The sequence below is a fragment of the Magnolia sinica genome, chromosome 8 (assembly GCF_029962835.1).
Source record: "Magnolia sinica isolate HGM2019 chromosome 8, MsV1, whole genome shotgun sequence".
Lineage (NCBI taxonomy): Eukaryota > Viridiplantae > Streptophyta > Magnoliopsida > Magnoliales > Magnoliaceae > Magnolia > Magnolia sinica.
In genome coordinates, this window is record NC_080580.1 from 29940055 (window position 1) to 30084233 (window position 144179).

Sequence of the window (144179 nt, forward strand, 5' to 3'; positions counted from 1 at the left end):
CTGTCCGAAAATCTGGACGCAGGTTGGCCCACCTTGCTATCTTATGTTGCATGCAAGATTTGATTCAAACACAAGCTTGGTCTGGGTGTGTGTGGCCCATCTAGGTGGCCCTATCTTGATCTATGTGATGAATTTTCTTGCTGTCTAACAACCTATGGGCTACACCAAGCAACAATATCTTGTTGTCCAGATTTTTAGTCCCATGTTGCTGATTGTTTAAGTAGAGTTTAACCTCCATTTTCTCAGCCTGAGTTTGATGGGAGAAGGGTGGACCCCAGATGTGTGGACCCCACCTTGATGTACATCCACACCATCCAGATGTTGGGACAGTGTTGAACGCACCATGGTGTATGTGTTCTATCCATGTCGTCCATCTCTGGACGTGGGACCCTCTGCACGTGTGGCATCCACACCATCTAGCAAGGGACAGTGGGATCCACCGTGATGCAAGTGTTTTAATCCATACCGTCGAACAGGTGGGACGCTGCTGGACCATCTGTCCAGCAGCTGCAGGGCCCAGATGTGATGTAAGTGTTGTATCCTCACCGTCGATAGGACGTGAGACCCACCATATGTATGTGTCTCATGCAGATGGTCCATCTGTTTAATGCCCAACAGGGCTAGCAGCAGTGGGCTGACCATTTAGCAAGACGGCCCACGTTGCTATCCTCCCTGTCCAACTGGTGGGGCCCATTTTATGATGTATAAGGCTCACCTTGATGTGTGTGTTGTAAGCACACTATCCATCTATTTTTCTAGACCATAGGGCTGACCTGTGAAGCCCACCTTGATGTATTTGTTACACATGTTGACCATCTATTTTGCTGGATCATGAGCTGCCCCATAAGGCCCACTATGATGTATGTGTCACACACACCATCCTCCCATTGTGCCTAGATCATGGGTTGTTTCATGAGGCCCAATCGTGATGTGTATGAGGCCCATGTGATGAGGCCCAATATAATGTATGTAAGGCCCATGTGATGAGGCCTAATGTGATGTATGTGAGGCCCTTGTTTGAGGCCCATTATGATGTGTATGAGGCCCTTGTGATGAGGCTCATTGTGGTGCATATGAGGCCTATGTGATGAGGCCCAATTGTGATGTGTGATTCCACCATAATGTATGTATTGTATGTTTTCTTTAGCCATGATATTTTTGGGCCATAGGTTACCCCATATTATAGCCCATCTTGATGTATATGGGCCGTGGGCCTTTTCTTGAAGCCCACCATGATGTATGGAATGGTATGTGTGTTGCCCATTCTTGTCCTTAAGTAGTATTCGGGCCATGGGCCTCATTGTAGTTTAGATTTCATAATGGAACGCTCTCTAGGGGAAAATGGTGGTTAAATGTACATGTTGTGAACCTCCCCAGGGCCCTTTGTTAGGCCCATTCTCATCTATTTGGGCCCTCCTAGTGTTACCCATCTAACTTTTGTGGGCTAACCCAAACTGTTGGGCCCCCTACCATTAATAATGCTTCCACCATTCTTTGTAGATTTGTCCAAGGTCATTATTCGAGTGTGGTTGGTAGTTTGATGTATGTTATAGTTTGTATTATACCATATACTTAACATGCAGTGCATGTTGTTAGAAGATACATGTTTAACCCTAACAAGCAACACTGGGAGGCGGTAAAATGGCTACTTCGATATATTCGCGGTACGTAGGATTACGTCTTATCAATTAAAAGATTATGGGCCAAGCTATTTGGGTATGTGGATTCAGATTAAATGGGAAATATGGATAATAGAAGGTCTACCTATGGCTACTCGTTTGTACTAGCGGGTGGAGCAATTAGTTAGATGTCGAAGCTTCAATCTATCGTGGCTCTTTCCACAACCCAAATTGAGTATATGGAGGTGATAGAAGCATTCAAGGAAGGTGTTGGTTGAGGGGGACGATAAATCAGTTGGGGATTTAATAGGACACTGTGTCAGTCAATTGTGAAAGCGAAAGTGCAATTAATTTGGCTAAAAATTCTTTTTATCACTCACGTATTAAACACATTGATGCGCATCATCATTTTATCCAACAAGTGCTTGGGAAAGGAGGTGTCTTTAGAGAAGATCCACATAAGCGTAAATTCGGTTGACATGCATACTAAGGTGGTTCCTACAGAGAAGTTTCAATTCTCTATAATTTCTTATTGAGGGTCAAATATTGCATATTAGACTCCAGTTATCACATGGTTTTACGAACATGATAATGTTTAACGTTCCATTTTAATCATGTTTTTATTATAAGGTGAATTTAAGAGCTTGGACTGAAAAGGGTGTTAAAGGCATGAATTTGATACTCAAGAATCACCAAGGCAAGGGATAGATCTTAAGGGACTGAGATCGAAGAATTCACAAGCCAAAGATCAGAGAAAATCAAGTGATTAAAGTTAAAGGGTCTTGAAAATCATCCTGAATGCAAGATCACACGGTTCCCACCATCCGTTTGACTCGAAACTTTATATCTGGCCTGAGGATCATAAAGTAATCGTCCACATCAAATTTCAGCCATTGGATCTTTGTGAAAGTGGTCCAATGGACAGATTAGCTAATAAATCACCTATTTGGGGCCCACCTGATATCTAGATAAGTGTCAATTTTGATTTCAACCCCTTAAATTAAATGGAGAAGTGAATGAACGGAGTAGAGTTCTCATGAACATCACAGTGGACCCCACGTACATTGTTGCGTATACACAGCAGGTGCACACACGCACCACATCGGACTAGGACACCTGGTCAAAGTCGGGTTGACCCAACGTCTTACGCAGCCAACGGACTAACGTCTATTGGGATGTGTGGTGGCCCACCGTCATTGATCAAATTGATTATCTAAACTGTCCCTTCGATCCAGGGTGTGGGGACCACCATAGCCAAGGTGACCTTTTACTCCTATACACGTACACATACGAAGATTGCCATCGAACGCAGGATTAACAACAGTGTGATTTGATATAGTGGGCCACACTAAACTCAAGAAAAAGTGTCCATTCCTGACTGAAATGTCGCCACGAAGCTGATGGATGGGGTGGATTTCTCCGAAAACATCATTGTGGGGCCCACCAAGCATCCCAGCGCATGTACGTGCGTAAGAAGAGCAGCGTTCGGACGCCACCGGCCTCCGTGGGCCATTCTGCGATCAAGATCATGACCAGATCTGAGATTCAGACCGTCCAAATTCTTCCCACGAGGCAATTGACCACCACTAAGGAGACTAAACGAGATAGATGATGTGCCCAGATCTTTTGTCCTAAAATCTCCTCCAAACACGACTTGGTTTGTGCTTTTCTTCTTTCACTGCGCAAAGGGAGTGCGTACTTCTCTCCTTATGCACTCCACCGACTCCTAGCTGACTGCCCTTCATGCTATATAAAAGGTGAAGAGAGAGAGAGAGAGAGAGAGAGAGTGGAGATGGCCAGGAGTTTTCTTCTCCTTCTTCTTTCTTCTTTAATGCTTTCTTTTTAAGAGATTTTAGTTTGATCATGGCTATGATGAGCTAAACCTCTTAACTAGGGCTATGAGGTGAAGCTTGTAGCATGATTAGGATGTTTGCTTTGTTTTGATTCATGTTTTATTGAACTCTCTTGGATTCTAATTTGATTATAAGGAATATTTTTAGTATTTAATGGTTTGTTGTGACTCAAATTATAATGGATCTACGATTGTTTTGAATATCCTCTTTTTCCTAAATTGAGATTGTGAAATTAAGCAGTCCTTTTGTTCACCATCGTCCCTTGGGCATGATAGGGTGACGGAATCCTTCCTAACTTTTACAATTCTTTTATAATTGGTTGTGGGTTTGGTAAATTGTTGTTGTTTGCCTTGTCTCCTAGGCATGGTTGGGTGATAGAATCACTTCCAAATCTTCACCACTCTTATATATTAATGATTAGATCCATGAGAAGTTCAGAGATCTGACAAATCTCTTCTTACCAATTAGATAAGATAGGACTCTGATTCTAGTTGTGTCCTTGAATCATGCAAGGTAACTTCTCAATTGCTACAAGTGGATCCTTGGCACCCTAATTTCCTACCTTTGAATTTTACAAGTTTTAGTTACATACTTTACAATTATTCTCTTAACCTTTTCAGATTTAGATTACATCTTCTAGTTCTAGTTCTAGTTACTTTCAGATTACGTACAAGGTTCAGTCCTTGTGGATTAGACCTTAGTCTTACCGAGATTATTACTACATCGTAACCCTACACTTGGGATTGTGAACACTTCTCTAGGCTTGGCAAAGGCGTAAATGGAAGACGAAGTGTACTTAAGAAGCATTGATTATGGAGCTAAGATGGAGGCAACGTAGATATGGTGGTTCGAGCATGGCTTATCGTAGCATGAAGATTAAAATCATGGTGAAGATTGTTGAAAATCAGATTCTTTAAATTAAATCATTTTTTAGGCAAAAATCTTTGGACATATTTTGGTGTTTTTGACATCTCGAACACTTTGGTCAACAAGTTAAAGGATTTCGACCGGTCGAGCCGACAGGTCAACTCAACATGCTAAAGGATTTCAACCGGTCAAGCTGATAGATCGATGTCTTTCACAGTTTGCGTGGTTTTGCATAAATTTTTTCTATTTATATTATTACTTAAATATGAGGGTGTAAACAAGATTAGGGTAAGTAGAAAAACATGCTTAAGGGTTAAGAGGGTTTTAGAGATAAAAAAAACTAGGGTTTTCTTCTTGAGGCTTTGATTGGTAAGGTTCCATCTCGTGTATATTTGTTATTCATAGAGCATTCTCACTTTGTGCAATGGTTTTTTCCTGCAAGGGTTTTTCCATGTAAATTTAGATTGTTCTTTGTTGGATATGGATGTGCGATTGTGATTACTTGATTGATTCAACTTTGTGTTTCCATGAGTCCCCAACATATGATGCATTGACCTCGCATTAGTGTGGCTTGTTGGATATCAACTCTTTTGTAATGTTTGTTTTTCAAGTATCTGTAGGAACGACAAAACAAGGAAGAGGAGTTGAAGGTCAAAGAAGCAGAACTGATCCAAGGCAACCCTCTTCTTAACAATCTGACTTCTTTCATTGTCAAAAGAAGGTTTGTCTGAATCTGGCCATTAAGAAGCATCATATTCATATTCATGCAAATTCTTGATTCCTCCTGCTTGTGTTTTACATATGGTAGATAAAATCATGGCGTCATCTTTAAGAATCAGAATCATGGGGAAACTAAAGGCACTCAAGCGAATCATCAACAACACTATCAGGAATGATTTCCACTACAAATTTCTATAGAATTATGTGAAATAGGTTTCTATTAAAGATTTTTTTACAAGTAAAAGGACGTTTATATCAAATAATTTGGAAGCTTTTTCTTAATGAGAAATGCCAATGGCTTTTAACCGTCGTCGTTGGTTGGATGAGTCGTTGGCAAATAAGGAAATGACAACAAGTCGTCGATGATTTAAGGCCATTCGCATTACCGACGGCCAATACCAACAGTTATGGCCAGTGATGCTAATAGCTTTAAAACATTAGTGATCAACACCAATGCCCCCTTTCCTGAAGGCCCTTCTGACAACTAAAAGCTATCGAGGAAGAATTACGCCGACGGGTAGAATTATAATGGTTTCTCCTACGCTAACCACTAACCTACACGTACACTCCTTGTGTTGAATGAACACATTTTCACCCATGTATGTCGCTTCCGCAGAGGCTTGGTTTTTTATCGGCTAACCAACAACTACTAACGGTCATAATCCAAGGCTTTACGTACACTCCTGCCAAAGGCTTCCTATGGAGATTGCTAACTACGCACTGGTGTTTGGTGAATTCAGACCTACACAAGAGCGTGGGTCCTACATAAGAACCTATTCAAGTTTAAGTCATAAACTTTAACTTAATCCTATGCAATGAATGAGTGTATGGACTCTATAATTGACAACTTGTCGAATTAGGCCACGTTGAAGTGCCTTGCTTGAGATGTTTGATGATGCTCTCCTGTGCTTCAATAAGCTTCTTAATTACTCCTACAATCATTAATGTGGATGCTTTAGATCCTACGATCAACAGCCGTGCATATGATGTTCTAATGAGGTCACCAAGGTGGTGGGAGTTGGGTTGAATCTCTTACAACTAAGGTCTTAATTGATTCTTAGCAGGGATTCACCTATATGAGTATTCTAAAGAATTTAGACAAGGATTTGCCTATATATTTAGTGTTTAATTTCTAGAATATGGAAGAGATCCAATTCATCTTCAAATGGAGCTTGGAATGCTCCTTCAAGTGATAAATCATAGGAAATATGACTTACATATCTTTGTTATAAAGTCTAGAAGACGGATATTCAAAGGAAAACACCTAAAATAATTCATTTGCACAAAAAACCCATTAAAATGTTCAAGAACCAAATGCCCAGTTTATAAAAAAACAAAAAACCAAAAAAGTTTTCAACAACTATAAAATAGCTAGTTAATGGATCATTAGACAGGATCGAAAGGTCATTTGATATGATTGAAGCTCTTTCGATCCCATCGAGAAACTTCAAAAATTTTCTATTTAGTTGTTGGACTATTTCTTTGATTGTATCGAACTGGTTTTTGATTCTATTAAGTCCCATCAACAGCATGTCAGTAGGATCGAGATCTACTCAAGAACTACTTTTTGAGAAATATGTTTTACAACAACTTTGCACCTCTTAAAAACCTAAATTATCATATTCATCAAGTGTTCAAGGCTTTGTTTAAATAAGTCAAATAATTACTTATGGGATGAATCATTTAGAGGTGGGTTATTTTGATTACAAAGGTGGTCTCGGGCTAGGTTTATAAGGCACCCCATACTTTATATGTTGTTTTCGCCCTTGATGCTTCAAGTCTTTGAGTGTTCGGTCTTCAATGTCTTCCTATGAAGGCTCAACCAACTCAAGACACCCTATCTCACGTCATTGACAAAACTAAGACACTAAAAAGAACATCAACTATTAAAAATTTTAAGAAGGTAATAGCATTTTTGTTCATAGCGGGGCTCACAGAACTTTCTCATATCACCATGCAATTTTTTAGGAAGGTAATAGCATTTTTTTTTCAAAATTTTCTTAAAGGTAATTTTATTAACAACCAATTTTTATTTTTATTTTTAAAAAAAAAACAAAACAAAATCACTTATCACATTTGGTGATAAGTGATAAGTGAAATGTGCATTGTGAAAAGAAAAACACACATATATTAAGTCTATTTTAACATTAAGTGCTTAATCTTTTATTTTTACCAAACCATCCAAATTCTCAAAATCACTGAAAATGATAATGATAAATCCTTAAATTAATTTTACCAAACGACACCTCACTCAAATCAAACCACTTAATTACTAAATTCGTTGTAAATGTGTTCCAGCTCTGAAAGTAGAGTGGTTGAATTATCATTCTTTTCATAATTGTAAGCACTTGTTTGGTGGTACAGGACTGCTATATGTTTTTCATTTCAACCATCCTAGAGGTGGGTTGCTTTTCTTCTTAAGGTGGTCTAGGACTAGGTTTACTGAGGCACCTCTTATTTTATCTATTGTCTTCGGCCTTAATACTTCAAGTCTTCGAGCCTTCAGTCTTCAATGTCTTTCTATGGAGGCTCAACTGACTCAAGAGACCCTATCTCACATCATTGACAAAATTGAGGCACTAATAGGAACATCTACCATTGAAAAGTTCTTGGGGACCACATAAGTTTTGGATCAACCTGATATTTGTGTTTTCCCTTCATCTAGGTCCATGTGACCTTATGAATGGGTTGGATGGAAAATAAACATCATGGTGGGCCCTAGGAAGGTAATAACGGTGGCCATCATTGTCCCCATTACTTTATGTTGTGGTCTACTTGAGCTTTGGTTCCGCCTCATTTTTTGGCTTATGCCCTAACATGATATGAAAAAAAAAAATAAAAATGGATGAATGGTGTGGATATAGTACATACATCATAGCAGGGTTCACAGAACTTTCCCACATCACAATGCAATTTGTTTAGGAAAGTAATAACATTTTTTTTTTCAAAATTTTGGTAAGGGTAATTTTGTCAATAACCATAAAAAATAAAACGAAATCACTTATCACATCCGGTGATAAGTGAAATGTGTGTTGCGGGAAAAAACCCACCTATATTAAGTGCCTATCTTTTATTTTTACTAAATCATCTGAATTCTTAAAATCACTGACAATGATAATGATAAATCCTTAAATTAAGTTTTACCAAACAAAACCTCATTCAAATTAAATCACTTAATTACTAAATTCACTGTAAAAGTGTTCCAGCTCCAAGAGTAGAGTGGTTGAATTATCACTCTTCTTTGATTTGTAAGCACTTGCTTAGTGATATAGGATTGTTGGATATTTGTCATTTCAACCATACTAGAGGTGGGTTGTTTTGATTCTTAAGATGGTACAGGGTTAGGTTACTAGGGCAGCTCATGCTTTATCTATTGCCTTCAGCTTTGATACTTCAAGTCTTTGATCTTCAATATCTTCCTATGGAGGCCCAACCGACTCAAGACACCTTATCTCACATCATTGACAAATTTGGGGCACTAACCAAATCATCTATCATTGAAAAGTTCTTGGGGAACACATAAGTTTTGGAATAACTTGAAAATTGTGTTTTTCCTTCATGTAGGTCCATGTGACCTTCTAAATGGGTTGGATGGAAAATAAACATCATGGTGGGCCCTAAGAAGGTTCTAACGGTGGACATCGTTGTCCCCATTTCTTTCTAGTGTGATCCACTTGAGCTCATTTTTTTGGCTCATGCCCCAACATGATATGAAAAAAATGGATGAATGGTGTGGATACACTACAACAAAAGGCCTTTGCCGGCGGTCAAAAGCATCGACAAAATTCTTTACTGACCCTAATTAACTTTTCCCTGCGCTTTTTCGATTGCTGTCTCTAGTAACTTTTTACCAACGCCCATCTTGCCTTTTACTGGTGCATTTTGCTGGCCACCGGTAATAACTGAAAAAGCACCAATAAAAATAAAAAAAGTGCCAGCAAAAGTTTGTTAAAGCGCCGGTAACAATATTTCAAAGCATGGTTTTTAGCGATGGAAAAACACCGATAAATATCTATGCAAGCACTGGAAAAAGTGTACCGAAGGGCTACAACAATTTGACAGGCTCGAGTTCAAAGCCGTGCAATCCGCAGTGTAGGCCATTAATTTTTAATTCAATTAAAACCCATATTTTTAATATTTGAAACCTAAAAAATGTTGTTTCTGTATTCTCAAAAGCATCTGATTCTCTAAGGCACAAACTTGATCCAATACCTAAACAACTGTATAGGTGTGTATCACCACCCAATCCACTTCCATTATAGATGTGACATATCTGTACCCTCAACACGAACCTCCAAATTACAATATTGGATTTGGCCAGCAATATGACTAACAGAAATGCTAGTCGTTCAAATTCAACAGGCACGCTCATAGCAATCGGAGCCATCCAATCATTTGATCCTTTATGTCATACACCCAAAGTGTGGCCCCACAACTAGGACAGATAGCATTGTGGCACATACATACACTACATGTATAATAGGCAGTTGAACGCAAACAATTCATCAGATTCTGCCAGAGTAGCATCCATTCCTTCCCCCACTGACGTGGGGAATGATATCTAATTTTTCCTGAAAGTAGCTTTGTCACCGAAAAGCTCCCAAACAAGGATGGAATAAGTTGCCAAAAGTAAGAAAAGAAAAGAACTGCCTTTAATAATAGAGTAAAAAACATACGGATAGACTTGGATGGTACTTGGCTGTGATCGAGAATCAGTGATGTGTGAGGGACCTGAACGTGGGGACTTAGATGTATGTGTTGTATAGCTACACTACCTATCCATTTGGCCACCTCATTTTAAGACATGGGCCAAAAATGAAACAAATTTAAATCTCCTATGGACCACAAGAAAAAGTGGTCATTTAACACCTACCATTAACAACCAAGAAGAGTTGATGGTCAAAAGTCCAAAAAGAAAGAAAGAAAGAAAAAAAACTGATGGTTGGGATTATTCGGTAAGTAGGTTTTTTGGGACCACTAGATGGATGGTCATAATCGGTTACCATATTTAAGTTTCAGCGGTGGTACCTAATCCTACTGTGCAATTTCGGCAAGCAAGGAAGTATTAGAACCCACTTGCTCCATCTCCCATCTCAGCTTCAATTCGACACCATCATGGACAGGGTCGTATTCCTATCAAAACAAAATAAAAAAATCCAATCAGGACAAAATACAAATGAGACCCAAACACGCCTTTTAAAGGAATAGAAATGAGGCCACCACAACCTCTAGCTTATGCACCAGCTCTTTGGCATTTGGTACGATGACGCAGGGGTGAACATGATGAGGTCTATCACCGTCTTCCTCAAGGATAACTACTCTGAATCCACGGAGCTTCTCTGGACTCCTCAAAGAGACTTTTCGAATCCACGAGGAAAAAATAAGAAAAATAAAAATAAACTCTATAAAATTTGTAATTTGATTGATCAATGAAAAAAAATGAGTTCACAACCCTTTAAATAGGGATACCAAGTAATGGGAGAGAAATTAGAATCAAACTACAACTAAAACTCCTAGAATTTGCAACTTACTATAAATTGTAAACTTACTACTTATAGACGATCGTGATGTCTACTAGTGCGCAAGATTTTTGGCCAAAAATAGTAAGTGTCCTATTTGGCTTCACCAAGCTCTTCTCCTAATTATTTTAAGCACTTCTTGCGTTGGACGCAACTCCTAAAGCCCAACGGGTGAAGAGTTATAGTCAAACCAAAACTTACTATTTACAGTAAAAACAGAATTAAAATAGGGAAATGACCATCGATCTGGTGGTATTTTACAAATTTGGCTGGCATAACCTAGCATAGAGGAGTTAGTTGGCTAAAGTAGCTCATTCTACCCCAAAATCATATATTTTACGTCCGATAACTCATTCCGGATTACGCGATATGCCGGATTTAAGGTCCGATGGTCTATATCACTTCTATCGTCGACCGGGCCTTTTTTGACCCATCTTGGCCATGAAATTGTCCACGACCCGCTCTACATCATGCGGACACAATTATGTGGCGCTGATAGGGCTTAATGAATCCATCATCCACAACTTTGTCGATGAAACTAAGAAGGGAGTTCCAGTAATCATCCACATTAAGAAGACCCACCTACACATACATATAGATATCCCATCTTTAAGATACAAGTACTTCTATGTTGGGTGTATGTGATTTTCTGTTAGTAGAGATTTCTTACGGGTTTATCATGGATTCGTAACTGAGCCCAGGTGATGACTTCCAAGAGTTGCTCTAAGGTTCCACACCCACCTAAAATAGGAAAGGAAATAAGAAAACCTAAAAGCTTTAGGAATTTGATTAAATAGGTTATTGAGAGAAGAAGAATAGAACCTGGTAATGCGATGAAAGGAATGGCAGGACATCTTTGTCATCCTTTAATGCATGTTGGCCATTGGTATCAACTTGCTTATTGTTTCTCTTGTAATCTACCATTAAAGAACGTTTTTCAGCATCATAAGAAAATGAAAATAGATGAAAGAAGCAAGAGAAGAAAGGCATATTGAACTACAAGAAAACACGATTTTACCGGCGGTCAAAAACCGCCGCTAAAGAGCCCAAAAACCGTCGGCACTATCTTCACCGGCGCTTAAAGGGATATGTCGGCAAAACTTAAGCTAGCTCTAAGCCGAATTATGGACTCTTTTTGGCGCCCGGTTTTACTTCACCGACACTTTTGGTGGCCGTTGGGATTTCTGAATGAAGCGCCGCTAAAAGTAAAAAAAGTGCCAAAAGGTCTACCAAAGCGCCGGTAAAGGCATGATTTCTGGACACTTCTAATCATGGAAAAGTGCCAAGAAAAGCCTGTACAAGCGCCGGTAAAGATCTTTGTATAGATTTAAGAGGCCCAAGTAGGCCAATAAATTTTTTTATTATATAATTCAATTGAAACCTGTATTTTTTAATATTTGAAGCATAAAAATGTTGCAGTATTATTTAAACTGAATATTAAACAAAATTTATATTACTTCACAATTAAAAAATATATATAATATTTACAACAATAAATTAAAAATGGTCTTAAATAAATAAATAAATAAACAAAAAACAAATCCTCTATGTGGTCTACTCCTAGCACGAGTGGCGTCAAAAGGTTGAAGTGCTTGTAGGCACAATTAATTAAAATCCTACACACAAGGACAAAAAAAAAAAAAAAAGAGTAAAAAACTAGCATTCAACAAATTGATGCATGGAAAACAATCAATCCTTTGATCCTTTGTTCTTAAAAAGTCAAAAACTATCAAGGCAACAAATTATGTAACTTAATTCCATTACATCTATTGGCCCCACATTGATGCATGTGTTTTATCAATGCCCGTCCATCGATATTCACCCTTCACACATGACATTGAGGTGTACAAGTGACCAATATCAGTTGCGAATCTGGTTCATTAATTACAATTCTATGATCTACCAAATACCAGTTTTACTTAATTCCATATTTTTTCCATAGGAAGAATATGATCTACATAAAGATTGGATGGTCAAAATACCATTATATTTCTAGACATGCAATTATTATGTGATAAGAAAAGAAAGAAATTAAGAAAAGAGGTGGTTGTTATATTCATGCCCATCGTTGTAAAGGACACGTATTTTCAATTGGAATAAGCTGTGTAAGTTGTTTTTTGTTGGACTGTGTTGATGTAAGACCTGCTAAAGAAGATCTGCTTTTTGTTAGAATGTGTAGATGTAGGCGCTACTAGAGGAAGCTTACTATTGGTGCAGGTGAAAGCTTCCAATGAAATAACTTTTCATAAATTTCAATGGTGTCCTGTTTGAGGAAGGTTGGACATGTTCTCAACAGAGGCATGTCAAGCTAATTTTATTAAAATTTTCTTAATAGCGGTCCAGCATCGAAGCAGGCTCTATTTGGGCTTGAAGGATATGATTGGGATTCGGTGGTGACCCCTCCAGTACTCGAAAAGCTTTGCGGGCCCACCATGATGTGTGTTTTTTATCCACACCGTCCATTAATTTTTCAAGCACATTTTTGAACATAAGTCTAAAAATGAGGCAGTGCCAAAGCTCAAGTGAGCCACACCATAGGAACTAGTGAGGATAATGACACCATTGTTGAAACTTCACAGGGTGCAACACGATGTTTATTTTCCATACATATTGTTCATGAAGTTAGATCCAAAAGAAAACTATAAATATCAGCTAGATCCAAAACATTTCTGGCCAACAAGAAGTTTTAAACAGTGGGTGTTCAATCACCACTGTTTCCTATGGCATGGCCAACTTGAGAATTGTATCACATTGCAACACTGAAACCACTTAGGAACGGTTTAAAACCGTTCCTAAAAGAGTCCTCGCAAAACGTCGGACGGTTTTACCGTATCTAGCACAGAAGCTCACAACAGACTCTTAGGAACGGTTTTAAACCGTTCCTAAGATTGCAAATTGTGAATTTTAAATTTTAGGAACGGTTTTAAACCGTTCTTAATGTTGCTAAACGGTCAAGTCTCAAATTTTTTAAACAGTATTTTCATTATTTACGAACGGCCAATAAAAGTTGTACATTGTTTTTATATTTAAAAACCAAAAAATATTATATACAATTAACTTTTAATATTGAACAAATATGGTACAACTTTATAATAAAAATTATATATATTTACAACAATAAGTTTACAATTGCACAAATACATCATAAATAAATAAAAAATCCTCACTGCCTATTTTACAGCCTAGAAAGTGAAACATCTGAATCATCGTATTGAGGAGATTTCATAGGTCATGATCCATAATAGCAAGCCATCAAACCAACGGCTCAGATCACGGGACCATGGGCTCCACCTGTATAAACTGACAACTTGAGAACACTATGCAAATCCTTAAATGGAAGTTCCTAACTTTTTTATTCATTGGACTACAAATAGATGGTTAATGAGAAAAAACAGCAACGGTACAGATTCAATAGAAGATAGTTCAATAATTATAAGGTTAAAAATATCAACCTAGGAGATTGTTCAATGGTCCAGATTCAAGGACTGATAATGGGTACGGTCTACAAGTACCTAAGCATCTTCAGTCATTGAATCAACCTCATTTAGGATAATGATCTTGAACGGCAGACAAGGGTAACCCCTGGTGTTGACAAGAGAGCATGCAAATGAAAACGAATAATTGTATGTAATCTAGAACAGAGAAATTTACTACACAAACCGCAATTGGAATGTAAATTTGTAACGTACCCATGGCGGTTACCAGAACCTATAGCTACAGCTGCAAAATCCTTGATCTTATTGCAGACTAAATTGATCCCACGATCATCGCTTGCATATAGCTCCAGCATTCTTGACTTGTACAATTCAGGTATTTAAAAACAAGTACAGAGATTAAACCTTCTATTGGTTTAAAACATTTAAATTATTTAAAGATCTTTTTGATACAGGATGCCTCATTATTGCCTTTGTCTGTGAGTTACTAGTAATGCAATAGGGAGATTCTCGTACCTGACTGTTAGCTTAGCTTCTAGTGGCCCTGTCAATGCAACACAAAAAGCCGATCCAATAGTTGATTATCTGAAGAAAAAAAAAGGGACACAAGTAAAACAATGACAAGTTGAGAAATGTCTCATACTGCTTAGGAAAAAAAAAAAAAAAAAAAACAGAGCAGTGCTAATCAAAGCAACTAGACATGCTGATCAAACCAACTAGACATACCCACATACATGCAAATATTTATTTGAACCACAAAAGAAGATATGAAACTCAACAGTGGCATGTTTCTAGATTGAATAATTCTAATACTGAGGGTTATACTCAAAGCAATGGAGAAAAAGAAATCAATGCCTGATACTGCCACTCTTTGGGTTATAATAGTGAGAGCTGTTGCTACATTTCTCATGATAGAGTAGGGTTCCAAAGAAAAAGGTTGCTTCTAGCCACAAACCCAAATACACTTTCAGCTCTACAGCAACACAAAATCACAAAAATACCCTCAATCCACACCACTAGATTTATAAGCAAACAACAAAGGATAAAAAAAAAAAACATAACTTCAATAATCCTCCAGAAAAACTCAATCAATTAAACAAATGAAGTGAAAGGAGAAATGATGACAATGGGATGGTCTGAACTAGTTCTGGAACATCCACAAATCTGTTCAATTGGAAGGCATGAGAAGTAGATTGATCAAACAAGAAAGTTGTCATAGTTGAAATGTAGCGATCCACTACCAGCTTGCTTTATAAATAGAAATCAATGATAGGTATCTTTTAACCTTTTGGGTGACCATGCTGTTTTCCATTCAAAAGATCATTGCATATGTATAAAGGAATTTTTAATCACAAGATGGTAGTTACATGTCGCTAACTTGTGCACTTCTAATTTCCACAGTTCTTCAGAATCTGAAGGTTTCATAGACTATAACTTCATTGAGAAGAATCAATTTGAGGGTGGCAAATTTGAGCAAACAATCTAGACAGTTCATAGACTGTAACTTGATCTACCAACTGTATATCCCCACTGTAAATGACCTGAAACTCTTCAATATTGGGTGAGAGTAATTTAACCCCCAAAGATGAGCAAGATTTATTCCACAAGGACAACTGAAAGTGCATCTTACAAGCATGGAAATTTTATAGTACTATATTGTTCCACACTTATTGGTTTCAAAATAATCAACAAAAGGTCAACCCACTCAACAACTTGACAAGTGAGTCACTGAAAAATCTCACATAAAAATACAGTAGAAGAAGAAGAAGAAGAAGAAGAAGAAGGCAAGACAACCCTAAAAGAAGGGAGGGAAAAAAAAGCAAGCATATGGAGTAGGAAGAGGCTTACTACATGTAACGTCTCGGAAAAATCCATACAAAGACCTGAGTACCACCTCAGGCAGAAATCATTAATGAGTGAATCCTTTAGAAATTAGATGAAAATTAATTAAGTACTAAACTAAATTAATCAGTAGATTAGCTTGAACTGCTTTCTATACGAACTGCAAGACCCAAAACCATTAGAATCGCTAACCCAACATTACGTAAAATCCTAGGATCAATTTCAAAACCCAGTTGCTCTCGGGAGCATCTTGAAACTTCGTATTGGACCTGGATCGCATGTCGAAATTTCGATTACCACAAAGCTATATGAATATGACTGCCTTACTGGGCTTAACGACCATCTCAAAAATCAAGTCCAAATAGCATCCAAAAACGGATAACTTGAGCCCAAAGCGAAGTGTATGAGAAACGTGTATACCTTTAGAAAATGAACTCAAACTTAAGTGATTTGGGCCGTTCACTTGCAGGCCAAATTTAAGGTTTCAGACCGTCAGATTCCGACCCAACTACACCCTTGGATCAGGAAAAATTTTCAACACATGTCAGTCTACTTGTGGCCCTGATCGAGTGACGATAGCTGTTGAACTGAAATTGGTCCTCCACGGTTGATCCACGAACCCGATCAGACCGAAAACTTAACCTGACATCGATTCATTGTCAAGGAACTTTCACCAGGCCGTATGTAGGAAATGAACCTCTAGATGAGCTCCGTTAGCCCGAAACAGCCACTCTTTGGCTATATCCTAAGTATACCATGGCCCTGGGGCCATTGACATCAGTTCTGGGCCTATATAAGGGCCTTAACCCACCCCTCTCTCATTCCATACGAAATTCCTAAACCCTAGGAGAGAGAAAGAAAAGAGAAGGAGAAAGTGAGTAGAAGTGAGAAAGAGTGAGAAATCGTTGCCGGGATTCATTCCCGCCACTCCACGTGCTGAATCATCTTACCTGTGTCACTATACTGGCAATTTCAACTCTGTTCTTGGGTAAGAAATCCTAACCCTAATCCTTTTTAGGTATCCTAGTAAAAGAATCGATGAAATAGCTAACTTATTTCGTGATTCAGGTAGCCGTTGTGCCAAAGACAAAGGCGTAGTAATCGAACTGAGTTCGATACGAGTTTACCAGCGAAAGGTGTGGACTATAAACGTCTAGGTTATCGTTTTCAAGGCTTTCAATGTCAATTAATGATTTATGACTAACTTGATTGCTATCACATGTGCTTAGATACGATGTTTTCAGTATATTACACATACATGTAAACTATGTTGATTTTAATGCATTCCATGTTTTTGTTGAAATGTGTGAATGAATATGGAATTATGATTTGTGCTTGCCAAGATTGTTGTTTGAAAATACATGATTGTTGTATGTATCGCAAATCCTTTGTGAAAGGATTTGCTATAATACCTGTTATAACTACTTTATTACATGTATGTTGATGTGTAGTCTAAGTGTTTGATAAAATGCCTGAATGAGAAAATGCTTGTTGAAATGTATTTAATGAGGGTGTTGAGATAAGATTCTCAATTACCTTATCTATAGCTATAGTTTTCTTCATGTAACCTATCTTACTACTATGTGATTTATGGATAAAATGCCTATGTATGACAACATGTGTACTATGTGTTTGTTAAAATGCTCAAATGAGATTTATGCTAAAATTGGTTGTCACATGCTATTCGACTACCACATATGAATGCCGATTGTGTTTGAATATGATTGGGACTACTGCGTAGTCTAGGCAATCAGTAATGATTCCCGAATTAGTGACCGAGGTCGTTTCGCCACACGAGATGCGTTCGATGAATCTGAGTCGTACGCTGTTTGTCGACAGTGGTTAGGTCACGTGAAGTGCTTACGTGCTCCATGTCAATTAATTCAACATGCGCTCGTACCAGTCGAGCTTGTCAAGTAACCTAATTGACCTAATGTATGTTCACCATATATGGACGCTACTGTTTGAATCTAAGGTATTACTGCGTTTAACCTTGGTACCACGATCCGCTAAGAGTCATGAGCCGGGCATGGTGGTGTATGGGACACAGTGGTCGAGCTGTCAGCCTACGCTGGGGTGACGAGCCTCCCCGTAGTGACCAGTGAGCAACCTAAACTCATGAGCTGAATATGGTGGTATATGAGACACTGTATTCAAGCTGTCGGCTTACGATCAAGTGATGAGCCTCTTGTAGTAGCTTCAAGTATAGACTAAGACTACACTAAGGTGACGAGCCTTTCCGTAGTGACCTTGAGTATAAACTAGGCCTGCACTGAGGTGAAGAGCCTCTCCGTAGTGACCTGGAACCGTCCATCGTATGCGACTAGTTAGGATTGACGACCCTAGATGGATCATTGTTTGGACATATGATACAAAGGGAGGTACCTTAGCTTCCTGAACCTGCTGTATGAATAGGTCTAATTAAGAACTTGGCTAATCACGCACATGCACAGCATTGCATGTGCCTTTAGCGTTGGAGTTGAGTACAGCGGGAGTTTTGCATGCGCGACTATGAGATGATGTCGTAGAGGAAGTGCAAGCGAGGACGTACATCATTAATACATATCATCCTTACATTAACCAAAGAACTTAGGAATGTTTGTTGTATTGCTTTATCATTACTACTTGACTGAATTGATAACATGTTAACCTTTGCCTTATAGCTCCACTGAGTTGTTCACTCACTCCCACTCTGGGATGGTGTTTTAAAATACCAACCAGACTCTGTTGTAGTTTCAGATGACGGCGAGGCTTACGAGTTGGAGCCGGCCTTCTACGACGACGAGGAGGAGTTCTCCTACCTGTAACTCTCTGGCGGGTCTATATAGACCTGGAGTTGCGTCGAAAGGATCACAGGGATACAACTAGTTGAACATTACACCTTATCGTTTTGTAAATTTTGGAATTATACATGTAATTATTTAACCTGGTGACGATCATACTCTGGGGACTTACAATCTCTTATATGCTCTATATATTTATCACAATCTTCTGCTTGAGTAATTTAACTGTCTCTGGAGTATGATATGTTGATTTAGTATGATCCCACTCATGTTTAATGCACTAATATGGACAACATTAAAACATTATTATCTATGTTGCATAAGTAATGCGTTGGAACTCGGGAGCTGAGCTTCTGCTCGACCCCCGATTTTCAGGGCGTTACACTACAAGTCCATTGATTGCCCATCTCCAAGAATGTGGAATCCTTGCCCACACATTTAGGATGATAAACTTTAAGACTACATCTGACAAACAATAGCATCGTGTTAATTAAACATGGGAATAGTAGATAAGCAATTCCCATGCCAATCATGGGAAGAATAAAAGTTTTTTTTTTTTTTAGAGGTGGAAGAATAAAAGATTTCATTTTAATGCCTTAAACAATTACACAGCAGCATATTTGAGTACTCACCATCCAAACCGGATTTAAGGTACGGAACAATGAAAGATGAGGGGTTCACTTTATCAAGGCTGCTATCCAACAATGTGTCAACACATTCAAAAGCAGTGATCAGTCTTCTACCTTTGTATAAGCTAACATGAAAATGAGGCATAGTAGAGAGCTCACCTTGGCAATCTGTAGTGCAAGGAATGCAATCCAGGCAAAGACAAGAAAGTTGAGGTCCTTCCAGTAAACATTCTGAAGAACTGGGACCTAGGATGGCTACAAGAAGGCACATGTGAAGCATCTTCTTCTTCCTCCAGTTGTCCTTCCATTTTAGTCACATTTGAAGCATCTTCCATTTCGTACTCTTCTGCTTCCTTTGGTCGTCTGTCCATTTCAGTCATATTAAAATTTCATTGGTCTAAAATATTCCATCAAAATGATAATATCCTGGCAACAGATGTAACTGTATCAGCAACTTGATGAAGACCTAAATCATGTTGTTTAATATACTTCATCAACAAATAAATAAATAAATAAATAATCAAAGAACATGGACAATTCCATTGCCCCCTACACCTACTTGAGTCTTGGATCCTGCTCACATTAGGACTCATGTCCTGCAATGAGCTCATAAAACTCCAATCTTACCAAAAAAGAAATGAACAAGTTGATTTTTGAATCTTGCAATTCATAAAAATTCCATCAGTTCTTCAATGACTCAATTAAGTGGAACTCAGAAACTGAAAAGACCAAGTTCTGAGTCAACTTCGAGTTTTGAACATTGCCCATCATTACCAGGTTGCTTGTACATCCCATGATGTTCACCTAATTAAGCATGTTAACAAACAATTTAACCTATATCTTTCTTAATTTCAAAACAAATGACCAAACTGACAGCAGCCCGGTGACTATTCCATAGTCCATAACAAAAATAGGACTTATAAGAAACAATGCGTGGCACAATTATATGCTTTAGATAAGCAAGGAGTAGAATTCTTAGAAGCCCAAAACGAAATCAACCAACTGCAAGCACAAAGATAACCAAGAACTCAGGTTATGTCAGCCCAAATATATTCATGACAGATGCACCAACAGATTTACAGTGAAAAAATAACCCCAAAATACAATAGCGAGATGTTTTTAGTGGAAAATTTTGCCTTGAAGATATCAATAGAAAAGATAGCTGAATTAGAGAACCAATATAAAGAGATGCTGAAATGCAGCATATCCTAATTGGATTGCACCTTGGAGCCCACTCAAAGCAACCACAACAGATGACATTACAGATATGCCCACTGTACTTGATTGATAATTGGCCTGTGCTTAATTGTGCAGCCCAAATCCCTATATAGACTCTACAGATGCCAACCCAAAGTAAATGAAACAGCTGACATTACACAAATAGGCCTGCTGCACAGTGCAAATCAATGTTCAGCAAATGCTTCAGAGTGCAGCACAAAAATAAAACATGTTTAAAGACTTGCTAGGAACACACTTGAGTTTGAGACATACAATTCAGACAGTGGGAGATTAGCCAGGAAGATAACTGATCCAGTGAATTGGTTGTTCTGTAAGTGACTGTTGGAGGAAAGTGCCAAGTGCCAACAGCCTACATTTTCAGTGGAGACAAGGCCACAGAAAGAATGTTCAGTTTATGATTAGTGGAGTATTTTCCATCAACAACAGAAACATCATATTTTATTACAGTTACATGCAAAATTAGGACAGCATAAATAGGATTCCTATAGTGAACTAGGATAGTTCTCCTTGCTTAAAAAAGAAAAATACTCATGCCATTTTTTGAAGGCTGAAAGTGTTTAACTGGGAATTCAGCAAACTATCAAGAATTCAGCAAACTGGGAATTCAGCAAACTATAAACGTAAGAGACCACATACAAACACAAAGCATGAAATGAAAGTGTCATGTTCTCTTTGTGCAGGACCTTTTGTCCATGTAGTCAGTAAACATAATCGAACAGGAAAAGTACATTAAAATTCAAAAGAGCATGATAAAACAATGGCGGCATACCATAAGAACCAAAGACATACCGTACGTTTCATGTACATGGCTTTTGAAGGCCGCAAGCGTATAAAGAATTCATTTCTACCTTGCTTTTTACCTGCGAAATAGAATCCAGAAATACGTCACTCTTCACACTTAGGATGACCAAAACATGAAACTTTAAATTAAATTTCCAGAAAGTACCAAGCCTCTAAGAAAGAAAATGTTTCCTACTTTCTCTTCTTCTTCTTTGTTTTTTTTTTTTTTCCTTCGAAATCCTAATGGATATTTATGATTTGGAGGCATGTTACTGCAATGTGCACGCTCCATGGAGTTTCAGATCAATCAGAAACTAAACTACTTCTAGTAGAATCCCATGCTTCTTTACACTGCGACCTAAAAACAAAACATCCCATTTAGTATCATTTTAAGAAGGTTTCTAATACATGGAAGAAAATACTAATGATCTGGATGGCCAACCATGATTTCTTCATACAATGTCATTCAAATGTATACAAATTATAGATTGTTTCAGTTACCAAAAAGAAAAAAATAAAATTTTTTTTTGCAAATTTTCATTTATTAAATTTCTATTGTCATGGAAGATTTCTCCAATTGGATACTACGGATACCTTTTGTTAAATTACTCGGACAACAAAGAAAAAGAAAACAGTGAAATCATGTACCAATTTCTACTGTCATGAAAGATTTCTCCAATTGGATACTAAGGATATCTTCATTTGCTAATTTCATATCAATTCGAATGATCTACAAACATCAAGAAGCAGATATGGGATGATCTATTTCCAGCTCCCACAATGGTTACTTAAAAATCTTTAAATAATCTGAAATTCAAACCCAAGGAAAACAATTAAAGAAAAAAAGAAACCTACATTCTCCAAAGAATGAAACAAGCATGTCCTGTCCTGCCTCTCTTGAGCTGGTCTTCGCTCCCACTCTGCATTATTAGCCATCTCAGCTTCTATCCCTTTAAAAGAAGACTTCAGTCACTGAACACAAATCAAATTTCTGCTTTCATTTGTTCTACATCCACTTCTTCATTTTCTTTTTTTCTTTTCTTTTTTCAGTTGAAAGATAATGAAAACATTAGTGTGAAAGAAACAAAACCAAATTCCAGTGAGAAGGCTCTATATAATGCCTGATCGACAATGGTAGAGATGTCGCCCACCTTTCTATAATACAAGCTATTGATCTGGTGGGACTTTCATCATTGGTTATTCTACTTGGGAGTAGATTTAAACATGTGCTCAGAGCAGCACCTGAGCATGAACCAGCCAACCATAATTTGATTCAGTTACACAAACAGAAGTTTTGATACCCTGGCAGAAATGATGGTAGATAGGTTGGCACTATGAAATGGCATCAAATTAATTCAAACTGTCCAGATTGTGATAGATGGATAAACTGAGAATTATGCAGATGGCCATTTAATGGCCTGTTAAAGCAAATGTTATCCAGTGATCTGACTACTTCAAACTGGTTGGATGGCAAAACCTATTATCTATTAAAAGAGCATCCACCAATTTCCCTTCATCGATTAATCCGTTAAAAGAGAATCAAGCTACAATAGTAGATAAGGTGTTCCCAAGTCACTTCAGCTAGCAGTAAAATGGACTAGAACAGTGCCTGCCAGACAAAGTTCTATTGCCAAAATCAAAACAAAAAGGAGAAAATCTGTCATGTCTACATAATCCAAACTGCAGGCCACAGCTGTAACACATAGGTTGTACTTGATTGGTCCACAGCTGCACATGTGAAACTTAAAAAACAAAAAACACGTGGGTCCCAATCTAGGCCGGTCCATTAATCATGTGGGTAACCTCTATAAATTTAATCTAGGCCATCAGTTATTTTCTTTCCAACTGGCTTTTCAAAAAAAAAAAAAAAAAAAAACCGACTCTCCAACTGACCATCTTTTCATTGTGAGTTTCACCCACTTAATGGTTGAAAAGGCATGATTTATGAGATGTGACATGTTCATGACCCACTTCACCAATGCCCCAGACCTCATATGGGTGTTCCTCATTGGCATGCATGATGCAAGTACCTCTTCAATCCTCCTTCAGGTATAGGTAACCAAAGACCCTAGCAGTGAAGGCTAAGGCTAATTGCACTTGAGTGACGTGATCCAAGATGATAATTAGCAGGCCCCACCTACCAAATGTCTTTATGTTAAAGGTTAGGCTAAGAGAGTCAAGAGTGGGCTGCATGTAAATGTGTAAATGTGCATCAAACAGATGGATTGCCTCTCAAGTGGGAACACATAGAGATACCCTGCCTCAAATTGATCAAGCTGGTCTAATAGTTAGGTGGGCTACACCTATTTTAAATACAAGACCATCTAATCAGTTTTTCTTCTTGGTTGCCCATTCCACTATTTTCCTGCACCAGTTATTTCACAAACATTCTCAATTTCAAATGAGGTGCTTGAAAACCAGTTTAGAATCATGAAAAACATGGAGAAGGTCCTTCAATTTCAAGATTTTCTAACCAAAAGAGAAGAAATCCACATGAGAGAAAGAATCAAAGAGGAGAAACTACCTACCCTTTGAGTCTGCTGGTATCTCATTGGCCATGAAGGGAAGATTTCCAGAGTAGGATGCCTGATGCTGAAAAAAACTGCTGCAATACATGAAAAAAAAAAAATAATAATAATAATAAATAAAAACAAAAAAGGAAAGCGAAACTACCAAATCAATCTAGGAAGAGAAAAGAAAAGGACCCAGGTTTTCAAATTGAAACAAGTTGCTGGTTTCCCTTTTTATCTTCTATGTAGAAAAAGAAGAAAATAAAAAGAACATATGAAGATTTCATCAATATTCTGGTTAAAGAGTCAGCAATAGTTGTAAAGAGAAAGGGAGACAGGGTCCCCTTTGCCAATCCCCTTGCCAAAGAGGTTTGGGCGAATGGTCTTCACCATAGGTTTGCTCCCTATAGGTGAGGGTTTGATTCCCCTCCTTGGTTTTACCCGATACACGTGGTTGTGGGTGATTGTGTGTATCCGCATGGATTAGTCTCACTTCAAAAAGAGGTGGGGACACCCTGTCTTAAAAAAATAATAATTATAATAGAGAAACATGACAATGAAATACACGTTGTAATCCATTTTTGCGATCTTTCACCAAAACGCATCCTCCAAAGCAAGTGATCAAGGAGATTCCAATGGACACAATCACATGCCTTCTCTGTATGTATCTACCTTCCAGAGAAATCTTTTGAACCCATCTAATAGAGTAGTGAGTATCTCATTGGAATCAAATTGATACTAGTTTTCAAGGGTACCTATTCCCGCACTGAGTTCTAATGCAACAATGTTGTTGAAATCAGATGAATCAGGGAGAAACCATCATTAAGTTACCTGTACTCCAACATTAGGAATGAATGATGTGATCTTATGTTGGATACTCACTCCACAATGATCGGTGGGGTTATCAGCAGACTCCATATTGGATATATCATCTCTTCTTCTATGCTCCTCTTCTCCTCTCTTCGGTTTCTGCTAGAAGAGGGTCGCGGATGCCCTAGATTGATTGAGGGACATAATCCAAGCCTTCCTTCCTCCTTTCCTGCAGAAAGACCCAGAAAACGAACAGATACATCAATTAAACCATCTAAAACAATAAAGAAACAAACATATAGAAACCCTAGAAATCAGTGTCTTAGGGTAAAAGAGAAGGAATTCGAAAATTGAGAGACGGGATAGGGAGAGAATGCGTATGGGATTTCATTCAGAGGTGAGGGTTTCTGTGATCCTTATGTGAAAAGTGCTGAGGATGGATAGTGAGAGAAAGATCGGGGTTTTGAAGAGTGCGAAAGGGCTGGAAAATAGCGGCGAGAGTCATGAAGAGAGACAATCGACTCGGGGGATCCAAAACCGACCTAGGTTGTTGCCGCCATTAATGGCTGCCTCACCTTCTTCCTAAGAGGACGACATTCACTAGCTTCGCTGGGGCATTGAAGAGAGAGATGTTCAGTTTTCCTAGGGAGGAAGGAAGATGAGAGAATGGTTTTGAGAGATGAGGGTTTGGGAGCGTCCGTTCGACTTGGAAAATGACATCCAGCAAGTTCTTTATATATATAATACACGCTGCCAGGCATAAAAATATCCGAAACGGTTTTAAACCGTATTAGGACCAAAGATACACTCGTTCCTAAATTAAGAGTGTGGTGCAGTGCAAGCTGGCAAAATGGATGGACGGTACAACTAAAACACACACGTCACTAGCCACTGATACTGAACTACCAAATCCGAATCCATAGATGATAACATTAATTTAAATAAAACGAAGGGCAAAATGGTCCAAAAAACTAGCTGTTAGTATAGATAAGGTAGATGTGAATTACCTATGCGCAATTTCCCAAGATATGCCACCTGCATCTTAAAAAACTCACATGTGCCACATAGGTTAGTTTTGATCTATGAGTATATATAGGATGTCTACACATGCAGACATGACTAATATGTACAATAGCACATATGCTTCTTCATACAAATGAAAAATGGAAAAAATAATAATAATAATAATACTAATTGACTATACAAATCAACACTCTTATATGCTATATTTTTAGCTCCTGCAATGAAGAATTTTCAGTAGAATATGGGTGTTGTTAAGGAAAAGACTATACTGGTGTGGTAACAGACTCATCTTTGGCAAAGAAATACATTCAACAACCTGTTTTATGCAATTAAGTGGCAATGTTGTTCAAGAGCCAAAACCCGTTGATAAAAGCATTACAAGGATACAGGATGTTGCAAGCAATCATGCTTTAAGTATGCAGCAGAGCAGATAACCTTCCATTATTGTGGTCCTGTTGGAATCTGACTCGAAACTTATCCTTCTACATAAACCAACAGTAAGTAGGAAGGAAACCCCAAGAATAATAATCTTTGGCCTAGGATTTTCTACTGTATGCTCCGTTTTTCAAAACTGATAACCCAAAAAAGTATGTAGAACAATACCTCTTTTAGAGGGATACAGATCCTTTCTAATCTCCAGAGGAGACAGTGAATAGCCGAAAATCTTTTAGTCAAAAGCCTTGCAAAATGCTTAGGATACCACAATACTCATCTCCTCCTCAGAACAATTGTACTGTAGCTTCATAATTTGTCAATAAAACAAAAACCAATAAGGTACAATTCAACAGCAACTATGATTGTATAAAAGATAAATGTTAGAGAAGTGGCAAAATCTCAGAAGGTAGAGGCTGTCTTTGTGAGGTCACCCAGAATTAGAGATTCAAAGTCAGGCACGGCTGCATAACCAATATTTTGGTTCAATAGGATCTTACCCCAAGCTTTTCAAGGCTGTTGAAAAACCTCAAGCCCTGGCTGAAATGTACATCAAATGGACTATTGATTTGGGCATTGAGATGCCTCACTATGTTTCTGAAATACCAGGGATATTTGCTCTAAGATGGGGCATCATTTTGCAGATCAGCGTTTAATGATACAAGAAAGTGTTATAAAGATGCCCTTTGCCCTTTATTGGCTAGTGAGTAGTAACAAGGGGTCCACCAACATGATATCAGCTACTTTTCCACTAACAGGTGGACCTTCTTGTAAATAGCCAATCATGTGGTGCATTCACAGCTACCTATTTTGGTGCTTCCCTACATTTCTCAAAGATATACATCATGGATTAGCATGTTGTCCCTACTGGGAACTCCAAATAAAATTCACAAATGAAGCTTAATAGTACATTAACAGAGTTGGCTTTAAAAGATGTCATAAGAAAGAACTTTGATGGAAAAGGCTGGACAAATTGAAGGGAATGATTGGAAGTACCACATCCAGAGAAATTAAGCAATTGAGAATTGTTGTCAACATCGAGCATGTAATAAACCTGTAAATAGATTAGTATGAAAGGGATCACGATCAGCAACAAGACAATTATGCAGTAGTTAAATATTTAAGCAAATGGAATATGCACATATGTTTAGTTGAATTCTGTGGCATTTAAGAGCTAAAGCATTTGCTAAGAAGAAAGAACATAAGCAAGCAGCCCAGTGCGAGATTTGGCTGGTCATGGCATTTTTAACTAAGATTGTCACTCATGTATAAAAATTGTCACTCATGTCTCAACAAAACAACCTTAACGACCTTTAGTCAATCTCAGTTGATGGTCCATAACAAGTTAGGTGACAAAGTAAAGCATTGAAATAAACAGGACACACAGAAATTACCTTATTGTCTATGCCACAAAAAGAAGTGGTATAAGGATGATTATCATCAGCTTCATTAGTATGGTTATAGGCCACATCCAAAATGACCTGTACTAACAGCATTACTTTATCATATAAGCTTGAGAAAAAAATAATCTTGAAGAAATATATTAAAGGAAGACTGTAAATTTAAATACATGTCAATCAGTTAGCATGGCTCAGAATGGAAGATCTACCATACCTCAATTCCAGCATTATGCAAGGCTTTCACCATTTGTTTAAACTCTAGGGAAGCAGCTATAGGTCCACCAGAACTAGCATAGCGGCTCATGGGAGCAAAGAAATTTATGGTAGAATAACCCCATGTATTGATCTTGGAGATTACAGTGTTCCAGAAAAATCAGAAACAGCAACAAATTTCTCAAATAAGCAAGAGGACCTTTAGATTGTTTTAAGGAAAAACTGGTAAAGAGAAGAACACATAAATTTTAGCACATCCTAGAACCAGCAAAAGCATAGAACAATCAACAGACTTCCTGTTTGGGTAGCAGGTGCAAATCTCATATCCCTCTCACAAGTCACAATACTCACATAGTTTATCGTGCCAAGAATTCATTTATGAAAAGTGTGATGATTGCTGGGTGGAATCCACCCTTTTGTTTGCTATCCAAACAGCACAAATTGACACATCAAAGGAAAACCCTTTTCCTTTTCTATTGGTTGGCATGTAATCCATGGTTTCTAAACATAGCCTTATAGTGATATTACATCAAGACAAATGAAAAGAGAAATTATAAAGAGAGAAACTGTTAAGAGACTGATACAAAAGAATAGCAGATAATCTCTACATCAGCAAACATTGACCTTTAGATAGAAATATAAACCTTCAAATGCATCAAGGTGAAGTAACAAGATTCTCTTACCATGTGATCTGAATTTGGATGTCTCTGAAATTCAAACTCATCAAACTCAAAAACTGGCAACAGTTCCACAGCATTGATGCCGAGCTCCAACAGATATGGGATCTAGGACATGAAAAAAATGTCAGACACATTTCATCAATAGATTAATGGCTTATTTAATGGTAATGGGCTAATGTAGTTTCACACCCTCGTATATCCACCTGGTCAGCATAAGTATGCCATGAATTCAGCTAAAAATTGGTACATGGAAATGGGTTCTATATTTACCCTAGTTCAACTGATGGATGCATTGAGGGAAAGAAGTGCACTCTCTTTCTCATTCAGCAACATGTACTCTTTGACAAAAAATGGACTAGGGAATGGCGACAAAAATTGATGAACCGCTACAAACTAGAGTTTTGTACAGTTGTGATTAATGAAACAAAATGTAATACCACATTTCAAAGCAAGCTTAATAATACACACATCTAGGTTGCAAATTCTATTACAACCCAAAAGTATAAAATGGTTGCCAGGGGAAGCGCAATGCAGCCACCAATACATGGTGTGCATAGAAACAGGCTTTTATTTCCCACGACCTCATATAATTAATAGATTATTTTTATTTCTTAGGTTAAGGTAATATGGGCTCAAACCTACGACCTCACTTTAAAAGCCAGCCCTGTCTGCCACTGAAGCATGGTCTCGAACCCCAAGATAGCTTAATAGAATTCACATACCTTGTCAATTACACCAAGATAGCTGCCACGAATGTCTGGATCAAGTCCACTTGATTCATCAACAGTAAAGGCACGGACATTCATTTTGTATATAACAAGATCCTTCTGTATAAACATCAAGAGAAAAGGCAAAGGACAGATCAAAGTAGTGTAAAAAATGATAACACCAAATGGATTTCTAAGTAGCTTCTCTGGTTTACCTCAGGTATATCTGGAAACTTGTAATCAGTACCCCAATCAAAAGGCAAGGCAGTAAAATCATAAGTTCCAAGAAACTTAGACATTTTTTTTTTATGGTGTCTCCAAAATATCTGCGACCCTCCACTAGCTTAGCATAAGGATCTTGAAGAATAATACTTCTGTCAAACATGTGCCTACTAGTTTTTCACAAAGGCAATTGCACGATGGGCTACCATGCCGAAAACATGCCATACAATCAATAGGAGTAGAGTCTGTTAACTGCTTGAAAGTCCTATTCACATTCTCCATGGATGATTCAGGTTTCCCTCAATCAAAAGTTCTGAGTTTTTCACTAATGTGCTAAGACTGCTCAAAGGGGGGGGGGGGGGGGTGGTTGGAAAGAAGAAAATTCAACAAAACCGGTATACTTATTTAAGGCAACATCAGGCCATGTGATTTTGAGCCAACAACCATACAATGGTGTGTGCTAACTAGTGAATGAGTTGGATTCATGAACGAATGGCATTTCTAAATTAGCATGCTTGTGAAATTTGGTGATTAGAATTTCTCCAAGCTATCTTCCTACAATGGGCCCACATACAAGTCTCCTATTCATATTCTCCATTTAACAGAAGAGAGTGAGTTTCCTGCAACCCTTGTAACAGGGTGATCTAAGCCGAAACGCACTGTGTCGCAGCTGTGATGTTGTGTGACATCCACTTCATCCATCGGTTTTGCCAGCTCAAGTTAGTGCATTAGCACAAAAATGAAACAGATCCAAAGCTCAAGTGGGCCACACCACAAGAACAGTGGGGATTTAACTCCCAGAAATTTTGGATTGCATTTAAACATCTAGGTCCAAATCACCTTACAAAAGGGCTGGATTGTCCTATTCAGAAATCACCTTATGGGATTGCATTTAAACATCTACGTCCAGTCATGACAGCATTGGATGATAAGCTACCATCCAACAAGTTGATATGTTCCCTAATTAGGGATTCAACATAGTAAATCCCTAATTAGGGTTTCAACATTGTAAATCCCTAATTAGGAATTCACCATTATAAAATCCTAATTAGGGCTTTATCATTGAATATACTCGATCTCAAGAGAGAGATTGAGCGCGATACTGACACACACACACACACACACACACACACACACACACAGAGAAAGTCAGGGGCAAGTAGAAGGAGAGATTCGGGGACTGGGAACGAAATGAGGGTGTAGGGTTATATATATATGTGTGTGTGTGTATGTATATATATATATATATATATATATATATATATATATATATATATATATATATATATATATATATATATATATATATATATATACAAACATTCGTCGGCGCCCTGTTTTACATAGCGCTGGTGAAAAATGCACCCAAAGTGCCGGGTAAACTCGTTTTTGTTGTAGTGTTTACTTACTTCTTTGCTCATGAGAGTCCTTGGTATGATCCTATAAAGAAAAGCCATCAAAGAAAAGGTTGAAAAACGATCATTAATACTTCCCTATATTGATGCTTAACCATGGAAATTACATGTTTTCTACCATGTCTTTGGAGGCCACTGATCAGATGGATAGGATCTTCCGATCAATGAATATTTTAAAAGATTTTCCATCAACAGCAGGAATAAGTAGATATGTGGTCCCAAATTGTCAGTCATCTTGCCCCATGCTATGGAGAGGGATTGAATGCTCACCTTTAAAATCTTCTTGGAGTCCCATAAGTTTTGGGTCAAGCTGGCATTTGTGTTTTCACATCAACCAGATCTATAAGAACTTATCAACAGGTTTGATGGCATATAAACATTAGAGTGTGGTGTGGCCCACTTGAGATTTGGATCTACTTTGAAAACTTGATGGACAGTGTTGATATACAACATATACATCAAAGTGGGCCCCACAGACAGGGCACACCCACTCGCGTGTTATTCTGTTTATGCAAGCTCCACCATATCATCTCACCAAAAACATGCATACATTTTACATGTGGCCCCACTCTCCACTCGCAACTTGGATTATAAAAATCATCGCCTCTCCAACATATTCATAATATGTTAGCATTGATATTATAAAAGCCTCTGTGTGTGTGTGTGTGTGTGTGTGTGTGTGTAAACCTACAAAAAAAAAAAAACTAACAAGCTTTTATTCTCTTCACAATTTGTTGAGAGAAACCAAGAAGACAAATAGTTTGATCCAGATCCAAAAGAAATAGTACCATGCCTGATCAAATGACACCTGATCATCACATCAATTAAGGATTAAAATAGTTTGTGTGATGACTTCCAATGTGTCCACATGTGCAAACATGGATAGAAGCCTGATGGTCAAACTTAATTTTAGAGTATTTAAGCAACCATGAAAGGTAAAGATAAATTGGTACATGGTGCACAGGATGAGATTTAGCTTATAGGAATGATTAGCTTTTGTCCCCTACGATGGAATTAAATTCTCCAAAAGATTCCCAACAAGGACATTTTGAGTCTAAATACATTGAGCATGATGAAAGGAAAAACAAATCTCAGCAAGATAAAAAGTGCTAATTCAAGGTAATTATGAACCATCAACTAAAAAATGATTTTTTAGAAATTGAAACAAGAACTGAAAAAATGACAAATTGACAAAGAAAGCAAGAAAAGAATTCACATTTAGATACAAATGGCAAAACATAATACCTTTGACAAAAACATTATAACATGGATTAATTGATGCCAGATTATGAAATTGCAATAGAATCGTTAGTACTGAAGTATGAAGTATGTCCAAATGTCCTAGAGGGGGGTGCATAGGACTTTTTCAAAACCTTTTTTCTATCAAACTATGCCTAACTTTAAAATAGAGGAAGTAAGGCAAAGTAATTCTATGGCTTCCAAGCCAATAGAGGGTCCAATTCACATAGGCTTATACAAGATTTGTATATAAAAACAAAGCCTACTGGATAGTGTATATTGTGTGTGCGATGTGATTTCTATCAACACTTAAACATTAACTAAATCATGCATTATTGTGATCATATGATAAACATAGGCATAACTAGATAAATGTACTCAAGGCAATCCCAAACACAATCATATATAGTGGTTCGGCTACTTGCTTACTCTACTCCCGGCGAACGCACTCTCTCCTACAGTGTACCGGATTTCACTATCCAATGGTTTTAAATTAGGTTAACCATGAACCTTCACAACCTACACAAGGTTAACTAGGAGACTTACACAAGGTTCCCCTAAGTGCCAACACAAGGCAACAAGTCCTACACAAGGACACAACTTGGGATCCTACACAAGGCATCCCATGCCTACGCAAGGAAATACGTCCTATACAAGTACACACGTCCTACACAAGGACACAACATATTCCCTCGTTGGAGGCCTACAACTAGGACTTGGCGAGTTTGACACTTAAACTCTGAATCCCAATCCTACAAAAGGAAAGGGCTTCAAACATGGCAGACTCTGAGTACTTACAAATATGTAGATTAGTCTCGCTCTTGCACAATGTGAAGATCTACAATGATGATGAAGAGTCTTCAGCTCCCTTTGAACCGCAACCTGCTGGTGATGTCGATGAATGCCTCGAGGTTGTGATGTTTAGGGTTTTGATCTTCTCTATTTAAATGGTATGATTTAAATTCATAGAGAAGGTTCCCATGAGCTATGCATTCAAGAGTTTCAATAATAGGTTATAACTATAATGAGGTTAGTTGGAAGCTCAATGAATGCTAGAGTTCATAATTCAATCCAAGCATAAAAGATGATGAGTTGAAGCTTGTGCAAAGGATTGAATGATGAACTCTAATGGGAAAGAGAGAGTGAGTAAGAGGGTATGTAGATCTTGGAATAACAGGCTCAAACTCTCTTGGATTCTAGTTCATTTTATTGAGAGGCAACCTAAGGTATTTATAGAAGAAGAATCACAATGGTAATAAAACAGGTAGAAATCTGTCATTGTCGATACTATCGAATAGTCTTCGATATTATCAAAATTTGAATTTCGATGATATCGAGTCTCATTCGATTGTATCGACTTTCTACACATATATGTTTGTTTTTGGGTAGAACAGATTCTGCTCGATTTTATCGAGTACCATTCGATGTTATTGACGTGCACTTCGATTGTATCGACAGGTAGTTCGATCCCATTGGATTTCTTCAGAAAATTACCTTTGGTTGCTGAAATGATTTTGTCCAGATATTCGATGATATCAATCATCATTCGATGCTATCAAATTTTAAAGTTCGATGACATCGAATGATATTCGATGTGATCGAAGATATGTATTTGCTTTGATGGCTTACTGGACAAAATGTTTCTAATATTCGATGTAATCGAGCATGATTCGATATACTCGAGAACTTACTCTCAATGTAATCGAGGATGACTCGATTATATCGATGAACACTTTTGAGAATGATTCTATGTAGAAGGAGTGCCTAAAGTCAATGTTATCGAATAGGGTTCAATTCTATCAAATTTTGAATTTCGATAAGATCGAGTTATATTCAATGTAATCAAAATTTCCTAGCAGATGGTTATGTTGTTGCTAGACAAAATGGGCCTATTATTCAATTCAATCGAACCATGTTCAATAGAATAAAAAGAAACCACGATTGCAAATTGATGCAATCGAGTTTGTCTGTGTTCAATCACTTAAACTTACCAAAGATGATTTTCAAGTATTGAAGGTAAGACTTAAGTTTTAATGGGAGTCATTTACCTTAGGGTTTTGGTTAGGTAAGTGAGGCTTCTTTTACCTGTTTGGAGCACTTGATCTTCTTTCTGGTTGAGGTCTTGATCTTGTAATCTTCATCTTGAGGCTCACTTGAAAACTAACTCAACATTCACATAATTTGACAAACCAGGGCACTTTCAGATTAAACCACAGATAAGTATCAGTGTAGGTGTGCAAATTGAAGTGATGTGGAGAGCTTGGGATTGAAACAACTAGACAACGAACTCCTTAGCAAATGGGTTCAGAAACTTGGGGAGAAATATGATGCCCTACAGGTTTTTCTCACTCTTTTCTCAATGTTGAAATAGAGTTTGTCCACCTACCATTGAGTCATGGAGCTGAGTATTCTTTGGTTCTGTGAGGACCTGAGGTAGGAAAAATACCTCAGTTGTATGCACTATCTAATCAGTGTTTATCTTTCATAGTGCATTACTTGTCAGTTTGTGCCGTGGTTAATTTTCTTTCCCGAAATGGTTTTTTCACATAAAAACAAAATAGATAAATTCAATTTTTAAGTGGCACCCAAACAGCCAAAACAGGCCCTTGATGCATGTTTTGCAACCACATGAAAATGATTTAAACTTATTTTTAAATGGCACCCAAATAGACCCTTGAATTTTACCTTATCACAAAGGAAAAAAGGAATGAAAATGAGAGAGTGAAACTTGCACTCCACAGTTGATGATGCAAACAAGTGAAGCAACAAACATATGGAGCATATGCAATAGAAGACAGGATGTAGATTTCGGTTGTCTAAACATGACCTCTTTTATATTCAAATAGACTATAACTGAAATTTTCGTAGTGTTCTTGATCAAAGCGTCAAATGAAGATTCATGAGTTACTCAGTAGCAGCGGGAAACCTTACACATTGATTCGTAAATTTTTTTTTTTTTTTTAAAAAAAAAAAACCCTTCAAGATAGATTGGCGTGACATAATCAAACATGTGTTCTGTTTCACAAGCCTACAAATACAGACATAATTTACAGTAATACATGACGACAAATCTGAATCCTTCTCGATGAACTCCAACTTATTACTTCGTACTAATATATAAGTACTTAAGAGTATGTTTGAGTTCATCAGGTGTAGCACTTGTTTGTTGAATAGCTTGTGGACAGCTCACTAGGACAGGGGAGAGACTCCCAAATAGAATTGGATTTCCATTCGTCGGACAGATCCGACAGCAGATTGAAGGAAAACCAACCATCTTCGAGCTTCCCCACTGGTTGTTCATGGGGCATGTGCTCGTTTTCATCTCCTCTTTGTTTTCCATGTTTCCATGTACCTCCTGCTGTAGATTGAGAGTGAAACTGTTACATTGCTGTTGTGAACTAAAGTCTTCTCCACTTAATTTGTTTTGGTAGTTTTCTTTGGGAGATGGCTGAAGAAATCCAATTCTTTCATACTATAGAACACATTAATTTAAAAAATTATTTCATCTTAGGAACGTTTTTCTTTTCTTTTATTTTATTTTTTCTTTGTTTCTTTTTTTGCATTATTAGTTGTTGACTTTTTACATAAAAATATTTATGCAAGAGAGGAATTTAAGTTTGCAATCTGATTTGAGAAGTTAGTCCATTCACTAAAGACTTTGAAGCATTAGCTTTCGAAAAAAATAAAATAAAATAAATCAGTTCTGTTAGAAAGATGGGTGATGATTTTTTAAGGAAGGCAAAGGCACTATGGCATATGTAAGAATGGAGATGAAGAATAAAAAATAGCCACAATTTTAAATCAAAGGTGGTCCTGCCATTTACGTGCCTTAGCTCAATAATCAGACTGGTACACTCATCGACGAGGCCATATTTGGACAGGGGCAATTTCAAGGTAAGGCTAAAATCTTGCATAGGTGCTCAAGTTTTAGGTGTAATTGTAGTTTTTTAGCCTGTTAGATGCACGCACCAAATGAAAGTGACATGGAATAGGCCATACACAACTGCATTTTTCAAGCAAGGCATTGGAAACATGATATAAGTCACACAAGATACAGATGGCTAAATATTAAATGTAAAACAGTTCGAACCCTTGTCATCTTTTGTTTTGTTTTGTTTTGTTTTTTTTGTTTTTTTGTTTTTTCGTTTTGAAAGAATGAAGTTTGGTGATGCTAGTTAAATAAAAGGCAATCCAATTTAAGAAGATCAAGCAACTTCGAATTGCTTTAGTAGCATAATGATGACTGTCAATGGAGATTTTGGTTTAAGAAGCAAAACCACTTGCAGGAAACCATCATTAACCAAAACACACTTTCCAAAATTCATTAATAAACAGGAAAAAATCAACAGAATACATAGGACAAGCCTTTGACAATTCAACCGTTGAATATAAATGAAATTAGTTTCATAAGCACACCAATGAGTTAAAAATAAATATCAGAAGTCAACTTCACAAAAAGTATCAACAAAATAGAAACAGTAAAAATGTTGCCAGTGTTTAAGAATTGGGCCTTTACCTTTTAGTGAATGACAAAAGACTGAGAATGGTAATTAGTTTCAAAAGCAAAACCGCGAGCTAAAAACTATCATTACGGAAGAATAAATCATAAAATGCATAGAAGGAAGAAACCCATCAATACAACATAGAGAATTGAGGATTAGCAATTCAACAAATGACAACAAACAGGAAAAAAGCTCCATCAAAAAATAAAAATAAAAAGAAATTAAGAAAACCCATGAGCGAAAAAACATCAAAATAAAAACCCCAAGCACAAATATATTACACAAGAGAAGGACGAAAAAAAAAAAAAAAAAAAACATTATAAAGTACATCAATATAATTAAAAAGAAAAAAAAAATCAAATTGCATAGAATTGGGGATTTATAACAGTCCAAAATATGACTAAGAACATGAAATTACCATTGAGAATAGACCATGAGCTAAAAAAAAACCAAGTACAAAATGCATTAATAGAGGAAAAACATGTTTCTTTTTGGAAATTTCAGGTGTGAATCCCTAACTTGTCTCTAGTTAAACACCTCTCTTCTGATCACTTGCCAACATGAATCTAGTATATGAGAAACAAAATATTGACCTCTAGAATTTCTGTTTGAGTTTTTGGAGTTGATTTTGCTCTTTATACTTTCTGGAAAGCAGTACTGGTGATTGGAATGTCATTCCTAATTGTTGAAGAATCATGTATAAGTACTGGAAATTAACTGTAGGTGTAGGAACTTTATATGGATTGATGGAAATAGTGTTCAAGCCTGATAAATAGCAATACTTTTGGGGAAGTTCTCCATTATTCTCTAAGCAGATCTATCGGGGATTGCAATTGATTTGGTCTGTATCAACTGTTTCACATGCTATTCAACCTCTGTTTACCAAAAAAATAAAGCCCGAAGGTTTGTATTTAATGTAAAATAGGAGTTACAAAGCCAACCCCAAACAGCTAGGAAAAGGCTATGATGGTGACGACAACTCATTACACAGAAGAAACTTATTTAGCGACTCTGTTTCTTAGGATTTAAATGCTTAACGACATCTAGATTCCATAAATCTACTGAAGTTAAAGGTAGAATTGGCAGAATGATGATAGTAATGCTTGGTGGCAGGAGCAAGATGGGGTCTTCAAGCAGGAATGGGACTCCAAGTGGAGGATTCCTACTACTAAGAATACACATGAGCATGCACGAAGATAGGAAACACTTCCCCACTCTATTTTAACTTTAAATATAAGTAAACTCCAGCATCATCCATAATGGAAATGGCTTCATCTCTCATGAAAAGGGTAGCCTTTCCATATGTAAGCAGAATGATGGTACCTAGGCAACTAAATGTCTCAAGGAAAAATGTGAATGTGTCATCGAGAGTCTAGATAGTAACAATAAAAAATTCCATCCACATTAAATGCCATAATAATTGACACTTTGGTACTTACTTTGCCAGCCAATTAGATTATCACACTTGCTCTTGGTCCAATTCCAAACAGTCGTGCACATCTACAAGATACAGGCCAACAACTAAACTTCAACAGATGTCCAGGATGTACAATAAATAGCTGAAGACAGCTTGAATCATTCATCCCATATCACAAGAAGGCTACCACAAGTCATTGTCACACATAAGTTGACATCTTAGCGATTGAAATAAACAAAATTATTAAAATAGAACCTATGACTTAATCACTTTGCCATCTGTTACGATATCTTAGATTCAAGGCCTTATCTTATGTATTTTCTTCAACCTTAAAATAAACAATAGAAAACAGGGATTGAGACATGTAAATGCACAACACCAGATAACAACACAAGTAGAAAACCGGACACTTTGTTTTATCTATTATCCTAGCATACCACCCAACAAGTCCTTAAACGAAAAGCTCATTGACTTGATTAAGATGTCAAGAAGCATACGAGAAAGTTTCACTTCTATTAATAATATTTCCTCTATCTTAACATCCCTCCCAAGAGGTTTGCTACAATACATCCCAACTTACTGTAATAGGCATCACACTGATAGCCCTTAGATCTGGGTCCATTTTTCAAACAACGCCCGGTGGCAAAGGTTTGGCTTTTATTCTGACAGCCAATACAGAGCTCCCTAGCAACAACAGTGAGCAATGGCTCAGGATAGTCAACCAAGAATCAAATGGATCATCGCTAAATCAAATCATAGCCATCTAATTCAATACAAGGAAGAGCTATGTGGAGGACATTGACGACAACCATGTGGGCGTGCATGTAAACATCATAAACTCAATGACCCAACTTCCTTTAAGAAGATCGAGTGTTAATCTAAGCAGATTGGATGTGCTCGCTAGCATTCGGTATAATGGTGATTCAAGTAACATGGCCATCGATGTTTCCATGGTCAATGACACAAGTCATCACTCAAGTCTGTTGATTTCATTACCCATCGATCTATCACAATATCTCCTAGAAGAAGTTTATGTATGATTCTCAGGTTTGACAGGTAATCTCACCCAACTAAATTGTATAATTTCATGGAATTTCACTAGCCAAAAAATAGAAAGGAGAAATGGTTTTCGACTCATATGAATTGTGCTTGTGATTCTATTGTCAATATTCATTTGTAGCGGGTTTACATGTTACCTCTGGTGGAGAAAGATGAGAATTACCAACAACCAGGGAAGTCAAGCAACCCTTGATCTAGAATTGATGCTTGAGAATTCAACAAGTGGGCCACATAAGATCTATTAGGTGCACCACCTTGTGTTTGTACAAGGACCAAAAATCAAGCTAGTTTAGAACTCAGGTGGGCTCCACTATATGAACCAGGTGGCCTAAAACTTACACACATTTGTTTCAGGAATTTCATCAAACATGTGAAATGCTTGTCGCTCACTGGAATTTCATCAAACACACTTGGACTAGTACAATGGTGCGACCTACCAGATAAGTAGCTCAAATTCTATACAAGCGTGCTTTGTGTAGAAATTAGTAGGCCTGAAAAATCCAAAATCCAATCAAGTAAACAAACAAAACCATTAAAGATTAAAAGAGAGAGGAAAAAAAACACCTAAGTAGTCTCTTCAGTTCAGGCAACTGCAGAGTTGGAATGCGAATAAGGTTTTATGAGATTCACTTCATACAGAGCAGTCTCTCTCTCTCTCTCTCTCTCTCTCTCTCTCTCTCTCTCTCTCTCTCTCTCTCTCTCTCTCTCTCTCTCTCTCTCTCTCTCTCTCTCTCCTTCTTGGTTAGGATTTCATAAAAGAACCCAGCCTTCTCTAATCTAGGCAGCCATTGTTGCATCCCAAAGAAAGGAGATGACAAGAGAGAGTGAGAGAGTGGAGCAAGAGCGAGAGTGGGAAGGGATAGTGGGCCGAGAGAGGGAGAGAGAGGGAATGGATTGTGATAAGGGTTTTTTATTTTATATTAGCAACTTTTTCTGGCGCTATGTTTTGGGCGCCGGAAAAAACACAATAAAAATGAGTTGGTAATACCCAGTATTGTTGTAGGGATATAGTACATACATCATAACGGGGCTCACATAACTTTTCCACACCACCATGCAATATGTTTAGAAACGTAATAGCATTTTTTTTTTCAAAATTTTGGTAAGGGTAATTTTGACAACAACCATAAAAAATTTAAAACCAAATCACTTGTCACATTCATTGATAGGTGATAAGTGAAATGTGCATTGCAAAAAAAAAAAAAAAAAAAAAAAAAAAAAAAAAAAAAAAAACCCACCCATATTAAGTGTTTTTTTAACATTATTGTTTTACTGTTTATTTTTACTAAACCATCTGAATTCTCAAAATCACTGACAATAATAATGATAAATCCTTAAAATTAATTTTACCAAACAACACCTCACTCAAATTAAACCACTTAATTACTAAACTTGTTGTAAATGTGTTCCAGCTCTGAAAGTAGAGTGGTTGAATTATAATTCTTTTCATAATTGTAAGCACTTGTTTGGTGGTAAAGGACTGCTGGATATTTTTTGTTTCAACTATCCTAGAGGTGGGTTATTTTTATTCTTAAGGTGGTCTAGGTCTAGGTTTACTGAGGCACCTCTTGTTTTATCTGTTGTATTCGGCCTTAATACTTCAAGTCTTCATGCCTTCAGTCTTCAATGTCTTTCTATCGAGGCTCAACTAACTCAAGACACCGTATCTCACGTCATTGACAAAATTGAGGCACTAATAGGTGTTGAGATTTGGAGCCACATCTGGGGGCCGCTGGACCAGTCAAGTGCCCTGCTCGACCGGTCAAGTGGCCCACTCGACCAGTCGAGGATTGGCTCGACTCTAAGTCCATCGAGCATCAGGTTTTGGGTTCCGAGGTGCTCAACTGGTCGTGGCCCATGCTCGACCAGTCGAGGTTACATATATTAGTTTCCGGATTTGATGCGGACTGTGGATTTTTGAGTCAGTTTTTGTAAAGGTGCGAAAGGGAAGTTGCCTAAGCTATAAATAGGTGTCCCTAGGGCTTTTCTAGGGTATGGTAAATAATTCTAAAGTGTAGGCAAAGGGTTTTCTCTGTACTTCCAAGGGAGATGTTAGTATATTGCCTTGTAATCTTCATTTTTCTTCATAATGGAAGTTTGCATCCGTGTTTTTTTACCCTTGTTGGGGTTTTTCCAAGCATATCTTCTCTTGTGGTTTATTTAGAATGCTTTGATTTTATTTCTAGTTTATATTTCTTCTTGTTTATCGTTTATGGGTGAGACCGGAGATTGGATATTGGTTCACTGTGTTGTTGGCGTGCTGCGCAACAACTGGTATCAAAGCTATTGGTTTAGTTCTATTAGGAGCGATAACGGAAGAAGCGAAGACTAGAATTGAGAAGTTTGATGGTTCAAACTTTACCTTCTGGAAGAAGTAGATGAAGGATTATCTGTATCAGAAGGACCTCTATATTCCTCTAGGAGGAAAAGAGAAGAAACTAGAAAGGATGAGAGATGATAAATAGTTTTTATGGATCGAAAGGCTTTAGGAACGATCCGACTCTCTTTGTCTAAGAGCGTCACCTTCAATATATCCAAGATGAAAACTACAAAAGAATTAATGGAAGCCCTAGCTACCATGTATGAAAAGCCCTCAGCGTCCAACAAGGTTCATCTTATGAAACAACTATTCAACATGAAGATGTCAGATGGTGGGAGCGTGGCTGAACATCTAAACGAGTTCAATACAGTCACGAGCTAGTTGGAATCCATAAGCATTGTTTTTTAGGATGGGGTCAGGGCGTTATTGATCTTGTCCAGTTTGCTAGATAGTTAAGATGGGTTGGTGATTACTGTGAGCAATTCTTCCGGGTCGACAAAGCTGAAATTTGATGATGTGACCGGTCTAATTCTCAGCAAAGAATCTAGAAGAAAGGCATCAGGAGTTTCAGGGGATTCAGGGAATGATCTAAACGTTGAAGGAAGAGGAAGATCGCTGAACAAAGGAGGCAATAAACATGAACATTCTAAGTTGAGGAAGAAGTCCAAGGGACCGAAAGACAAATATGGGTGTTGACATTGCGGCAAGAAGGGGTACATGAAACGTGATTGCAGGGCGCTTAAGAAACAAGAAGGAAGCTCTTAAGGCGAGAAGGATTCAGTGAATCTATCTAAGGAGAGTGACACAGAGGCGTTGATCTTGTCTCTTAATGCGAAGAATGAGTCTTAGGTTATAGACTCGGATGCTTCATTTCATGCCACTTCATGTTATGAAGTTCTGCATAATTATGTATCAGGTGACTTCGGGAGAGTCTGCCTGGGTGATGAAGAGCCGTGCAGTATTGTTGGAAAGGGAGACATTCATGTCAATCAAAAAGACGGAACAACTTTGAAATTGAAGGATGTCAAACATGTACCGAGTTTGAAATGAAACTTTATCTCGGTGGGGCAGTTGCCCGATACCGGTTATGTGGCGACATTCACCAGTGATTCCTGGAAAATCACAAAAGGTGCCTTGGTGATATCTCGAGGTAAGAAAGAATGTACTTTGTACGTGACTTTAGGATCGTATAGTTTACTCGCAGTCGCATTAATTGGAGCAAATGAACAGTTATGGCATCAGAGGTTGGGATGTATGAGTGAGAAAGGGATAAAAGTTCTATTGTCAAAAGGGAAGCTACTGGGGCTAAAGTCTATTGACTTGAAATTCTACGAGGACTATGTGTATGGCAAGCAGAAGATGGTAAGTTTTAAGAAGACAGGACGCGCTCCAAAGACACATCTGTTGGAGCTTGTACACACTGATGTGTGGGGACTGGGACAGGTATTATCTTTTGGTGGCTCGCGTTATTTTGTATCTTTTATTGATGATGCTAGTAGAAAACTATGGGTCTATTTCTTAAAGCATAAATCTGATGCATTTGATGTATTTAAGAAGTGAAAAGTTATGGTAGAAAACGAGACAGGTAAAACAATAAAATGTCTCAAATTAGATAATGGGGGAGAATACTGTGACAAGAGATTTGAGGAGTATTGTGCAGCAAATGGAATCAAACATCAGAAAAAGATTCTAGGGACACCACAGCAGAATGGTGTGGCTGAGCGCATTAACAGGACCATCCTTGAGCGCACCAGGAGCATGAGGTTACACGCAAGGTTGCCCAAGACCTTTTGGGGGCAGATGCTGTGAATACTGCCACATATCTCATCAATAGAAGTCCCTCAGCACCATTGGATGGTGGGCTATCAGAAGAAATGTGGACTGGGAAAGAAGTGAACCTTGCATCTCAGAGTGTTCAGTTGCACTTCATATGTTCACATTGATGCAATGCACAGAAACAAGTTGGATGCGAAGTCCAAAAGGTGCACATTTATAGGCTATGGGCAGCTTGATTTTGGCTATAGGTTTTGGGATGCAGAAAATAAGAAAATCATCAGAAGCAAGGATGTAGTCTTCAATGAAAAAGTGATGCATAAGGACAGTGTGCAGGAAAATAAGGTCGAGGAGAAAGAATTCGTAGAGTTGGAAGAGTTACCGGACACGGGTGTTACAGCATCACAGGATGATTATGCACAGGAGCATTATGAGGCAGAGCCGCATACACCGGTTGTGAGGAGATCTACTCGGGAGAGGAGACCCACGGTCTGATACTCACCCTCCTTACATTATCTACTGCTGATAGATAATGGTGAACTAGAGTGTTTTGAAGAGGCATTACAGTCGGATACATGGGTTAAGTGGGAGCAGGCCATAGATGATGAGATGGACTCTCCTGAGTCTAATCGTACATGGGAGCTAGTCACTCTTTTTTTTCTTTTTTTTTTGGGGGGGGGGGGGGGTTAGCTTGTTAGTACACACCCATGTCAGTACACACACTCCATGTTAGCCACCCCCGCTAGGGATCAATACCAAGACCTCAAGTGTTGAAACGAGGTATCTCCACTCAGTCTGCCAGTTGAGCCAAGGATCTGGGTGTGGGAGCTAGCCACTCTACCCAAGGGTAAGAAAGCTCTTCATAACAAGTGGGTTTACAAACTGAAGGAGAAGCATGATGGTTCGAAATGGTACAAGGCTAAACTGGTTGTGAAAAAGTTTTAACAAAAGGCAGGTATCAATTTCACTAAAATATTTTCACCGGTAGTAAAAATGTCTATGATTCGCATGGTCTTGAGTAGAGTGGCTACAGAGGGCTTACATCTAGAGCAGCTAGATGTTAAGATAGCCTTTCTTCATGGGGACCTTGAAGAAGAGATATATATGGATTATCCAACAGGATACGTGGCACCAGGAAAGGAGAACAAGGTGTGCAGACTGAAGAAGAGTTTATATGGCTTGAAGCAGGCCTCGATGCAGCGGTACAAGAAGTTTGACAGTTTCATGTCAGGAAACGGTTTTAGGAGATGTCATGCAGACCACTATTTCTATTTGAAGAAGTTTGATACGGCGTACATCATCCTTCTTCTGTACGTTGATGATATACTTATGGCCGGTTCAAGCATGAAGGACATCTCAGATCTCAAAAGACAACAGTCTAGAGAGTTTGCCATGAAGGATTTAGGAGCTACAAAACAAATCCTAGGCATGAGGATAAAGCGTAACAGGGAAAACAAGAAATTAGTTTTGTCACAGGAAGAGTACCTAGCCAAGGTACCTGATCGATTCAATATGGGAGGTGCTAAGCCGGTTAGCACTCCATTAGCCAACCATTTCAAGCTATCTAAGAAGTAAGGGGCAAAGATGTAGGAGGAACAGGACTACATGGCTAAAGTCCTATACGAGTCAGCTATTGGGAGTCTCATGTATACTATGGTGAGCACGAGGCCAGACATTGCTCAAGTAGTGGGAGTTGTTAGCAAGTTCATGAACAACCTCGGGAAGGAACATTGGGAAGCTGTGAAGTGGATCCTCAGATACCTGGTAAGTACTAAGGATGTAGGGCTGTGTTATAGAGGATCGGAAATCAAGCTACAAGGCTATGTGGATTCAAATTTGGCAGGAGATATCGACAGCAGAAGAAGCACTACAGGTTATGTTTTTTCTCTGGGTAGTGTTGTAGTCAGTTGGGTCTCTCAGTTACAGAAGATGGTATCTATTAGTACGACGGAAGCAGAATATGTTGCGACTACAGAAGCGTGTAAGAAGATAGTATGGATGTAAGGTTTCATGGAAGAGTTGGGTTGCTGTACAGTGACAGTCAGAGTGCAATACACTTGGCTAAGAATTCAACCTTTCATTCAAGGACCAAGCATATTGCCGTCAGATATCACTTCATACGTTCATTACTAGAAAATGGATTGATTGCTCTGGAGAAGATTTATACAAGTGAGAATCCTATGGATATGCTGACCAAGGCGGTCACACAGGAGAAGCTGAAGCTCTATTCAGCTTTAATTGGTCTTCAGGCTTGAAGACGAGGAGGTGGGGCACTCCGAATGTAGAAGACACAGTTTTATAACGATATGTCTCCAAGTGAGAGATTGTTGAGATGTGGAGCCACATCTGGGGGCTGCTCGACCAGTCGAGTGCCTTACTCGACCGGTCGAGTGGCCCACTCGATTAGTCGAGGACTGGCTCGACCTAAAATCTAGTGAGCATCAGGTTTTGGGTTCTGAGGTGCTCGACCGAACGTGGCCCATGCTCGACCGGTTGAGGGTCCGCTCGACCAGTCAGGTGGCCTTCTCGATCAGTTGAGGTTATGCAGATTTGTTTCCGGATTTGATGCGGACTGCGGATTTTTGAGTCGGTTTTCACAGAGGTGCGAAAGGGAAGTTGCCTAAACTATAAATAGGTGTCCCTAGGGCTTTTCTAGGGTATGAGAAATAATTCTAAGGTGTAGGCAAATGGTTTTCTCTGTACTTCCAATGGAGATGTTAGTATATTGCCTTATAATCTTCATTTTTCTTCATAATGGAAGTTTGCATCCGTGGTTTTTTACCCTTGTAGGGGTTTTTCCACGTATATCTTGTCTTGTAGTTTGTTTCGAATGCTTTGATTCTATTTCTAGTTTATATTTCTTCTTGTTCATCATTTGTGGGTGAGATCGGAGATTGGATCTCGGTTCACTGCGTTGTTGGCATGCTGCGCAACAAGAGGAACATCTACCATTGAAAAGTTCTTGGGGGCCACATAAGTTTTGCATCAACTTGATATTTGTGTTTTTTCCTTCATCTAGATCCATGTGACCTTATGAATGGGTTGGATGGAAAATAAACATCATGGTGGGCCCTAGGAAGGTTCTAACGGTGGCCATCATTGTCCCCATTACTTTCTGTTGTGGTCCACTTGAGCTTTGGTTCTGCCTCATTTTTTTGTTCCTGCCTTAACATGATACGAAAAAAAATAAAAATGGATGAATGGTGTGGATATAGTACACACATCATAATGGGCCTCACGGAACTTTCCCGCATCACCATGCAATGTGTTTAGGAAAGTAACAACATTTTTTTCAAAATTTTGGTAAGAGTAAATTTGTCAACAACCACAAAAAAAATTTAAAACGAAATCACTTATCACATTCAATGATAAGTGAAATGTGCATTGCCAAAAAATATACCCACCTATATTTAGTGGTTTTAAACATTAAGTGCTTATTCTTTTATTTTTACCAAGCCATCTGAATTCTCAAAATCACTGACAATGATAATGATAAATCCTTAAATTAAGTTTTACCAAACAATACCTCACTCAAATTAAACCACTTAATTACTAAACTCGCTGTAAATGTGTTCCAGCTCCAAAAGCAGAGTGGTTGAATTATCACTCTTCTCTGATTTATAAGCACTTGTTTAGCGGGGTACGCGACTGTTGGATACTTGTTATTTCAACCATCCAATACATGTCCACCAATCCCATAGTCATATAATTAATCAAATGTAATTTTTTTTCTTTAATATATATAATGTGAGCATATGTACATTTTTACACAGGAAAATAATTTTAGGAGAGTCGTATCCTTTGAGATTTCACATGACTAAAATACGATTTTCAATATGGAAGAAGTATTTGTGCAATGTTGAAAATCTACTTGCTTACAAAGTAAGGGCCTGGATGTTAGCTGCCTCAATTAATGGCCTGTGTTTATCTGCTCCAATTCATTACTTTATGTGCGGGAGTAGTGGACTCCCATTACCTTTGGGTTCTGCATGAAACCGAAGACTGTTCCTCTTAGAGCTATCCAACAAAGGGCGCATAAGGAGTCTATTGTGATGACTGTGTAGTATCCATCAGTACGTCTGTTGTGGCGCCCAAGGTGAGGAGGTTAGCCCAAACAAGTGGCAGATTTAGAACTCCAGCAGACGATGGGAAATGAAAAACAAAGGATGGTTCACTCCCTATTGAAAAGCTTCTTTTCTCTCTCTGTACCAATGTAACTCATTCTTTCCCTCCAATTTTTTTGTGTGTGTGTGTCACACATTATCTCCTTCCCTCTTTCAACATGGGTTGCACATGCCACTTCCCTTGGCACATCTAAACTGCAACTCATACTTGCGCATTTCAATTTTAATTAATTTTATGCCCCATGTGTGACTTCTTCTGCCTGTGTCTCCCTCGGCAGGCAGAGTATCAAAGTTTTCTTTTATGCATTTCATTGCCAAGAATAATATGCCAACACATGATTTACGTTGAGTAATGTTCCAGGGAGCTTAGAGCCTGGAAACCTTACAGTGCTCGTAGTTGCATTTGGACTCGATATTCACATGGTTCTATACATATGTGACTGGCTTTTTTTCTTTTTCCTTTTGTTTTCTACACACGCACTCTGAGCCACCCCACAAACGGGTGCTCCAACCGGTGAGCTCATGTTGAAACTCCGGATAGTCTACCACATATGTGATTGGCTTGTTTAAAGAACAAAATTCTACATCCCTTTTGTATTTTGCTAATTGAATGATTTGGAACAGCTTATCAGTATGAAGTTTTCAAAGCAGTCTACTGAGGTAGTCGGATTTGGCTTTTGCATGAAGTTGCTATGCTGGAAAGCTAGGTGGGGCCACTATGATGTTTGTGAGAAATCCACCTTGTCTGTCAGATTTTTCAGATCATTTTAGGACACGAAACGAAAAATCAGATAGATCCAAAACTCAACGAGGCTGTACGGGAGGGAAAACTGGGGAAAGAAATATCTACCATTGAAACCTTCCTTGGTTCACCTTGATGTTTATTTGCCATCTAAACCGTTTATAATGTCATTACCACTAGGATGAACTGAAAAGAACAAAAAACTGAGCCTGATACAAAACTTTTGTGGCCATAGGAATGTATAGGAATGTTTCAATGTTGGTCATTCAATCTCCACTTTTTTCTCTGTGGCCCACTTGAGCTTTTGTTCCACCTAATTGTTGGTCATATAACCTAAAATGAGCATGTAAAATGGATGGATGGGGTTGATTTCTCACAAACATCATGGTGGGCCCCAAATAGCCTTCCCAGTGCATGCAAAAGGCCTTGACGCCTTGTACAGGAAATCCGTACCCTCTACCCGAGAGTGTGCTGGAGCCGATGGATGGTATATATAGGTGGGTGGTTTGGTTGCCAACGGGTGTGGATGAAAATGTGTTCATGGAAAGGTTCCTGTACAGTTTTCCACCACATCTCTGTTTTAATGAAGTGCATGCCCATGTTTGTTAATGACTAACGGATGGCAAGGTCAATTTTTCTATTTCTCTCAAAATTCCAGGCATTTTCTAAGTTATCATAAGTTATCATATTGTATTGCGTTCCTATAGTTTATTTATTTATTTATTTATTTATTTATTTTTTAAAGGTAACTAGGATATATGATGTTTGACGGGACAAACCCCTTTTGTTTTGTTTGTCTGCCTGTCTTTGTTCAGCCCAGCAATTGTTATTAGGTAGGGCCAAAAATAAATCTTGTAGTTGCATTTTGGCATACCAGATCATTGATCTTGACCTTCCATAGGTCCACCACACTCTTCTTAGGTCACAGTGAAAATTCACACATACCAGATGATTCCAGTCATCCTTAACTTGGCCCTTTCCTGCATTTGTCCTCCATGACACCCATCGAGTGGTCAGAATAAATGTTCCACCCAAAGTATGATTGACATTGATGATCCCACATATCTCTAGACGAACAATGTCATACGTTTCATTTCTTCCTGCTATTGATTAGATGGTTAGGATCATCTCATCAACAATTGGACCAAATGGATGGTCCCGATTGGTAATGTGGACTGTCCATCCACTGAATCATTTTTCCAAAATCACCTTCAATTTTTGTAAGCAGTATAGGTGGGGCTCATTTCTGGAAAAAAAAAAAAAAAACTAACTGATGGTTGAAGTTCCATCGGAAGGATAGCTTGGTCGTAGAAAAATTTAATTAGAAGCTGCATTTAGATGACTTCATGAAGTTTAGTTCGACTAAATCACCCTTATAAAATGTACTGAGGATTTAATATCAGTAAATTCAAGAGGAGGTAACAAAGCCCATTTTAATAAACACGCGTGTGCATTTTGAGCTTTCCTTTATCAGAGGGATAGACTGTTTATTTCTTCTATGGCCAACATAAAAAGCTCAGGTTTTGGGTGTCAGGGCCTATAACAGATCCAACGCTACTGGGTGAGCCAATAAACTCTGGTGGGTGGGAGTGACGCAGATGTTACATGATTAGCCATGACCCAATTGGCACAATCAGCCGCCTCTAATGTTCTTTATGACTGTCTGCATTCTGAAAATTGGCATTTCTTTGCTTCAAAGCCCCAATAATTTGGACTGGTGTTGCCTCACTGATTTCAATTTGGTTTATTCCATTGTATGGTGGGCAGTTAGTAGGTCAGCTGCTATGGAACTGGGCTCATGTCATGCACTTGCTTTCATTTAGGCTAGCCCATTATCAACACTTCCGATTCAAGTGGGTTCATTGCCTCAGATCTGCAACTGATGATACCGTTTGCAAATTATATAGATGTGCCTGGTTGCATGTGTGGAAGTGATTAAGGGTAAAGCATAGAGTTTCGGTTATCAGGCCTTGAAACAGACCCAATATCCAAATGAGATTAGAAGATCTGCCACATCGGCAGAATATTGGACAACCCAAATTTGAACAGAATGAAGAGCTGCAGAAGAGATGCAGCAGCAACACTAGTAGTAGTTCTAATTGAGCAAGACGTGGCTAGCTCATTATAGAATTACATGTAGTACTTGGGAAAGCTCAATTTCTTATGCATCATCATTTAATCAGTTTTGGCATGCATTAACAGATATCAATGGTTTCATCTCGTTGAAACTTTGGTTATGAAGGTTTTGGGCTGCAACTTAGCTGGGCTATATCCCAGGCTTAGTTTGAGCGTACCATTGTTTAACCTGGGTCCTAGCAGAGTACTGTGGCTTGGTCTCAGGCCCAAGTTTTAGGTCCAATCACTAGCTTTGCCGGGTCCTCGCTTTTGAGCCTTCTTGAAGACCTAACAGCTTCCTTGTTATATTTTAGGCTGGGTTTGGAATCACGTCCTCCACTAATGGATCAAGCCAGGAAACAATTTGAAGCCAAGGACCTGATTAATTGATAATTAGCCCAGTTTAGTAGGTTATGAGATCTTTAGTAGAAGATTTCCAGCTAAGGGCCAGCCCGGTCGCCTGGCCTTAATTTTATGGGCTTGGAACTGAAATGATGTGAATTAACAAATGGGCCAGGCCTTAGACTGAATTTTATCCCTTTCAAACTTGAGTAAATTCAAAGGACATCACATTGGCAACCCCTCACCCACCAAAAACATGTATTGATGCAGCCTCTAGCGGGGCCTAGCCACAAGTAAACATGCTCCTTTCACCATTCACCAACCATAACATCCACAGCTATACATATATTAAGGAATTGCATATCACAAGGGAGGGAAGATTCCCACCATTTACGTGTGTTTGGGTCATTTGATTTTCCTTTCTTTCTTTATAAAAAAGTGACTTTCACAAGTCATGTAAGTTGGTTCTCATCATTTGACCACTTTGGAATCCCGGAAAATCCAAGCTAGGGCCCATTAAATGCATGAATCGAACTGATAATAGGAGGGCTCTTCCAAAAAGTTTGAAAAAAGAAGAAGAAGAAGAAGAAGAAGAAGAAAAGTAATAAGAAAAGAAGGAAAGAAAAAAAGTAGGTTACTGTAACCTTTTTGACTGGAGGCATGCAGCTGTTATTTATTTATTTATATTTCCATTCCACATACTACAGTCCCCATCTTTCACAACTCCGGAGTCTTCTAGCAAACACCTTTCTTTCTTTATTTCCTTTTAAATAAAGAAAATAAAGAAGACCAAGAAGACCAATTCCTCTAATCACGGGAAGAATACAAATACCAAAAGCAGGGGCCCCTTGGGGACGGCAACAAGCGAAATTCAAGGAGAGGGATAGAAGAAAACAGAAAAGAAAAGAAAAGACCCAAATCAAAGGCCATGAAATCGAATGTATAGTTCGATCGATTAAAGGGGATAAAAAGTATTCAAGAGTTGTATTGAAAATTCGAATTAATTTCGATTGATCGAAGTGAATTTCGATCGAACCTCGATCGATCGACGGCAATGTCGATCGACTTTGATTAATCAATAGTCCGACGGAATGTTCTGTTCAATTAGAACTTCAATGTTTTATTTATGTGACATAAATTAGTAATAATCCTTGATTTTCTTGGAACACTGGGAGGTCAGAACACCACGGTTAATTGAATGAGCCCCACCTTGAAAAAAGATCATTTTAAAATTTTGTGGAGGATAAAACTAATATCAATGATTTTATTTCTATGCGAATTTTAGATTTGGAAAAAATGATTAACCATAGGTGAGCTGATTTCATAGACATACACTAATAGAAATATAATTTGAATTATGAATATTTAGGTGATTACAAACTGATTGATCTTCGGGTAACATCTCGGAGTATACATCACCAGATTTTAAGTTAGTGATCCCAACATATTTTCTCTATTATTATTAAAACTAGTTGTGTAATTGCTTTATTTACTACATTCTTTTGTATGGATTGCTTTGCCGAAATTGTCTAAACTGAAATGATATTTTTGAAACATGACAATATATGCAATTGCTTTTAATATGACATATCGATCATTCTCATGCATCCATATCATGCATAGCATTCCCGTGTTAATTCGCTTGGGGCGCTCCTCGTAAGACATGCAAGTACTTACAGTATCGGGGGAACTAGGGGATATCCCTGGATGCCCACAATGTGTAGAAGCCTACCAAGATGGCGGAAGCCTACCTCAGAAAGGGAGATGTGAGTTGATGAAATCCAACTTAAGTAACTGAACTAATCAACCTACTTAATGCAATCGTACATTCATACATTGCATAACATTTATGCATTTCTATTTTAATTATGATGTGTATGAAACATGATGGATCACTCATTAAGTCAGGCCAGCTGACGTATATTGATAGAAAAACCATACAGATCATGTCAAAAATGAAAAAGTTACCCAATTTCTAGGGCAGTGGATGATCCTCAAGGGCAGTGGCCCTATCTTGAAGAGGAGGAATTGAATGTATTAAACTAGTAGATTGTGGAATGGAACTAACATTATTTCTTCTAGTCATGCTTTAGAATTCAAAACTTATTCAATTGTAAATGTCTTATTTTATTTTGAGTTGATTACAATTTAATAAAGCCCCAAATGGGTGGGCTGTAATATGATGATTCGAACTTTGTGAAGATACACTACATATGGGATGGATTATTATGAATTCTTTAATTGGTTGATGTGTGTGAATGCATAGTATATGGTGAATGATTGGAATAATTAAATGTAAAATGTCTTAAAGAGTGTTTGAGTTTGTGAACTTAGAGTACATTTAAATTATGCATTTGAGAAAATAGTTTGAATAATTGGTTTAAGTACACATTGTGTATGAGTCATATTCCATAACTCGAGTCTGAGGGTGCACACTCTGCATTCCGAATTACGGGGCATGACACCTATGCTCCTAGTGGCACCTTTTTTTCCTAGTTCTAGTCTATTTAACTTTAATGCAATATATACATACTCGAAAGTCTAAGAAGTCTAAGGCCTAAGCAAAAAAATGAGTCAAATCCAAAGCTTAAGCAGACCACACCATATGAAAATAATGATTAAAGGCTTATCATTGAAAACTTCTTGAGAGCCCACCGCAATGTTTATTTTCCATCCAATCGGTTCATAAAGTCATGTGACCCACATGAAGGGAAATCATAAATATAAGCTTGATCATAAAAAGTTTCCAATGATAAGCATTCAATCCCCATTATTTCCTACAATGTGGTCCACTTGAGCTTGGATCTACCTCATTTTGGCTTAAGTGCTAAAAGATATGGCAAAATGGAGGGATGGCATCAATAAAACACATACATCATGGTGGGGCCGTAGATCTCTTCCATAGGCCAGCTTGCTGGTACTTGTCCCGATTTGACAGGATGTTAATTGCTCGTGTCATATCCCCTTCATCTATCCATTAATTTCTTGGGCTCAGTTTAGAACATGAGACCAAACACAAATTGAGATTTGATACTCAAGTGGATCACACGATAGGAAATAAGGGGACAAGGAAACTCTCCTTTTAAACTGTCCTTGAGTGATGTAGATGAGGATTAAGCACGTTCCTAATCCACATGGACCAAAAGAAGCCTAAGGAGAAATTGATAAAAATAAAAAATAAAAAATTAGCATAGTTCGATCAGTCGACCTTTGTGGTCGACATGTCAAAATTCCAGCAGAAATTCCAAATTGTTTGCCGATTGTTTTCTGCCAGTTTAGACAGGTCGAAATACTGTTCATAGGTCTGTTCGACAGGTTGAAATACTATTCGATAGGTCAAAATATTGTTTAACAGGTCGACAGGTCGAAAATCATAAAATTTTTGGTTTAAATCTCGGAACACTTTTTGGTTGTTTCAACCTGTTGACTTGAAAGGTTGATAACAAGTCGATAGAAAGTGAGAATTTACACATTTTTCAAAATTTGTTTCCTTGTTCGGCTAGAACTCTTTGATTGCATTTTAAGGGTTTGTTTAGGGTTATTTAAAGGGTGTTAAACTTATTTTTTATGATTCAATTATCACTCAATCAATAAAAATTCTTGGAAGTTATTCTATTTTCTCTCATGGATTTGAGAAATTTCTTGTGAATTCAAGAGGGTCTTGTGGATTCAAGACATTTATCGATCGAGGAAGATCGTGCTCAACCTCATCACATCCTCCCCTACGTTAGTATGGTATCAGAGCGAGGCTTTTCCTCGGATCAGTGGCTTCTAACGATGGGTTGGGCAACATTCACATAGATGGTGCTCCAAGGAATTGTCCTTTAATAGAAGCAGCCTTTGAAGCATTGCAGTAAGAGTATCGGCAAGTCATGCAAGGGTTGTAGGCTACCATCGATTGCATAACTAAAGCTCTAGAGAAGCTCCATCTTTGTGGCGGTGATCTTCGCTCGGTAGGCGTTAAAATTCGTAATCATGCTTATCTTAGGCAATACAAACAGTGAATTGCAAAATCACACCTAAGAAGGTGGGATCTAACGACATGATTCCCCAACATCCCGGATGAGGCATTAATTGGATGGATTAGACATATCAAAACTTCAAGATGAATGTAGATCTCCCTAACTTTAACGACCAACTTCACATCGAGGACTTCCTCAATTAGGTGCTTGAAGTTGGACACTTCTTCGACTACATAGATGTCAGTAAAGAGAAGAATGTTAAGCTTGTGTCTTACATGCTAAAGGGCGAAGCTTCAACTTAGTGAGATCAACTTCAACTTGAGTGGAAGAGATAGATGAAATCACCAATCTGTATGTGGCCGTGAATGAAGCAATTATTGTGCCCACAGTTTCTCCCTCGTGATTACGATCAAGTATTGCTCCCACAATTTTAAAATTTTAGGCAGGATAGCTAATCGGTGAGAGATTATTCAGAGGAGTCCTATTGTTTGTTGGCAAGCGGCAACTTGGTCAAGAAGGAATCACGACAGACCACTTGATTTATCAATGGCGTACATGTGGTCCCTGTGGAAGCAAAAATCTAACCCAATACTTCTAAAGTAAATGAACGGGATCTCGTAAAACACTCTTCGGAGATGGGAGTGGTAATGGCATTGGTAGAGAAAGAAGCGGAAGTGGAATCCGTGAGCATTCTAGAAGACGTAAAGCTAGTGTCGCAGGAATCAAAGGTGATTATGCTCGTCGAACTTCCAGATGAATTGTCCCCTATGTAGGAGATTGGCTTTAATCAGGTTGAGTTTATCTTCAACACCATGAAGAATCAATCTACTAATTATACCCAATTTGATGTTATGTATGCCTGACTTCTTAAACCTGCACTTGACTTGTTTATATTGCCTAAACTACTTGGAATGAGTGTTGCAGCAAAGTACATGCCAGTTCAGGTAACAACTATTCATGCAATATCCATGAGAAATCAGACAAGCCTACTACAGGGTACAAGGTATTTTGTATCGGTATCGCTAGGCGTAATGGTGCCCACCATTACCTATACGGATACGGGGCCGTAACGGCCTATAATAGTGCAATTATTATTTTTTTGCCAAAAAAATATGAAAAAATATGGATTAAATCTAAAATATTTTAAGCATTTCAAATATGCACTCATTTATAAATTGGAACATGTTTATGGTGGTGTAACGGTCCACTCTTTAGTGAGAAGATGTATTGGACTGTCTAATGAATTTATGAACAAGAAAGCCTGGATCTGATTGCAAAACTCATATATTTAATTTTCTAACTATCTACTATATATCAATAATAGATATATTAGAATGAATGTAATATCAAAATAGCTTATATGTGTAGGTGTTTGCAATTATTTTTCATAATTTATTCTATATTAAGTTATTAACAATTTAACATACCTGAGGAGTGAGGTCTCTACTCTAGAGTCTACGACTTTATACTAGAGTGAGTCTCCAGACTTGCATAAATTACAATGTTTATTATATTTTAAAGTCTTCATTCTTTGACATGTCAGAGACTTCTCCTCCTATCCTGTTCTTATATTTGTGACAGTGATTCCTGTCCTGTGACCTGTCATCCTCAAGTCAAGAATATTTTTTTAAAAATAAAATTAGTAGTGTTTGATATACTCCCCTGTAACTTGATTGGTTGTTAGGGAAGCTATTTTAAATACAAGTTCGGTAGTGTCAACTGTCAAGTGTGTGCTTGCAATAATACTACTGCAAATACTTATCATAATACAAATATATACTTACAATTACCGTAAAGTCAGCACTCACCTCCAAAATGAAAATATACTTTTTTGTGGTTGCTCGACCTCCACATCATCGTCATCATCAGGTTGAGGTTATCTAATAGGTTCAGGTGTTGCACCTGCATATCCATAATATCCAGTGCCAGAAGAAAATACTAGATCAATGAAACTAGAGGATGACTGATCTTGACTAGGCAACAACTCTGACCCCGAGTAAGGATATCCACCAGTGCCCGTCGAATAGCCATACTGGTGTCCGTACTCAGCCTATTGAGAATCTTGAGATTGAGAGTGTGTCTGTGATGAGTAACTTGGATTTATATCGAATATCTATAATCATATGGATATGGATCAGGAGGACTACTCTAACATGAATATGATGGAACAGGCTTAGTATAACTATAGTCATAATCCAATTGGCCATAAGAATATCCATCATAATAACCATGACCATGAGCCTGCTGATGTTCCGGACCTCCTAGACCCGGTGCACCACTAGACCTACCCTCCTCTTGCTGGTTGTATCGTGACTCAGTATACTCATAAGTCCAACATCATATACTACCTTGCCAATTTTCATCGGCATCGCGATCTGTAGACGGCTGTATAGTGTGCTGAGCAACACCAGAATCATCAGCACTAGAGGCAGGGGCATCATCATCACCATCATCCGACATGGTCACACTACCACTGCTTGTATTCTTATGTTGATCTTGAGCTGTACTTGGCATAAAAGCTGCCCCACTTTTTTAGTCCAATACAACTGCACGACTCTCTTGTTGCACTGTGCATATTAGTGGGTCATCAATTTTTAATTCTTCATTATCCTCTTCAATTTACTTTTTTCTTGTTTTCAGCCAAGGTAGAAGCGGGTCATCCTCGTCATAAATATTGTCAAAGTTTATTAGACAGTAGTCTATGTCATCGGTGGCTGTAATGCTCCTATGATGTCATCGCATTCATAGCTTCATATTGTAGTGTGCGAAGACAAGTCTGTCTAACGTCCTAGTTTGCAATCTATTCTTATTCTTTGAATGAATAAGTGTAAAACAACTTCAATTCCTTTTGTAGCTAGAAAAAAGATGTTGTCTGGCTCAAAAATTTTACTATAATTTTTTCGAGAGCTTTCGTACTCTCTCCAAAATTCATCCACCATTTGGTCAGTTACAACCTAGATACTGCGTGTTGTGCAAGAGCATCTCCAAAGCTACCCAAGCGATTTTCAAAAGTATCTAATTCATTCAACGCCTTTATTTGTGTATTTAATTCAGGTTCTAATTTCTTTATCACATTATTTAGTCCAACATGAACTACATTATCCGCAACAAATGATTGAGCATATCTGTACATATTATTTAGGTAGTAACTTACCGCACGAAGATCGTGATGGATTTGTCTTGTCCATCTCTTATTAATCATCCTCCAATAAGACTCCCACCTTCTACAATCACATCAAATTGCCAACTTTACCTTATTCAAGGTATCGTATAGGAAGCCCATGGTAGGTGTTTTATTGGTTTCAATAAGACGGAGTACTCTCATTAGTGGCTCCATCACTTTTACGATTGACTTGACCCTCTTCCAATATTTATTGTCCCGTATGGTATTCACAACTTCAACCGGTGTCCCGATGTCTTCTGCCCATGTTTTGTGTTGAGCCAATCTAGGAAAGCGAACATCTCACTCAACTCTTCCCTATGATGGTATAAACTCTTTAATGCTATAAAGTTTATTACGAATCTATTCGCCGCAGGCCTCAACAACTCTTGTCTTTTCATGAACTTCCTCATTATTATGACTACTTGATTACGGTTGTAAATAAACGTCGTTACTTCTCTTGTCCTTTTGACCATTTCCTTAATATTCTTCTTCCTAATATCTTCCAATATGAGATCAATACAATGGGCAGCACATGGTGACCAAAAAATATGTGGCCTCTTTTTCATCAACTTACGTCCTGCAAGCTTATATAATGCTTCATTATCTATCACAATTTGCACTACATTCTCCTCTCCAATCTCATACACAACTTTATTCATTAGTCCAATAATATAATTAGAATATTTGTTACGGCTGAGGCATCAGTTTACTTGTGGTATATAGTTCCTAAGTGGTAGTACACTATGAAGTTTATCATGCTGCATCTGGTTGGGCCAGTTTAACCATCACACATGATCGTGCATCCTCTAGCCTGCCATACAGGTTTAAAGGTAAACTACGGATGCTTTCACATCCGCATACTCTATATTTGTCTATTTTCCTAGCCGTAGGAGCTTTAATTCCTTCATCTGCTTCTGCTGCTGCATCAATTACCATTACCCAATATGGAAATTGGCCGTGTTAGGAGGTATGTTGGCATGTATAAATAACTTTGTTGCTACCCTACCTAGCTTCTCATTGTTTGATCTTCTTTTATTTAGTTGATTCTTTCCTTAACAGGATTGGATGAATAGAGAGTCTCCTAGGCTCATTTACTTCTTCATCCAAATGTATAGGGGCATACGTGAAGATGTCTTTCGTCGGCTCCCAAACATACGTCGTAACCCATCAAACCTATCCCCCACCTATAGAAGCAGTCGCACTCCCAGCTATACTCCTACTCCCACTCCCACTGGCCCCCTGTATCAAGTATTGACCCACTCGTGCTAAACATGGGGCGATGTTCTTCCTCTTCACGAGCTAGACGCAAGCTCTCTCTCCTATAGTAAATTCCCGATCTGAATCTTCGTCAGAATTAATATTATCTTCATCACGAACGCCCATATATTCAGAACCAAACACCTCATGTTGAGCCGCATCTAAAATCTCATATTTCTTATTTTGTCCAGCAGCATGTTTACCCTTCGACTCATCTTGATTGGCTTGCATTAAAATCATTATCTCTTTCGGTACTCTAGTACATCTCGCAACTTGACCCTTTCGATGTGCCAAATGTTGTTTGAGACGCATAATTTCACCAGCTATTAGTCTATCACAATAGTTATACTTCATTTAGTGCCTAGTACCACCAGCCCTCTCACAATGTTGCCATCAAATATCCTCATTTGTTGGCCAGACCCAGACATTTTCTTAGGTAGATACTAGATATAAATTAGATATGACCTATATTTATGTGAGATTGTGAGTCTACTCGCTATTCTAAATTTATATACAGTTTTCAGAATCTAATCAATAAAGATGATTTTATGTTCTAAACCTTAAGAAGCTCCAAAACCTATCCAATATAATATATATATATATATATATATATATAAACATAAAGTCACTAATTCGAAAATCGAAAAAAATATAAAATCACAACAATAATTTGTAAAATAAACATTAATATGTTCTACTATGATTAATATATCATATTCTATCATCAAAACCACAACACATTAGATAAAAATTGATTTTTCTAATTTTTTTAAAAAAAGGCCGAAAATAGTGCGTAAATAGGAAAAAATTATTAAAAAAATATAAAATCACAGCAATAATCTGTAAAATGGACATTAATATATTCTACTATGATTAACACATCATATTTTACCATTAAAATAACAACACAATAAATAAAAAAATAAATTTTTATTTTTTTTTAAAAGGTCAAAAATAGTGTGTAGATAGAAAAAATATTAAAAAAAATATATAAAATCACAACAATAATCTATAAAATAGACATTAATATGTTCTACTATGATTAACACATCATATTCTATCATTAAAACAACAACATATTAAATAATAATAAAAATTTGAATTTAAAAAAAAGGGTCAAAAATAGTGTGTAAATAGAAAAAAATATATAAAAAAAATATAAAATCACAACAATAATCTATAAAATAGACATTAATATGTTTTAATATGATTAACACATCATATTCTACCATTAAAATAGCAACACATTAAATAAAAAATGATTTTTCAAAAATTTTAAAAAAGGGCCGAAAATAGTGCGTAAATAGAAAAAAATATATAAAAAAAATATAAAATCACAACAATAATCTATAAAATAGACATTAATATGTTTTAATATGATTAACACATCATATTCTACCATTAAAATAGCAACACATTAAATAAAAAATGATTTTTTGATTTTTTTTAAAAGAGTTGAAAATAGTGTGTAAATAGAAAAAAATATAAAAATATATAAAATTACAACAATAATCTATAAAATGGACATTAATATGTTCTACTATGATTAACACATCATATTCTACCATTAAAATAGCAGCACATTAAATAAAAAAATAATTTTTTGAATTTTAAAAAAAAAGAGCCGAAAATAGTGCGTAAAAAGAAAAAAATTTAAAAAATATATAAAATCACAAAAATAATTTGTAAAATAGACATTAATACACTAACTCAATGAGGTTTGGGTGAATGGTCTTCACCATAGGTTTGCTCCCTGTGGGTGAAGGTTCAATTCCCCTCATTGGCTTTACCTGATACACGTGGTTGTGGGTAATTGCATGTTTCCGCAGAGATTAGTCTCACTTCAAAAAAGAGGTGGGGACACCCTGTGTCTTCAAAAAAAAAAAAAACAACACATTGAATAAAAATCGATTTTTTGAATTTTTTTAAAAAAGACCGAAAATAGTGTGTAAATAGAAAAAAATATAAAATCATAACAATAATCTGTAAAATGGATATTAATATATTATATTATGATTAACACATCATATTCTACCATTAAAACAATAACACATTAAATAAAAATTAATTTTTTGAATTTTAAAAAAAATGGCCGAAAATAGTATGTAAATAGAAAAAATCATAACAATAATTTGTAAAATAGACATTAATATGTTCTATTATGATTAACACATCATATTTTACCATTAAAACAACAACATATTGAATAAAAAATATAAATACCTATTTTTGAGGAATTTCTGAAAAATGACCCACGGAGCTTCGAATCAAGAAAATCCTTAATATAAGTTATTCTTATCCTTAATTTTGAAGCCAATGGTATTCAAAAATTGCAATAGAATAATTTAGGAAGAGTTTGGAAGAAAGAAGTATAAAAAAAGTGAAAAATCAGAGCTTAAAAAGAAAAGAAAACTAGCTGTTTTATGACCGTTACTAGGCAGTAACGACCGTTATGGCTACAGAATCGGGAGGGGAGGTACTTGTATCGCATAACAGGGTCGGCCGTTACGATTATGTATCAGCCGATACGGCTGATATGTAACCGATACCAGATTCCTTGACAGGGTATAAGGTAGGCACTAATAATTGTCAGAACCCGAAATTGAATACGTATTATGAACAAAGTCCATTGACGAACTCAAGGAAATTGAACACGTATCATGAACCAAACTTGAGGACGGGTTTTGTTCAAGTGAAGGGGTTTGATGTAGGATGAGGATTAAGCACATTCCTAACACACATGGACCAAAAGAAATCCAATGAGAAATCGATAAAATTTTAGCATAGTTCTAACGGTCGACAGGTCAAAATTCTGTCAGAAATTCCAAATTGTTTGTCGACTGATTCGTGCCAGTTTAGACAGGTTGAAATACTGTTCATTGGTCTATTTAACAGGTCAAAAATAACAAAGTTTTCGGTTTAAATCTCTAGACATTTTTTTGCCGTTTCGACCTGTCGACTTGACATATCAACGACAAGTCAACATACAACAAAAATTTACATGTTTTTCAGAATTCATTTCCTTATTTGATTAAAACTCTTTCATTGCATTTTTCGAGTTTGTTTAGGGTTATTTAAAGGGTGTTAAACTCATTTTTTATAACTCAGTTATTACTCAATCAAAAAAATTCTTAGAAGTTATTCTATTTTCTCTTATGGATTCAAGAATTCTCTTGTGGATTCAAGAGGGTCTTGTAGATTTAAGACTTTTATCGATCGAGGAAGATGGTGCTTGACCTCATCACGTCCTCCCCTGCGTCATTGAGGCTATTGAATCATTTAGATTGGGCTTTCTTATCTGTTTTTCTCTTCATCCATGTGGGAGTCACCTTATAAACCCCATGCGGCAAGCCCTAAAAGGGTTTCAATGGTAGGTATTTCTATCCCCACCAATGAGCCCCGCAATGTTTGTGTTGGGAGACAGCAAGCCATTGGAGACTAAAACATTTTGGTACTAGAAAAACTTTAGATGTCTTTGTGCGTTGTGGTGGATAATATATAATGACTTAGAAATTAATCTTATAAGGTGATGTTTAAATACCATCCAACTTGCTCATAAGGTCACGCAAACCTGAATGAAAGGAAAACAAAAATATCACCTTGGTATAAAACTTTTGTCCCCTTAACATGTTTTTAATAATGCATACATAACATTGACAATTTTCTATGGTGTGGTCCACTTATGCTTAGGACCTGCTTTATTTTTGGGTTCATGTTTCAAAAAAGCTACCAAAACAGATGGACTACATGGATAAAATATATACATCAAGGTGGGCCTATAGAGCTTGGCCCACATCATGCTACAAGGTTATTCCTAGAGACAAGTGATGCGCGCAATCTACATCCCCTTCACATGCAATATTGAGATACAAGATACACTTTCTATACTGGCATGCGTGATGTGAGTAAACATGCCTACGGTGAGTGGGTTGCACGTGTGCTATGTGTAAAAGTGGAGAGGGAGTTGTGTGTGGGGTTAATAAACCTCTCTAATCGAACAATTAGTAGTTTATGCATGGCCTCTAATTTTTTTAAAGTTTAGCACCCTCACGCAGTGGAAAGGACAATAGTCCTATGGACAACCAATTCATCCCACCCCTCTTCACTCAATTGTTGATGTAAAGTTTGAGAGGCTCACAAAGTAAGTCATGTGATTTACACTAAATATATGCAACTCCACTGGACTGCACAAAAATAACATGGTTCTTCCATCTGCTTGGCTTGCATAGATTTCCGATGTTAGCTCATGAAATAGAAGGAATTGTCTATAAAATTATTTTATGTCCACTGAGTAAATGATACATAGGGAAAGAGAGGATTGGAAAATTACAAATAGTCAACAACTATTAGCTTGTGATTGAATTTTTAAATTTTCTAAAATACAAAGAAATTATTCAAAATCAAATGTTCTTTTCATCTTCTTCTTCCTCTTCTTCTCTCTTACTATTAATTGTTCGCAAATACCAAACATGCAATTTTCTCATGTTACATCTCTTATCTCTTATATTAGCTAATCTCCCTCTTTCTCTATTTTCCCCTCTCGCATTCTTCTCCTGTAGTGAATAGTTTGTGTGAAAAACTCTCCATACTTATTATACCTAACTTAGACTGCAACACATGAGATGCATAAGTTGGGTCCGGATCCAACTCATTAAATAAAAGGATCAAATTATTTTGCCTTAAACCCAAGATAGATTAGTGTAGCAAAGTATCCTGCAACTATGAGCAATGAAGAGTAGGAGAACATGATGAAATAGCGAAAACCTCGATTAAATTGTGTCTATTTGATGACGTCATTTATAATGTTATTGATCAAAAGACTACTATAGGGCTTTAGACGAAGTTAGAAAGCTTGTACATGATGAAATCTTTAGCCAATATTCTGTATTCGAAGAAGCAACTCTATAACTTAAATATGGTGGAAAGGTTTTATATTAATGAACACATTGGTGTGTTCAATCAATTACTTTGCAAGTTAATGAGTGTGAAAGTGAAGATTGGCGAGGAAGATTAAGCCTTAATTCTATTGAAGCCTCTTCTAGGGTCTTACGAGAGTCTTATATATACTATGTTCCATAGTAGGGAGACCATAGACGTTGAAACTACCATCTCAACCCTTCTTTCGAAGCAGTTGAGAAAGAAGGATGATGGTGATGGTTCTTCTAGGATGCATTGGTTGCTAGGAGAAGAAATTCTAAGCAGGATAAGGAAAACTCGTAATCTCGGTCAGAATCTAAGGGCAAGGGGAAGATAAGTGTTAGCATTATGGGAAACATGGGCATATGAAGAAGGATTGTCAGAATCTTAAAGCTCAAATAGGGGAAAAATCAAATGAAATGCCGAAAGAAGCCAACGCAGCAAAATCCAACGAGGAGGTAGGTAGTTGTGACGTTCTGAATGCATCCAAATACGTGTCTCACAGCAATAAGTGGATTTCGGATTCTGGGGCTTCATACCACATGAATTTTCTTCGAAATTGATTCACCAGTTACAATGAGTGTGGTAGTGTCTGGGTGTTTATAAGCAATGACTTTTCCTATAAGGTTGTCGATGTCGGAATGGTGCACATCAAGATGTTTGATGGAATGGAGCGTATTATAATGGATATGAGAAACTTTCCTAAACTGAGGAAGAATCTGATATCTCTAGGGGCTCTTGATGCACTTGGATGCAAGTTCACCGGTTATGATTGTGTCCTAAAGGTTTCAAAGGGGGTACTCATTATGATGAAGGCACAGTGGAGCGGTAACCTTTACAAGTTGATTGGAAATACCGTAATGGGTGGAGCTGCAACATCTGTAGAAGAGTCCACATCGGTACGTTTTTGACATGCATGTCTAGGCCATGTGAGCGAGTACAATATGAAGGTATTTTTTTAATTGTTGCTTGATTCCTAGATTTAAAAGTATTAATTTTAATATATGCGAGCATTGTATATATGGTAAACAATCATGGTTGTCTTTTAAATATGGAAAACATGTATGGAAGGATGTTCTAGATTGTGTGCATTCTAATGTATGAGTGTTGTCACCCATCATGTATGGGGGAGGATCATCATTCTTTATGACATTCATAGATGATTTTTTCAGAAAGGTGTGGGTTTATTTTTTTAATAAATAATCTAATGTTTTCGTCACCTTCAAGAAGTGGAAGGCGATGGTGGAAAAGTAGACAGTATGGAAGTTGAAAGTGTTGATGACAGATAATGTTGGATAATTCACTTCGAATTAATTTAATTAGTTTTGTAAAGATGAAGGGATCATTCGGCATAACACAATTAGGCACACACTAGAGAATGGTGTAGTGGAATGAATGAATCTGACTCTCTTGAGAAATTATAAGTATTTTAAGCAATGTTACGTTAGGCAAGGAGCTATGGACTGAGGTCGTTAACACGGCTTGCTACTTAGTGAATTGGTCCCCATCTACATCGATTAACTGTAAATTTTCAAAAGAAGTGTGGAGTGGTCATGATGTAAATTACTCATGGCTGGGAGTATTTGGTTGTGACACTTACTCTCATGACTATCAGTTGAGAGAGATAATCTAGACCAAATGGTGAAGAAGTATATTTTTATGAACAATAATGATGCTGTGAAGGGATATAGGTTGTATGACCGATCACACAAAAGATCACGATTAGCTATGATGTCAAGTTTGATAAGGATTTCTTGTTCAGCAAGGGAGAACGCAAGAAAATAGGAAAGTTAATGGAAATTGAAGTTGAAATAGAAAAGGGTGACACAACAATAAGTCTAGCCTCAGGAAGAGGTACAGCAGGTGGAGTAGCTACCTATGAGGAGAAATCCACCAAGAGATCGCAGATTACCAGCAAAATATAGAGATGACTCGAATATTGCATTCATCCTCATTACGAATAAGGGAAATCCATCTACCTTTTAAGAAGTACTGGATGACATAGATGCTAAGAAGTGGATGACAGTGATATAAGACAACATGGACTCTTTGTATAAGAATGAGATGTGAGAGCTGGTGGAGCCTCCCGTTGGGCGTAAAGCGATCGGGTGCAAGTGAATTTACCAAAAGAAATAGGACAAATACAATGCGAGATTAGTTGTAAATGGGTATGCTCATAAAGAAGGCGTTAACTTCAATGAGATCTTTGTACCTGTTGTCAAGAAGGAATCTATTAGATTTATGTTAATGATGGTTGCCCAATGCAATCTGGAATTAGAACATATGGATGTAAAGACTGCTTTCTTACATGGAAAACTAGAAGAACAAATCTACATGAAGTAACCAGAAGTGTTCAAAGTGCAGGGGTTAAAGAATAAAGATTATACATTGAAGAGGTCGTTGTACGGCCTAAAACAATCACCTTGCCAGTGGTATAAGAAATTTGATACTTTCATGGTGAGTTAGTAGTTTACCAAAAGTGAATATGATCATTGTGTTTACTTCAAGGTAGAGAGTAATGGAAAATTCATTGTACTGGTATTACATGTTGATGAGATGCTTATTGCCAACCATAACATGTCTGAGATCAATATATCGAAGACTCAATTATTAGGGGCATTCGAAATGAAAGATTTGGAGGCTGCAAAGAGGATTCTCAGTAATGATATACACAAAAATAGGGAGAGGAGCATGTTACAGTTGTCTCAGGCAGAATATGTTGAGAAGGTATTAGTGAAGTTTGGGATGGATAAGGCTGAACCAATTAGCAACCCCTATGTTGCTCATTTTTAGCTTTATTTAGAGTAATATTTCATTATAAATAAAGAAAAATATGTTATGCCTTGTGTGCCCTATTCGAGTCCAGTTGGCAGTTTGATGTATGTCATGGTCTTTATGATTCCAGATATTTTACATGTAGTCGATGTTGTAAGCAGATACATGTCAAACCCTGACAAGCAGTATTAGAAGGTAGTGAAATTGCTACTTCGATATCTATGAGGTATAGCGGACTACGTCTTGACATTTAAAAATTTAGAGGAAAAATTAGTAGATTACCCGAATGCCGATTAAGCAAGGAATGTGAACAATAGAAGGTTAACTTCTAATTACTCATTTATATTAGTGGGTGGAGCGATCAGTTGGATGTTGAAGCTTCAGTCTATGGTTACTCTTTCCACAACCAAAGCTAAGTATATGACAGTGATGGAGGCTTTTAAAGAAGTTGTTTGGTTATGTGAAATGATGAATGAGTTGGGTCTTCAGAAGGAGGTCATGCCAGTTAATTGTGACAATGATAGTACGATCAACTTGGCGAGGAACTTGGTTTACCATTCTCGAACTAAAATATTGATGTTTGTTATCATTTTATCTGACAAGTTTTAAGGAAGGCGATGTTACTCTCGAAAAAATCTACAGGAGCAAGAATCCGGTAGATATGCTTACAAAAGTGGTTCCTAAAGATATGTTTAGATTATGTTCTACTTCTTTGGGTTTGAAAAAGGTTTGATGAAGATGGACTGTACATGAAAATCTACATTGATGGTGAAGCTATGATGGATGCAATTAGAGCCGGAGCTTGGAATTATGATTCATGATTATTGAAGCCATGGTAGAGATTTTTGTCAAGATGTCTTCAATCTATACATGAAATATGGGTCTCGAGCAATTGATCGGGCTGATCAATCGATCGAGTGAGCTTTATATTATATCGATTGGTCTCTAGACAGTTTTGGAAATAATCAATTGATCGACAGGTCGGGTCAATTGATTGAGGAAATTCGTAAAATACTTATAAACTCTTTGGACACTTTTGAGCATGTTTAATTGCTTGAACATGTAGTGCTCAATCAATCGAGGATTGCTTGATCGATGTTGATCAATCGATGCTTAGATCAATGGCATGCACAATTTTGCGTAATTCTAAGATTAGTTTCCTATTCCGATTGTTTTCGTATAAATATGGGTGTAATACGGGATTTACGTAACAAGAAGATAGCTTAAACGTTTCTTAAAGGGTTTTGAAGGGAGGCTAGTGTTTTCTGAAGGGTTTCACATATCTAAGTTTAATCTATCTCTTCTAATTCATTTTTCACGGTGAATTTTGTTGTCATCTTGTGTCACACACACACACACACACACACACACACACACATATATATAATCGTGTATTTTTGTGCATACTTTGTTGCTTTTTTCTTTCGATTGTTTGATTTAAATTCGTCCCAAAGAAACATACTCATTTATTAAATGGGTAGGGTCGAAGACATCCCTCAACCTGACCCAACCCTACATCTGCACTTCAGGAAGGCTAGATCAAATGACCCTAGTAGTCAAATGCCAAGCCTGAAATTTAAGCTTGTAAGTTGGATGTGCGCTTTCCTTTGTTTGCAAGTAAAAGTAAATGGATTTCATGGTCTTTTCAATTGAAGCCCTTGTTAAAGCTAAAAACATGTGATCATCGCAGACATACTAAAGTCTCTAGGCTTGATAAATAAACAAAGTTAGACACAAATGATCTCTAACCCAACCCATTGGTGGTTATAGAATCAAAGGTTTGAAAGAAAGAAAATGGATAGAGAAACAAATGGCAAGGCAAAATAGGATGGTTAGGATATGCTCCAGCCACAAGGCTAGGCATAATTTGAACCGTTGGATTGACATACATGTGTGAAATATGTAAAATGGATAAGTGGCCACCATTTAATAAAATGTATGTAATGAACATTATGGTTTTGTTCTTTCTTTCATGAGATACGCTCCACTCTATCCCTTATAATTGGTCCACATGTAGTCATGTTCATCAGGTCAATCTCAACTATACGGGGAGTTGTTAGGTGCAGCCAAATCACGAAGCAAAAGCATCTCAAATTGTTTGAAAGATAATTGAATGACAAAGCAAGGCATACCTTTTTCCTCTCCTCTTCCCTTCCTTTTCTTTCTTACTTTTCTCTCATATATGGTTGTTAAGGTTTCTTTGAGTTCCATAAGCCTCTCCCCTGTTTCTGAATTGATTTAAGACATTAATGTTGGGAAGCGCGGAAGGTGAGCCCTCAAAATCTGACGGTCTACACGATGTTTGGAACCTTTACAAAGCAGAAGATTGACTCTCCAACGGCCCGCCTATCTACTACTGGAGCAGATGGAACTATTCACACCTCTGATCCTACAGTATAAGTGGCCCCAGATTGCGATCTATGGATCAGATCGTTCCAAGGACAAGCTAAAATGGACAGACTATAGTGCACACTGTATCTCTATGTATACTCTCGGTTTATCATATGATTCAATGCTTTACACGAGAGAAGCGCATTCCTTTTTATAACAGAAGAAGGAGAGTTTGGGTGGGATTGGGATAAGGCCAAATAATCCGATCAAATCCGTATCTTCAATTAAAAATCAAATTCATATTTGAATTTGAAATTTAATTCAAAGGAAGAGACCGGAGAAAACATGGGACGTACCTACTAGTGATTGCTCATAAGTGGGCCCCACTGGCCTACGCCCAACAATAATAAGCCCGTTGAAATATATACTTCCAATCTCAGACCATCTTGTTATATTGTGGTTTGGGCTTGGAATCAGGCCCTCCATTCATGGGTCAGGCCAAGCCAGGTGCAACCCTAGGGCCTGATTACTAGATAATTAGCCCAGTTTAGTAGGTTATGAGATGTTTATCAGAAGATTTCCTGCTAAGCCTTAAATTCGTGGGCTTGGACCTGAAATAATGTGAATTACCAAATTGGCCAGGCCTGAGACTGAATTTTATCCCTTTCAAACTTAAGTAAATTCAAAAGCCAGAACACTGGGAACCCTCACCCACCAAAAACATGTATAGATGTAGCCTCTGGGGTGGATCTAGTGACAAGTTAATATATTCCACTCACCATCCACCAACCATAACATCCACAACTACACATGAATTGGGGGATGGCATATCACGTGCGTGGGAAGATTCTGACCCTTCACAAGTGTGTTTTTCTTCTTTCTTTCTTTATAAAAAATGATTTTCACAGGCCATATTAGGCAATCCAATTAGGGCCCACTAAATGTGTAGTGATTAGAACTGATAATAAGAGTGCACTTTCAAAATGCTAAATAAAAAGACTTACCTTTTGACTACAGGCATGTAGTGTTTTTCTTTTTTAATTTTTATTTATTTATTTTATATTTGGATTCAACAGACCACAGAGTCTATTCATCCACATCTCTTTCTAACAAAAAAGATTTCTTTCTTTCTTTCTTTCTTTTTCAATAAAGAACACCGATTCAGTGAAAGAAACCCAATACCAAAAGCAGGGGCCCCTTGGTAGACGGTAAGGAGCAAAATAAAAGGAAAGATAAAAGAAAAAGAAAAGAAAAGACCCACATCAAAGGCCATGAAATGGATAGTATTAAGGACCCCACTTTGGACAGTCCGTGCACTAAAATCTTCCCACATTGGAAGAATTCTAACTGCTCAATAGGTGGTTATCAACCAAGATGGTTAACATATTATGGTAACAAGGCCAAATATTATATTAAATCAGTCGTATCTCGCGAACTGGGATGATTTTTTCGATGTATCATATATGATTTTGGGCTAGGAAAACCTACTTAAGCCAACCAACCTGGGTTGTGCACACCAGATTCCATTTGATCGACGGTCAAAAAGTCCCGTTTAGTTTTGTTTTTACTATAAAGAGTAAGTTTTAGTTCGGGTATAACTCTTGATCGTTTGAGTTGTAGAAGTCGTGCCCAACATAACAAGGGCTTAGAAAAGTCAGGAGAATAACATGGTTGGGCTAAATTAGATACTTCGTAGTTTTAGCTGAAAACCATAAAGTCTAGCAGGAATAGTCTATAAATAGTAAGTTTACTATTTATAGTAAGTTAATTTTTTAGGGTGTTTGAGTTGGAGTAACCCTAAAACTCCATCCTAGAGTTGAGCTCATTATATTAAAGAGTTGTGATTTCATTTTTTATCATCAATCAAATTATTTTAAATTTATTAAGAATTATTCCTGTTTTTATTTGTCGTGGATTCGAGGAAGCTCTGTGAGGAGAGCGGAGAGCTCCACAGATTGGGAGTAGTTATCCCCTGAGGAAGACGGTGATCAACCTCATCACGTCCCTCCCTGCATTATTTTCTTAACCAAAAAAAAAAAACAAAGGTATTTTGGCTTTGTCAAGGTTGGATGATTGATTCCCATGTTCACATTAGCCTAAGGTTTTCAACCAAATGAATTCACATTTGGTTTAAAATAAGGTCAGAAATTTGAGGACCAGTATTTATGTACTTAATTATAAAGCATGAATGGCTTTTGTTATATGAAAGAATGCTTCCTTTGTTAACAAAACAAACTAGAAAAAGACCAAAAGATATCTGCATCATACAAGAGCTGTGGTACTCCACAAAAACAGAGCTCAAGAGAATTGAAAATGCTACATCTTGACTAGATTGGAGCACATCAACTCAAGAACCTACATCCCGAAGGATAGCAGAAGGAAGCCAGTGTGGGACTAAACCCAGAACACAATAACGAACACTTAACATTGGTTGACATCTAATTAAAATATCATTGTTTCCACGAGCAGTTATTAGGTCTTCTAGGAGCTACACCATTTCGATTGTGTGTGTAGACAATAGCACATGGAAGCTAATTATGCACTTTGGTGGGGAATAAGGATGGATTGTTTAGGCTCATCAAATAGCATAGAGAAACAAGGAGAAACAAGTTTTTTAATGTTTGGGGGGATGGACCATCTGTGGGTGGATGTGAATTCTTTTCGTATTTCAATTTTAGATTCAAGGCCATGGGCTATTGATAAGCATAAATGCAGACAGTGTTAGTGCTTGGAATGATTTATGAGGAATTATGTTTGAAGAATCTCGTCACCACATATAATATATAAAACAGTTGAAATGGCTCGTGGCTGCTACAACTGATGAGAAAATGATAGCCTGATCTTGGATTTATGAGTCAGGGGTGTTGAAAGTCATCATTGAGTTAAGAATTCCAGAAGGTAGCCTAGAATGAATGGGTTAGTAGCATGAGTTTTGTGTTTCCTCTTCTTGAAACCTCAAGAAAATTAAAACCATTTTATATAATTTGCACTACACAAATTAGCAATGCTCAACTTTCTTATATCACAAATTATTAAATGGACGATTCTTCTCAATAATATAATTCTCTTTTGGATTTGTTCTTCCAGAAATACTGTTGTGAAATTGATTAAGCAATTCGTTTCTCTGTTTTTTCTTTTCTTTTCTTTTTTCTCTCTTTTTTTTCTTCCTCCCCTGTAAATTAATTCCTTTCAAGACGGGATGTATAATCCACCTTTTTTCTTAAAGCATAACTTTACTTCCTTTCAAGATGGAAAGTATAATCCACCATGATGTATGTGCCTTATATCCATACTGTCCATACATTTTGAAAGCTCATTTTAGGCCATGATCCTGAAAATGAAGTTGATCCAAATCTTAGGTGACCACACCACATGAAACAATGACAATTGAACACCCACCATTAAAACCATCATGGAGGCCACCAGGTTTATTTTCCATCCAACCCATTGATAAGGTTATAAAAATAAAAATAAAAAAAAAAAAAAAAAAAAAAAAGAAAGATCTGGATGAAGGGACTTGCCAAATATCAGCATGATCCAAAACTGGTGTGGCCCATCAAAAGTTTTTAATGGTCAATCACCATGGTTTCTTGTGGTGTGGTCTTCTTGAGATTTGTAACTGTGTCATTTTTGGGATAGTTCCTTAAAATGATCTGCCAAAACAGATGTACGGCGTGGATGTAAGGTACATACATCAAGGTGGGCCCCATACTCAAGGATCCACAAACCTTGGCGGATCCGGAGATCAGGGAAGTGGAGCCCGTGTTTCACAGGCTACCTATAAAGGGATTGTCAAGTATTCCATAAAAGGACAACTTATGAATACTTAGTAACTGTGGGCCTACATGCAAATGTGATACACAACCTTATTGTAAATGGAAATCTCAGTTCACTTTTGATGGACCCATCAATTTGTCAAGGATTCCATATAAGGACGAGTGATGAATACTCCAAGTAACAGTGGGCCTACATGCAAATGTGATACACAACCATATTGGAAATGGAAATCCCAATTCACTTTTGATGGACCCATCAATTTGTCCTGGATTCCTTATAAGGAAGAGCGATGATTACATCCTACTAACTATGGGCCTCCATGCAAATGTTATACACAACCTTATTGCATATGAAAATACTAGTTCACTTTGATGGACCAAATATCAGTTCGACAGTTCCTTTGCCGCGACCTTCGATCGGACTTCATTACCCATTTGAACTTCTTGACCAATAGGTCAATTCCTCATAGGTTTTGAAGGCTGATTTGTCGTAGCACACATGTATAATAGCGGCAGTATCATACCACCACCCTGGAACTTTACCTTGGATAGTATTCACCTCGGTGATCATAGCCACGATATCGCCTTCTTCTACCTGCACTTGCCTCTTTTTAGATTTGCGATAGCGGCATACTCGAGCATAGTGCCCAGTTTTCCCACAGACATGGCATGAGCCTCTGAACTTTTCGTTCTTCTTTTGGGTGTTCTTCTTGAATTTTCCTTTATTAGGTTTCAGGGAATCGTCCTTCTCGGGATGTTTGTTATTAGTATTTTCCACAGCATGTACCTTGGACGAGGCATTCTCGTTATCATTCTTTCTATCGTGGTTACGGGATTCTTCTTTAATCCTAAGGTGTTTCTGGATTTGTTCCAGTGTGTAGTCCTCGATTTTATGCAATAACTTTTTTCTATCGTCTTTCCACATCGGTGGTAATTTGGCAATTATAGCCCCGACATGAAATGATTCAGGAAGATGAAATTTTATCACTTTAATTTTGTTAACTATTAGCTGCAGTTCTTGGATTTGGGGCAGCAGCGGTTTATTATCTACCATGCTGAAGTTAAAATACACGGCGATGAGAAACTTGTTGATACCTTCTTCTTCAGCCTTGTATTTGAATTCCAGAGCGACCCAGATCTCCTTTGCGATGACGCGTGCATTGGTACGGATCGTACTGGCGGTCGGAGAGAGCTTTAGAATGTGTCCTCAACATAAGAGTTCATCTTGGCTCTTTTGATGCGGCATTACTTGTTCGGTGTGTTGTAAGCCCAATATCCTAGGCACTGCCCACAGACTTCCATAGCCTTCTTCCGGCCGAATTCTCGCAACCTTCGACCCTTAACCGATATTTGCCAACCTGATTCTCATGCCATCAACCCAAGTCGACTCAATTTAGCGACCGCGCCGTCGCGGTTCCGATGCCGTGACTCACGCCGAGGAGATACTCTCGGTCGTATGAAACCTGAATCCACTAGATCATCGAAAACCCCATGCGTTGCAAAACCCGAGAGAATCTCTACGAGATGTCACCTCAATCAATCAATCAATCCATCCCATCATGTCAAGTACACATCACCTTTCACCCTTTCCCAAGCAAGCCCCAAAGTCAAAAAGTTCTTACACAAGCCCATACCTTCTCTTACAACTTTTGCCACAAAAGTCAAAAAGGGGCTCTTACACCCATCACTCATCACATCACACATCTATCACCCATCCCTTTCTCTTAACAACTCTCTCTCCTTCATTTTCAAATTCAATCCAAACAACCCAAGAGCTCCTCACATCCAAGCCCTCTCATTGTGAGAAAAATGCATGTGTGAGGCCCACCTTTCCATCCCTAGATCTCCCATCCTAGCCATCCATTTCTCATCTTCCTTTATCAAAGAGAAGCATAAGAAGCTAAGGAAGCCAATGGAGCAAGAAGATCAAGCGGTGGGTGCTTTGATAGGGTAGTTTTTAGTATTTTTAAGATGGGCCAAGTGAGGCCAACCGATCAATGGTTTGGATCTCACTTTAGACCCTAAGATGTGGCCGATGGCCCACTGAGATCATCATGATTATTCCATGATGGGGCCATTCTCCATGGACCCCATCACGATGTTTATTTTCCTTGCATACTTAGGGTCATCTAGACCGTCTATTTTAGTGGAGAAGGGATCTCCACTGTTGGATTTCGATTTCATGGACCCACATGTAATGGGACCCACTTGATGTATGATTTAGTGCAAGGGAGGGCCCATAGTGCAGGGGTCCCTCCATCACGCGTGTCCCACTCTCTCTCTCTCCCTCTCTTTTTCATTTCTTTTAAGATCATGATATGATTGTGTGGCCCACTTGAATGGACCCCACCATGAAATATCTATTTTGTCTAGGCCGTTTATAAGTGGGACCCACTTCATGTGTGTAGTACCCACACCATCCATCGTGGTGGCCCACCTTGCACGGCCAGACCGTCCAGCGTCCCGTTTGTTGGAAAACACAAATGTTAGCTTGGTTCCAAGCCAATGGGGGAGGCCCACTTATTTTGGCCCCACCTTGATGTATGTCTTCAATCCACGCCGTCCATTCCGTTCCCAACCTCCTTTTAGGCGTTGAACCAAAAAATGGTGTCAACCCGAGGTCCTGGCGGGCCATACAATACTAAATGGTGATTTTCACCATTGAAATATATAATATTGTATTATATATAATACTATATATACTATATATAAATATATATTATATTATATATAATATACTGGGTGGTGGGCCTTCATGTGGACCCCCCATGAGGCAGGTGTTGCATCCAATCTGTCCATCCATTTTTTTTTTTAAATAATTATTTTACGGCATGGACTTAGAGAATGGGCCAGATCCATAGTCCAAGTGGACCCCACCTTGGCATGCATATAAGGCCCATTAAAATGTATTGAGGCCTATGGGTTGAGGCCCATTTGATTATATGTGGGCCCAATTGGCGAGGCCCATTTGATACACATAAGGCTCATGTGATTAGGCCCATTGTGATGTATTTTAAGGCTCATGGGCTATGGTCCATTGCAATGTACATAAGGCCCGTTGGTGAGGCTCATTAATGCGGCCCATTTGATGAATGTAAGCCCATATGATACGGCCCATTTGATGTATTGAAGGCCCAATGGGATATACCTAAGGTCCATTGCAATGTGCAATCCCAACATAGTTTATGTAATGATGTTTATGACAGTCGTGCCTTGGGAGCAATGTTGGTTTGACGTCCACATTACATGTTTAAATGTTGGTTAAACGTCCACATTACGATTCTCCCTAGGGCCCGTTGATATGCCTGTACTCGTTGTGTGTAGGCCGTCTAGGTCATCTGCGTTGTAAGGATAATGCATTACTTTATAACATGTGTAGTATAGCTCCATAACTCATGATCATACGCATCATATGTATGCTTGATATGAGAAGTGACTGATCATAGCATATGCCTTCGGGCAGATTGTTTAGGGGCTCCCGGATAGGGGGTTTTGCCCTACATGAGCGCACGATAGGTGCATGACCTGGATAGTATGATTCATTCATTCGCATTGTGTGATATGGTTACTATACGCCCTAGCGACATCGGGCGTAGCCTCCATTGACGTATCGTGGTTGGCGATTGGATACCGGAAATATTGTTCTACATGGGGTGCTATAGATATCCCCTGGGTGAAAGTCTCTAAACCCTTATGGTACGAAGAGGTTGCTCCAACGTCTAGACGAGTGGGTGCATGAGCGCCGAGCGCCGATTACCAGACGGTTGCGCTTTTCACCGTGTCGTGGTCGGTTGGAAGGGGGTGTGGCCTTACCCGCCTTTGAGAGTAGGAGGCAAAGCTAGGCTGAGTTGACCAACTGGAGGAATGGGTCCGCTATTGACGAGCCAAGCCCGATATTGGCAGGGCGGATAGTGAGGACTTTTCCACTCACCTTATTGCCGCGATGGGGCGGCAATCGGCTTGGAGTGTACTAGACCGGTGATATTTCAGATTTTGAGTTGTATTGATGTGAACTTAGATGAGGATTTGTATGCTTGAGTTGCATTTTGCATTGCATGGCCTTGTATGGCGACATCATTCTTTGCACCACATGGCCTTGGTACGACTAATGGTATTATTGGCTTCCATCGCATGTTCCGCATCACTCCGAGCATCGTATAACCGCATTATCACCTTGAGCACACACTTTCACCACCCTTTAAGCTTTCTATAAGCTTCTCCATGACCGTTGCGTGCGGGTGACGTTGGATCGCAGCAGAGCGCTGAGGCTTGAGCTCGTAGCAGATCTTTTTTAGAGTTTTTGTTCATCGTCATTGTATTTCCCTTTATGCTCATTATACTTGTAAAGTTTTGATCATAGTGGAAATGTGATGGAGTTTTTGGTTGTTGTTGTGGGTTATGCCTTTGGTTATGCTTATTACGAATCAAAGCGATGTTAAAAATCCTCCTCGTAGCATCTCGGGATCGGAACCAGGTCGTACAGGCGGTCGGAGAGCGCGTTCAGAATGTGTCCTCGACACAAGAGTTCGTCTTCGGCTCGTTTGGTGCAGGCAACCACCTGTTCAGGTGTGTCTGTGTCAAATGCTTCAGGTAGCGCTTGCAAATTTAGATCTAATATGTAATAGATCTTCAGCGCCGTCAGGAGAAATTTCAGCTTGTCTTGCCATCTTGTAAAATTGGTACCATCGAACCGATTAAGACATATAAAGTCTTGATTCATCAACTTGATGGATGAAACACTGTCGGCTTCCATTAAATAATGCTTTAAGATTGTAGAAAATTATATAGATTAATATAATTTCTGTATAATGTGGAAACCGAAAAGTGCAAAATAATCAGAAATCAGGACAAATTACGCCATCCTTAAAGCGTTATTTGCCCCTACTCAAGTGAATTGAGTATCCTTGATAGGTTACGGGCAAATAGCTTCTAAGATATGACGAATCTTTTTGTGATTCTGCAAACACGAAGGCCCACCAAATGGAACTCAATTACACACTTTATGGCGGTATTACAATATAAAGGAAAAATTCCAAAAGAAGAAGAAAAGAAGAGAAAAAACTTCTGCACAAGTCAAATCTTCAGCCACTGGTTCGGTTGAACCGTTCTAGACCACACCGCAGTCTGTTCTTCAAGCTAAGGTTTAAGCCTTGCTATGTTCTGAAACATTAGAATATATGATTGGAGAGGGGCTGGCTGTCGTATGGGTCTATTGGAGTGAGTTGAGATGGTTTGGAAACCCATCCAGTCCTCCTTTTATAGGCTATGGTGGCTAGGGGTTATGGTCGAGAGACTTAAATTCCATTAAGCCATTTTCAGTTGTTGAAAAACTAGCCGTTTTATGGCCGTTTTCTTACTATTGTGCATGAACCATTAAGCTGCTGCTGATTGTTGTGAGACAACAACTAGCCGTTTTAGCTATTGGGCTAGCCATGCAGCAGATTGCTGGACCCTGTACTAATGGCTCAGCTATTACAATTTTAATATTTATTTTTTCAGTCCCTCTATTTATACTAAGAGATTTCTCTCCTAGTCCCTTAGTCTCTCTGCTAACCACCCACCCACCATAGCCACTTAGTCGCACCGCGACTCGCACACGTCTCACTCCGGTTTGCTCAAGGTAGCGAAGGAGTGACCCTCTGCCACACGATGCGGATGTGTGAAGTGCAAAGTGTGCCACTAGTGCCTCTATAACCACACTACCTCACATGCCCACGCCCTCGCACCGAGCCCGAGCCCGAGCCCGAGACCGAGTCCGAGTCCGAGCCTGTGCCCGAGCGCGAGCGCGCGGGTGTTCCAGTGCTACGCACTGGAACGCGCAAGGTCCATAGTCCACGGACTAGGTAGGTAAATATTATAATACTCCACATCTTTCATATAAACTACATATTTTTCTCCTCTTTTCCATGTGGGACTATTCCCAAAAAACCCGCAGAAAAGTGTTTTTTCAAAACAACTTTTTATATTATATATTATTTTATTATTAAAATATTTTTATTAAAATCAATATTTTTGCAACACTCATTATTTTACATTCAACCATTCATTTGTTAAGCATTAATTGAACGGTTAAGATTGATTGATCAGTGTAAATTTTGGCATATGCTCTGAAAGAAGTAGAGTCCACAATTTAAGTACGGATTTCTGTACAGATATTAGTAGTGTGTTAGAAACAACTGCATGAACTCCACCCCTTTTTTTTTTTTTTAAGGCCAAACCTGATCTGTATGTGAGATCTACTCTGACCATTAGATGTATAATCAAGTAATAGGCCTAGTGCCAATAAATCAGGCTAATACAAATTCAGATGGGCCACACCAATGAGAATAACTAGGAGAGAGACGTCCACCCTTGATTTTTACAGGCCCCATCATGACGAAACTGTGAAATCTATCCCAACCATTAGATGTCACACCAAAAATAAGCATAGGACCGAAAAATTAGGTTCATACATGATTCGTGTAAGCCACACTAAGCGAAACTGTTTGGAGGGTGAACCTTGCCATGTATACTGATTCCAATCATGTGGTCCTCTTGAACTACGGATGGGGATAAAATTTGAGACCTTGATCTAATATGGAGTGACATGCGTGATGGTCGGGGTTGTTTTTATATTAACACCTTTCCATGCTAAAATGAAATTAGTCTGTACCGGAAGCATTCACTTACATTAATTAAGAAAATTTTTACACACATATATAGAGTAAGGCTCACACACAACTAGATGGACATTACATTTTCGTCCAACTAGCTATGCATTTGATGAAAACTTTCTTCTTAATTAATGTAATTAAATGCTTTCACCGCACACTAATTTGATTTTAGCAGGGAAAAGTAACCACGGCTTGGGATGGCCCCACCATGGTGTTCATGTAAAATCCACCTCAGCCATTACCTAAGTTACCCAATGACACACCCAAGACCCTTAAATCAGCCTCATCAGTGGTTCAGATAGACCACACCATTAAAAACAATCTACAAGAAATGCTTACACCAGAGACTCTTTCGCTTGGTATGGGCCCACTTAAATGATTTATGAGCCTTCATTTTAGCCATCATGTCTAGAATCTGGTGTGGAATCCAATGGTTGGAATGGATTTCACATGCTCGTCACGGTGGGCCTGATAACAATTAAGGGTGGATGTCTCTCCCAACTGTTTCTATTAGTATGGCCCACTTGAATAACATATCAGTCCGATCTTTTTTTGGCTCCGTACCCTGCACAGGATTGCACATCCAACGATCGGAGTAGATCTCGTGGTACACATCACGGTAGTCCTTGTGCAAACATAAAAGTGGACCTCTTGGACGGTCGGTTTCGAGAAATGTCGGACGCTCCCGAGATTGGTGGGAGAGTGGATCAGTGTTACTCAGTAACAAAGCAGTAGGGTGATTACCTGACCGTGTGGCCCATCTTGTATATCCATGCCATCCATCAGTTTTTATACATCATTTCTGTATTTCATTCCAAAAATAAAGTATATCCAAATTTTAAATGGACCACACCACAGAAAAAAAAGTAGACATTGAATACCCACCATTAAAACTTCTCAGGGCCTATTTTTTAGCCATCCAACTTGTTGATAAGGTCACGCTGACATGGATAAAGTAAAAACACAAATATCAGCTTCATCTAAAACTTTTAAGGCCCCTAAAAAGTTTATATTAGTCAATCACTACTATCTACAGTGGTGTGGGCCACAACGTTTTATGTGTATAATGCCAGCATCACTTAGAGAAATTTACCACTGTACAACCCATTTATGGCCCATTTACCCGTTGAAGCCCGCTTCTTTTTACCGGACCAGAATAAGCCCCACCTGTACGGATGCCTTGCCAAAGGTCGAAAATGCCCCTCTCTAGCTGACGCACCTTATTCACGCTGCCAGCCTCGTCTCCAATAAAAAAAACCTAATTTTTTATTCTTTCCTCTCCCTGATCCTTCGTCCTATCCGTAAGTTATTATTATTTTATTACTTCTCCCCCTCTATAACTATCCACCCTAGTAGTAAAACTCTCATTTTACCGCTTTCTTCTTTCCCCTTTATCTGATTGAGAATACACACCTCACACATGTCCTTTCGACTTTTTTGAGCCCAAGATAGGACGAAAAATGGTCCCCTTATCTAAGAAGCTTCGAATGGCAGGTATATTCAAATTCCTGCTTTTTTTATGGACCCCACTGTATATTATACTATATATGCACATGGTCCACAATCCATATTCATTTTTAATAAATATTGAGCTTTCTTTTTATGGACCCCACTATATATTATACTATATATGCGCACAGTGCCCAATCCATTTTCATTTTAAAAAAAATACTGAATGGTATGGTATGTCCTAATAAATAAACAAAATCAGGACTCAAATGGCCCACGTTGAGGATTCTTTAAACAAAGAATGAAATAAGATGTGAAACTAAACGAAGACCATAGAAGAGATTGAGCATCGACTGAGTTAACAGACCGAGGACCCACTGAATTATTGATGAGAACCGTGAATTGAGCTAAAATGACTGTGAATTGAGATAAAATGACTGTGAACTGAGCTAAAATCACCGCGAACTGAGCTAAAATCACCGTGAACCGAGTTAAATTGACCATGAACTGACTTAATTCCGGCCATTCCTCGTCATTGTACGGTCAATTCCCTCCACTTCACTGTCGTTTCCAATCATTTCATGGTCATTTCCAGCCATTCCCCTTTAATTCACGGTCAATTCGCTTCACTTCACGGTCATTTCCATGCATTTCACGGTCATTTCCCTTCACTTCACGGTCATTTCTAATCATTTCACAGTCATTGTCGATCATTCCCCTTCACTTCACGGTCAATTCCATGGATTTCATGGTCAATTCGCTTCACTCCATGGTCAATTCCATGCGTTTCACGATCAATTCGCTGCACTTCACAGTCATTTCCATGCATTTCACGGTCAAATCCCTTTACTTTACGGTCATTTCCATGCATTTCACGGCCATTTCCATGCATTTCACGGTCATTTTTTGGCGATTTCGTTTAACTTCATGGTCATTTCCATGCATTTCACGGTCAATTCCCTTCACTTCACGGTCATTTCCAATCATTTCACGGTCATTTCCGGCCATTCCCCTTCACTTCACGGTCAATTCCATGCATTTCACGGTCAATTCGCTTCACTTCATGGTCATTTCCATGCATTTCACGGTCAATTCCCTTCACTTCACGATCATTTCCATGCAATTCTAGTGATTCCTTTTCATTTCACGAGCATTTCCATGCATTTCACGGTCAATTCCCTTCACTTCACGGTCATTTCCATGCATTTCACGGTCAATTCCCTTCACTTCACGGTCATTTCCATGCATTTCACAGTCAATTCCCTTCACTTCACGGTCATTTTCAATCATTTCACAGTCATTTCTAGCCATTCCCCTTCACTTCACGGTCAATTCCATGCATTTCACAGTCAATTCACTTTAGTACTTCATGGTCATTTCCATGCATTTCACGGTTAATTCCCTTCACTTCACGGTCATTTCCAATCATTTCACGGTCATTGTCGGCCATTCCCCTTCACTTCACAGTCATTTCCAATCATTTCACGGTCATTGCCGGCCATTCCCCTTCACTTCACGATCAATTCCATGCATTTCATGGACAATCCCCTTCACGTCACGTTCAATTCCACTCATTTTACGGACAATTTCCTTTACTTCACGGTCAATTCCATGCATTTCATGGTCAATCCCCTTCACTAAACGGTCACTTACAATCCTTAGACAAATCCACTCACGGTCAATTTCATGATGTTCTCAACCAAAATGCAACATATAACTCTGAAAATTGACCCATAACTTAGTGAAATTGGCCGTGGACCTGTTGAATATCATCTATGAGTCGACCATTTGACATGAAATTCATCAAAATCACCGATGACTGCTTGATATTGACATTTTTTTTACTGACAACCTTGGTATAAATTTACCGACAACTACATGAAATTGACTGATAAATGAGTGAAACAGGCCCAAAGCGAGTTAAATAGGCCCAAAACTTGTGAAAATTCACTAAGAAGTCTTGTACTTTCATTTGGAATTCGCCAAAAACTGACCGCCGACTCGACAGACTCACACCATACTTTATGAATTTTCACCACAATATGTCAACTTTCACATTATGTTTCGTTAAATATTGAATGTCATCGTTGATATAATTTTTAATTTGTCCTTGCAGATGACAAACCCTTGCATAAGAGAGTTGGTGAGTTGGCCCCCACCATCTCATGCAGATGTTCTTTGACATGGTGGTTTGATGTGTGAAGAGTGGGTTGGAGAAGAATAACACTAAATTAAATATATTTATGCAGACCCCATTCTCATTTTTATTATACATTCCATTATTTATGTTTATAGGATCCATTTTTCACTCACTTATTGAGAGATATATAGGGAATCTTGTATTCAAAATACAGAGAAACTATGTAAAATTTACTGAGATGGACTTCACCCTAATAATAGGGCTGAAGACTGGTGAACTCTCCATACCTAATATCCATCATTCGAAGAAGTCAATAAAAGAAAAATACTTCAATGAATATCCTATCCTAAAGAAATATATACAGGAGGTGTTTAGTAGGATAGTTGATAGCAATAAGCAGGAAGATGTCGTAAAGGTAGCCCTAATATTATGTGTAGAGTGGTTTTTAGGGGTACTGACATGAATATTATATGTTTTACAGACTTTATCAACCTTGTCGACTCGTTGAAAGACTTTAATATCTACCCTTGGGGTAGTTTGGCCTTCCAGACGATGACGGAAAGGATCGAGAGTGCCTTGATGGCATTCTAGGAGCCTCATTACAATGTCACTGGTTGCATATTTCCCCAACAAGTAAGGATTCTTTCCTTGTCTATTTTAATTCATAGTTTATAGTAAACTATATTTATTTAAGATTATCTTATCATTTCATTGTAACAGATATGGGCCCTTGAGAGAGTACCGGCTCTCCGACAATGTATAATTTCATACGTTCCCTTCTAAATTCCACAATTCATACAATATCGGGGGTAGAAGGGTTGGAGGTATAAGAAGATTCATCAAATTATAGAGAGTAAAGATGTAAGTCAATTTCTATGAAGTTAAGTGGTCACTCATTCAACTGAACATCTTCGTTTTCATGTTACAGAAATATATATGTGTGTGTGTGTGTGTTTCTATAGCATGAAAACGAAAATGTTCTCTTGCAGACTGAGATCGTTCTTATCTTAGAGCCTATCATCGAGGAGCTGGAGACGGAGGCCGTTCGTTTGGTTCGTGATAGATTTGACGTAAGATGTCAGAAACATCTTATTTTATGTTAATATTTTATATTTAATTTGACATGTTATATAATTGATACATACATTGCTTCATTTTGTAGGGCACTAAAGATGAATATAATGAAGATATGGAAGAGAGATCGGGACAAGGAAAGAGAGAAGAAGGGGGAAAGAGAGAAGAAGGGGGAGAGGAAGAGAGTACTGATGAAGGTGAGAGAGAGGGAGCGGGATTGCAATTGACTGGGGAGTCGAGGGAGGATAGGGAGGGGCTGGAGGCGCAGAGGCTTCAGTTGGAGAGAGACAGGGAAGAGTTGAAGCTTCTTGAACACACGCTAAAAGAGAGAGAAGAATTGATTGAGAGGGAGAGAGAAGTAGTACTCAAGGAGGTTGAACTAATGCTAAAACTGAAAGAAGCTTTGAGGTTAGAGAAGAAAGAGTTGAATGAGAGGCAGTTTTCAAGAAGGAAAGAGAAATGCTAATGAGGGAGAAGGAAGAACTGAAGGAGAGGGAAGAGTTGGAGGAGGGTAAGGCGGAGTTAAAGAAGCAGATGAAGGCGTTTCATATAGAGAAGATTCAGTTTTGGAAAGAGGAGTCAGAGAATCAGACAGAAGAGTTTGAGAAGGAGGATGAGGATGCGTTAGGCGTTGATATATGTGAGAAATCACTGCATTATATTCCAGTATATAAGAGGAGACCTAAGAGGGTGATGAAGCCGTTTGTCTACAAGTGTTCTCCATTCACTTCCATCTCTGCCATGCAAACCACTCCAAGCAATGCCGCTGACAATGAGAAATAGAGAGAATTTTCTACTTCTCCAATACCCTTTGAGGCCAAGATCGATCCATTTAGGGTAATATCGGAGGACGAACTCCATGAATTGAAAAGTTAGGCCAACGTAAACAAAGAATCACCAGAATTTCTTTGGTTCAAGATCATTTTGGAGAAAAATGCAGGGGTTGATAGCGTGGTATGTAAATCACACACATACATACATGGTTTTATTAAGAACACTTATATTAGAGTAGAGCTTAATTTTCCATCTTTACTGATTAGGCTATCGACAAGTACGTCAATTTCTTAGAGAGAAAGCACCAATCATTTCCTACTTTATATATAAAGGACTGCAAGTTCTATCCCACATTTTTCTGGTAACTGTATGAATTAGATTATGGTTATTATGTTATTTCATTATATGATATATGTTCTAATTTGGTATGTTGTCTGTAATAGCCATGTATCGGCATGCAAATATCGACATTGAGAATGTATCAGGATGTTGGCAGTAAAGAAGTGCGTTTATTATTCGAAGGGCTAGAAAAACTCACTGTGATTAGCATCGTTAAGTCTCGTGACGGGCAGAAGGCCATGAATAGGTAATGGTATTGTTACAAGTTATCAATGCTAGGTATACCCATTTCTTTAATTTTTGGATCTTGATATCTTATTTTGCCAAACATGGACAGTCATACGTACCAGTTAATCACGCCAACAATCATTGGTACCTGATGGTCATCCACCCTCGAGTCTGAGAAATCATTATACTTGACAGTTTATACTCGAGGGTACTCAGTCGATACAAGGAACATATCGAGTTCATGAAGAAGGCCTTGCCTATAATATTTTATGTCATAGGAGATATGTCTGCATTGGAAGGAAATGCTTGGACAATCAGAGAAGATACTTCTATGCCAAAGCAGACGAACGGATATTATTGTGGCATTTTTGTCATGAAATATATCGACATTTTGTGCAGCGATCAAATTTTATCAGGGACAGACTTACAACAATTCACTCTCAGCTTTAGGAAGTCAATAGCCTATGATTGCTTTAGTGACCTCAAAATATGATATATTTGTCTTGGGCATGAGAGGAATCGAAAAATTTTATGAAATGTTGTAAATTGTTGTAAATGATATCTAATAAAACATTCATGGTGAAATGATGTAAATGATGTGTTGTATATTTTGTCATAATTTTGTAGTAAATGATGTCTTCCTAATAGTGACTTCATTGTGAATGGTGAAGACATCATTTTGTAATAAATGATGTATTTACTTCACGGTCAATTCCATGCATTTCATGGTCATTTCCATTCACTTCACGATCAATTCCATGCATTTCATGCTCAATTTCGACAATTCCGCTTCACTTCACGGTCATTTCCATACATTTCACGTTCAATTCCCTTCACTTCACGGTTTATTCCGTGCATTTCACGGTTGATTCCTTTCACTTCACGGTCAATTCCATGCATTTCACGATCAATCTCCTTCACTTCACGGTCATTTTCATGCATTTCACGGTCAATCCCCTTTCCTTCACGATCATTTCCATGCATTTCACGGTCAATTCCAACAATTCTGTTTCACTTCACAGTCATTTCCATGCATTTCACAGTCAATTCCCTTCACTTCACGGTCATTTCCATGCATTTCACGGTCAATTTCGGCGATTCCGTTTCATTTCACGGTCATTTGCGTGCATTTCACAGTCAATTCCCTTCAATTCACGGTCATTTCCATGCATTTCACGGTCAATTCCCTTCACTTCATGGTCATTTTCATTTCATGGTCAATTCCCTCAATTCCGTTTCATTTCACGGCCATTTCCATGCATTTCACGATCAATTCCCTTCACTTCATGGTCATTTCCATGCACTTCATGGTCAATTCCCTTCACTTCACGGTCATTTCCATGCATTTCACGGTCAATTCCAGCGATTCCGTTTCATTTCACGGTTATTTCCATGCATTTCATAGTCAATTCCCTTCACTTCACTGTCATTTCCATGCATCTCACGGTCAATTCCGGCATTCCGTTTCATTTCACGATCATTTCCATGCATTTCACGGTCAATTCGCTTCACTTCACAGTCATTTCCATGCATTTCACGGTCAATTCCGGCGATTCCGTTTCATTTCACGGTCATTTCCATGCATTTCACGGTCAATTCCCTTCACTTCACGGTCATTTCCATGCATTTCACGGTCATTTCCGGCGATTCCGTTTCATTTCACGGTCATTTCCATGCATTTCACGGTCAATTCCCTTCACTTCACGGTCATTTCCATGCATTTCACGATCAATTCCCTTCATTTCACGGTCATTTCCATGCATTTCACGGTCAATTCCCTTCACTTCACGGTCATTTCCATGCATTTCACGGTCAATTCCCTTCACTTCACGGTCATTTCCATGCATTTCACGGTCAATTCCCTTCACTTCACAGTCATTTCCATGCATTTCACGGTCAATTCCCTTCACTTCACGGTCATTTCCATGCATTTCATGGTCAATTCCCTTCACTTCACGGTCATTTCCATGCATTTCACGGTCAATTTCAGCGATTCCGTTTCATTTCACAGTCATTTTCATGCATTTCACAATCAATTCCGGCGATTCTGTTTCATTTCACAGTCTTTTCCATGCTGGTTAAATTAATTCAGTCTTATCTTTGTGGTGGTTAAATTAATTCAGTCTATTGTTTGTTACATAATTTGCCGTGAAATGGTAGAAGCTATTTCCCATAAGAGGTTTCCTAGAAGAGCAAGAGATGAAAAGGGCTATTTGCCACCGGATGGTTCTAAAGGGGAGACAGGCCGGTCTTAATCTACAATATTGAAATCACTCGACCTGTAGAAAAAAGACAAGAAGGGGTTGGTGTATGATCTGAAGGAACAACAAGCATGGTTACTTGTTATCTTATAAACAGTTAGGGCCTGTTTGGCCAATGGTATTAAGATGTATTAAATGAGATTGCATTGCTAATCCCACTTTGAAATACGGAATGACATGTTTGGAAGGACTGTGAGATGGGATTAAAATTAACTTTGTTTGCTTTGGAAAATGAGCCTACCCCATAGATGATGAATTTTTTACTTCATCCATGTTCAATCCAAATGCAATGTAAAAGTAAATTCTAGGATTTACTTTTTAATGTATACATTCCAAACATGGTGTTCAAAAACATGGGATGCACTTAATCTAGGGACAATATCTTATACATGCATTTATTGCAACTTTTAAAATTCCAATCACCTTAATCCCACCTAATGCGGCTGTCCAAATAGGCCCTTAGAGGGTAATTAAAATGCATTTATTTTCCATCCAATCTATTCATAAGCTGACAAAGACCTAGATGAATAAGAAAAATAAATTTCGTAATGATCCAAAACTTCTATAACCCCTAAAAGGGTTTCAATGGTAGACGTTCAAAGAAGCATGGTAATGTTTTATGCTACGGTTAGACCTATAGCTACGGATAATAACCGTAGCTATATACCTGATCCGTAGCTATAGAGGCTTCCCCTAATAATCAAACCTGGATCGGTGTGCGCCCCCGCCCCCCCCCCCCCCAACTTGCTGGCTTGTCCGGCGGGGCCACGCTGACTTGGCGGACCCCCTATGGCTACGGATTATAACTGTAGCTATAGTTTTAACATTCACCAGATTAACTATTTCCATGAGGATTTGTATGTTAGTGATGCATGTATTGAAAAGACTATACACTCCCCCTTTTTGGGTTATAATGCCGCTTCTACAAAAGAAATAGACAACTCGCAACTGAATAGAAAAATATATGATATTTCAAGATTGACATCGGAATTGATATCCAAACAATCTGTACTTGCATTGCCAAGTAAGAGATTGACAGAAGTTTCAATTGAGTTCTCTTCTGATTTGTCGGGTTTCATCCCATTTTTTCATTTGTTAGCTTCTGCCACATTAATACTTTGCTAAAAATGCACAAGCTCAGTTGAATTACATACTTTGTAGAGAGGGAAAGAGGCACGAGTTGATATTCAGGTAACCCTTGCATGGAAGTCGGGTTCATTTCAAGCCCAGCTTGAAACTAGCCCAAGTACTCCCCTGTATCCCTCAACATGAATCCTAACTGATATTGGGCTAACAATTCAATCAAAACTTAGATAGTGAATTGCAATGCACCATCGGATTGACTTGCAATCATTTGTGTAATAATAAAGTGGAATGACCAAATAGTATTAGCTCCTATGGCAGTTGTGTTCATAATGTGCTTCTTCTAGTCTCTTAAGTTGCAATTGCATTCAGTGCTTTTGAGTTGGGAGTAAAAATAAATGAAACTGCAATTTGTGGCACTTCCTCATTATGAATATGCTTGCTAGGAAACATCATTCATCATCATCATCATTTAAGCCTTATCCCTATTAACTAGGGTTTGCCACATGAATCATGTTCCCTCGTTCCACTCTATCAAGGGCCAAGCCTTGAATTAGGCCATACTACCTTCACCACGTCCTTTTTCTGAGCCTCTAACTTGTACCAAACCATCTAATGTCTTCTTTCCCTGTTGCGGAACATCATTGAGCTGTTAAAATGAATATGTTCACAATCCAATCCAATGGCCTCAATAACCAGACTGTTTGGTTTTGAAATACATTGGGGCTCACTACTAGGTAGGATCTGCACATGGCATTCCATTGACTATGTTTGGGGAATTGTAAATTGATATGGGTTGATGGTTGAATGAGTGGCGAAGCAAGAGTTGAGGTAAATTTACACTTTGATGATGCTTTAAATTCCACAGATGCAGGCTCATGGTCTGCCTATCTGTATCATTACGAATCCCTCAAAACTTTACTAGATCCTAAGATTCAAACTCCATTTCTTCCCTCTTTTAGTTTTTCATTTTCCTTGCCATTTAAATTTTCTTTGACTATTCTTATGCCACCAAACTCGAGTTTCTTTGTTTACCGCTCGCAAATTGCATGAAAAGTGTTCTTTTAACAGTCAATCTACTTTGTACATTGTCACCCACCTGAGGGGTGGAACTACATCCGTAGTGGTCAACTCAAGAGTGTGTGCCTCTGTATTATTAGTAAAATGTAAATAAGGAGTGGAATTGAACCTATCTCTGCCACACCCTCATCAAAAGTCAGTCTCTGTCAAATATCTATTTTATAATTTTTGTTATAGTAATTTTAACCATTTTAAATGCTTATTGCTATTTCTCCTATTTTTAGTTTGTCATTATTAAATATTGAGTTGAGTTTTTGAGTTTTTTCCCCCTATGTTTCGTATTGGCACATGTCGAAGAGCAGAATCTCTCATACGCATGTGAACATTTCACAACCAACCTAGGAATGGGTATGAAGCTGTGGATAAATGGTATCAGAAATGTTATTATTATTATTATTATTATTTAAAAAAAAAAAACCTGAAAACATACTTTTCCTTTTAATATCTATGAAATCCTTCTCTGGTTGTAAGGATAAGATCTGAAAAAGACCGATTTACCCTTACTTGAGATGGCCCGATTATAAAACTAGTCCATTCAGGCCCAAAAACATACACCTAAAAGCATCTATAACACAGCCTTAAACATCCCAACTTTTTTAGGCCCACCACAAATCTCCTTGGTCCATCATGTGAATCACATTTGATGAATGGGTTTGATGAAGGATATGTATCAGATCCTTGTGGATCTGGCTAATTTCTGGCACAGGGTCTAGAATCAAGCAGCTTACCTAATCCACAAATTGGATTTCACATATACAGCATGGACCCAAAGAGGTTAGTAGGTGTTTTACATGCTGTGTAGTTCAAGTGTCTTCTATCAAAGACTCTGAGTCTCCCTTCCATGTATCGGACTTTGTCAGCCACGTAAAGGTTAAACTCCATCATGGACATGACCTGATAAAAGAATCAGGCTCGTCACTGATTAGGTGGGTGGGCCTTAACACTGGAATCAACGGACAACCAAACAATCTGACTCAACATACCAGTAGCCTTTGTAACGAGTGGATCACTTGATCACTGAAATGAGCAATTCAAACAAGGGCTAGGATTTTCCAATATGGAAGAATCGGTGCACTTGTACCAACTCAAGCCATAAGATGCTCTACATGTTATGGGGTGAAGGATCATACAAAGATGTCACATTGTAAGATTTGAGGTCATAAGTTGAAGGTTGGTTGGTTCAGAACTTTGACATATTGGAATATCTTGCCCACTAGAGATCCTACCCATCCACTATTTTCTATCAATGGACCAATTAGGGCTACAAGATCCTGATTTTGAAACGGTGTACGGTTTTCTCAAATCATCCCAATGGTAGATGTTCAAAGAAGCATGGTAATGTTTAATGCTATGGTCAGACTTTGAACTGCGAGATCCCTTCTTCGGTTGCAATGAGTCACATGATTATCAGGATCTTGCTCCAATCAATAGTACATGCCATTTCTAATGCAACAGGTAGTTAATGAAGCAAGCAGAGGACTTGTAAGGTTGCTAGCCTTTGATGTTCGCAATTCTGTACATGTGGACCCCGTATTTGGTGATCCAGACCAATAATTTGATGGCCCTGTAATTGGAGGGTGCCCCAAAAGATTCTCAGATTAGAATTCGTAATCCTTCGACTGGTGACCTAAAACATGTAAAGTGTTAAAGAAAAAAAAAAGATATGGTCCATGAATTCAACTGAAAAAAGGACAGATCAAAAATTTCCATTCTGGAAGTCATTTGGGGCATCCGCCCATGGTTGGGGCCCATCATATTAACAGTTTGAATCACCAGAGGGTCACATGCATGATTGGGATTGACAGCAAACTGTACAGACTGCTTCATATGTTCATGAAGGGGAACTTGGAAGTCATAAGCGTGGGTTCCTTCTCGAAAACCTATACTAATGAAAGCATGCCGTAGACGACCACCTGCACACGTTTCAACCCAGTGAGCATCAAAGATTAAGTGGACCACTGTAAAGAGGAATGGTGTCCACTAAGCACTTTCCTTAGCAAGGGAATATGCGCCACAATTACAATCCCAACAATGAAGAACAATGAAATGTTTAATATCAAGAAAAGCTCCCTGATTTCGTGAATCACAAAGGCAAGTTTCCACATTCTCAATTCTAAACTCAGAGGAGAACAGTGTTCGTCTACATTCTAATAGTAATTTTTAGGTTAGCATTATTTCTTACTCTGGTTTTTTTTTTTTTTTTTTTTAAAACATGTAAAAGATTACAGTGAACTATGAAAGCATATATCTAATATGCTTGTGTGGATGTGTCATATAGTCTGGCTTATAAAAGTAGCCATTTTGGATGTCTTGTATCTGTTTTTGTCCTGGCAGACATGTCAGTTTCCAGTTTATGTAGTTTTTCTTTCTTTAAATTAATAAATGCTTACGTCGTAATATGATTTCAAGTGTTTGATTGGTTGGTTTATTTATTTTTTGGCCTTGCTGCATCCAACGTTTATTCTTTTAGCCCTGGTGTGAGAATATGCGACGTCCGTGTTTTTGTTCAGACAAACACTTGCAAAGCATGATTGGGTCCTGCATTGCCTCTAGTGATCCTTCCCATTTTCAGGCAGGAAATGATGAAGAGGTAGCTGATCTCACTCAATCAAATTGTGGACAATATGATTGTTCATGAACAAGAATGACGAAGACGGACAAAGGTGACCAGTTATTGCTACCTACTGATTCAGACAATATGATAACATTGTTACGTCATCATCTAAGCCTCGCCCCAACTAAATGGGGACAGCTACATGAATCATTTTCTTCTTTACCACTATAAGCAGGAAGTAATGGCATAAGTTTGACGATATCTGCCAACCTGACGCAACCCTTCTTTTTTTTGGGCTTGGGACAGGCAATGGGAGCAAAAGACTCCCATAGGCACAATTTAATTGACTATCACATACATGCCTCAAGCGTGACCAAGCAATGTAGGCCTCATGGAGGGGCAGTTGCCAGGCAAACACTAAGCATGACGCCTGATTTACTCTCTGATGTGACGAAAGCCTTTTAGCCGACTTCAGCATAGAAAATAACCAAATGTTGTATGCATACGAGACAAAGGATCGACTAACCTCACTAGACATAATAGCAGCGTCAGGGTCTTGTACGACTGGTGAAAGTGTTCCATCATAATCCATAAATAATGCAAGGGAATTGCCTTCCGCACATTTCATGATTTGCTCAAAAGAAGTTGGAGCAGATGGGTATTTCACTGCACAAGTGGAATAGAACATGAACATAAGCATCTAAAAACCAATAACTAAAAGAAAATATCTTTAGCTTTGAATACCAGCAGAAACTAAACTTGCCACCCACAAGTGATACGCAGCATCATTTTCATCTAACACAGCCTCAATATTTGAATCCTTGATTCGCATTTTGCGAGGTGATGAGGATTTCATAGCATCCAGCCAACTGTTGGCACGGACGTCATCGAGTTTTCCAGTAATCAGCTTTCTCCAGGGAATCGTCAATACATGGCGGAATGAAATGACGACGCTGGTGGTGGGCAAGACAACAAACTAGAATGCAGGCCCGATCTCGACTTGTTTATGGGAACGGGTTCAGCGAGAAGAGGGGCAGACTTCAAGTCCATTGGATCCTACTCAAGTTCTATGCTTTCGTGCTAAACAAATGTGTGCTATTGAAAGCTGGTTGAAAATGAGATTGTCAGATTGTAATACTCAAATGGAATATGTATCAAACTCTTTATCTATGAAAAACTCTCTCTTCGATGTTTCCTTGTCACTGCTGATATGTGTGCAGTCCATCAAATGGAGGCTGCTTGAAAATGACAGTCACAAATGTGTTAAAAGAAGAACGGTAGCAAAATGTGGTTTGAGTATCCAAGTGTGAAATGACCGTGAAATGCATGGAAATGATCGTGAAATGAAATGGAATCGCCGGGATTGACGGTTAAATGCATGAAAATGGCTGTGAAGTGAAGCGAATTGACTGTGAAATGCATGAAAATGACCGTGAAGTGAAGGGAAATGACCATGAAATGCATTGAAATGACCGTGAAATGAAACGGAATCATCGGGAATGACCGTGAAATGCATGGAAATGACCGTGAAGTGAAGGGAAATGACCGTGAAATGCATGAAAATAACCGTGAAGTGAAACGGAATCATCGGGATTAACTGTGAAATGCATGGAAATGACCGTGAAGGGAAGGGAATTGACCGTGAAATGCATGAAAATGACCGTGAAGTGAAAGGAATTGACCATGAAATGCATGGAAATGACCGTGAAATGAAACAGAATCGTCGGAATTGATCATGAAATTCATGGAAATGACCGTGAAGTGAAGCGAATTTACCGTGAAATGCATGGAAATGATTGTGAAGTGAAGCGAAATGACCGTGAAATGCATGGAAATGACCATGAAGTGAAGGGGATTGACCGTGAAATGCACGGAAATGATTGTGAAGTGAAGGGAAATGACCATGAAATGAAACGGAATCGCCGGGATTGATCGTGAAATGCATGGAAATGACTGTGACGTGAAGGAAAATGATTGTAAAATGCATGAAAATGACCGTAAAATGCATGAAAATGACTGTAAAATGCATGAAAATGACCGTGAAGTGAAGCGAATTGACCGTGAAATGCGTGGAAATGACCGTGAAGTGAAGGGAATTGACCGTGAAATGCATGGAAATGACCATGAAGTGAAGCGAATTGACTGTAAAATGCATGAAAATGACCGTGAAGTGAAACGGAATTACCGGGATTGACCGTGAAATGCATGGAAATGACCATGAAGTGAAGGGAATTAACCGTGAAGTGCATGAAAATGACCCTGAAGTGAAAGGAATTGACCGTGAAATGCATGGAAATGACTGTGAAGTGAAGCGAATTGACCGTGAAATGCATGGAAATGATTGTGAAGTGAAGGGAAATGACCGTGAAATGGATGGAAATGACCGTGAAATGAAACGAAATTGCTGGGATTGACTGCTAAATGCATGGAAATGACCATGAAGTGAAGGGGATTGACCTTGAAATGCATGGAAATGACCGTGAAGTGAAGGGAAATGATCGTGAAATGCATGGAAATGACCGTGAAATGAAACGGAATTGCCGGGATTGACCGTGAAATGCATGGAAATGACTGTGAAGTGAAGTGAATTGACTGTGAAATGCATGAAAATGACAGTGAAGTGAAGGGAAATGACCGTGAAATGCATTGAAATGACCGTGAAATGAAATGAAATCACCGGGATTGACAGTGAAATGCATGGAAATGGCCGTAAAGTGAAGGGAATTTACCGTGAAATGCATGGAAATGGCCTTGAAGTGAAGGGAATTGACCGTGAAATGCATGGAAATGACTGTGAAATGAAACGGACTTGTCAGGAATGACCGTGAAATGCATGGAAATGACCGTGAAGTGAGGGGAAATGACCGTGAAATGCATGAAAATGACCGTGAAGTGAAACAAAATCGCCTGGATTGATCATGAAATGCATGGAAATGACCGTGAAGTGAAGGGAATTGACCGTGAAATGCATGAAAATGACCATGAAGTGAAAGGAATTGACCGTGAATCCAAATGGAATCGCCGGAATTGACCGTGAAATGCATGGAAATGACCGTGAGGTGAAGGAAAATGACCATGAAATGCATGGAAATGACCGTGAATCCAAACGGAATCGCCGGAATTGACCGTGAAATGCATGGAAATGACCGTGACGTAAAGCGAATTGACCGTGAAATGCTTGGAAATGACCGTGAAGTGAAGATTTCATTTTCTGCAAAATGATGTCTTCACCATTCATATTGAAATCACTATTATGAATACATTATTTGCTACAAAATTTTGATAAAATATATAGCACATCATTCACATCATTTCACCATGAATGTTTTACAGGACATCAATTACAACAATTTACAATATTTCATAAAATTTTTCGATTCCTCTCATGCCTAAGACAAATATATTATCTTTTGAGGTCACTCAAGCAATCATAGGCTATTGAATCCCTAAAACTGGAAGTGAATTGCTGCAAGTCTCTACCTAACAAAATTTGATCGCTGCACAAAATGTCGATATATTTCATGACAAAAATGCCACAATCATATCCGTTCGTTTCCTTTGGTATAAAAGTCTCTTCTCTAATCGCCCAAGCATTCCCATCCAACGCAGACATATCTCATGCAGCATAAAATAATATAGGCAAGCCCTCTTTCATCAGCTCGATATGTTCCCTGTATCGACCGAGTACCCTCGAGTATAAACTGTCAAGTATAATGATTTCTCGGTCTCGAGGGTGGATGACCAACAAGTACCAATGACTGTTGGCGTGATTGACTGATACGTATGCCTGTCCATGTTTGGCAAGATAAGATATCAATATCCAGAAATTATATAAATGGGTATACCTAGCATTGATAACTTGTAACGACACCATTACCTCATCATGCTGCCAGATGACCTTCTGCCCATCATGAGGCTTAACAATGCTGATCGCTGAGATTTTTTCTAGCCCTTCAAATAATAAATACGATTCATCACTGCCAATATCCTGATACATTCTCAATGTCGACATGCATTTGCATGCCGATACATGGCTATTACAAACAACACATCAAATTAGAACATATATCATATAATAAAATAACATAATAACAATGATCCAATTCATACAGTTGCCAGAAAAAATATAAGATAGAACTTGCAGTCCTTTGTACATAATGAAGGAAATGATCGGTGCCTTCTCTCCAAGAAATCAACGTACTTGTCGATAACCTAATCAATAAAGATGAAAAATTAAGCTCTACTCTAATATAAGTGTTCTGAATAAAACTATGTACGTATGTGTGTGATTTACTTACCATGCTATTAACCCATGCATTTTTCTCCCAAATGGTCTTGAACCAAAGAAATTCTGGTGATTCTTTATTTATGTTGGCCCAAATTTTCAATTCATGGAGTTCGTCCTCTGATATTACCCTAAATGGATCGATTTTGGGCTCAAAGGGTATCGGAGAAGTCAGAAATTCTCTCTGTTTTTCATTGTCAGCGGCGTTGCTTGGAGTGGTTTGTATGATAGAGATGGAAGTGAATGGACAACGCTTATAGACAGACGGCTTCAGCACCCTCTTTGGTCTCCTCTTATATACTTGAATGGAATACAGTGATTTCTCGCATATATCAACGCCTAACGCATCCTCATCCTCTTTCTTAAACTCTTCCTTCTGATTCTCTAACTCCTCCTTCCAAAATCGAATCTTCTGTATACGAAAGGCCTCCATCTGCTTCTTCAACTCCGCTTTACACTCCTCCAACTCTTCCCTCTCCTTCTTCAGTTCTTCCTTCTCTCTTAGTAGCATTTTCCTCTCCTTCTTCAAAACTTTCCTCTCATTCAACTCCTCCTTCTCTAACCTTAAGGCTTTTTTCAGTTTAGCATTAGTTCAACCTCATTGCGTACTACTTCTCTCTTCCCCTCAATCAATTTTTTTCTCTCTTTTAGCCTGCGTTCAAGAAGCTTCAACTCTTCCCTGTCTCTCTCTAACTGAAGCCTCTGCGCCTCCAGCTCCTCCCTATCCTCCCTCGACTCCCCAGTCAATTGCAATCCCTCTCCCTCTCCCTCTTCAGTACTCTCTTCCTCTCCCCCTTCTTCTCCCTCTCCCTGTCTCGATCTCTCCTCCATATCTTCATCATTTTCATCTTTAGTGCCCTACAAAATGAAGCAATATATGTATCAATTATATAGCATGTCAAATTAAATATAAAATATCAACATAAAAAAAGACGTTTTTGACATCTTATGTCAAATCTATCACGGGCCAAACAAATGGCCTCCTTCTCCACCTCCTCGGTGGTAAGCTCTAAGATAAGAACGATCTCAGTTTAAAAGAGAACATCTTCAATTTCATGCTAGAGAAACACACACACACACATACATATATATAGTTAAATGAGTGACCACTTAGCTTCATAGAAATTGACTTATATCTTTACTCTCTATAATTTGATGAATCTTTTTATACCTCCAAACCTTCCATCCCCGATATTGTATAAATCGTGGAATTTGAAAGAGAACGTATGAAATTATACATTGTTGGAGAGTCGGTACTCTCTAAAGGGCCCATATATGTTACAATGAAATAACAAGATGATGTTAAATAAATATAGTTTGCTATAAACTATGAATTAAAATAGACAAGGAAAGAATCTTTACTTGCAGGAAAAATATGCAACCAATGACATTGTAATAAGGCCCCTGGGATGCAATGAAGGCACTCTCGATCCCTTCCATCATCGTCTGCAAGGCCAAACTACCCCAAGGGTAGATATTAAAGTCTTCCAACGAGTCGACAAGGTCAATAAAGTCTGTACAACATATAATATTCGTGTCGGTACCCCTAACAAACCATTCTACACATAATATTAGGGCCACCTTCACGACATCTTCGTGCTTATTGTTATCAACTATCCTGAACACCCCCTGTACATGTTTCTTTAGGATAGGATATTCATTGAAGTATTTTTTTTCTCTTATTGACTTCTTCGAACGATAGATATTGGGTATAGAGAGGTCACCAGTCTTCAGCCCTGTTATTATGGTGAAGTCCATCTCGGTAAATTTTACATAGTTCCCCTATATCTTGAATACAAGATTGCCTATATATCTGTTAATAAGTGAGTGAAAAATGACTCCTATAAACCTAAATGATGAAATGTGTAATAAAAATGAGAATGGGGTCTCATTTTTATAGTGTTATTCTTCTCCAACCCACTCTTCAAACAATCAAACCACCATATCAAAGAACATCTATATTAGATGGTGGGGGACTGACTTGCCAAATCCCTTATGCAAGGGTTTGTCATCTGCAAAGATGATTGGAAATTAAATCAATGATAACATTTAATATTTAACTAGACATAATGTGAAAATTGACTTGTTGTGGTAAAAATTTATAAAGTACGGTGTGAGTCTGCCAAGTCGACAGTCAGTTTTTGGCGAATTCCAAATGAAAGTACAAGACTTATTAATGAATTTTCACAAGTTTTGGGCCTGTTTCACTCGCTTTGGGTCTGTTCCACTCATTTATCAGTCAATTTCATGTAGTTGTTGGTAAATTTATACCAAGGTTGTCAGTAAAAAAAAAAAAAAAAAGTCAATGTCAAGCAGTCATCGGCCATTTTGAAGAATTTCATGTCAAATGGTCGACTCATAGGTCACATTCAAAAAGTTCACGGCCAATTTCACTAAGTTATGGGTCGATTTTTAGAGTTATATGTTACATTTTGGCCGAGAACGTCATGAAATTGACCATGAGTGGATTTGTCTAAGGATTGTAAATGATCGTTAAGTGAAGGGGATTGACCGTGAAATGCATGGAATTGTCCGTAAAGTGAAGGAAATTGTCCGTGAAATGAGTGGAATTGAATGTGACGTGAAGGGGATTGTCCATGAAATGCATGGAATTGACCATGAAGTGAAGGGGAATTGCCGGAATTGACCGTGAAGTGCATGGAATTGACTATGAAGTGAAGGGGAATGACCGGCAATGATCGTGAAATGCATGGAAATGACCATGAAGTGAAGGGAAATGACTGTGAAATGCATGGAAATGACCGTGAAGTGAAGGGAATTGGTTGTGCAATGCATGGAATTGACCGTGAAGTGAAGGGAATTGACCGTGAAATGCATGGAAATGACCGTGAAATGAAATGGACTCGCCGGAAATGACTATGAAATGCATGAAAATGACCGTGAAATGCATGGAATTGACAGTGAAGTGAAGCGAATTGACCATGAAGTGCATGGAATTAACCGTGAAGTGAAGGGGAATGACCAACAATGACCGTGAAATGATTGGAAATGACCGTGAAGTGAAGGGAAATGACCATGAAATGCATGGAAATGACCGTGAAGTGAAGGGAATTGACCGTGAAATGAAACGGACTCGCCGGAAATGACTATGAAATGCATGGAAATGACTGTAAAGTGAAGTAAATTGACTATGAAATGCATGGAATTGACAGTGAAGTGAAGCGAATTGACCATGAAATGCATGGAATTGACTGTGAAGGGGAATGACCGACAATGACAGTGAAATGATTAGAAATGACCGTGAAGTAAAGGGAATTGACCATGAAATGCATGAAAATGACCGTGAAGTGAAGTGAATTGACCGTGAAATGCATGGAATTGACCGTGAAGTGAAGGGGAATGATCGGAAATGAACATGAAATGATTGGAAACAACCGTGAGGTGAAGGGAATTAACCGTGAAATGACGGGGAATGGCCGGAATTAAGTCAGTTCACGGTCAATTTAAGTCAGTTCACAATGATTATAGATCAGTTCACAGTGATTTTAGCTCAGTTCACGGTCATTTTAGCTCAATTCACGATCATTTTAACTCAGTTCACGATCATTTTACCTCCGTTCACAGTCATTTTAGCTCATGAATCAATAACTCAGTGGGTCATTTGTCTGTTAACTCAGTCGGTGCGCAGTCTCTTTCATGGTCTTCGTTTAGTCAGTGCTCAGTCTCTTTCATGGTCTTCGTTTAGTTTCACATCTCATTTCATTCTTTGTTTAAAAAACCCTCAATGTGGGCCATTTGAGTTCTGATTTTGCTTATTTATCAGGACATGTCAAACTATTCGGTATTTTTAAAAAATGAAAAATGGATTGTGGACTGTGTGCATATATAGTATAAAAAGAAAGCAGAGATTTGAATATACCTGCCATTCGAAGCTTCTTAGATGGGGGGGGACCATTTTTCATCCTATCTTGGGCTTAAACAAGTCGAAAAGGACGTGTGTGGGGTGTGTATTCTCGACCAGATAAAAGGGAAAGAAGAAAGCGGTAAAAGGAGGGTTTTATTGCTAGGGTGAACAGTCACAGAGGGAGATAAGTAATCAGAAAATGATAATCTACGGGAAGGATGAAGGATCTGAGAGAGGAAAGAAGAAAAAACCAGGTTTTCTGGTGGAGACGCAGCTGGCAGCGTGAAGAGGGTAAGTCGGATATACCAGGGGCATTTTCGAACTTTGGGAATGTGTCCGTACAGCTGGGGCTTATTCAGGTAAACTGAGGTGGGCTTCAACTGGTAAATGGGCCATAAATGGGTCCTACAGTGATAAATCATTGTTTGTTTTTTTTACACACACTCACGCACTCACACCCACCCCACAAGGGGTGCTTGAACCCATGACCTCATGTTGAAACTCCGGAGAGTCTACCACATATGTGACTGGCTTGTTTCAAGAACAAAATTCTACATCCATTTTGTATTTCGCTGATTGAATTATTTGGAACATCTTATCAGTATGAATTTTTCAAAGCAGTCTTCTAAGGGACATGGTTTTGGATTTTGCATGAAGTTGCTGTGCTGGAAAGCTAGGTGGGGCCCACCATGATGTTTGTGAGAAATCCACCCTGTCCATCGGATTTTTCAGATCATTTTAGGACATGAGACCAAAAATCAGATGGATCCACAACTCAACGAGGCTGTAGGAGAGGGAAAAGTGAGGAAAGAAATATCTACCGTTGAAACCTTCCTGGGTCCACCTTGATGTTTATATGCCATCCAAACCGTTTATAATGTCATTACCACTAGGATGAACTGAAAAACACAAAAAATTTAGCCTGATACAGAACTCTTGTGGCCATAGGAATGTTTCAATGTTGGTTATTCAATCCCCACTTTTTTCTCTCATGTGGCCCACTTGAGTTTTTGATCCACCTAATTTTTGATTATATAACCTAAAATGAGCATGTAAAACGGATGGATGGTGTTGATTTCTCACAAACATTATGGTGGGCCTCACCTAGCTTCCCTGTGCACAAGAAAGGCTTTAGACAGGAAATCCGCGTCCTCTGCAGAGAGTGTGCTGGAACTACTGGATGGTATAGGTGGGTAGTTTGGATGCCAACGGGTCTGGATGAAAATATGCTCATGGAAAGGTTCCTGTATAGTTATCCACCACATCTCTGTTTTAATGAAGTGCCCTTGTTTGTTAATGACTAACGGATGGCAAGGTCAAATTTTCCATTTCTCTCAAATTTCTAGTCATTTTCGAAGTTATCATATTGTATGGCATTCCTACTAGGTTTTTTTTTTTTTTTTTTTTTTTTATTAAATGTAAATAGGGTATATGATGTTTGACGGGACAAACCCCTTCTTGTTTGTTTGTCCGTTTGTCTTTGTTCAGCCCAGCAATTGTTATTAGGTAGGGCCAAAAATCAAACCTGTAGTTGCATTTGGACATACCAGATCATTGATCTTGACCTCCCATAGGTCAACCACGCTGTTCTTTAGGTCACAGTGAAAATTCACACAAACCAGATGATTCTAGTCGTCCTTAACTTGGCCCTTTTCTGCATTTGTTCTCCGTGACACCCATGGAGTGGTCAGAATAAATGTTCCACCCAAAGTATGATTGACATTGATGATCACACATATCTCTAGACGAACAATGTCATATGTTCATTTCTTCATGCTATTGATTGGATGGTTAGGATCATCCCATCAATAATTGGACCAAATGGATGGTCCAGATTGATAATGTGGAGTGTCCACCCAGTGAAGCATTTTCCAAAATCACCTTCAATTTTTGTAAGCAGTCCAGGTGGGGTTCATTTCAATTATTTATTTTTATTTTTTTATTTTTTTAAAAGAGGGATGGTTGAAGTTCCATATCAGAAGGATAGCTTGGTCATAGAAAATTTTAGAAGCTGCATTTAGATGACTTCACCAAGTTTAGTAAGACTAAATTACGCTTATAAAATGTACCGAGGATTTAATAACAGTAAATGCAAGAGGAGGTAAGAAAGCCCATTTTAATAAACACGCGTGTCTTTTGAGCTTTGCATTATCAGTAGGGATAGACTCTTTATTTCTTCTGGGGCCAACATAAAAAGCTCAGGTTTTGGGTGTCAGGGCTTAGAAACTCTGGTTGGTGGGAGTGACGCAGATGATAAATGAACAGCCATGATCCAATTGGCACAATCAGCCGCCTCTAATGTTCTTTATGACTATTGGATTTTGAAAATTGGTATTTCTTTGCTTCAAAGCCCCAATAATTTGGACTGGTGTTGCCTCACTTTAAATCGGGTGTATCTTGCAATCTGGAATGAGTTATCTAACGTAAAATATATGATTTTGGGGTAAAACGAGCTACTAAAGCCAACCAACCCTGCTACGCCAGGTTACGTAGCCTGGAATTGTGAAAAACCGCTGGATCGACGGTCGTGGTTCTCGTTTAATTTAATTTTTAAAATAAATAGTAAGTTTTTGTTTGATTATAACTCTTCATCCGTTGGGCTTTAGGAGTTGCGCCCAACGTGAAAAGAGCTAAGAATAATTAGGAGAACGGTTTGGTGAAGCCAAATAAGACACTTACTATTTTTGGCCGAAAACCTTGCGCACTAGTAGACATCACCACCGTCTAGAAATAGTAAGTTTACTAGTCGTGCATACGCTCGACTCCCGAGTTCCCGGGGTCACTTATATCCAATTTTCATTAATATGCGATTAATCCAGTCTAAATGCGCATTCTGGAACTTCCTGGAACATGAAGCACAACCACACAAGTCTACTGAAATAGAAGAAAATCAATTATACTTATATATACATACCTAAAAGAATACAAACGGGCGCACAAGGTGACGCCCAACAAATTCATAAAAAGAATAACAAGTCAAAAAGAATAAAGCTGAGCCCTCAGCGCGGCGATCCAATGTGCCATCTACAGGTCCGATGAGGACCCGTTCATCAGCTGAAAGAAGAGAACCAATCCTCCTCCTCAAGGCTCGCATCGCCAGGCTCCATGAAATCTGTATCACCTGCATCTATGAACGAGTCTGGTTGGTGTTTTAAAACACCAACCAGCGGGGGAGTGAGTGCTCAACTCCGGTGAAGCTATTAGCCTTAAGTTGCAACAAACGTCAATTATAATAAGAATTTAATGAAAAGCAATCAATCATAAACATCTATCTAGTCTTGTTAATGTGCATGCATGCAGGATGATATGATGTATGCCCTCACCACAACGCTCCCTCATGCGACAACATCTAACGATCGCCAATGCCAACACTCCCTCAGTGCGACCTCGACTGCCGAGTCGCCAACCTAGCTAATGCCATGCAATGATGATGTTAACCGGGTTCTTAGTTAAGTCCATTCATCCAGCAGATTTGGGAATCTGATACACCCCACGTATCAAATGCCCTGAACTAGTTGCGAGGCCAAGACCCCCCAATGTGTGAGGCCGAGACCCCGCGATCCTTGACCCCGTTGGGTTTCCCCCATCCCCGACTTCAAGCACATGGGGGTGCTGAATGTGGGGTCGCTCGCGGTCACTACGGGGAGGCGCGTCACCCCAGCGTAGGCCGACAGCTCGGACATAGTGTCCCATTCCACCATGCCCGGCTCACGAGGCTGTGGACCAATTCTGAGTGGGTTATTGTTGGGCTACAACGGTTGTAGGGTGTCCCAGGTTCCATACAAGTGTGAGCAAACAGGGTTAACAATCATGGTTGGCCAGACAGTAGGCTAGACCGCACGAGTCCAGGCAAGTGCATGTCGGAACGACATCGAGTGCAAGCAACCTAACTACAGTCACCCATGCGCACTCGCACAAATCCATGGGTTTAGCCTCAAGGCGGTCCTACCAATGAGACCGCCTTAACTTTCCCCGTTTTCTTGGCCAACCCTAGGGTTTGGATGGTGGTCCACAACATGTCAACGGACAGGGATATCAACTAACAAAATCATCATCATGTTCTCATACCTCAGTCATATAATCCATATTCACCTAATAAGCAAGCTAACAATTTATAAGCAATGGTGCATGTGTGTTGGGTGTGTTAGTGAGGAAGTTGCTCACTTCCTACAACTCATGTAAACAAATTACACATGAAGTAAATAAGGCATGCAAGCTATAGGGCATCATCACGTGAGCAATCATATGAGCAATCCAACAAGTCATCATCAAATTTGCACCAAGTCATGTAAGAAGCAAGAACAACGTCATGTGGGGAAATCAAATAAACATACAATTCCAAACCACTCTAAATAAATATAAATTCCTAGGTTCCTCTATATTCTCTAAATGCATCAAGGAAGCAGTCAAAATCATTAAGCTCATATTGAAATTGGTGCTAGGCCACCTAGGAGTAATAGTCCGCACCTTAAGAGGAGATTTCCATTCTTTGAGATCTTAGGGTTTGGGGATTTGGGTAAAACCACCATTTCCTAAATCAAAATCAAGAATACAACATTAATGCCTATAAATCTACACTAAGTTGCTCTATTGAAGGGAAATATACCATTCTTACCTCCTCTTCTTGGCATGGGTGGGTTTGGTGGAGGTTTCCTTGGAGAATGGGTAGAGAGTTTGCAAGTTTGAGCTTCCTTGGGCCCCACCTCCTACCACATACTCTTTTCCTTTCTTCTTCCTCTCTCTTTCTCCTCCTTTCTCCTCTTTCCTCTTCTCCCTTTCTCTCTTTTCTCTCTTCTCTCTTTCCTTTCTCTAGGACAAATTCGTATGGGGAGAGGGGTGCCCCAAATGAGGCCTTTATATAGTCTCAGGTTTGGTGTAAATGGCCCTAAGGGATGGGTTTTCACTATACTAGACCTATGAGAGGGTCTTTCAAGTCTCTAGGGCCCACTATGAGGTGTACATATTGATATACACCGTAGGATAGCTAACCCTAATGATGATCTACGTATGTATATGATTGACCCGCCATTTGGATGCGCCGATCAACAGATATAATTAGAAGTCTGTTCAACGATCATCGATATTTGATCGGGGCCACGGCTATATGGATATGAGCAGGGAAATATTCTTACTCCATGGGTAAAGTTTGGTCGCAAACCGACGGTCCGAAATCTTCAACTTTGCATAAGAGTGGACGACTCAATTCAATTAAGTTCCAACTCTTTCCTTTAGGGTATTTGCATTTCTCATGCACTCGTCCTTCAGCTCAAGTTGATCGGTTCTAGACCGTACCCAGGTCCGATTCCCGCGATGGACGTCAAGCCCAATGAGATAGACATTATTCTATAGTTTTGAAACTAGTGGTCCACCAATGAGCGGTTTAGAGCTTGTTTGGATAACCGGGGCAGTTCTGGTGGCCCTTTGACCATGAAACTTATAGGATAGGTGCTCCACGGCCCGATGAAGGGCCATGCAAAATTTGGAAATGATCAGATATAGGGTTTGGTCGCACGGGTTTGATTCGCGATCAACGGTCACCGTGCCACGATCGGGACCCAGATTTTTATGGGCGGGTGTAGAAAAATACATTAGATCCTCATTGTAAATTGTGAAGAAATCTGACGGCTGAAATGTCTTAGATTTCAGTTTTATTTACACGTGCCAGATTCTAATTTTGGCATTGGTGGGGCGCATCTGGCACGATTACACTTCTGGGTGTCCACCGGGTCCGTGGTCCGTGATGGTCCCTAAGCCCGGTGAGATCTATGCTCCCTCAATTTTTATAATTTTCGACCTTCCTATGTCGCGGTATAGCCCGCATGGGCCGCCAAGTGTAAATGGTCATTTGGTTTGACGGTCCGCACTTGGCCCAATCACAACCCGACCGGTCTACTTTAATGGGCTAATCCTAATTTAATTTAGTTATGGCACCAAACCATAAGTAGTTTAAATGAACGGTCTGCGGCACATCCTACGAGGACGCCTCAGTACACTTCTGGTTGGACGGGACGTTCATGATTAACCGGACTTGTGCGGTTCTTTACTGGCTTCATCCTTGTATAGAGTAACATTAAGTGCTATTGATCATTTAAGTGATATAATAAGTTAATTAATAAATAAAAAAATTCAAGGATTTTTGAAAATCCAAAACAGTGAAAATTCAGGATGTTACAATCTACCCCCCTTAAAAATAATTTCGTCCCCGAAATTGCCTAAGGGTAGTAAGTAAAGACTTCATTATTTCATTTGCCTAGGTTTGTTGATTTCAAGTTTATATGCATGGTAGGGTGTATACTATCTATGCTAAGCTGGCTCATTTTAGTCTACCCCCCTTAAAACTTTTTCACCCTGATGGTTTACTAAAATTTATTTATAAAGATTTAGATTCATGGCGACGGTTTTCTTCTATCTAGAGTAAAAATATTTGTTTTCAATAGTAGATCAATACGGAGAGACGGTTGTAGTAGGCTTGAACCCGATACGTCGATCATCTGCCTGATCAGGGTAGAAGGCTCATCGTATCCCTTCTTCATCCTGGTGGATCCTGGTCTTCTGCTCGGCCAAAGCAGTGAGTCCATTGGTAGTCGCCCAGGATTGAGAATTGAGTCAAGCCGCGAATGCTTCGCAGGCGTATACTTCCGTAATTCCGTAGTCCGATCAATCTAAATGTTTAGGAAACGACCATTATTAGATTGTTTAAATCTCCTATTTATAAGGTTGTCTTTTGGGTCTTGGTCCGAAAGAGTTCTCTTTTTAATTCTTGTCTGACTTAGTGATTTAAATCTCCCATGGTGCTTATAGTCAAATGATTATCCTAAAAAGGTTTCTAGTAGTATAAAATTTTAGATGTATATCACCAATTCGATCTCATGTCTAGTGGGTTAAGAGCAGACTGCACTTTAGTTTCATAAATTTCAAGAATAAAGGAATAGTCGAAAGTTTTAAAGTATTCTGGTGGTTTGAAGTGCTAATAATGTTAATAAGGATGCAGTAAGGCAATCATACATACAAGCATTCACAAGACAACAAGAAAATTTCAAGACAATCCATACATACATATTGGATTCAAAGTGTCATTAGTATGGCCAGTTACATCCTACAATATGGATTTCAGTATAGATATTCCAAATGTAAGGGAAATATAACCTAGTCAAGCAAAAGTTCTAATTATCTTTCAACACATGGAAATAGTCCTAACTGACTCAAAACAAACTACTAATTATCCGTGTGTTAAGCTTCTAATCTTCTGGGTCGGACGAGGGTGGGGGTGCTTTTTTTTCCATGAGGGAAAGAATCACAGAATGGAGAAGGAGGCAACAGTTGCTAGGAATGCCACTTCCCTTGGCAAGGAAATGGATTGTTGATGAAAATGTTTTGGAAAAATGAAATGGGTTTAGTGTTGGATTTGTGAAGGGGGTTTAAGATGGGTTTTTGGAGTAGATCTAGAATGGGAGAGTTCTCTCTAGGGTTTAGAAGGGATGGTGACCCTAGAAAAGCCGCGGGATGACATCGTAAGCCTTATCTTAACTATCCATGTAAGGTAGCTAAAAAGATCTTAGGTCTACATAAGGAATACGGGTCCTCATTTGTAACTAACCAAATAAACCTCATTCTTCAGTCCTAGTATAACAAATTCGCTTACCTTGAAGGCTCTCTTATGTTACTCTCCTCTCCAAAATAGCGTGACTACACTATAGTGGTAGGCTGACTCATTCGCAACGAGGGTGTGTGCGAATGCTTCATAGTCTGCACTTAGGGAAGTACTCGAGATATGACACTAGGATCTAGGAGCTGGCCATGGCGGAGCCTCACATTGACTACCCTCGCATCTTGACATGGTCCCATTTAGTACTAAACCTAACACAACTATTACATGCACACCTCAAATGGTAAAGTTGAGCAAGCAAATTAGGTGATAGAGTTCAACGAGCTATACTATGTATATACAAATATATATTTTAAATCTCACCTTCCTTACATTAGGCTTAAATCAACGAAGTATAATTAACCCTATTCGGCAAAATATCCTTCTCACCCACTAACAACAAAATGTCTGATGAAACTTCTATCTTACCCAACTCACACCATCCATCAATCAATGAATTTCAAGTAACCACATTTTGGCTCAAACCTCTTATCTTCTACACCTGCAACAAACTTAGTTGGCCTATGCATCATCCCATTTTTAAAGCAAATATTCACCATCGTTGTAAAAGTGAAAAGATTAGGCATGATCCCAACTCAAATTATCTGATCATACACATGAATCGCTACACGGGCTTCACGGCTCCTAACCAAATTATTGAAGAAACTATTACAGGATCTCAAAATAGGCCTCATCCACACTTCCTCATATTATGGAACATGTAGAGTGCATTTTTTAACATGTTATTTTCCACATATACTTCAAAAATATTTTTAGTGGTGGGAGTTCAGTCCTCACTTTGTGGTTCACTTTAGCCATCTATTTGTCTGGCTCATACCCTAAAATAATTCAGAAAAACTGAACGAACGGCATGGATACAATCCATATATGACATTGGTCCCACAAAGCCCTTGGATTTGAAAGAGGTGAGTGGAATAGGGCGGAAATGGGTTGGGATTTGGAAGCTTAAGGGCTTGTTTGGTTAGTGGAATTGAATGGTGTTGAATTGTATTAGATGGGATTAACATCATTATTTCACAATGATTACATGTCTGGAGATACCATGGTATTGCAGCCATCTAATCCCATGTTTGGGATAAAAAAATTTTTACCATGGAAATCACCGAATTAAGCTAAATCATGTTTGGTGGACCATGAAATTTTGAAATTCAGCAAACCAAATTCACAACGGATGTCGTTCAGTTGTACAGGTATATAATCAGAATGTCACATGTAAATGGTGCATATGGATGGATGGCATGGTTTAGCGCATGCCTCAATGTAGGGCCTACATGTTTAGTATATCTCAAAATCCATGGGATCAAATGCAATTTCATGGAACTAAATGCAATTCCATCCCACCTAATCTTACCCTTTCCATCATCTTCAATGTTTTTGGTCAGTGGAATTAGAGCCCCCTGGATTTAGAACCCTCAGGATTCTCCCAATGTGTTTGGACAATGGTATTAAGTAGTATCAAATGGGATCGCATTACTAATCCCACTTTAAAATTGGAAATAACATGTTTGGAAGGGTGGGTGTGGGAATGGATTTGAGAATGGGATTGGGAAATATGGGTTGGATATGAATTTGAAATGGAGTTTGAAGTTTGGGTTTTAGGATGGGTGCTGGGAATGTATTTTGAAATGAGTTTGAAGAAGATGAAGAGGAATGGGTAGAGGTTGGATACTCTTGGATGGGTCTCTTGAAAATGGGGTTGATGTCGGTTTTCATGAATGAGTTCAGGAAAGAAAGTTAAGAATGGGATGAAAATAGATGTTAGGAGTGGATTTTCTTTAGAAGAGGATTGAGATCTTGAAAATGGTTGGGAGAGAAGTGTTGAAGGTGAGGTTGTTGAGGATGGGTTTTGGAGATGAGATTTGAGAAGAAGAAGAGGGCTTTGATGAAGATTTGAGAGGAATTGAAAGATTTGAGTAAGGGTTCTTGGGATGGGTTTCATGGATGAGGAGAGGGAGAGGTCTTTCTAGGGGTTTAGAAGCAATGGAGGGGAGTGAGAGGGGAGGAATGAGGGGTTTGAGTCCTTAAAATGCAATAGAAATGGGCCCCACTCATGTGTACATTGAAAGGGAGAAAGGGACCCATCTTGTAATGTTTATTATACTTTTAGCAATTAGATTATTTTTAAAATTTTTATAATGATTTACCATCAAGTTTTAAGTCATCCCATAAAATTTCATATCATTTTGATTTGTAGATAAATTATTAAAATTCTAGGAGCAACAGCTGTCTGAGATTAATAATTTTTTGGATAGTTGGTAAAACATCTTAATTTTAACTATACTATAATTTTTATTTTATTATTCTATTATTTTTATATAAAACTAGACTCATTAATCTTCAATATGGCTTTTGAATCACCTAAATCAGAGTTGTAACGAAGGAGATATGAATTTTTAAAGTTGACCTAACATTGTAGAAAATTTCAGCGGGGCAACTTGGGCCGGGCGGGGTGACCACGCGGATCGGCGGGGTGGCCACGCGGTCCTCTGGACTGTCGGCGGGGCGGCCCTCCCGGATCGGCGGGGCGACCCCCCAGATCGGCGGGGTGACCCCCCGGATCAGGGACCCGGATTCTTTTCGGCATTCCCGGGCGTGGGAAAGGCTCCCCGGGAAGTACCATATATGAATTTGGGGTAGAAGAAGCCGATCTACGCAATGGGCCTAGCTGTTTTACAAGATTCCACATATTTAGCAGCCAAAATTCAATTCTTCTACAATTTCACTAATTTCGGTAAATTTTCATTTACCTCTATGTCTTCATCCTCGAGTGGGTTGGAATTATCAAATTTGGTCCAATATCAGGTCATTTGGACTAGGACGATGACTCCGTTCGTCTAATCACTCAATTTCCAGCTCGATCCTATCAATGTCTCGGGAAAATTAACGGACAGAGTAAAGGTAGGTGAAGATTTTAAGGGGATAGGTTGGGGTGAGGAATTTGACTTAGGCTGGTTTGGCTAGTGGCATTAAGCGGTACTAAATGAGATTGCAATGCTACTCCCAACTCAAGATTTGGTAATGGCATGTGTGGAATGGGTGTGAGATAGAATTTAAAACTTATTTCATAGGATTTAGAGAATGAGTCTTGTGTTGGAAGGTGTGATATGAGATTTTCAAGTGTAGCTTGAAAGGAAATCCCGCGTTTACCTTTAATTGCAGGCATCACAAACCTGGTATTGGAAAACATGAGATACAAACGATCTAGGGACAATACCTTACACATGTATGTATTGCTTCTTACCATTCCATTCACCTTAATCTCACCTATTGCAGTTGGCCAAACGGGCCCTTAGGGATTAGGCGGACTGGAACACCTAAGTTTCCTAGTTAGTCGAATCGGGTCTCGCCATTAAGTTCTTGAGTTCTTACCCAGGAATGGGCTGAAACGTGTCGTAAGGCTCCCAGGTCGAATTCTAATATTGTTAACTTCTCTCTCCTCGGCCTAAGCCATTTGTAAGGCTCTTGGACCTATTTCCTAGCGTCACTACTTACTCTCGCTACCCAACCCTAACACTCTGGGAGTCTACCTTCCGTCTAGGAGCGACAGTTCAGGGACTAGGGTGGTTCCTAAAGTTCTAAGTCTCTGTTGTGTTTTCAAATACATATCCTCTCAAGTCAGCGGACGCGTTAGTGAGTTCATGACCCATGGCCCAAGGGATTCCAAACTATTGCTTTGATACCATCTTGTAACACCCTGAAAATCGAGGGTCGTGCATACGCTCGACTCCCGAGTTCCCGGGGTCACTTATATCCAATTTTCATTAATATGCGATTAATCCAGTCTAAATGCGCATTCTGGAACTTCCTGGAACATGAAGCACAACCACACAAGTCTACTGAAATAGAAGAAAATCAATTATACTTATATATACATACCTAAAAGAATACAAACGGGCGCACAAGGTGACGCCCAACAAATTCATAAAAAGAATAATATATCAAAAAAATAAAGCTGAGCCCTCTGCGCGGCGATCCAACGTGTCATATACAGGTCCGATGAGGACCCGTTCATCAGATGGAAGAAGAGAACCGATCCTCCTCCTCGAGGTTCGCATCGCCAGGCTCCATGAAATCTGTATCACCTGCATCTATGAACGGGTCTGGTTGGTGTTTTAAAACACCGTCCCAGAGTGGGAGTGAGTGATCAACTCAGTGGGTGCTATTAGCCTTAAGTTGCAACAAACATCAATTATAATAAGAATTTAATGAAAAACAATCAATCATAAACATCTATCTAGTCTTGTTAATGTGCATGCATGCAGGATGATATGATGTATGCCCTCACCACAACGCTCCCTCGTGCGACAACATCTAACGATCGCCAATGCCAACACTCCCTCAGTGCGACCTCGACTGCCGAGTCGCCAACCTAGCTAATGCCATGCAATGATGATGTTAACCAGGTTCTTAGTTAAGTCCATTCATCCAGCAGATTTGGAAATCTGATACACCCCATGTATCAAATGCCCTGAACTAGTTGCGAGGCCAAGACCCCCCCAATGTGTGAGGCCGAGACCCCGCGATCCTTGACCCCGTCGGATTTTCCCCATCCCCGACTTCAAGCACATGGGGGTGCTGAATGTGGGGTCGCTCGCGGTCACTACGGGGAGGCGCGTCACCCCAGCGTAGGCCGACAGCTCGGACATAGTGTCTCATTCCACCATGCCCGGCACACGAAGCTGTGGACCAATTCCGAGTGGATTATTGTTGGGCTACAATGGTTGTAGGGTGTCCCAGGTTCCATACAAGTGTGAGCATACAGGGTTAACAATCATGGTTGGCCAGACAGTAGGCTAGACCGCACGAGTCCAGGCAAGTGCATGGAGGAACGACATCGAGTGCAAGTAACCCATGTAGTCTAACTACAGTCGCCCACACGCACTCGTCCAAATCCATGGGTTTAGCCTCAAGGCGGTCCTACCAACGAGACTGCCTTAACTCTCCTTGTTTTCTTGGCCAACCCTAGGGTTTGGATGGTGGTCCACAACATGTCAACGGACAGGGATATCAACTAGCAAAATCATCATCATGTTCTCATACCTCAATCATATAATCCATATTCACCTAATAAGTAAGCTAACAATTTATAAGCAATGGTGCATGTGTGTTAGGTGTGTTAGTGAGGAAGTTGCTCACTTCCTACAACTCATGTAAACAAATTACACATGAAGTAAATAAGGCATGCAAGCTATAGGGCATCATCACGTGAGCAATCATATGAGCAATCCAACAAGTCATCATCAAATTTGCACCAAGTCATGTAAGAAGCAAGAACAACGTCATGTGGGGAAATCAAATAAACATACAATTCCAAACCACTCTAAATAAATATAAATTCCTAGGTTCCTCTATATTCTCTAAATGCATCAAGGAAGCAGTCAAAATCATTAAGCTCATATTGAAATTGGTGCTAGGCCACCTAGGAGTAATAGTCCGCACCTTAAGAGGAGATTTCCATTCTTTGAGATCTTAGGGTTTGGGGATTTGGGTAAAACCACCATTTCCTAAATCAAAATCAAGAAGACAACATTAATGCCTATAAATCTACACTAAGTTGCTCTATTGAAGGGAAATATACCATTCTTACCTCCTCTTCTTGGCATGGGTGGGTTTGGTGGAGGTTTCATTGGAGAATGGGTAGAGAGTTTGCAAGTTTGAGCTTCCTTGGGCCCCACCTCCTACCACATACTCTTTTCCTTTCTTCTTCCTCTCTCTTTCTCCTCCTTTCTCCTCTTTCCTCTTCTCCCTTTCTCCTCTTTCTCTCTTTCTCTCTTTCTTTTCTCTAGGACAAATTCGTATGGGGAGAGGGGTGCCCCAAATGAGGCCCTTTTATAATGCTAGATTTGGTGTAAATGGCCTTAAAGTATGGGTTTTCACTATACTAGACCTATGAGAGGGTCTTTCTAAGCTCTAGGGCTCACTATGGGGTGTACATATTGATATACACCGTAGAATAGTTAGCTCTAATGATGATCTATATATGGATATGATCGGTCCGTCATTTGGATGCGCCGATCGACAGATATGATTAGAAGTCTGTTCAACGGTCACCGATAGTCGATCGGGGCCACGGCTATACGGATATGTACGTAAAAATATCCTTACTCCATGGGTAAAGTTTGGTCGCAAACTGACGGTCCGAAATCCTCAACTTTGCATAAGAGTGGACGACTCAATTCACTTAAGTTCCAACTCCTTCCTTTAGGGTATTTGCACTTCTCATGCACTCGTCCTTTGGCTCAAGTTGATCGGTTCTGGACCGTACCCAGGTCCGATTCCCGTGATGGACGTCAAGCCCAATGGGATGGACATTATTCTATAGTTTTGGAACTAGTGGTCCACCAACGAGCGGTCTAGAGTTTGTTTAGATAACTAAGGCAGTTCTGGTGGTCCTCTGGCCATGAAACTTATAGGATAGGTGCTCCATGGCCCGATGAAGGGCCATGCAAAATTTGGGGATGATCGGATATGGGGTTTGGTCGCACGGGTCTAATTTGCGATCAACGGTCACCGTGCCACGATCGGGACCCAGATTTTGTGGGCGGGTGTAGAAAAATACATTAGACCCTCATCGTAAATTATGAAGAAATCTGATGGCTGAAATGTCTTACATTTCAGTTTTTATTTACACGTGCCAGATTCCAATTTTGGCATTGGTGGGGGGCATCTGGCAAGTGCCAGATTACACTTCTGGGTGTCCACTGGGTCCGTGGTCCGCGATGGTCCCCAAGCCCAGTGAGATCTATGCTCCCCTCAATTTTTATAATTTTCTGACCTTCCTATGTCGCGGTATAGCCCGCACGGGCTGCTGCCAAGTGTAAATGGTCATTTGGCTTGACGGTCCGCACTTGGCCCAATCACAACCCGACTGGTCTACTCTAATGGGCTAATCCTAACTTAATTTAGTTATGGCACCAAACCATAAGTAGTTTAAACGAACGGTCCTGCGGCACATCCTACGAGGACGCCTCAGTACACTGTTCTGGTTGGACGGGACGTTCATGATTAACCAGACTTGTGCGGTTCTTTACTGGCTTCACCCTTATATAGACTAACATTAAGTGCTATTGATCATTTAAGTGATATAATAAGTTAATTAATAAAAATAAAAAATAAAATAAAAATAAAAATTCAAGGATTTTTTAGAAATCCAAAACAGTGAAAATTCAGGATGTTACATCTATAAATAGTAAGTTTACTATTTATAGTAAGTCGCGGATTCTAAGAGTTTGAGTTGTAGTTTGATTCTAATTTCTTTCCCATTCCTTGGTACCCCTATTTAAAGGGTTGTGAACTCGTTTTTATTCATTAATTATTCAATTTCGAATTTATTAGAATTTATTTCTATTTTCTGCTTTCTTTCCTCGTGGATTCGAGAAGTCTCTGTGAGGAGTCCGGAGAAGCTCCGTGGATTCGGAGTAGTTATCCTCATCACGTTCATCCCTGCGTGACTATTGGATGTTGAAAATTGGTATTTCTTTGCTTCAAAACCCCAATAATTTGGACTGGTGTTGCCTCACTGATTTCAATTTGGTTTATTCCATTGTATTGTGGATAGTTAGTCCGTCAGCTGCTAAAGAACTGGGATCATGTCATGCACTTGCTTTCATTTAGGCTAGCCCATTATCAACACTTCCGATTCAAGTGGGTTCATTGCCTCAGATCTGCAGCTGATGATACCCGTTGCAAAATTTCTAGATGTGCTTGGTTGCATGTATAGAAGTGATTAAGGGTAATGCGTAGAGTTTCAGTTATCAGGCCTTGAAACAGACCCAACATCCAACTGAGATTAGAAGATCTGCCACATCCGCATAGCATTGGACAACCCAAATTTGAACAGAATGAAGAGCTGCGGAAGAGATGCAGCAGCAACACTAGTAGTAGTCCCAATTATAGAATTACATTTGCTACTTTGGAAAGCTCGATTTCTCATGCATCATCATTTAATCAGTTTTGGCATGCATTAATTAACATATATCAATGGTTTCATGTTGTTGAAACTTAGGTTATGAAGGTTTTAGGCTGCAACTCAGCTGGGCTATATCCCAGGCTTAGTTTGAGCGCACCCTTGTTTGACCTGGGTCCTAGAGTACTGGGCTTGGTCTCAGGCGTCAAGTTTTTAGGTCCAATCACTAGCTTTGCTGGGTCTTCGCTTTTGAAACTTCTTGAATACCTGCTTTGAGAAGATCGAAGTGTTGGGGCCTGTATACCAATCTCAAACCATCTTGTTATATTTTAGGCTGGGTTTGGATTCAAGTCCTCCGCTAATGGGTCAAGCCAGGAAACAATTTGAAGCCAAGGCCAAGCCAGGTGCAACCCCAGGACCTGATTGATTGATAATTAGCCTAGTTTAGTAGGTTTATGAGGTATTTAGCAGAAGATTTCCAGCAAAGGGCCCGGCCTGGCCTTATTTTTGTAGGCTTGGGACTGAAATGATGTGAATTACCAAATGGGCCAGGCCTTAGAATTTTATCCATTTCAAACTTGAGTAAATTCAAAGGATAACACATTGGCAAACCCTCACCCACCAAAAACATGTATTGATGCAGCCTCTGGGTTGGGCCTAGCCACAAGTAAACATGCTCAGTTCACTATTCAGCAACCATAACATCCACAGCTATACATATATTGAAAGATTGCATATCACAAGGGTGGGAAGATTCTGACCATTTAAGTGTGTTCGGGTCATTTGATTTTCCTTTCTTTCTTCATAAAAAGTGACTTTCACAAGTCATGTAAGTTGGTTCTCATCATTGGACCACTTTGGAATCCTGGGAAATCCAAGCTAGGGCCCATTAAATGCATGAATCGAGCTGATAATAACAGGGCTCTTCCAAAAGGTTTAAAAAAAATAAATAATAATAATAATAATAATAATAATAAGTAATAAGAAAAAGAGGAAGAAAGAAAAAAAGTAGGTTACTGTGACCTTTTTGACCGGAGGCATGCAGCTTTTATTTATTTATTTACATTTCGATTCCACATACTACGGTCCCCTTCTTTCACAGCTCTTTCTAACAAACACCTTTCTTTCTTTATTTCCTTTTAATTAAAGAAGACCAATTCCTCTAATCACGGGAAGATTTTCCTTTCTTTCTTTATAAAAAGTGACTTTTGCAGGTCATGTAATTTGGTTCTCATCATTGGACCACTTTGAAATTCTGGGAAATCCAAGCTAGGGCCCGTTAAACGCATGAATCGAGCTGATAATAAGAGGGCTCTTCCAAAAGGTTTTTAAAATTAAAAAAAAAAAATAAAAAAAAAATAAAAGTAATAAGAAAAAGAGGAAGAAAGAAAAAACGTAGGTTACTATAATCTTTTTGACCGGAGGCATGCTGTTTTAATTTATTTATTTATATTTCGATTCCACATACTACAGTCCCCTTCTTTCACAACTCTTTCTAACAAACACCTTTCTTTCTTTATTTCCTTTTAAATAAAGAAGACCAATTCCTCTAATCACGGGAAGATTTCCTTTCTTTCTTTATAAAAAGTGACTTTCACAAGTCATGTAAGTTGTTTCTCATCATTGGACTACCTTGGAATCCTGGGAAATCCAAGCTAGGGCCCATTAAATGCATGAATTGAGCTGAAAATAAAAGGGCTCTTCCAAAAGGTTTTAAAAAAATTATTTTTTATTTTGAAGTAATATGAAAAAGAGGAAGAAAGGAAAAAAGTAGGTTATTGTATCCTTTTTGACCGGGGGCATGCAGCTTTTATTTATTTATTTATATTTCGATTCCACATACTAACGTCCCCTTCTTTCACAACTCTTTCTAACAAACACCTTTCTTTCTTTATTTCCTTTTAAATAAAGAAGACAAATTCCTCTAATCACGGGAAGAAAGCAAACACCAAAAGTAGGGGCCCCCTGGGGATGGCAACAAGCGAAATTCAAGGAGAGGGATATGACGCAAGGATGAATGTGATGAGGTCAAGCACTGTCTTCCTCGAGAGAATAACTGTTCTGAATCTACAGAACTTCTCTAGACTCCTCACAGAAGCTTTTCGAATCGACGAGAAAGAAAGCAAGCAAAATAAAAAAATAATTTCTATAAAATTTGAAATTGATTAATGAATGAAATAAGTGAGTTCACAACTCTTTAAATAGGCATACCAAGCAATGGGAGAGAAATGAGAATCAAACTACAACTAAAACTCCTAGAATTCGCGACTTACTATAAATAGTAAACTTAGTATTTATAGACAGTCGGTGATGTCTACTAGTGCGCAAGGTTTTTAGCCAAAAATAATAAGTGTCCTATTTGGCTTCACCAAGCTGTTCTCCTAATTATTCTAAGCTCTTTTCACGTTAGGCGCAACTCCTAAAGCCCAACTGATGAAGAGTTATAATCAAACTAAAACTTACTACTTAGAGTAAAAATGGAATTAAAATATGGAAACGACCATCGATACAGGGATATTTCACAAATATGGCTTGTGTAACCTAGCATAGTAGGGTTGGGTAGCTAAAGTAGCTTGTTCTACCCCAAAAGCATATAGTTTATGCCCGATAACTCATTCTGGATTGTGGTATATGCCCGATCTAAGGTCAGACGGTCCGGATCACTTCTGTCGTCGACCGAGCCTTTTTTTATCCATCTTGGCTATGAAAGTGTCTGCGACCCACTTTACATCAATGTTCCCTTTGCTTCAAAAGAACTCATCCTCGAGTTCTTGTCCTGCTCTGGTTCATGATACTCGGTCAAGTCCACGACGTTGAAAGTTCGTGAGATCACCATGTCATCTAGAAGATCAACAACATAAGCATTGTCATTGATCTTTCGGATGACTAAGACATGTCCAATCTTCTTATTCATCAACTTGTTCTATGTCCCGATCGGAAATCTCTCTTTGCGCAGAGGGACCATAACATGGTCGCCCACCTTGAACACTTTTTGTCGCTGATGCTTGTCCGTTGTTCCTTGTACTTCTCACTCGAGGCATGCAGCTTGGTTTGCACTTTTGCATGAATGCCCATGATCCTATCTGTCATATATTCTGTTACAATGCTTGTGCCTGAGAGCTTGGGTAAAGGGACTAAGTCAAGCGTGTGGCGATGCACTCGTCTGTAGATAATCTGGAACGGTGATTTTCCTGTCGAGCGGTTCACTATGTTGTTGAATGCAAACTCTGCTTGAGAGAAAGCCAAATCCTACTGCTTCAGTTTTTCTCATGAAATACAATGAATGAGGTTTCCCAACATACGATTCACAACCTCGGTCTGCCCATCAGTTTGTGGGTGGTAGGCACTGCTGAATTGAAGTCGTGTATCGAATCAAGTCCACAAATTCCGCCAAAGTGGCTAATAAATTTCATATCCTGATCATAAGTAATGGTCTTGGGGACCCTGTGTAGCCATATGACCTCCCTGAAGAATAGATTCCCCATATGTGTTGCATCGAGGGTCTTCTTGCATGGGATAAAGTGCGTCATTTTAGAGAAACGACCTACCACCATGAACACCAAATCCACGCCATGTTGTGTTCATGGGAGACCAAGCACGAAGTCCATAAATAAATCCTCCCAAGGACCGTTAGGCACAGGTAACGGGATGTAAAGGCCCATATTCTGAGATTGCCCCTTGGAAGTCTGACAAACATGACAACATTGTATCCCTTTTTTCACATCACGTACCAATTGCGACTAGTATTACCGCTCTTCCACAAGAGCTCCCGTCTTGTCTCACCCAAGGTGTCCACTGAGGCTACCTCTATGTAGCTCCTTAATAATCTGCTCTCTTAGAGAATTTTGGGGGATGTACAATTGATTCCCTTTGAAGAAGAAACCATCCTGTATATGAAGGTCAGGGTGATCTTCTTGGCACTTCATCTAAGAATCTTTGAAGTACTCGTCTTTGGCAAACAGCTCCTTGAGACAGTCAAAGCCAACCACCTCGTTGCTCATCATAATAAGTAGTGATGCACGACGGCTAAGTGCATCAGCTACCTTTTTCTACTGCCCTAACTTGTGCTTTAGAATGAACATGAATTCCTGTAAAAATGCAACCCATCTAGTATGCACATGATTATTATTTTTTTTTTTTGGGATTAGCTTGTTAGTACACACCCACTTTCAGATCACACTTCACCGTTAGCCACCCCTAACTAGGGAACCGATGCCAAGACCTCGGTGTTGAAATGAGGTATCTTTCACTCAGGCAACCACTTGAGCTATGGATCTGGGTGTGCATGCACATGATTCACGTTAGTCGACTATTAATAAACTTTAATACTTGATGGTTAGTGTACGAACAAACTCTCTTTGAATCGAATAATGCCGCCAATGTCGCAACGCCTGAATAATTGCGTACAACTCAAGCTCATACATCGACCACTTCTTTCGCGCTTCGCTGAGCTTCTCGCTGTAGAAGGCTACAGGCCTACTGTGATAATACTTCTTCAATTCCGACATTCGAAGCGTCATACTCAACCTCAAATATCTTGTTGAAATTAGCAAGCATCAAGACCGGTGTTGTTGACAAATGATGCTTGATCTCATGAAAGCTCTTATCAGCTTCATTGATCTACTGAAACAGTCATTTTTTCGTGCAATTTGTAATAAGTGCAACTATTGTGCTAAAATTTTACACGAATCGATAATAAAAGGTCGCCAACTTATGAAAACTCCCCACCTCATGCATGTTTATCGAAATTGGCCATTTTCTAATGGCTCGCACATTTTCATCATTCACACAGATGCCCGTGAACGTTATAAAAAATCCTAGGAACAATAGGTTGTCTATTAAAAAACTACGCTTCTTCAAGTTGATGTACAACTTGTTAATTTGTAGGACCTGCAGCACCTGCTTAAGATGTTTCTTGTCCTCTGTCTCATCCTGGCTATATATCAGGATGTAATCAAAATATACTACCACAAATCGGCCAGTGAATGGTTTTAGAACTTGATTCATAAAGTGCATAAAAGTACTTAGTGCGTTCGATAGGCCAAAGGGCATGACCAACCACTCATACAATCCTTCCTTGGTCTTGAATATTATTTTTCACTCATCACCAGGTCGGATACGACTCTGATAGTACCTACTCCTTAGGTCTAATTCAGAGAACACCTTGGCCCCTTCTAGCATATTAAGCCTGTCGTCTAACTGTGATATTAGGAACTAATATTTTATGGTAATTTTATTGATTGTCTGGCTCTCGACACACATACGCCAGCTTTCTTTTTTTGTGTTAATAATACTAGTATAGTACATGGGCTCATGCTCTCTCTCAAGAGACCCTTATAGATCAATTCCTCCACTTGCCCCTGAAGTATCTCACACTCCTTATAATTCATCCGATAATGAGGGTGGTTGAGCAAGCTAGCCCTAGGGACAAGATCTATGTGATGTTGGATGTCCCTCATGGAGGGCAACCATTAGGTAAATCTTTGGGCCAGACTTCTTTAAATCGTTTATTAAAAGTCTTAAACTTGGAGGAATTTTTTAGGGTTCCGATTCCTCGCCCTTCACCACTATGGCGTATACCTCGCCGGTTTCCTTAGATTCCTCCATGAAATTTTAAATGGTTAAGAGGGAACTCCCCTCTACTTTAGAGGCTTCAGAGTGGTTCTTTGGTGCCATAGGAGTAAGGATTATTTTTTTACTATCATTGATGAATATGTAGACATTATTTTGTCCTCGATGGGTTGCATCACGGTCTGACTGCTAAGGTTGACAGAGTAACATATGGCATGCTTCCATGTCAACCATGTCACAAAGTATTTGATCCTTATAATTTTTCCAATTGAAAAGGAGATAGTGCATTGTTTAATTACCTTAGTCTTGTTCACCCTTTTTATCCAGCCAATTGAGTACGAGGAATGATGTTTTATCTTTGGTAGCTGCAACTTGTCCACCATCACTCTTAAGATGACGTTCTCGCTATTACCACTATCTATGATCACATCACAGACCTTTCCGTTGACAGCGCACCGCGTACGAAATATATTGTGTTGTTGTAGATGTAATTCCTTCCGTGGGGTATAAAGTAATCACCACATAACTAGAGATTCGTTATGATCCTCACCCGTCAATTCATCGCTATATGTTATTTCCTCAATGGCTTGTTCATGTTCATCAAAGGCAAGGTCTTCTTCTACGGCCTCACATTCAGTGCCCCCTTCGTTTATGGTCAAGTGTGTTATAGGATATTGAGGACAGGTGTTTGATAAGTGGCTCGGTTGGTGACAACGGTAACAATTGTTCGACCTTAGTTGAATGCAAGGATTTAGAATTCTACTTGGGCCCGCTGTTGTGGGTGGTACACGTTCAGGCCTAGATGAGTCGCTCACCATATTATGGTTTGTAGTTGCAGAAAGTTTATGACAATCTCCTACTGGTTCTTTTCCTCGTGCTAGCACTGGATTCTGTGTGGGACCCGTTATGGGGGGTCGAGTTCAAGGATAAGGCTAATTCAAAACTCTTGCAAGCTGCGTTTCTTCCCTACCTTCCACCTGAACTGCTTCATATACAGTCCCGACTGGGTGCATTTGAACTCGATCCTGAATTATCGATTATAAACTTCCTATAAATTGTGCCACCTTCTGTGACTCAGATTCTGACAAGTCGTTTTATGTTGCTAACCGCTGGAGTTTTTCAGTGTAATCTGTGATGGTTTAATTTTCTTATCGGTAATTCTCATATTTTTGGAATAATATCTGCTCATAATCAGTGGGAGAAATCATGATTGAAGAAGACGTTTCATCCATAGCCATAATCAGATGGGCGCCTTGTTCTTGCGGGCTCGTGAGAGTTGTAATTGATCCCATCATGCAGAAGCACCTTAATTTAAACGCTACCAATTTTACCTTTTTATGATCTGGCACGTCTGTGTAATCAAAATATCTCTCTACTTCGGATAGCCAATCGAGGAAATCTTTTATACGTAATAAACCATTAAAACTAGGAAGTTCAGCCTTACCTCGATAGTTTCTTTCAGCACAATTTAGATGATCGCCTCCATGGATTGGTCGTCGGGTAAAACCTTCATTAAGGTCCTCGTCACTAGAACTTGAATCATCTGGTGTAGCCCTATGGTTTGCCACTGGTAGTGCTATACGAAAATTGGGGTTGTGTTGTACAGCAACCACGGGTGGTGGAGCAACCATAGGGGGTGGAGCACCGCCTAGGACACAGGGTGAAAGTAGTGCATCCGCAAGATGGTCGAGGGTTGTCTGCAACCCTTGCATAGTCAACTGACCGTTCATGTGAAAAGCTTTCATTCTTTTTGCAAGATCACAAATCCTTGAATCACTATCTACAGGATTTTGGTTATACATTCATTGTTTGTCATCGGCTTGAGGGGAATCCTCGCTTTGATACCAATTGATGCAGAGATGAACGTGATGAGGTCGAGCACCGTCTTCCTCAAGAGGATAACTATTCCAAATCCACGGAACTTCTCTAGACTCCTCACAGAGGTTTCTCGAATCCACAAGAAAGAAAGCAAGCAAAATAGAAATAATTTCTATAAAATTTGAAATTGATTAATGAATGAAATAAAAGAGTTCGCAGTTATATAAGGATAGCAAGCAATGGAAGAGAAATCAGAAGCAAACTACAACTAAAACTCTTAGAATTTGCAACTTACTATAAATAGTAAACTTACTATTTATAGACGATCGTGATGTCTACTAGTGCGTAAGGTTTTCAGCCAAAAATAGTAAGTGTCCTATTTGGCTTCACCAAGTTATTCTCCTAATTATTCTAAGATCTTTTCACGTTGGGCGCAACTCCTTAAGCCCAACGGATGAAGAGTTATAATCAAACTAAAACTTACTATTTATAATAAAAATGGAATTAAAATAGGGAAACGACCGTCGATCTGGGGGTAGTTTGCAAATCCAGATTGCGCGACCTAGCGTAGCAGGGTTGGGTGCCTAAAGTAGCTCGTTCTACCCCAAAATCATATAGTTTACACCCGATAACTCATTTCAGATTGTGAGATACGCCTGATCTAAGGTCCGATGGTCCGGATCACTTATGTCATCGACCGGGCCTTTTCTGATCCATCTTGGCTATGAAACCGTCTACGACCTACTCTACATCAAGATAGAAGAAAAAATAAAAGAAAAGAATAGACCCAAATCAAGGGTCATGAAATCGAAGGTATAGTTCGATCAATTGAAGGGGATAACAAGTATTCGAGAGTTGTGTCGAAAATTCAAATTAATTTCGATTGATTGAAGTGAATTTCGATCGAACCTTGATTGATTGATGGTAGTGCCAATCGACTTTGATTAATCAACAGTCTGATGGAATGTTCTGTTCAATTAGCACTTCAATGTTTTATTTATGTGATGTAAATTAGTAATAATCCTTGATTTTCTTGGAACACTCGGATGGTCAGAACACCATGGTTTATTGAAGGAGCCCCACCTTGAGAAAAGATCATTGTAAATTTTTTTGGAGTATAAAATTAATATCAATGATTTGATTTCTATGCGAATTATAGATTTAGAAAAAATAATTAACCATATATGTGCTGATTTCACAGACATACACTAATAGAAATATAATTTGAATTACGAATATTTAGTTGATTGCACATTGATTGATCTTCGGGTAACATCTCGGAATATACATCACTAGATTTTAGGTAAGTGATCCCAACATGTTTTCTCTCCATTGTGAATTAAAATAGTTGTGTGATTACTCTATTTACTATATTCTTTTGTATGGATTGCCTTGAGGAAATTGTCTAAACAAAAATGATATTATTGAAACATAACGATATATGCGATTAGTTTTAATATGACACATCGATCATTCTCATGCATCCATATCATGCATAACATTCCCATGTTGATTCCCTTAGGGCACTCCCTGTAAGACATGTAGGTACTTATAGTATCAGGGGAACTAGGGGATCATCCCTGCATGCCCACATGTGTGGAAGCCTACCAAGATGGTGGAAGCTTATCCCAGAAAAGGAGATGCGGGTTGATGGAATCCAACTCAAGCAATTGGACTTATCAACCTGCTTAATACATTCTTGCATTCATACTTGCATAATATTTGTGCATTTCTATTTTAATTATGATGTGCATGAAACATGATGGGTCACTCACTAAGTCAGGCCAGTTGACATAAATTGATGGAAAACCCGTACAGATTATGTTGAAAATGAAATAGTTACCCAATATCTAGGGCAGGAGGTTGAACCGGTGGATGATCCTCAAGGGTAGTGGCCCTATCTTGAAGAGGAGGAATTGAATGTGATGAATTAGTAGATTGTAGGAAGGAACTAACATTATTTCTTCTAGTCATGCTTTAGAATTCAAAACTTACTCAATTGTGAATATCTTATTTTATTTTGAGTTGACTACAATTTAATAAAGCCCCAACTGGGTGGGCTATAGTATTATGATTCAAACTTTATAATTGGCTGATGTGTGTGAATACATAGTATATGGTGAATGGTTGGAATAATTAAATGTAAAATGTCTTGAAGATTGTTTGATTTTGTGAACTTACAGTACATTTCAATTATGCATTTGGGAAAATATTATGAATACTTGGTTTAAGTACACATTGTGTATGAGTCATATTCCATTACTCTAGTTTGAGGGTTCACACTCTGCATTCCGAATTACGGGGCATGACACCTATGCTCCTAGTGGTACCCTTTTTCCTAGTTCTGGTGTATTTACCTTTAATGTAATATATACATAATCCAAAGTCTAAGAAGTCTAAGGCCTGAGAAAAAAAATGAGTCAGATCCAAAGCTTAAGCAGACTACACCATAGGAAAATAAGGATTGAAGGCTTATCATTGAAAATTTCTTGAGAGCCCATTGCAATGTTTATTTTCCATCCAATTGGTTCATAAAGTCACGTGACCCTCATGAAGGGAAATCATAAATATAAGCTTGATCCTAAAAAGTTTCCAACAGTAAGCATTTAATCCACATTGTTTCCTGCAATATGGTCCACTTGAGCTTGAATCTGCCTCATTTTGGGCTAAGTGCTAAAAGATATGGCAAAATGGATGGATGGCATCAATAAAACACATACATCATGGTTAGGCCATAGATCTCTTTCACCGGCAAGCATGCTGGTTCTTGTCCTAACTTTGCAGGATGTTAATTGCCCGTGTCATATACCCTTCATCCATCCATTAATTTATTGGGCTCAGTTTAGAACATGAGACCAAACACTAATCGAGATTTGATACTCAAGTGGGTCACACCATAGGAAACAAATGGACAAGAAAACTCTCCTTTTAAACTGTCCTTGAGTGATGTAGGATGAGGGTCAAGCATGTTCCTAACGCACATGGACCAAAAGAAACCCAAGAAGAAATTGAAAATTTTTAGCATAGTTCGACGAATTGACCTTTGTGGTCGACAGGTCAAAATTCCACTAAGAATTCTAGATTGATTGCTGGTTGATTTCTGTTAGTTTAGACAGATCAAAATATTGTTCACGGGTCCGTCGGACAGGTAGATAAAACTGTTCAATAGATCAAAATATTGTTTAATAGGTCAACAGGTTGAAAATCATGAAATTTTTGGTTTAAATCTCTCGACACTTTTTGGTTGTTTCGACCTGTCGACTCAACAGTTTGACGACAAGTCAAGAGACAGTGGAAATTTTACACATTTTTAGGAATTTTTTTCCTTATTTGGTTAGAACTCTTTAATTGCGTTTTAAAGGTTTGTTTAGGGGGGCTATTTGAAGGGTATTAAACTCATTTTTTTATAATTTAATTATCATTCAATCAATTAAATTCTTAGAAGTTATTCAATTTTCTCTTGTGGATTTGAGAAATCTCTTGTGAATTAAAGAGGGTCTTGTGGATTTAAGACATTTATCGATCGAGGAAGATTGTGCTCGACCTCATCACGTCCTCCCCTACGTCAGTTTGGTATTAGAGCGAGGCTTTTTCTTAGATCGGTGGCTTCTAACAACGGGTTGGGCAACATTTCCAAGGATAGTGCTCTAAGGAATTATCCTTTAATAGAGGCAGCTTTCGAAGTGGTGCAGCAAGAGTATCACCAAGTCATGTAAGGCTTGCAGGCTATCATTGATCGCATAACTGAGGTCCTAGAGAAGCTCCATCTTCATGGTGGTGATCTTTGCCCGGTAGGCTCTAAATTTTGTAATCATGCTTATCTTAGGATGATGCCAACAACGAATTGCAAAATCACACCCAAGAAGGTTGGATCCAACGACATGATTTCCCAACATCCCAGATGAGGCATTAATTGGATGGATTAGAAAGATTGAAACTTCAGGATAAAAGCCAATCTCCCTAGCTTCAACGACTAACTCCACATCAAGGACTTCCTCAATTGTGTGCTTGAAGTTGGACACTTCTTCGACTACATAGATGTTACTAAAGAGAAGAATGTTAAGCTGAAGGGCGAAGCTTCAACTTGGTGAGATCAACTTCAACTTGAGTGGGAGAGAGAGATGAAAGCACAAATCCGTACATGGTCGTGAATGAAGCAATTGTTGCGCGCACGGTTTCTCCCTCATGATAATCATCAAGAATTGCTTCCATAATTCTAAAATTTTAGGCAGGATAGCTAATCGGTGAGAGATTATTTAGAGTAGTCTGTTCAAAACCCCAAGTGTAGGGTCGCAATGTAGTAATAATCTCAATAAGACCGAGGTCGAATCCATAGAGACTAATCTCGTGTGTATTCTGAAAGTAACTAGAATCAAAATTAGAAGAAGATCTAGAACTAAATTGGGAATAAAATGAAGTAATTGTGAAGTATTTAATTAGAAACTTAAAAATTCAAAGGTGGGAACTAGGGTTTCCAGGGATCAACTTGCAGTTATTAAGATGTTTCCTTAGCTGTTAAGATCTTTCCTTATTTGATTCAAGGAATACAATTGGAAGATATATCAATAAACTCAGATTTGAACTTCCATTAACCTAATTCTCAATGGATGTGAGTTGTGAGGATTAGAAGTGATTCCACCATCTAACCATGCCTAGGAGACAATGGAAAAAAACAGAATATACCAATCCCACAGAATTGTGAAGGTTAGAAGAGATTTCATCACCCAACCATACCTAAGGGACTATGGTGAACAACAGGATGTACTACACAATCTCAAATTAGGAAAAGATGATACTCAAAGTTGTTGCAGATCCATTATAATTTGAGTCACAACAAACCATTAAAAACTAAAAGTATTCCTTAAATATCAAATTAGAATCAAAGAAGTTCAACAAGAACAAGAACCAAACAAGAAAAACATCTCAATCACGCTACAAGTTTCACCCCTTAGCCCTAGGACATGATTGGATTCAAAACCCTAGAAGAGAGCACAAAACCCTAGAAGAGAGCATTAAAAACTAGGAAAAAAGGAAGAAGAAACTCTTGGATGACGGCTCCACCCCTTTGGTCTGCTTCTCAAAACCTTATATATCCCAAAAAGACTTAGGAAACCCATATTTATAGGCTAGTTTCCACAAAATCGCAAAACCACCTTAAATTTACGCAGTCCGCGTAACTCTACGTAACGCCTTCAATGTCATCGAACGGCCTTCGATGTCATCGAAGGGGTTTGAATCCAAAAGTCACGCCTTTTCTCCTTTCGCACTGTGTAAGTCTCTATGTCATCGAACCTTCCTTCGATGTCATTGAGAAGTCCTTTGATGCAATCGAATGGTCTACGATTCATCGAGAATGTATCCAAAATAGTCCATCGAGTTTCTTCAATTTCTTCAATAAATTCAATGCCATCGACCTGACTTTGATATCATCAAGCATCTTCTTCGAGTCATCGAACATGACTTCGATTCATCAAGAATTGCATCCAATATGTCCATCGACTAACTTGATTTTCCTATGAAAATTCAATGTCATCGACCTGTGTTCGATGTTATTGAGTGATGTCTTCAATGTTATTGAATAGGGGTTGATGCCACAGATATTGAAGTTCCTTCCTTCTCCACTTGGTTTCCTTGGATCTTGGGGTTTTGAAATCTTCAATCTTAGTCTCCAAAGATCCATTCTTTGCCTTAGCAATTCTTGAGCCTTAAATCTATGCTTTTAGCATTCTTTTCAATCCAAGCTCTTAAACTCACCTTGTTACACAAACATGTATACAATATACCATTAAGCCTTATCATGTCTGTAAAACCAGGATATAAATGGGGGAAAATATGCAATATTTGAAACTCAACACACTCCTCAACCAACATTTTGCTAGTCCCGAGCAAAACATGCGTGAAATCATCTTCCATCTTCAAAGTTCAAACATTTTTCAGAAAATAATCTTTTTTGCAATTTAGTATGAATGAGTAGAGTCAAGACGAGAAAGTGAGATTTTGAAAACCTAGAGCCGAATCACATAAGCATTCAATCAAATAGGCTCTTTATCAGTTTTAAAATCATAAATTCACGTATCAAGATTTTTTTTATTTTTTTTTCAATTTGCTTGTGAATATCAACTTAGTTCCCATGAACACACTATCAGCTCATAATGTTAGCCATATTCATCATATCAAAATTAATCAAAAACTCAAAAACTGATTCCAAACATATCTCCCTTTTTTTCTTTTCAGTTTTTAATTTTATATCGATAGGTACTCTTATTCATTTTTTTCAGACATTACATCTTTTTTAGAGACCTTTTTCATTCTCCTCAAAGATGTTGTCATTCTTCATTCTTCTCATCATTCATGGCCTTTTTGTCGATCTCCTATTTTTTAATTGGTTTTTCATCTTTTAGGGTGGATAAAATTCTCCAAACTTAATTCTCGATATTTATCAATGATTCACATGCTACCAATCAGAAATCCTAGTATATCCCAAGGAAGCAACTTAAACGGGTTTTTTTTTTTGTAATTTAGATTAACGTGATATACAAATTTCCTCTTACTCATTCAAGAACCTTAGGTGATAGTTTACTCGGGTGATCAAACTCCAACAATTCAGGATTCAATCTTCATTTTATTATCCTACTCAAGGCATTCTTAATTACACAAACTATCGCTTTCAAACATATTTCAACTTTAAAAATTTGAAAATATCCACAGTTTTTGCTCAAAAACTAGGAAAACACTTATTAATTTACCTAATCCACACCCCCCAACCTAAAATCTACACTGTCTTTAATGTAAAAGAAATAAGCATGCAATACAAAAGAGGCAATAAAAAGAAAGGAGTAGTGATGGAAAGATAGTACCTGAAGAAGGGGATCTCATTGTAAAGATGGGTTAGCCAAAATATGAAACAAATGGAAAGCAAAGTATCCTAATCATAAATTCTATGAAAGTAATAAACCTAACTATACCTCCATCAGATTAGGAGGTCAATCCTGGTAAACAAGATCAATTAGAGATATGGACATGTCCTCTGAATCGAATTTATTAACAAATGGCTTTAAACGATGTCCATTCACTTTAAAAGCATTACCATTGTTCAAATTCTTTATCTCAACGGCCCCATAAGGATAGACAGTCATAACAGTGAAAGGGCCGGTCCAACAAGATCGGAGTTTACTCGGAAAAAGATGTAACTGAGAATTGTACAAAAGGACTTTTTAGCCAATTAAGAATGATTTTTGAAGGATGTTCCTGTCATGGAAAACCTTCATCCTATCCTTATAAATTCTCGAGTTCTCGTATGCATTGTTCTAGATTTCCTCGAGTTCATTCAATTGTAGTTTACGCAGCAAGCCAACGTTGTCCAAATCAAAGTTCAAATTCTTAACAGCCTAGTAGGTTCTATATTCCAACTCCACATGTAAGTGGCAAGCTTTCCTATAAATGAGTCTAAAGGGAGACATTCCAATGAGAGTTTTAAAGGCCATATGGTAAGCTTATAAAGCATCGGTCAATCGGAGTGACCAATCCTTTCGGTCAGGGTTTACCATTTTTTCTAAAATGAGCTTAATTTTCCTATTGAAAATCTCAGCTTGCTCACTTGTTTGTGGATGGTATGGAGTGCTCACCTTATAAGAGATACCATATTTCTTTATTAAGTTTGCAAATGGCCTATTACAGAAATGTGAACCTCCATTACTAATAATGGCCTGAGGCGTTTCGAACTGAGAAATGATGTTTTCTTTTAAAAATCTAATGATTGTACGATGGTCATTGTTCTGGCACAAGATCGTTTCGACCCACTTAGTGACATAGTCTACTGCCAACAAAATATATAAATTCCCAAATGATTGAGGGAATGGTCCTATGAAATCAATGCCCTAGCAATTAAATGCTTTAATGATCATAATGGGGTTTAGAGGCATCATATTTCGATGAGACAAATGCTCTCAACTTTTGACACGCTCATAAGCTTTGTAAAACTCATGGGTATTTTTGAACATAGTTGGCCAGTAAAAGCCGCACTGCAGAATTTTAGTCATAGTCTTTTTAGCAGAAAAGTGACCACCACAGGCTTGAGAGTGATAGAAAGAGATGACACTTTAATGTTCATTATCTGGCATGCATCTCCTTAGAATCTGGTTTGGGCAATATTTAAATAAATACGGATCATCTTAGAAGAATTTACGTATCTCGGTGAAGAATTTCTTCTTATCTTTCGTAGTCCAATGTGTTGGCGTGAAACATGTGGCAAAATAATTAACAATATCAGCAAACCAAGGTAAGTGGGAGACTTTAAACAGTTGTTCGTCAGGGAATATGTCATTTATAGGTGTCGTCTCAAGGGAATCAGGGAGGTCAAGTCTCAAAAGATGGTCAGCTACTACATTTTCTACTCCCTTTTTATTTTTTATTTTCAAATCAAATTCTTGGAGGAGGAGGATCCATCTTATTAGGCGGGGCTTAGCATTATTCTTAGAAAGAAGGTACTTGAGTGCTTCATGATCAGGATAGATGATGATCTTAGATCCAATCAAGTAAGACCTAAATTTGTCCAAGGCAAATACTACAGCTAAGAGTTCCTTCTCTGTAGTAGAGTAATTCACTTGGGCAAGATTTAAAGTTCTACTTGCATAATGAATAACATAGGGCTTCTTTTCTTTTCTTTGGCCTAATACCACCCCAATAACATAGTCAGACGCATCACACATAATTTCAAAAGAAATGCTCCAGTCGGGTGGCTGCATGATAGGTGCGTTAGTCAACATGCTCTTAAGCTTAGAGAAAGCTTCTTGGCATTGCTCAGTCCACTCTTATAGTACATCCTTTTAAAGTATATTGCATAAAGGACAAGAGAGTTAACTAAAGTCATTTATTAATCTTTTGTAAAACCCAGCGTGTCCTAAGAAGGATCACACATCTCGTATGCTCTTGGGCAGAGGTAGGGTAGTGATAAGATCAATTTTAGCTTTATCTACCTCAATTCCCTTGGACGAGATGATATATCCAAGATTCCTTTGCGAACTATGAAATGACACTTCTCCCAATTTAGTACCAAATTCTTTTCCGTACATCTCTTCAGCACACACTTAAGATTCTCCAAACAATCGCTGAAGGATGGACCAAAGACAAAGAAATCGTCCATGAAGACCTCTAGATATTGCCCCATTATGAAAGAAAAAATACTCAACATACATCATTGAAAAGTAGCGGGGGTATTACATAGTCCGAATGGCATCCTTCGGTAAGAAAAGGTGCCAAAGGGACATATCAAGGGTTATCTCTATCTAGTTGTAGCCCGAATACCCATCCAGGAAGCAGTAGTACGAGTGACCAACTAGCCTTTCCAATATTTGATCAATGAAGGGCAAAGGAAAATGGTCCCTCCTCGTGACAGTATTCAATTTCTTGTAGTCAATGCACATTCTTCAACTAGTAGTAACTCTAGTTGGTATGAGTTCATTGTTGACATTTATTACGATGGTGATTCCAGACTTCTTATGAACCACCTGAGTTGGATTCACCCATTGACTATCAGATATAGGGTATATGTACCCGCATCCAATAGTTTAAGTACATCGGCCTTAACCACTTCCTTCATGTTTGAATTTAATCTATGTTGTCGTTATCAGGAGGTCTTCGTATTATCCTCAAGATAAATGCGGTGAGTACAAATCAAATGTTCAATTCCCTTGAGGTCCGCAATCGACCATCCAAGGGCTCCTTTGTGCTTAATGAGAGTAGAGATAAGCATACTCTCATGTTCTTACTCAAGGTGGGAAGAAATCACCATCGGGTATATCTCATCCTAAGCTAAATAAACATATTTCAAAACAGAGGATAAAGGTTTTAGGTCAAGCTTTGGTGCCTTAAGGTTAGACGGTAAGGGTACTACAGCAGTTTAGGGTGATTCTTCAACTTGTGGCCTCTACTAGTTAACTTCAAGTAACCTTCATGGTATCCAATATGGTTCCCATCTCCCAAATCATACCATCATCTAAATAATGGGAGTGGGCCAGGCACATCTCTAGAGGGTCAGAAGATAAGGTCAGAAGTGTTCTATCTTCCACGAAAGAATCGATCAAGTTAATATCGTGGGTATCGTCATCATCCTCTGCCTATTTGCTCATGTTGAAAAAGATATTAAGGTCCAATGTCATATTCCCAAAAGATAAATTTATGACTCCATCCTACAATTAATGATTACATTTGATGTGGCAAGGAATGGGCGACCAAGACTGACTGAAATTTGAGTGTTAATGTCCACAATGGGTTGAGTATCCAAGATGATAAAATCTACTGGGTAGTAGAATTTATCAAGCTAGACCAACACATCCTCAATTATCCCTCTCGGTACATGAACTGAGTGATTGATAAGTTGTAATGTGGTCCGGGTGGATTTTAATTCAGCTATACCTAGTTGTTCGTAGACCAAGTAAGGGATCAGATTTACACTTGCTCTTAAGTCAAGAAGTGTGTGCTCAATCCGATAATTCCCAATTACACAAGCGATGGTTGGGCTACTAAGATCTTTGTACTTCTATGACACATCTTGCTTTAGGATGACACTCACTTTTTCTGTTAAAAAGATTTTCTTTTGAATATTTTGCTGTCTTTTGGTCGTACATAAGTCTTTCAGAAATTTGGCATATGAAGGTATTTGTTTAATGACATCTAATAGTGGAATATTGACCATTACTTGTTTCAGCACCTCTACAATGTCTTGAGAGTTAGAGAGAGGTTTTAGTGCAATCAACCGTTGGAGAAAAGGAGCAATCAGCTTGTCTTGAGGTTCCGGTTCTAACTCATGTGGAGTGTTGTTAGGTCTATCAGTTTCATTTATTTCCTGGTCCTTAGACCTTTCAGCCCTTACCAGAATATATTTGTCAATTATTTTCTCACTCCTAAGAGTGATGATAGACTTATCCTATTCCATTTAATTTGAAGAGCTCGGGTCACTGACTTCATATTGCTATTTTGGATTGGGAAGAAGATGAGTTGGAAGGTTTCCCTTTTTCCCCAATCACATTTTTTGTCTCAAGCCCTTGAATGGCCTTTGTAAGGTCTTGAAAGGCTTGTAGCATACCCTTATTGAAAAGCTCTTGATTTTAAGATACTTTAGGACCAAATCCTCTTAAGGTTTCCCTTGTTTACAAGTGGATTAGGGAATCCTTGAGGAGTAGCAGTTTGTTCATTCCTCCAATTGAAATTTAGATGATTTCTTCAACTAGGATTGTACGTATTAGAGGTGGATCCTTTGAAAGGCCTTTGGTAATTGTTTACAGCATTCAATTGCTCATTTAGAATTTCTTGAAAAGCAGGTATTGTTGGACAATTTTTTGTTGTGTGAATGTTACAAGCACAAAAACCACAAACAGTTTCCTTAGCCTTATCCTTTTTAAGTTTCATAGCCTCGAGTTTCGTTATGAGATTAGCCACTTTAACATTTATATTATCTTCCTCTTTCATAAGATATATTCTGCGCCTCTCCTTTGATTGAGTAGGCTTAGAAGTGGTGCTAGGTTTTGGGGAGATGTCCCATGATTGTGCATTTTCAGCAAGTTTGTGAAAATAGTCCCACATATCGTCAACATTCTTGTTCATGAATTTCTCATTGCACATTGTCTCGACCAATTGGGGCATGGAAGATGTCAGTCCATCATAGAAGAAGTTTGTGATGCGCCACATTTCAAAACCGTATTGTGGGCATGAACTGACAAGGTTCTTGAACTGCTCCCAACATTGGAAGAATGTTTCGCCTTCCTTTTTGGCGAAGTTCATGATCGACTTTCTGAGGGTGTTCGTTTTATGGTATGGGAAGAATTTCTTTATGAACTCCCTTGTCATGTCATTCCATCTACCAGTGGATTGTGGACGTAGTGAGTGCAACCACGTCATAGCTTTCTCTTTTAAAGAAAAGGGAAAGAGTTTTAGCCTGACCGTGTCCTCGACACGTTAGGAAAATATAAAGTGGCTATGATCTCATCAAACTCTTTCAAGTGTAAATATGGATTTTCATATTTAAGTCCATAGAATTTTAAAAAGAGTTGGATCACCCCTGGCTTGATATCCATGTTTCCTGTATTTTCTAGAAAAACTATACAGGAAGGTGTGCTCATCCCCCACTAGTTGTAAATAATCTCGTAAAGTACGAGGCGAGGGTGCTTGATGCACCTCGTTTTCATCCTGGATTTCGTCAACCCTAAGTTGAGGTGGATTTGGAAGTTGATTGGCTGGTTGATTGGCAGCCATAACTTCAATTAACTCTGAGGATCTCTGGTGGTGTCTAATCGTGTGATGGATAGATAACCCCTCAACTAATCCTCCTTCACTCAAGAGAGGTGGAGTGTTTTCACGGACCCACTCAGGCATGAAACACTCTCAGCTCTCAATTTCAGAATTTAACCTAAACTTAAGAAGAAAGAAACCTAAAGCAATAAGAAATCTAGAAATAGACAGAGAGAGAATTAGAAAGAAGTCACCAAATTAGATATTTCTATATTAAGATCCTACAAAACAGAAAAACAAATTAGTTTCTAAAAACAAATTAGGAAAGTAAGTTAGTTTCTAAAAACAAATTAAGAAAGTAAGTTAGTTTCTAAAAATAAATTTAGAAAGTTCCTAACCTAAAAATATAAAGATCAGTTAGTTTCTAAAAAAAATTCAGAAAAACCCTAATCTCAGAAAAACGCAACCGTTAATCCCCGGCAACGGCGCCAAAAACTTGTTCACAACCCCAAGTGTAGGGTCGCAATGTAGTAATAATCTCAGTAACACCGAGGTCAAATCCACAGGGACTAATCTCATGTGTATTCTAAAAGTAAATAGAATCAAAACTAGAAGAAGATCTAAATCTAAATTGAGAATAAAAGGAAGCAATTATGAAGTATTTAATTAGAAACTTAAGAATTCAAAGGTGTGAACTAGGGTTTCTAGAAATCCTTGCAGCTGTTAAGATCTTTCCTTATTTGATTCAAGGAATACAATTGGAAGATATATCAATAAGATCATATTTGAACTTCCATTAACCTAATTCTCAATGGATGGGAGTTGTGAGGATTAGAAGTGATTCCATCATCTGACCATGCCCAGGAGACAATGGAAAACAACAAGATATACCAATCCCATATCCAAAAATAGGAGAATTGTGAAGATTAGAAGAGATCCCATCACCCAACCATGCCCAAGGGACGATGGTGAACAACAGGAATTTCTAACTTCACAATCTCAATTCAGAAAAAGAAGATACTCAAAGCAATCGTAGATCCATTGTAACTTGAGTCACAACAAACCATTAAAAACTAAATTATTCCTTCCTTAAATATCAAATTAGAATCAAAGAAGTTTAATAAGAATAAGAACAAAATAAGAAAAACATCCCAATCATGCTACAAGCTTCACCCCTTAGCCCTAGCTAAGGGACTTAGCCAACCATAGTAGTTTCCAGAAAATCACAAAACTACCTCAAATTTATGCACTCCGCGTAACTCTGCGTAATGCCTTCAATGTCATCGAAGGGGTTTGAATCCGAAAGTCGCGTCTTTTTGATCTTTCGAACTATGTAAGTCTTAGTGTCATCGAACCTTTCTTCAATGTCATCGAGAAGTCCTTCGATGCCATCGAAGGGTCTTCGATTCATCGAGAATGTATCCAAAATAGTCCAGCAAGTTGCTTCAATTTCTTCAATAAATTCAATGCCATCGACCTGACTTTGATGTCATCGAGCATCTTCTTCGAGTCATCGAACATGACTTCGATTCATTAAGAATTGCATCCAATATGTCCAACGACCAACTTGATTTTCCTGTGAAAATTCAATATCATTGAACTGTGTTCAATGTCATCGAATGATGTCTTCGATGTCATTGAATAGGGGTTAATGCGACAGATATTGAAGTGAGTTTCAGCACTTTGTTCTTCCGATTTCCTTCCTTCTCCACTTGGTTTTCTTGGATCTTGGGGTCTTGAAATCTTCAATATTGGTCTCCAAAGATCCATTCTTTGCTTTGGCAATTCTTGAGCCTTAAATTCATTCTTTTAGCATTCTTTTCAATCCAAGCTCTTAAACTCACCTTGCAACACAAACATGTATTAAATCTACCATTAAGCTTTATCATGTTCATAAAACCAAGATATAAATGTTGGAAAATATGCAATATTTGAGTCTCAACGGAGTCCTATTGTTTGTTGGTGAGAGGTGAGCTGGTCAAGAAGGAATCACGACAGCTACTGGATTTATCAGTGGTATACATGTGGCCCCTATGGAAACAAAAAACCAACCCAATACTTTTAAAGTAATGAATAGGATCTCGTAAAACACTCTTAGGAGACAGGAGTGATAATGGCATTGGTAGAGAAAGAAGTAGACGTGGAATCCATGAGCATTTTAGAAGATGTAAAGCTAGTGTCGCAGGAATTCAAGGCGATTGTGCTCGTCGAACTTCCGGATGAATTGTCCCCTATATAGGAGATTGGTCTTAATTAGGTTGAGTTTGTCTTCAACACCATGATAAATCAATCTACTGACTAAGCCCAATTTAAGGTTATGTTTGCCCGACTTCCTAAACCTGCACTTTCCTTGTTTATATTGCCTAAACTACTTGGAATAAGCGTTGCGGCAAAGAATATGCCCGTTCAGGTAGCAACTATTCATGCAATGTCCATGAGAAATCAGACAAGCCTACTACAGGGTATAAGGTAGACGCTAATAATTACTTAGTACCCAAAATTGAATACGTAATGTGAACCAAGTCCATTGACGAACTCGAGGAAGTTGAACACGTGTCGTGAGCCAAACTTGAGGACGGGTTTTCTTCAACAGGAGGGGTCTGATGTAGGATGAGGATTAAGCACATTCCTAACACACATGGACTGAAAGAAGCCCAATGAGAAATCGACAAAATTTTAGTATTGTTTGAACAGTCGACATGTCAAAATTCTAGATTGCTTGCTAGCTGATTTTTACCAGTTTAGACAGGTCAAAATACTATTCATAGGTTTGTTGGATAGGTCAAAATTCACAAAATTTTTTGTTTAAATCTTTAAACATTTTTTGGCCGTTTCGACCTGTCGACTCAACATATCGACGACAAGTCAACAGACAATGAAAATTTACATGTTTTTCAGAATTTGTTTCCATATTTGATTAAAACTCTTTGATTGTATTTTTAGTTTGTTTAGGGTTATTTAAAGGGTGTTAAACTCATTTTCTGTAGCTCAATTATTAGTCAATCAATAAAATTCTTAGAAGCTATTCTATTTTCTCTTGTGGATTCAAGTGGGTCTTGTAGATTCAAGACCTTTATCGATCGAGGAAGACAATGCTCGACCTCATCACGTCTTCCCATGTGTCATTGAGGCTATTGAATAATTTAGATTAGGCTTTCCTTTTTGTTTTTCTCTTCATCCATGTGGGAGTCACCTTATAAACACATGCGGCAAGCCCCAAAAGGGTTTCAGTTGTAGGTATTTCTATCCCCACCATTGAGCCCCACATTTTTTTGTGGTGGGTGACAGTAAACCATTGGAAACTAGGACATTTTGTTACTAGAAAAACTTTAGATGTTTTTGTGCATTGTGGTGGATAATACATAATGACTTAGAAATTAATCCTATAAGGTGATGTTTAAGTACCATACAACGTGCTCATAAGGTCACACAAACCTGAATGAAAGGAAAAAAAAAATATCACCTTGGTATAAAACTTTTGTGCTCCCAACAAGTTCTTAATAATGCACGCATAATATTGACAATTTCCCATGGTTTGGTCTACTTAAGCTCAAGACTTGCTATATTTTTGGGTTCATGTTGTAAAGTAAGCTACCAAAATAGATGGACTACATGGATAAAATATATACATCAACGTAGGCCTACAGAGCTTGGCCCACATCATGCTGCAAGGATATTCCTAGAGACAGGTGATGCGGGCAATTTGCCTCCCCTTCACATGCGATGCTGAGGTACAAGATACACTTGCCATGTTGGCACATGTGATGTGAGTAAACATGCATACAGTGAGTGAGTTGCACGTGTGTCGCGTGTAAAAGTGGAGAGGGAGTTGCGTGTGGGGTTAATAAACCTCCCTAATCGAACAATCAGTTGTTTATGCATGGCCTCTAATTTTTCTAAAGTTTGGCACCCTCACATAGCAGAAAGGAGTTTAGTCCTATGGTCAACCAATTCTTCACACCCCTCTTCATTCAACTGTTGATGTAATGTTTGTGGGGCTCACAAAGTAAGTCATGTGATTTACACTAAATATAAGCAGATCCATTGGACCACACAAAAAGAACATGGTTCTTCCATCTGCTCGACTTGCATAGATGTCCATGTTAGCTCATGAAATAGAGGGAATTATTTATAAAATTCTTTTATATCCACTGAGTAAACAATACATATGGAAAGAGATGATTGGAAAATTACAAATAGTCGACAATTATTATCTTGTGATTGAATTTTTAAATTTTCTAAACTATAAAGAAAATATTAAAAATCAAATGCTATTTTCATCTTCTTCTCTCTTACTATTAATTGTTAGTAAATACCAATCATGTAGTTTTCTCATGTTTCATCTCTTATCTCTTATATTGGCCAATCTCCCTCTTTCTTTATTTTCTCGTCTCGCATTCTTCTCTTATAGTGAATAGTTTGTGTGAAAAACTCCCCATACTTATTATACCTAGCTTAGACCGCAACACATGAGATGCATAAGTTGGGTCTGGATCCAACTCATTAAATAAAAGGGTCAAATTATTTCGGTTTGGACCCAACATAGATTAGTGGATTTGGTTTGGGGCCAAGAAATTGTTTTCTAGATGTCTTCAATTTGTATATGAAATAAGGGTCTTCAGTGATTGACTAGGCTGATTGATCGATCGAGTGAACTCCAGATTATACAGATTGGTCTCTGGACAGTTTTGGACATGATCGATCGATCGACAAGTCAGGTTGATTGATCAAGGAAATTTGGAAAATACTCGTAGACTCTTTGAACACTTTTGAGTATGTTCGATCGCTATAACATGTGGTACTCGATTGATCAATGCTTAGATCGACGTGTGCACAATTTTTGAAGGGAGGCTAGGTTTTTCTGAAGGGTTTCGCACAAGTAAGTTTGATCTACCTCTTGTAATTCATTTTTTGTAGTAGATTTCATTATCAAAATCTTTCTTGTACGTGATGAAATCTTTCTCCAATATTCTGTATTTCAAGAAGCAATTCTATAACTTAAAGATGGTGGAAAGGTTTGATATTAATGAACAAATCAATGTATTCAATATAGTGAATAGTTTGTGTGAAAAACTCTCAATACTTATTATACCTGACTTAGACTACAACACATGAGATGCATAAGTTCGGTCCAGATCCAAGTCATTAAATAAAAGGATCAAATTATTTTGCCTTGGACCCAACATAGATTAGTGTAGTGAAGTATCCTGCAACTATGAGCAATGAAGAGTAGGAGAACATGATGAAAGAGCGAAAACCTCGATTCAATTGTGTCTATTTTATGACATCATTGATCAAAAGACTACCATAGGGTAATTCATTTTTATAATAGATTTTCTTATCAAAATCTTTCTTGTACGTGATGAAATCTTTCTCCAATATTCTGTATTTCAAGAAGCAATTCTATAACTTAAAGATGGTGGAAAGGTTTAATATTAATGAACAAATCAATGTATTCAACCAATTACTTTGCAAGTTGACGAGTGTGCAAGTGAAGATTATCGAAGAAGATTAAGCCCCAATTCTATTGAAGTCTCTTCTAAGGTCTTACGAGAGTCTTATAGATACTATGTTCCATATTAGGGAGACCATAGACATTGAAACTACCATCTTAACCCTTCATTCGAAGTAGTTGAGAAAGAAAGACAATGGTGATGGTTCCTCTACGAATGCGTAAGTTGCTAGGGGAAGAAATTCTAAGCAGGATAAGAGAAACTCGCGATCTCGGTCAGAGTCTAAGAGCAGGGGGAAGATGAAGTGCTAGAATTGTGGGAGACATTGCCATATGAAGAAGGATTGTCAGAATCCTAAAGCTTAAAGAGGGAAAAAATCAAATGAAATGTTGAAAGAATCCAATGCAGCGAAATCCATTGAGAGGGTAAGTGGTTGTGATGTTTTGAATACATCCAAATTCGGGTATCACAACAATAAGTGGATTTTGGATTCAGGAGCTTCATATCACATGACTTTTCAACGGAATTAGTTCACCAATTACAATGAGTGTGTTAGTGTTTGAGTGTTTATAAGAAATGACTTTGCCTGTAAGGTTGTTAGTGTCAGAATGATGCACATTAAGATGTTTGATGGAACGGAGCGTATCGTAATGGATGTGAGAAACGTTCCAAAATTGAGGAAGAATCTAATATCTCTAGGGCCTCTCGATGCACTTGGATGTAAGTTCACCAATTATGATCATGTCCTAAATGTTTCAAAGAGGGCAGTCATTGTGATGAAAACACAACGGAGTGGTAACCTTTACAAGATGATCGAAAATACCATAATGAGTGGATCTGCAACATTTGTAGCAAAGTCCACATCGTTATGTTTATAGCATGCACGTCTAGGCCATGTGAGCGAGTGCGATATGAAGGTACTTTTTTACCATTGCTTGATTTTTGCATTTAAAAGTGTTGATTTTAATATATGCAAGCATTATATATATGGTAACTAATCACGGTTGCTTTTTTAATTTGAAAAACATCTATGTAAGGTTGTTCTAGATAATGTGCATTCTAACATTTGAGGGTCATTGTCCATAGTTTCTAGGGGAGGATCATCGTTCTTTGAGACATTCATAAACGATTTTTCCAGAAAGGTGTGGGTTTATTTTTTTAATAAATAATCTAATGTTTTCGTCACCTTCAAGAAGTGGAAGGCGATGGTGGAAAAGTAGACAGTATGGAAGTTGAAAGTGTTGATGACAGATAATGTTGGAGAATTCACTTTGGATGAATTTAATTAGTTTTGTAAAGATGAATGGATCATTCGGCATAACACAGTTAGGCACATACTAGAGCAGAATGGTATGGTGGAAATGAATCAGACTCTCTTAAAGAGATCCTGAACTATTTTAAGCAATGTTAGGTCAGGCAAGGAGCTATGAATTGAGGCCATTATCATAGCTTTCTACTTAGTGAATTAGTCCCCTTCTATGTCGATTAACTGTAAAATTTCAAACGAAGTGTTTAGTTGTCATGATGTAAACTATTTAGGGCTAGGAGTATTTGGTTGTGACTCTTACTCTTATGAATGTTAGTTGAGAGAGATAAGCTAGATTAAAAGGCGAAGAAGTATATTTTTGTGGGCTATAGTGATTGTGTGAAGGGATATAAGTTGTATGACCGGGTCACATGGAAGATCATGATTAGCTGTGATTTCAGATTTGATGAGGATTCCTTATTCCGCAACGATGAATGTAAGGAAACTGGAAAGTTAGTGGAAATTGACATTGAAATAGAAAAGGGTGACACACAACAATAAGTTGAGCCGTAAGAAGAGGTACAAGAGTAGGTGGAGCACCCACCTATGAGGAGAAATCCACCAAGAGTTGCATATTACCGGTAAGATATAGAAATGACTCAAATATTGCATTATCCTCATTATGAATGAGGGAGATCTATCTACCTTCCAATAAGCATTGGATGACATGTATACTAAGAAGTAGATAACAACGATGTAAGATGAATGAAATTTTTGTATAAGAATGAGATGTGAGAGCTGGTGGAGCATCCCAATCGGGTGCAAGTGAATTTACTAGAAAAAATAGGACAGATACAATGCAAGATTGGTTGTATATGGGCATACTCAGAAAGAAGGCGTCGACTTCAGTGAGATCTTCGTGCATGTTGTTAAGTGGGAATCAATTAGATTTGTGTTGGTGTTGGTTGTCCAATACAATCTGGAACTAGAATATATGGATGTAAAGACTATTTTCCTACATGGAGAACTAGAAGAGAAAATCTACATGAAACAACCGGAAGTATTTGAACTGCAGGGTTAAAGAATAAGGTTTATAGGTTGAGGAGGTCGTTGTATGGCTCGAAACAATCACCTTGGTAGTTGTATAAGAAATTTGATACTTTCATAACAAGTTAGTAGTTTACCAGAAGTGAATATGATCATTATGTCTACTTCAAAGAACAGAGTGATGGAAAATTCATTGTACTAGTATTACATGTTGATGAGATACTTATCGCCAACCATATCATGTTTGAGATCAATATATTGAAGACTCAATTATTATATAAATTCAAAATGAAAGATTTGAGGGCTAGAAAGAGGATTCTCAATAATGATACACACAAAAAATAGGGAGAAGAGCATGTTGTAGTTGTCTCAGGATGAATACCTTGAGAAGGTATTGGTAAAGTTTCGGATTGATAAGGTTAAACCAATTAGCACACCCTATGTTGCTCACTTGTTGCTTTCTTTAGAGCAATGCTCCATTGTAGATAAAGAAAAATAGGTTATGCCTTGTACGCCCTATTCGAACCCAGTTGGTAGTTTGATGTATGTCATGGTCTTTATGATACTAGATATTTCACATGTAGTCGATGTTGTGAGCAGATACATGTCAAATCCTGACAAGCAGTATTAGAAGGTAGTGAAATTGCTACTTCGATATCTATAAGGTACAATGGATTACGTCTAAACATTTAAAAAATTAGAGAAAAAATTAGTAGACTAGTTTTCTACCAATTAAACAAGGAATGTGAACAATAGAAGGTCAACTTCTAATTACTCATTTGTACTAATGGGTGGAGCTATCAGTTGGATGTTGAAGCTTCAATATATGGTTACTCTTTCCACAACTAAAGCTGAGTATATGACAGTAACGAAGGCTTTTAAAAAAGTTGGTTGGTTACATGGAATGATGAATGAGGTAAGTCTTCAGAAGGAGGCCATGCCAATTAATTG

General features: G+C 38.5%; 3 protein-coding genes, 1 long non-coding RNA gene and 1 pseudogene across 4 annotated transcripts in view; 1 reads left to right on the forward strand and 4 right to left on the reverse strand.

The window, feature by feature from the left end:
- Positions 1-9739: 9739 nt before the first annotated feature.
- On the reverse strand, positions 9740-56752 carry LOC131254199 (cytokinin riboside 5'-monophosphate phosphoribohydrolase LOG1-like; annotated as a pseudogene).
- LOC131253178 (uncharacterized) lies at positions 13757-19531 on the reverse strand. The gene is made up of 4 exons (XR_009174995.1): positions 19426-19531; positions 19023-19331; positions 14268-14597; positions 13757-14160 (listed from the first exon to the last, which is right to left on the reverse strand). It is a non-coding gene; the product is annotated as an uncharacterized LOC131253178 (long non-coding RNA).
- On the reverse strand, positions 26483-27738 carry LOC131253177 (isoamylase 3, chloroplastic-like). Its single transcript, XM_058254059.1, has 3 exons — positions 27675-27738; positions 27455-27541; positions 26483-27114 (listed from the first exon to the last, which is right to left on the reverse strand). The coding sequence occupies exons 1-3, from the start codon at positions 27705-27707 to the stop codon at positions 26911-26913; spliced, it is 324 nt and encodes a 107-aa protein (XP_058110042.1). The 5' UTR covers positions 27708-27738; the 3' UTR covers positions 26483-26910.
- On the reverse strand, positions 28213-29557 carry LOC131253176 (isoamylase 3, chloroplastic-like). Its single transcript, XM_058254058.1, has 3 exons — positions 29276-29557; positions 29076-29180; positions 28213-28458 (listed from the first exon to the last, which is right to left on the reverse strand). The coding sequence occupies exons 1-3, from the start codon at positions 29357-29359 to the stop codon at positions 28300-28302; spliced, it is 348 nt and encodes a 115-aa protein (XP_058110041.1). The 5' UTR covers positions 29360-29557; the 3' UTR covers positions 28213-28299.
- An 80843-nt stretch (positions 56753-137595) lies between the features above and the next one.
- The window catches only part of LOC131254200 (putative receptor-like protein kinase At3g47110), a 19217-nt gene continuing 12633 nt past the window's right edge, over positions 137596-144179 (forward strand). Inside the window, exon 1 of the mRNA XM_058255200.1 lies at positions 137596-137708. Within this exon, the coding sequence (XP_058111183.1) occupies positions 137596-137708 (113 nt within the window). The remainder of the gene's footprint in view (positions 137709-144179) is intronic.

Coding starts and splice junctions, on each gene's coding strand:
- LOC131253177 (XM_058254059.1), bottom strand. CDS start 27,707: ATGGTGAAAGCCTTGCATAATGCTGGAATTGAG. Junction 27,542..27,674: donor TGCATAATGCTGGAATTGAG/GTATGGTAGATC, acceptor CTGTTAGTACAG/GTCATTTTGGATGTGGCCTA. Junction 27,115..27,454: donor TTTGTGGCATAGACAATAAG/GTAATTTCTGTG, acceptor ATCTATTTACAG/GTTTATTACATGCTCGATGT.
- LOC131253176 (XM_058254058.1), bottom strand. CDS start 29,359: ATGTCTAAGTTTCTTGGAACTTATGATTTTACTGCCTTGCCTTTTGAT. Junction 29,181..29,275: donor AGTTTCCAGATATACCTGAG/GTAAACCAGAGA, acceptor ATGTTTATACAG/AAGGATCTTGTTATATACAA. Junction 28,459..29,075: donor ATCTTGGTGTAATTGACAAG/GTATGTGAATTC, acceptor TTCATGTCCTAG/ATCCCATATCTGTTGGAGCT.